We start from the raw sequence: 144,179 nt of genomic DNA, 5'->3' as shown, positions 1-144,179 counted from the left end.
CTTGGCTTGTCAGGTAGTAGTTTGAGAACAATAATACGAAAAGAACTTCAACTGAATCCATCTATCATCATTCTATCATGCAGGAGGAGCCACATGTCTATGGTGCATCCAACAAAATAAGCAGACTCTTGGATGTCACTACTGCCCGGCTCCGGCTGGGTTACAAGTATCTTTGGCAGGTTAAATCACCACCACCAGATGTAGACCAAACGAAATGTAAACTTTGCCAGATGGACTATTGTCACACCCTGCGTCATTATGTACCGGAGTGTGATAAAATTAATGAATTTAGAAACAACTCGCTCAGAAATGTTCAAGAAATGGCAAAGTACTTTATCCACAGTGGTATATTGCAGACCATTCTGGAGAAATACCCTGACTTTGCTAGCTGTAAATAAAGCATTACCACATGTGTGCATGTGTGTGTGTGTGTGTGTGTGTGTGTGTGTGTGTGTGTGTGTGTGTGTGTGTGTGTGTGTGTGTGTGTGTGTGTGTGTGTGTGTGTGTGTGTATGTGTGCACTCACCAGTTGAGATTGCAGGGGTCGATTCCAAGCTCCTGTGTGTGTGTGTGTGTGTGTGTGTGTGTGTGTGTGTGTGCGTGCGTGTGTGTGTGTTTGTGTGTGTGTTTGTGTGTGCGTGTGTATGTGTATGAGTGTATATGAGTGTGTGTGTGTGTGTGTGTGTGTGTGTGTGTGTGTGTGTGTGTGTGTGTGTGTGTGTGTGTGTGTGTATGAGTGTGTGTGCGTGTGTGTGTATGAGTTTGTGTATGTGTGTGTGTGTGTGTGTGTGTGTGTGTGTGTGTGTGTGTGTGTGTGTGTGTGTGTGTGTGTGTGTGTGTGTGTGTATGAATTTGTATATGTGTGTGTGTGTGTGTCTCAACAATCAATATTTGCACCAATAACTCACTACAGTTGTGACCGGGTGTGGAAGTGTGAATTGCTCATTACACTATAATTTGTTCATGATTGTAGCCATGTATAAACGTAAGTAACCATTCTTACAGGATTCAGTACCTTTGTAACTTGTGAGTTCATTACCTAGTTCAGCCATCACAACTTTGGGGCCCAGTCCCTGGACCCATTACGTACCTCTGTAATCTGTAAATACCTTTGTAACTTGTCATGATTGTGACTAGACCTACCTGGAGTTCATTACCTTTGTAAATTGTGAGTTCATTACCTTTGTAAATTGTGAATTCATTACCTCTGTAACTTGCTCAGCTATCAAAACTTTGGAGTCCAGTCCCTGGACCAATTATGTACCTCTGTAATCTTTTGACTACCGCCCACAGGATGGGTATGGGGTGCATAATAAGCATATTAAAGCCACTGGATGGCGAAATGTCTACAATAAAGATATCCAGATGTTGCACATGTGTCTTAACTTTCAACATATGGGAATGTTTAAAGAGGAAACGTTTCGCCACACAGTGACTTCATCAGTCCAATACAAAGCAGAAAGGTGTAAGGAGAGGAGCAGTTTGAGGTAATCAGTCCCTCAGCCTGGAGTCGATGTGTTCAGTCCGTCAATCTTGTAGAATATACAACATAGAACTGAACACATCGACTCCAGGCTGAGGGACTGATTACATCGACTCCAGGCTGAGGGACTGATTACATCGACTCCAGGATGAGGGACTGATTACATCGACTCCAGGCTGAGGGACTGATTACATCGACTCCAGGCTGAGGGACTGATTACATCGACTCCAGGCTGAGGGACTGATTACATCGACTCCAGGCTGAGGGACTGATTGCATCGACTCCAGGCTGAGGGACTGATTGCATCGACTCCAGGCTGAGGGACTGATTGCATCGACTCCAGGCTGAGGGACTGATTACATCGACTCCAGGCTGAGGGACTGATTACATCGACTCCAGGCTGAGGGACTGATTACATCGACTCCAGGCTGAGGGACTGATTACATCGACTCCAGGCTGAGGGACTGATTGCATCGACTCCAGGCTGAGGGACTGATTACATCGACTCCTGGCTGAGGGACTGATTACATCGACTCCAGGCTGAGGGACTGATTACCTCAATCTCCTCCTCTCCTTACACCTTTCTGCTTTGTACTGGGCTGATGAAGCCACTGTGTGGCGAAATGTTTCCTCATTAAACATTCCCATACGTTGCATAAGTGTCTCAATCTTCAACTTAAACCATTTATCACATAGATAATATTATTACTGGAGTCACTCCAGGATGCTGGTAATAGGTTCAACAACTTTACTCACTGGCCACCTACACCTGCCACTTGTCTTCAGGAAACTGGTCCTAGTGACCTTGTACAAGCGTTGACATTTTGAAGCCGATTGTATAAGGCGTTCTCGAGGTATGAGCAAAAAATATAACGAAAAGTTCAGGACGAAATGAAGGAAAAATATTTCAAAATCGAGCAACTTCTTAATAGTCCCCTTTTACGGGATACCTAAAAATGTTGTTATACCTTAAATTATGATATGCTGACAGCAATAAATTTTCACTCTCCTTTTTATAGTCTTAATGTTCATCTGTATGTTCCAAAGGCAACTTTCTTCATCTTGTGTTGGCTAGTTGTGGCAACATTCATCTTGTGTTGGCTAGCTGTGACAACATTCATCTTGTGTTGGCTAGCTGTGACAACATTCATCTTGTGTTGGCTAGCAGTGGCAACATTCATCTTGTGTTGGCTAGCTGTGACAACATTCATCTTGTATTGGCTAGCTGTGACAACATTCATCTTGTGTTGGCTAGTTGTGACAACATTCATCTTGTGTTGGTTAGCTGTGACAACATTCATCTTGTGTTGGCTAGCTGTGACAACATTCATCTTGTGTTGGCTAGCTGTGACAACATTCATCTTGTGTTGGTTAGCTGTGACAACATTCATCTTGTGTTGTCTAGCTGTGACAACATTCATCTTGTGTTGGCTAGTTGTGACAACATTCATCTTGTGTTGGCTAGTTGTGACAACATTCATCTTGTGTTGGCTAGTTGTGGCAACATTCATCTTGTGTTGGCTAGTTGTGACAACATTCATCTTGTGTTGGCTAGTTGTGACAACATTCATCTTGTGTTGACTAGCTGTGACAACATTCATCTTGTGTTGGCTAGTTGTGACAACATTCATCTTGTGTTGGCTAGTTGTGACAACATTCATCTTGTGTTGACTAGCTGTGACAACATTCATCTTGTGTTGGCTAGTTGTGACAACATTCATCTTGTGTTGGCTAGTTGTGGCAACATTCATCTTGTGTTGGCTAGTTGTGGCAACATTCATCTTGTGTTGGCTAGTTGTGACAACATTCATCTTGTGTTGGCTAGTTGTGACAACATTCATCTTGTGTTGGCTAGTTGTGACAACATTCATCTTGTGTTGACTAGCTGTGACAACATTCATCTTGTGTTGGCTAGTTGTGACAACATTCATCTTGTGTTGGCTAGTTGTGGCAACATTCATCTTGTGTTGGCTAGTTGTGGCAACATTCATCTTGTGTTGACTAGCTGTGACAACATTCATCTTGTGTTGGCTAGTTGTGACAACATTCATCTTGTGTTGACTAGCTGTGACAACATTCATCTTGTGTTGGCTAGTTGTGACAACATTCATCTTGTGTTGGCTAGTTGTGACAACATTCATCTTGTGTTGGCTAGTTGTGACAACATTCATCTTGTGTTGGCTAGTTGTGACAACATTCATCTTGTGTTGGCTAGTTGTGACAACATTCATCTTGTGTTGACTAGCTGTGACAACATTCATCTTGTGTTGGCTAGTTGTGACAACATTCATCTTGTGTTGGCTAGTTGTGGCAACATTCATCTTGTGTTGGCTAGTTGTGACAACATTCATCTTGTGTTGGCTAGTTGTGGCAACATTCATCTTGTGTTGGCTAGTTGTGACAACTTTCATTAATTAATAAGAACATAAGAATGGAGGAACACTGCAGAAGGCCTACTAGCCCATACAAGGCATGTCCTTATCAAAACCACCCCAACCCAAAGTTACCCAAGAATTTTCTCCCGTACCCACGACACCAAGCAGTGGCAACTTTCAATAGTATGGGCTATCCGTGGCAACTTTCTTTAGTGTTGACTAGCTGTGGCATCTTTCATTAGTGTAGGCTAGCCGTGACATCTTTCTTTAGTACTGGCTAAGTGTGGCAACTTACTGCAGCTAGGGTTGGCTAGCTGTGGCAACTTTCTCTAGGTTGGAACGTGGTGAATGGTCGCTATCCTGCCTCCACTCTCTCTACCTATCTGTCTCTCTTTCTCTCTTCATTTACACAGTTTTTACAGGGTTAGGTTAAGACTTTCTACTTTCAATTACAAGCCAAGATCTGTTACCCACCTTATCTCATTTGAAAGCATTTTTATCATTACAAAACCTACAAATAAGCAACAGGATGAAGTTGGAGCCATCTGTGGGCCAATGATTTCATTTCGACAACTGACTATTTCACTGATGTTGTAGAAACAATGTTCCAGACTCAAGTCATTCTTGGAACGAATGGTTTTGATGTTTTTGAAAAAGATATAGACAGAGTTTCATTGATGTTTATCGCCCGTCTTATGGTACAGAAGCGTCTTCTTGCTGGCCATTGACCAAGGGCTACCAGATTTTACAGCCCACTCTTCCGGATGTCAGTTTTCTTTAATGTCATCCGCCCATCTAGAAAGAGCCAAAATCTGAATTTCCTCCATTTACCGAGAGGCTTGCATGTTGGGATGCCTCTTGTACCTTTTTCAAGCCTTGTAGTATTTGGCAGCAGCGGCCTCTCAGTAACAGAAACCAAACCAAGGCTGATCTGAAGGCCTCGTTACATTCTGCTGGTGAGGGACGTACAAATATCTGTGTTGGAGATTAAGGATATGTTTAAAGGAGACATTCGCTCACTTTCAGCCAAAGTCAGTAAGCTCCGAGCAAAGGGACAGCCAGGTTCTGCGTGATGATTCGTTACTTTGTTCTGTTGGTATCTTCAATGTCATAAAGACATCTTTGTGACTAGCTGAGTCATTATAACCAAGAGGTTTGCAAGTGGCTGTGCCTTCAGATAGATCACTCACCACTGGATCAAGGAAGAAGCCAGAGATATAAGTACGGAAGTCAACAAAAGTTTATGTCAAACTTTGCAATAAGTTTATCAGGATACCTCTGCCTAAAATGTTTGTTGAGGTCAACGAATATATGTCGAATTTATGTTGAAGTAGAAAGGAGTCAATATATTTATCATCAGGAAGTTGATCAGACCTACTTGTTGCCATTGAGATCTGTACATTGCACATGCTAGTATGGAGGTACTAGGGTTTATGCATAGCTTGCAGAACATTTCCAAGTGATTACTTAGGAATGGCAACATAAATGAACTGGGCGTGTACATTATTAAAAAAGCACAAGGCAAAAACCTTATCCTTGACCTTGCCTGTCTTGTCGCATCTATAAGGTGCAGCCAGCAGTTATCGTAAAATTTTCTAGACTCTTGTCTTCCTGTTAGTCTCCCTCTCTCTCATTTTTTATTTACCCTAGGGTTTTTATAGGGTTAGGGTAAGAGTTCCTACTTTTATTTACAAGCTAAGAGCTGGTTTATCGTAGGTTCTCTACGCATATGCGCATATGTGATAATCTATGTAACTGTATTTACATATACCTGAATAAACTTACTTATATTTCCTGCCTCAGCTCATTTGACAGCCTTTTTATCGTTATGAAACATACTAATAGAGATTAGAATGAAGTTGGAGTCATCTGTAAGCCAACGATTTCATTTGGTCAACTGATTTTATTTAATCGATGTCGTTATGTTGTACGGATATGTTCCAGACTAGGAATGAATGATCTTATATGAAGTGATGTTCTTGAGAAGGGTACAGCCAGAGCGCAGTTGCTGTTTGCTGTCTATCTTGTTTTGCAGACGCTGTCTTCTCCCTGTCTGCAAAGTGGAGCCAAGTGTGATTGGTACCTTGACATTGGCCTTGTATTTCACAGTAAGACCACCCACATCTCTCCTGTGATAAAGGCAGATCTATCCAGGCAAGAGATGAGTTCTTTTGCGCTGTTCTCTATTCTGCCAAAATGTCATAGATGAGTCGGGGCAGGCAATCCAAGAAAGAGGAGCATACTCCAGGTGTGAGTGTCCTCACAGTCTTTCGGCCTCTACTATCGAAGGGGTATGAGATGTGCCTTAGTGCTGTTAGCTTTCTGGCCACTTTTCTTGCAAGATTTACTACGTGGTTCTTCATAGTCAGCTAGGAATCAGATTTCACCCCTAGGATATCCACCTCATCCACGGGTTTCAACAATCTTCCATTCATTCTCCAGCATTACCATCGTGGTCCGTAGAGGCCATCATCATTTGTGTTTTCTCAGAAGCAAATGTAACCTGCCATGCTGATGATTAATGTAACAGAGCAGGTGACATTTCCTCTCTTGGATAAGTAAATGTCAGAGGACAGTCATTTGTATAGGTATGGAATTCTGGGGCGAGTTGAAGGTCATTTAAGTAGACATTCCTTAACAATGTCCAGAACACACTTTCATGTGGAGCACTGGCACCGACTGAGTGTTTTGTTGGCTGTCACATTGAGAACTACGCTTAGAGATCTACCTTGAAGGCAATCACTGAGGAGGCATAGTACAGAGCTAGAGACTCCTAGTGCTTGCAGTTTTGTCAAGAGTCCCAGGTGCCATACCCGATCGAAAGCACTAGCAATATCCAGTGCTACTACACAGCGGGTCCAGAATTCATCCAGTCACTCGTGCCACATAATTGAGAGGTTTAACAGCAGATCAGCAGCAGAGTGACCTTTTCTGAAGTCATATTGACGGTCACAAAGGAGCATGTGTTAGTCGAAAAAAACGCTATTATTTGCCATGAGATTACTGTCTCAAGAATCATGCTAAAGATTGAGAGGAGTGACAGTGGTCTGTACTTGCTTATTTTCGCTCTGCTCTTCTTTTTAGTGAAAGGAGAATACGTTTGTTTCTTTCCACAGACTAGGCAATTTATATTGTACTAGGCAGTGTTGATAGATCCGAGTTAGAGGTGATGTTAGCTAGTTTCCACATCTGCCCAGCCATCTTGTACTCACCTTATCTGAGTCCACAACCTTTTCTTGGTTCACGAACTTAAAAGATGCACTTCATCTTGCCTTGTTATCATCTATCTCTCTCTCTCTCTCTCCCTGCCATTCCTTCGGTCTCTCTTGCACCCGTTGAAGAGTCCCGTTAGTGACTTTCTCTCTGTCGTTACAACGGAACTCAGCGACCGGAATGTTCAGCCACTCACACATTAACTCCTCCCTGGAGCCCATACTAACTCCTCCCAGGAGCCCATACTAACTCCTCTCAGGAGCCCATACTAACTCCTCCCTGGAGCCCACACTAACTCCTCCCAGGAGCCCATACTAACTCCTCCCAGGAGCCCATACTAACTCTTCCCTGGAGCCCATACTAACTCCTCCCTGGAGCCCAAACTAACTCCTCCCAGGAGCCCATGCTAACTCCTCCCTGGAGCCCATACTAACTTCTCCCTGGAGCCCATACTAACTCTTCCCAGGAGCCCATACTAACTCTTCCCAGGAGCCCATACTAACTCCTCCCGGGAGCCCATACTAACTCCTCCCTGGAGCCCATACTAACTCCTCTCAGGAGCACATACTAACTCCTCCCAGGAGCCCATACTAACTCCTCTCAGGAGCCCATACTAACTCCTCTCTGAAGCCCATACTAACTCCTCCCTGGAGCCCATACTAACTCCTCCCTGGAACCCATACTAACTCCTCCCTGGAGCCCATACTAACTCCTCCCTGGAGCCCATACTAACTCCTCCCTGGAGCCCATACTAACTTCTCCCTGGAGCCCATAATAACTCCTCCCTGGAGCCCATACTAACTCCTCCCTGGAGCCCATACTAACTCCTCCCTGGAGCCCATACTAACTCCTCCCTGGAGCCCATACTAACTTCTCCCTGGAGCCCATAATAACTCCTCCCTGGAGCCCATACTAACTCCTCCCTGGAGCCCATACTAACTCCTCCCTGGAGCCCATACTAACTCCACCCTGGAGCCCATACTAACTTCTCCCTGGAGCCCATAATAACTCCTCCCTGGAGCCCATACTAACTCCTCCCTGGAGCCCATACTAACTCCTCCCTGGAACCCATACTAACTCCTCCCTGGAGTCCATACTAACTCCTCCCTGGAGCCCATACTAACTCCTCCCTGGAGCCCATACTAACTCCTCCCTGGAGCCCATACTAACTCCTCCCTGGAGCCCATACTAACTCCTCCCTGGAGCCCATACTAACTCCTCCCAGGAGCCCATACTAACTCCTCCCTGGAGCCCATACTAACTCCTCCCTGGAGCCCATACCAACTCCTCCCTGGAGCCCAAACTCCTCCCAGGAGCCCATACTAGCTCCTCCCTGGAGCCCATACTAACTTCTCCCTGGAGCCCATACTAACTCTTCCCAGGAGCCCATACTAACTCTTCCCAGGAGCCCATACTAACTCCTCCCAGGAGCCCATACTAACTCCTCCCTGGAGCCCATACTAACTCCTCTCAGGAGCCCATACTAACTCCTCCCTGGAGCCCATACTAACTCCTCTCAGGAGCCCATACTAACTCCTCTCTGGAGCCCATACTAACTCCTCCCTGGAGCCCATACTAACTCCTCCCTCGAACACATGCTAACTCCTCCCTGGAGCCCATACTAACTCCTCCCTGGAGCCCATACTAACTCCTCCCTGGAGCCCATACTAACTTCTCCCTGGAGCCCATAATAACTCCTCCCTGGAGCCCATACTAACGTCTCCCTGGAGCCCATACTAACTCCTCCCTGCAGCCCATACTAACTCCTCCCTGGAGCCCATACTAATTCCTCCCTGGAGCCCATACTAACTCCTCCCAGGAGCCCATACTAACTCCCCCCAGAAGCCCATACTAACTCCTCCCAGGAGCCCATACTAACTCCTCCCTGGAGCCCATACTAACTCCTCTCAGGAGCCCATACTAACTCCTCCCTGGAGCCCATACTAACTCCTCTCAGGAGCCCATACTAACTCCTCCCTGGAACCCATGCTAACTCCTCCCTGGAGCCCATACTAACTCCTCCCTGGAGCCCATACTAACTCCTCCCTGGAGCCCATACTAACTCCTCCCTGGAGCCCATAATAACTCCTCCCGGGAGCCCATACTAACTCCTCCCTGGAGCCCATACTAACTCCTCCCTGGAACCCATGCTAACTCCTCCCTGGAGCCCATACTAACTCCTCCCTGGAGCCCATACTAACTCCTCCCTGGAGCCCATACTAACTTCTCCCTGGAGCCCATAATAACTCCTCCCTGGAGCCCATACTAACTCCTCCCTGGAGCCCATACTAACTCCTCCCTGGAGCCCATACTAACTCCTCCCTGGAGCCCATACTAACTCCTCCCTGGAGCTCATACTAACTCCTCCCTGGAACCCATACTAACTCCTCCCTGGAGCCCATACTAACTCCTCCCTGGAGCCCATACTAACTCCTCCCTGGAGCCCATACTAACTCCTCCCTGGAGCCCATACTAACTCCTCCTTGGAGCCCATACTAACTCTTCCCTGGAGCTCATACTAACGTCTCCCTGGAGCCCATACTAACTCCTCCCTGGAGCCCATACTAACTCCTCCCTGGAGCCCATACTAACTCCTCCCTGGAGCCCATACTAACTCCTCCCAGGAGCCCATACTAACTCCCCCCAGAAGCCCATACTAACTCCTCCCAGGAGCTCATACTAACTCCTCCCTGGAGCCCATACTAACTCCTCCCAGGAGCTTATACTATCTTCTCCCTGGAGCCCATACTAACTCCTCCCTGGAGCCCATACTAACTCCTCCCTGGAGCCCATACTAACTCCTCCCTGGAACCCATACTAACTCCTCCCTGGAGCCCATACTAACTCCTCCCTGGAGCCCATACTAACTCCTCCCTGGAGCCCATACTAACTTCTCCCTGGAGCCCATAATAACTCCTCCCTGGAGCCCATACTAACTCCTCCCTGGAGCCCATACTAACTCCTCCCTGGAGCCCATACTAACTCCTCCCTGGAGCCCATACTAACTTCTCCCTGGAGCCCATAATAACTCCTCCCTGGAGCCCATACTAACTCCTCCCTGGAGCCCATACTAACTCCTCCCTGGAGCCCATACTAACTCCACCCTGGAGCCCATACTAACTTCTCCCTGGAGCCCATAATAACTCCTCCCTGGAGCCCATACTAACTCCTCCCTGGAGCCCATACTAACTCCTCCCTGGAACCCATACTAACTCCTCCCTGGAGTCCATACTAACTCCTCCCTGGAGCCCATACTAACTCCTCCCTGGAGCCCATACTAACTCCTCCCTGGAGCCCATACTAACTCCTCCTTGGAGCCCATACTAACTCCTCCCTGGAGCCCATACTAACTCCTCCCAGGAGCCCATACTAACTCCTCCCTGGAGCCCATACTAACTCCTCCCTGGAGCCCATACTAACTCCTCCCTGGAGCCCAAACTAACTCCTCCCAGGAGCCCATACTAGCTCCTCCCTGGAGCCCATACTAACTTCTCCCTGGAGCCCATACTAACTCTTCCCAGGAGCCCATACTAACTCTTCCCAGGAGTCCATACTAACTCCTCCCAGGAGCCCATACTAACTCCTCCCTGGAGCCCATACTAACTCCTCTCAGGAGCCCATACTAACTCCTCCCTGGAGCCCATACTAACTCCTCTCAGGAGCCCATACTAACTCCTCTCTGGAGCCCATAATAACTCCTCCCTGGAGCCCATACTAACTCCTCCCTGGAACACATGCTAACTCCTCCCTGGAGCCCATACTAACTCCTCCCTGGAGCCCATACTAACTCCTCCCTGGAGCCCATACTAACTTCTCCCTGGAGCCCATAATAACTCCTCCCTGGAGCCCATACTAACGTCTCCCTGGAGCCCATACTAACTCCTCCCTGGAGCCCATACTAACTCCTCCCTGGAGCCCATACTAACTCCTCCCAGGAGCCCATACTAACTCCTCCCAGGAGCCCATACTAACTCCTCCCAGGAGCCCATACTAACTCCTCCCAGGAGCCCATACTAACTCCTCCCTGGAGCCCATACTAACTCCTCCCTGGAGCCCATACTAACTCCTCCCTGGAGCCCATACTAACTCCTCCCTGGAACCCATACTAACTCCTCCCTGGAGCCCATACTAACTCAGCCCATACTAACTCCTCCCTGGAGCCCATACTAACTCCTCCCTGGAGCCCATACTAACTCCTCCCTGGAGCCCATACTAACTCCTCCTTGGAACCCATGCTAACTCCTCCCTGGAGCCCATACTAACTCCTCCCTGGAGCTAAACTCTCCCTGGAGCCCATACTAACTCCTCCCTGGAGCCCATACTAACTCCTCCCTGGAGCCCATACTAACTCCTCCCTGGAGCCCATACTAACTCCTCCCTGGAGCCCATACTAAGTCCTCCCTGGAGCCCATACTAACTTCTCCCTGGAGCCCATAATAACTCCTCCCTGGAGCCCATACTAACTCCTCCCTGGAGCTCATACTAACTCCTCCCTGGAACCCATACTAACTCCTCCCTGGAGCCCATACTAACTCCTCCCTGGAGCCCATACTAACTCCTCCCTGGAGCCCATACTAACTCCTCCCTGGAGCCCATACTAACTCCTCCTTGGAGCCCATACTAACTCCTTCCTGGAGCTCATACTAACGTCTCCCTGGAGCCCATACTAACTCCTCCCTGGAGCCCATACTAACTCCTCCCTGGAGCCCATACTAACTCCTCCCAGGAGCCCATACTAACTCCCCCCAGAAGCCCATACTAACTCCTCCCAGGAACTCATACTAACTCCTCCCTGGAGCCCATACTACCTCCTCCCAGGAGCTTATACTATCTTCTCCCTGGAGCCCATACTAACTCCTCCCTGGAGCCCATACTAACTCCTCCCTGGAGCCCATACTAACTCCTCCCTGGAGCCCATACTAACTCCTCCCTGGAGCTCACACTAACTTCCCTGGAGCTCACCCTAACTCCTCCCTGAAGCTCAGCCTAACTCCTCCCTGGAGCTTACAGTAACTCCCCCCTGGAGCTCACCCTAACTCTTCCCTGGAGCTCACCCTAACTCCTCCCTGGAGCTCACACTAATTACTCCAAAGATCTCACCCTAACCCTTCCCCAGGGCTCACCCTACCTTCTCCCTGGAGCCCACCTAACTCCTTCCTGGGGCTCACCCTAACTCCTCCCTGGATCTCACCCTAACTCCTCCCTGAAGCTCACCCTAACTCCTCCTTGGAGCTCACCCTAACTTCTCCCTGGAGCACACCCTACCTCCTCCCTGGGGCTCACCCTAACTTCTCCGTGGAGTTCGCCCTAACTCTCCATGGAGCTCACCCTAACTCCTCCGTGGAGCTCACCCTAACTCCTCCCTGGAGCTCACTCTAACGCCTCCCTGGAGCTCACACTAATTACTCCAAGGATCTCACCCTAACCCTTCCCCGGGGCTCGCCCTAACTTCTCCCTGGAGCTCACCCTAACTCCTCCCTGGGGCTCACCTTAATTCCTCCCTGGGGCTCACCTTAACTCCTCCCTGGAGCTCAACCAACGCCTCCCTGGAACTCACACTGACTACTCCCTGGAACTCACACTGACTAATCCCTGGATCTCACACTGACTACTCCCTGGAACCCACACGAACTTCTCCCTGGACCCCACACTAACTCGTCCCTTGAGCCCACACTAACTCGTCCCTTGAGCCCACACTAACTCGTCCCTTGAGCCCACACTAACTCCTCCCTGGATCCCCACACTAACTACTTGGGATGTTCTTTACCTACACTCATGCACACGTACATGAGCACGCGTGTACCATAAAGCTCTTGGAGCAGGGAGAGTGAACCTATTAGCGCCCAACGAAGAGGCGGGGCCAGGAGCTATGACTTGACCCCAGTAAGCACAAATGAGCGAGTGAGTATATCCAGGGTAAATTTCTATCGACATGTACCTCTAACAGTTAGTAACTACTGCAACTCCTACTCTACACACAGGCAGCGTCCTGGTCCTGATGTTACGCTCCTCCTGTCTTAGTTTCATTACAGTCTCTTATTTTTTAATAACTATCATCATAGATGGGCCACTATACTTCAGTCTGGTCTGGCAGCTCATACTGTTAAGTACTCTCCACAGATCAAAATCATCTTGCTTTCACACTAGTTTTCGTCAAGCATCTGTGGAATGAGAAGGAATCAGAGTCGATCGAATGAGAGCACAGATCAAATTGGATCAAGAGCCTCTGAGCAGTATCAAAGCACCTCCCTTTAACGGAAAGATGCGGGAAAGCCGCGATTATAGTTATTATAAGTATGATTATTAATTATTATGAGTATGATAATTATTTTAGCGTGACGCCAGAGCTGGGTCGTGCACGCACTCACAGCTCCCTTGTCGGAGTTAAAAGGTCAGTACTTAAAGTGTTTCGCATATATTTTTAGGGAAACCGTGAGAATAATACATTTCTGATAATTTAATACACTAATATAGATGGAATAATCTCAAAAACATTAGAACTTAAGGATATTATAAATGAAAAGAAACTTGACATAGCTTATGTACCTGAAAAAGTGGAGTGGAAATGACAATAGATTTGTTCTCTCTCTAACAGAGTAACTGGCCAGGGAATGTATTAAAGGAGGAATTAGTAAGTACTGTAAGCACTGGAAATTTAAATTAAAATAAATAATGAACAGAGTATTGAAGACGAGACATCACGAGCATAACTCTGCTCCTGTACAAATAAGAACTTAAGAACGTTAGAAAGAAGGAATTCTGCACCAGGCCTACTGGCCCATGCGAGGCAGGGCCAAGTCACACACTAGAGGAGAGGAGGGATAGGGAGAACATGATAACGATGTATAAAATACTGAGAGAAACTGACAAGGTGGACTGGGCCAGGATGTTTCAGAGATGGAACACAGGAATAAGAGGACACAACTGGAAGTTAACAACTCACACGAGTTATAAGGATGTTAAGAAGTATTTCTTCAGCTTTAGAGATGTTAAAAAGAACAATCTGGAGAGTGAAGTAGAGGAGGCAGGATCCATATATAGCTCAAAGATGAGGTACAATAAAGCTCTTGGAGTAAGGAGTGTGTGTTCCTAGTAGCGACTAGCAAATAGGCGGGGCCAGGAGATATAAATCGACAGTTGCAACTACAAATACATACACAAACACATGCGCGCGCACACACACACACACACACACACACACACACACACACACACACACACACACACACACACACACACACACACACACACACACACACACACGAAGATCAGGCAGAACTACAAAGGGATCTGCACAGACTGCAGGCATGATCCAGAAACTGGCTCCTGGAGTTCAACCCCACCAAGTGCAAAGTCATGAAGATTGGGGAAGGGCAAAGAAGACCGCAGACGGAGTACAGTCTAGGGGGCCAGAGCCTACAAACCTCACTCAAGGAAAAGGATCTTGGTGTGAGTATAACACTGGGAACATCTCCTGAGGGGCATATCAACCAAATAACTGCTGCAGCATACGGGCGCCTGGCAAACCTAAGAACAGCATTCCGACATCTAAATAAGGAGTCATTCAGGACCCTGTACACTGTACGTTAGGCCCATATTGGAATATGCAGCGCCAGTTTGGAACCCTCACCTAGCCAAGCATGCAAAGAAACTAGAGAAAGTGCAAAGGTTTGCAACAAGACTGGTCCCGGAGCTAAGGGGTATGTTCTACGAGGAGAGGTTAAGGGAAATCGACCTGACGACACTGGAAGACAGGAGAGTTAGTGGGGATATGATAACGACATATAAAATACTGAGAGGTATAGACATGGTGGACAGAGACAGGATGTTCCAGAGATGGGACACAGCAACGAGGGGTCACAGGTGGAAGCTGAAGATGAATCACAGGGATGTTAGGAAGTATTTCTTCAGTCACAGACTTGTCAGGAAGTGGAATAGCCTGGTTAGTGATGTACTGGAGGCAGGATCCATACATAGCTTTAAGAGCGGGAAGAGTGACCAGGTAGAGGCCAGGTGAAGAGGCAGGGCCAAGAGCTGTGAATCGACCCCCGCAACCACAACTAGGCGAGTATACATACACACACATTCACGCACACCTATAAAAATTATGAAACAACTCTCAACCTTTCCACCACCAGACAAGAACACATTAATCCCTAAAGGTGGGACTAAAGTAAATTCTCAACATACATATGCTAAACAATACTGTGTCAACAGGTTTATTAACAGTATTAACAGGTTTAACAGTGCCAACAGGTTTACTAAAAATACCAACATGTTGAACTGCCAATATTTTAAGCGATGAGAAGACTTAAGGAACCAAGTTAGTTCAAGAAACTGACTGACCAGAGTAGATAATACATATGGCTCCTAAACCAACAGTTGTGACCACTTCTATCATAATGCCCAGATTAACCACCCATGACATAAAAAAATTCTAACCTACACAAACTGACGAATGTGAGTTCTTAATTAAATGAGATAGGAATACCTTAAACTTTAACTCATTATTAACAACTTTATTAAACTGTAACCCACCTGACAATATTGACAATATGTGACAAAAATCAATAGCATGTAAAGAGAAGCGTGTAGCAAGTAGAGGGAAGTTGATATCCTTGGGGTGAAATTTGACTTCAAACTGACCATGAAGAACCAAGTTGTAAATCTTGCAAACAAGGCAGCCAGGAAGCTTACAGCACTTCGAAGTATCTCGCATCTGCTTGACAGTAGGGGTTGCAAGATTCTGTATGAGGCACAAGTACGCTCACACCTTGAGTATGCTCCACTTTCTTGGTTTGCCTCCCTCCCTTCCTCCTCTGCGACTGCTTGACAGAGTAAAGAACAGAGCAAGACGTCTCATCTCTCGCCGGGACCCATCCTGGATAGACCTGTCATTTCAGCAGAGCCTTCAAAACAGGAGGGATGTGGGTGGCCTTACTGTTATGTACAAGGCCAACACTGTCAAAGTACCACACTTGGAGCCACTTCGAGGACAGCGTGAAGCAAGCTTCTATACCACAAGACTGGCAGAAAGCATCAACTTCACTCTGGCTGTACCCTTCTGCAGAACATCACTTCATCTGAGATCATATATATCCAGGATAACTCGAGTATGGAACACATTCCTGTTCCCTACCTGTATGTTTCATAACAATAAAAATACTTTCAAATAAGCTCATGTAGGTAACAGCTCTTAGTTTGTCAATAAAGCTAGGGATCCTTAACCTAACCTTGTAAAACCCTGTATAAAAAAAATGGTTCGGATTTTTAACCCGGAGGGTTAGTCACTCAGGATAACTCAAGAGAGTCAGTGCGTCACCGAGGACTGTCTGTCATTCCACTGGGGGTCCGTCAATCTTGTCTCCCCAGGATGCGACCCACACCAGTCAGTTAACACCCAGGTACCACTTACTTGCTAGGTGAACGGGGATAGGTGTAAGGAAACACGCCAAATGTTTCCACCTGGACGGGGACTGAACCACAAACACTCAGTGAGGTGAGAGCGCTGCCTACCAGGTCACGGGCCGCCTTACACTAAGAAGTTGTCTTAGATCTGTTAAATCTCAGCTAATATGTTTCTGACATAGACGATCTTTCTGTCTTTATTTTTGATCCACTGTAACACAGCTTCATTATCAGACAATATTGCAGCCTTAACTATATTTAAATGAATTCAAGTATTGCGGATGTAAGCCGCTAATTATACCCCACAAATATAGCAATCGGCTATAGTTGAGGTAATGTCCTGTTTTCCCGGAGTCACTTTGGCTTTGGAGGTTAAAATATTAATTTGTTGATTATTGTTTAAATGGGTAGCTGCCCATAACTCCTTTTAGGCCCTAATTAAATCCTCCTCAGACTGAGTTACGCATAAACAATTATCAACATGAAATTGTTCGAAAATATCCTGTCTTTTGCTGACGATACCAAAATTTGCAAAACTGTGTTATCCACTGAGGACACTGTTGGTCTCTAAGCGAACATTAACCAAGACTTCCAACGAGCCTCAGAAAGCAAAATGAAGTTCAATGAGCACAAATTTTAATTATTCCGCTATGGAAAACATGATGAAATGAAAACTCGATGGGAGTATAAAACAAATTCTAACCACACAATAAACCGAAAAACTAATGTGAAGGACTTGGGAATGATAATGTCAGAAAATCTACTAGGAAAATGGTAAAATGGATAATGCGAGCCTCTGTAAATCCCTTGTTCTCTCTAGGCTGGAATATTGCTGTACATTAAAGGCCCCGTTCAAACCAGGCGAAATTGTAGACCTGGAGAATATACAGAGAACTTTCACTGCATATATAAGTACAATAAAGAACTTCAATTACTGGGAACGTTTGATATTCCTTGACCTGTGATCCTTGGAACGCAAGTGAAAAAGATGTATCATAATCTACACCTGAAAAATCCTAGAGAGACTAGTACCCAGTCTGCACACGAGAGACTAGTACCCAGTCTCCACACGAGAGACTAGTACCCAGTCTGCACACGAGAGACTAGTACCCAGTCTGCACACGAGAGACTAGTACCCAGTCTGCACACGAGAGACTAGTACCCAGTCTGCACACGAGAGACTAGCACCCAGTCTGCACACGAGAGACTAGTACCCAGTCTGCACACGAGAGACTAGTACCCAGTCTGCACACGAGAGACTAGTACCCAGTCTGCACACGAGAGACTAGTACCCAGTCTGCACACGAGAGACTAGTACCCAGTCTGCACACGAGAGACTAGTACCCAGTCTGCACACGAGAGACTAGTACCCAGTCTGCACACGAGAGACTAGTACCCAGTCTGCACACGAGAGACTAGTACCCAGTCTGCACACGAGAGACTAGTACCCAGTCTGCACACGAGAGACTAGTACCCAGTCTGCACACGAGAGACTAGTACCCAGTCTGCACACGAGAGACTAGTACCCAGTCTGCACACGAGAGACTAGTACCCAGTCTGCACACGAGAGACTAGTACCCAGTCTGCACACGAGAGACTAGCACCCAGTCTGCACACGAGAGACTAGTACCCAGTCTGCACACGAGAGACTAGTACCCAGTCTGCACACGAGAGACTAGTACCCAGTCTGCACACGAGAGACTAGTACCCAGTCTGCACACGAGAGACTAGTACCCAGTCTGCACACGAGAGACTAGTACCCAGTCTGCACACGGAAATCACTTCCTCCGAAAGCAAAAGACTCAGCAGACGGTGCAACATCCCCCAGTGCAAATTATTATTATAATCAAAACCCCCCAGTGCAAAGGAGGGGTGTCAAGAATACACTGAAAGATAACACAATAGGTGCCTGGGGCCCAAGACTGCTCAGCTACCTCCCAGCATGCATAAGGGGGATTACCAACAGACCTCCCAGCTGTCTTCAATAGGGAGCTGGACAGATACCTGAAGTCAGTACTTGACCAGCCGGGCTGTGGCTCGTACAATGAACTGCGTACTCCCGGCAGCAACAGTCTGATTGATCAGGCCTTGAACAACCGCGAGGCCTGGTCATGAACCGGGTCTCGGGGTGTTGACACCCTGAACGCCCTTCGGGTATACGCGGACCGTTAAAATTTTGAAGATGTGATTCTCTTGTTGCTGGAAGTAAGGATGGACAACAAGTGCCTCCAAATAACACACTTTTGAATCTAAACACTTCAATGGGACTATCAGGATCACGAGAGTCGTCTGGTCACAAAAAACTTGGTAAATCCCTATTAATTTCTTAAAATCAAACCCATAACAATGCTTCGTTGATATCAACTGTCTTCCATTTAACATATTTCCCCAATTCTAGCACTTTTGAAAGATAGTTGGGAAGGGTTTATGTTAAATGGAAGACGGAAAAAATAAAGGGGATGTAAATATTTAAAAAATTTCTACCCTAAAAGGGACTCCAATTTTTAAAGTTAAAATAGTTTCGGAAATATGGGAAAGTACTGGTTTGGTAATGAGCTGTGGATGAGGGAACAAACCCCCAAACCCGTTATAGAGGCCAGAACTTTGGGGGCTTTAAAATGGGTTGGAAAATCTGAGGGGATGTGGGTGGGGGGAGTTGACCATGCTTGTACCGGTGGTTCCCGTGTTCCTCCGTAAAGTGACCCCCCACTGGGTTTGGGGTGCATTGGCCCGGGAGGGGACTTGACCTGCTCGCATGGGCCGTAGGCCTCTGCAGTGTTTCCCTTTGCTTTTGTTCTTATGTTTTTTGAAAAAAGGGGGATGGCCACTAGGGGAAAGAACTTTAGATTTAAAAGGACCCTATAACTGTTGCATATGTGTCTTACCTAACAAATATTTGTTAGTGGGATGAATTGAAAAGGACCTGCCTAGTATGGGCCAACAGGCCTGCTGCAGTGTTCCTCCTTTCTTATGTTCTTATTACGATACACATCCAATACTTCAAGGGGTTTATTTAATTCGTGAAGTTGCACTTTCATTTGACCATAGGTCATACAGTAGTTGGCAGGTAGGTCAGGCTTGTTCATCTTCCACGAGTCTTGCCCAATACTGTTCCTGCTCATATTTCAAATCCCTGAGATATTACTCACGGAGCAACTCTTATTAAGGTTGATACCGATAGTGTCAAGCTCCAATAATTTATGGACTGGTTCTTGATTATCATCAGCGAGGGACGCTTTATATTGGGGACTCTTTCTGTAGTAACCATTACTACTAGTCTTGAATTATATTGTTCTATTTCATTAGGCTGGGAAATGGTACCATGTATTATGTACTCTCCCAAAGACTTAGTAATGCGATTCTATTTACTTTGAGCATACTACGCACAAAGGAAGAATAATAATCAATCACTGCCTATTAACAGACCAGTTGGTCCGTCAGCGTCTTATTCAATCTTGCCTTAACTATCTGGTGGCCTCACTAATACATTACCTGGAATATATCTGGAGGATGTTCCGGGGGTTAATGCCCCCGCGCGCTGGTCCATGACCATGCCTCGCGGTGGATCAGGACCTGATTAATCAGGTGGTTACTGCCGACCGCACGCAAACCGACGTATGAACTACAGCCTGGCTGGTCAGGTACTGACTTTAGGCGCCTGTCCAGCTTCCTCTTCAAGAAAGCTAGGGGTCTATTGGAAATCCCCCTTATATATGCTGGGAGGCGGTTGAACAGCTTTGTACCCCTGACACTTATTGTGCTTCTTTTAGGGTACTCGTGACACCCCTGCTTTTCATTGGGAAGATGTTGCACCGCCTGCCGAGTCTTTCCGTTTGAGATTTGGGACTAGTCCCTGTAGGATTTTCCAAGTTTACATTATCGCCTGCGTTCCAAGCAGTACAGCTCAAGGGACTTTACAGTTCACAGTAAGATTAGATTTTGCCACCGACGTGGCTAGTTTATTGTGCACCCGATATCCATCCTGTGGAAGGTAGTGCAAGAACGTATGGATATACAAAAGGCCTAGGAACTAGGCCCCTAAAGGGTTAACAGGTGTACATTTGGATTTACATCTACAGTTCACTTATCCGTTACAAGCAAATTTAGGAAATTTGCTTAATATGTCTGGTAACTTATTTTCATTAATAAGATATCTTGACATATCACATAGGTTATTATACTATCTCTGTATTCCTCAGTAAGTTGACAATTAAGCACATAGTGTTCAAGACAGTGACCATATGACTGATCACATAATTTGCATTTAGTTTGATCATCATCTGTGTGTTTCCCAAACTGCCAGAAGTACTTGTAACTAAGCCTAAGTCTGGCCACTACAACATCAGTCAGTCTGTTCACATTGCAAGTTGCTCCATAAACATACTTATCTACGTTCATGTTATCATAGTGGGTTATAGATCTACCCAGACTTCCAACTGGATTCCCATAACAATCATTTTCATTATTCTCTAATATTATTCCTAATACTAGACACAGTTATACCAAAGTTATATTCTACATTCTCCTGGGTACTCTTCTTGGCTAACATATCAACTTCATCATGAAGGAGTAACCGTTCACAGTAAATAAGGTGCTTTATCGCACTTAATACGTACAGTGAAAATTCTTTGTATATTCTCCAGGTCTGCAATTTCACCTACCTTGAAAGGGGCCGTTAGTGTATTGCCGTACTTCAGCCTAGAGAGAACAAATGATTAAAAAAATATCATCACTGGCTTGGCATTTCTAGTTTTGAAGGTTCTCATTATCCTTCCTATCATTTTCCTAGCAGATTTTCTGAAATTTTCATTCCCAAGGCCTTCACACTAGTTTTCCGCCCTACTGTGTGTGGTTGGAATTTATTTTATACTCCGCTCCAGCTTTTATTTCTTCGAGTTTTTCATAAAGTAGTAACTGAAATTTGTCTTTACTGAACTTCATAGTGTTTTCTGCGGCCCATTTCAAGACTTGGTTAACATCCACTTGGAAGTTTGCCATGTCATCTATGGATGACTCATGCAAAGTCTTGTATCGTCAGCAAAGGACACGGTGCTGTGGCTTACATGTGTGTGTCAATAAATAACAAAAAAAAAAAAAAGGCACAATACCGTTACTGGAGCGATACATAAATGACCCGCACATAGAAGAGAGGAGCTTAGTGTGACTTTTATAAATGGTCCAAGTCGGACCGAAACGTCGCCGTAAGCTCCTCTCTATGTGCGGGTTATTTGTGTATTGTTCCAGTCACGGTATTGTGCCTTTTTGTTATTTAAAGTCCTTCGTATTTTGATGGAGTGCGCAGGTTCGAATCCTTCTGTGGACTGAGTAATAATATTCGTAAGTAATTTCGCCCGTTAGCGAATTGTTAGGTATATAGTATGCAATGGCTACCCATTTCTTTAAGTTTACCAAAATAAACCTACAAAGAAAACGAGTTTGATCTATGTTTATAGAAAACTCTCCAGGAACAGACTAACTAAATAATTTGAGGACGATTCCAGGGAGCAGCAATCCCCGCGGTCGGGTTCTATTTATTTATTTATTTATTTATTAATTTGAACATGATACAGTGAAGTACAAAGGAATACAGTTATTACAGTGCAACATGCCAAAGCCCCTTGTATGCAGAGCATTATGGGCAGGCTTAAAATTAACTTAAGATTAACTAAGCAATGATATATTCAGTGGTAAAAACATTATTGTAAACAGATAACAATTTAGCACAAATGAGTATTACAAAGACAGGTCATATGGTCATTTACTGTGTTGCTGTGCATTCAGTAGAATGGAGTATTTTGTTAGGTAATGTAATTAAAAAATAGCAAAGTTTGATTGGGTCACATTTATGAGATACAATAATGAGAAACATTTATGAGATATAATTTATGAGTTACAATTATTCAGTATTTATTTAGTTGTAGGTGAGTAAGTGATTTTTGAGAAGAGACTTGAATTTATAGACAGACTGTTTCTTTTATATTCACAGGTAATGAGTTCCAGATTTTAGGGCCTTTTATGTGCATTGAGTTTTTGCATAGCGTGAGATGGACTCGAGGAACATCAAAGAGTGATTTGTGCCTTGTGTTATGGTCATGTGTTCTGTTGAGGTTGGTAAGGAGACGTTTGAGGGGAGGACTTATATCAGAGTTAAGTGTTCTATGAATGTAGTAGATGCAGTAATAAGTATGGATGTTTTGTATGGTGAGTAGGTTTAGAGTTTTGAATATTGGTGGAGTGTGCTGCCTGTAGTGGGAATTTATCATCATTCTGACTGCAGCCTTTTGTTGGGTAATTAATGGTCTGAGATGATTTATTGTTGTTGAGCCCCATGCACAAATTCCATAGGTGAGATAGAGGTAAATAAGTGAGTGATATAGGGCCAGGAGGGCTGACTGTGGAACATAGTACCGTATCTTCGATAGTATGCCTACGGTCTTGGAATTTTTTTTGGAAATTTGTTGTATATGTGTTTGAAATTTGAGCCTATTATCAAGGTGGATTCCTAAGAATTTTCCCTCTGAGAGTTTTGTGATAGGTGATCCGTTTATCATTATGTTAAGAGGGACGTCTGTAGCTCTGTTACCAAACTGAATGAAGTAGGTTTTGTCAATGTTTAGAGTAAGTTTGTTAGTACTCATCCAGGTAGATATTTTCTGTAATTCGGTATTTACAGTATTGGCTAGCGTGACTGGGCTCGGGGTAGAGAAGACGTATGCAGTGTCATCTGCAAATAGTGTGGGTTTGAGTAGTTGCGATGCATTTGGTAGGTCATTTATGTATATGAGAAAGAGAAGAGGGCCTAGGACACTTCCCTGTGGGACTGTAATTGGCTATGCGGAAGAGTTTGCCCCGTTTGTGTACACATATTGGCTTCTGTTGCTGAGGTAAGACTTAGGTAGTTGAGGGAGTGCCCTCTTATACCATAGCGCGACAATTTTATATGGAGCAAGTCATGGTCAACTGTATCAAAAGCTTTACGTAAGTCAATGAAGATCCCCAGTGGGACTTCTTTTTTCTCTATTGCAGTGTATATGTGTTCTAGCATGTGTATAATAGCATCATTAGTATTTTTTATTAGGCCTGAGCCCAAATTGACAGGGGTTGAGTATGTTGTGGGAAAAATAAATAAATTAATCCATGTTAAGCGCTAAACCCAAGTGAGTCATTCAGCGCAAGACGTGTTGGAGGCTCGATCCTCCGTCTGGTGAGCGCCAGACAGACGCGCTTCCTATTTGTACTCACCTAGATGTTCGTATGTTGTGGGAGATGAGGTAGGAATAGATTCGCTTATGAATTAATTTTTCGAAGATTTTAGAGAGAGGGTGGAAAGAGGGTAGAAAGGGCTGATTTTTTGTATATAAAGGGTGGTAAGGTATTTAAATCTGTCTTGTTTTTTCGTGTGTTGATAATAAGGGAGACTTCAGTAGGGTTAGTCGGAGCTAGGAACAGTGTGTTCGGGTAGTTGCCAGTGAGGTAGTCATTGGGTGGGGTATCGGAGCTTGGGATTTTATTGGCAAGGTTTTTCCTATAGTGGAGAAGAAATTATTGAGTCTGTTTGCTGTTTCAGTTTGTGGGAGTTGGGGTTCATCTGGTTTTGCTAATTCAATTTCGCTATTTCGTGATATCTTTTTTGATCCTAGAATTTCTGATGGGATTTTCCAGGTCTTTTTTATATCACCTCGTAAGTTGGATAATCTGTTCTCATAATACAGTTTTTTAGCCCTTATCAGGCTGGTTAGGACTGACGAGTAACGTTTTGTTTGGTCTCTAGTTATGTGACCCATTCTGTACTGTTTTTCGTATAGGTGCTTTGTATTTATGGATTTGAGGATGCTGGGTGTTAGCCAGGGACTGTTCAGTCTCTTAGCTGTCATCTGTCTAGTTTTTTGGGGCAGTGCTTGTTATAGAGGTATTGGGTCTTTTTTAGAAAATTAATACATTCGTCAATATCTGTACAGATTTCTAGCTCAGTGTGCCAGTCAATGTTTGTCACTGCTGCTGTGAAGTTATTAATGGCTGCCTCATTGTGAAGTCTGAAAGTGACTTTAGTAGTGTCTTGGGGTAATTTGCCAAGATTTGTGATGAGGAAGGTAGGGTAGTGATCTGTGGTATTATCTGTGATTATGCCTGATTTTAAAGGGGATATGGTGTTGGTCCAGATGTGGTCTAGTAGGGAAACACTAGTCTCTGTAACTCTTGTAGGTTTTGTTACTGTTGGTAGCAACATGCAGTTACTCATAGTGTTTGTGAATTCAGTAACGTGTGGGTCCTGGTCTTGCAGATTTATATTGAAGTCACCTGAGAGTAGTAAGTGATCTTTGTTCATGCGTGCATCAGTTATCATACTTCCTAGGTTGTCACTAAAACGGCTAATGTTTGGCTGTGGTACTCTGTAGATGTTTATCACTGTGAGAGGTTTTTGTAGGTATTTGGATTTGAATTTAGCTATTATATATTCCCCATGTTCATCCCTTGTGCAAGTATTAGTGATACATTTATAGTTGGTCTGAGTAGTATATAGCTGTGCCACCCCCTTGTTGATCTGGCCTACAGTTGTGTATGGCTGTGTAACCAGGAATGACATAGACACCTGTAGTATCAGGCTTTAGCCAGGTTTCGGTGAGAGAAATGATGGATATACTGGCATGCAGGGAATTTAGTAATGCTATGAGGTCATCGTAATGTTTACTTAAAGATCTGATATTGTAGTTAAAGACAGTTATGTTTTTGTTGGCTCTGAGGAGTGCCTTTGATTGTTCTGCTGTGTAGTAATTACAGTTACTGTTTGATTCATTTAAGTCATTCAATAAGAGGTTGGTATCAGGATCAATGCTTGTTATCATAAGATTTATAGTGAATCTATAGTTAGAATTAAGTATAAGACAAAGTAAATATTCTAAAGCTATAAAATAGCACCCGAGTTATTTTAACAAATGTAAAAATTTGAGCTAAGGTAGTTCTTTAAAGCTAAAATAAAGGAGACAATATAAAAGGGACTAAAAAAAATTGTGGTGAAGAAATAAAGTGGTAATCAAATAAATGAGCTAGGGAATATTATGACAAAATAATGAACTTGTTACACTTTAGCACCTGAGAATAGCACCTTGATTATTTTAACAATTGTGAATATATGAACTAAGGTTGTTATGTAAAGCTATAATTAAGCTAAAATAAAGGAGAAGTATAGGGACTAAATTAAATAATGGTAAACAAAGTTAAATTGGCAGGTAGTAACTAAGATATGATACTGATTTGGGAGTAAGATCTGATTTGTTATATATAATAACTTGAGCAATTTATTGTACTAAAAAAAGTAAAAAATAATATGAGGTAGTTGGTAGTAGCAGCAAAAGATAGTTTTGGGCCTTGAACAATAATGTAATTGAATATACACTAATTGCACACACAATATAGTCACTAAGATATGAAAATAATCTGAGAGTAGGAATTGCCTTATAGCATAAAGTTTGAGCAATTAATATCACTATAGGAATATTATTTGAGGTAGTTGATACTAGCTAGTGAGGGAAGGTTCAAGGTATTGCACAGTAGTGTAGTAGGAACATACACTAGTTTGTTATTTGTAGTTTGGGAGAAAAGGGAAAATTGGGTATGATTATAAGAGAATTTTAACAGTGCTTAAGTAGGAAAGAAAAAGGTAATACAGATATAATTGAAGAGTAAGTATCCTATTAACAAAAAGTAAATTGTGAATTGGGAATCTGGGAAGATAACACAAATTGGGTCACACAAAGAACTGTGTGGGACACCTGGGATAATGAGGTAGTAAATACTATCTAGGAGGGGATAGTAGAGGGATTAGTTCAATAATGACATAGTAACATACACTAACGTAGTATGGATTTGGTCACTACTATCAGTCAGACTCTGTAATGTTTGCATCATGAAGGAAGTTTGCTAGATCATTTTCATTTGTAATGTATTACACACGGCCTACATTTGTTTTTCTTACTAGAATTTGTCCATCACGTACAAAGCACTGGTGAATTTTATCATTATTCTCACGTTTTAGCTTTCTCACTCTGTACAGGAGGTTCTGTCGTTTTTTGTGAGACTCATTTATGTATCTTTTTTTGCTTTAATAGATGAAATTATTAGATCTTTTTTCCTGTCTTGTGTGTGAAATCTGAGCATAACACTTTTTCTACTTTGGTTCCCCATTAACATGTAGGTGGTCACGTATGATCTGGAGAGTTGTATCTTTGCAGTTTGAATGGTTTAATTCGCTGGGAAAGAGTGGAGTGTTAATTACTACTGCATCAGATAGCTTGTCTTGCTCTGCCTATCATCTTGGTTAGCAAAATAATTGTTCAATTGGGTATCCATGTTTGTTTTCCAGTCCTTGACGGCATTATCAATCTTCGTGTTTAGGGAAGTTATTTGGTCTGTGTGGCTGGCTATGACTGATTGGAGGGTCTTGCCAAAATCAGTCATGCCAGTTGATGTTTGCTGTTGTTCAAGGTTGTTGATCTTGTTCTCAAGGTGAAGTAACTTAGATTCATGGTTTGTTATTGTTGCACGGAGAGATATTTTCAGCACGAAGATTCAAGTTATCCGCCGTTAGGGTGGTGATGTAGTGCTTTACAGTGTCAGGATCATTAGTCATACCTGGGAGCATATCAGCTGGGTTAAATCCTATAAAGGTAGTAGAGGTAGAGAGGGAGTCAGTCACGGTTGGTGTCGTTGTCGAGTCGCCTGGGTTGGTGGGCGAGTCGGCCATGTTTGTTGTTGTTGATGCATCGCACAGGGTGGTGAGGGGGGTGGATAGAGCACCGGCGTCCTGCTGGATCGTCTTATGGAATAGTCGATTTCTAGGCGCTACCTTGCTGTTCTTAGTGCTGTTTCTTCTATTAGTTGGTCTCATGGTAGTACAGGAGTTGCTGTGGTTAGATGAAGAAACTAAGATAGTTAAGAGCTTGGAGTAGGTAGTCGTCTGGCAGCAGGGTTGTGCTTGGAGATAAAGCCTCCTGGTTGACGGCCTGATCAATCAGTTAGCAGTAAATAATTAGACAGTGATTGTGTGTGAATGATGGTGAAAGTGTTTCTCTTTTGGGTTACGCTGCCTCGGTGGAAGACGGCCGGCGTGTTGAAAAAAAAAAACTAAATTATCTTTATCATACAAACGAGGGTAGAAAAGAAGACTTTAGTACATTACACATATATCCTGTACATCGGAGACTGAAACTTATGACGATGTTTCGGTCTGACTCGGACCATTAAGTAGTCACAGTGACCGATACGTCGTCATAAGTTTGTTTCCTACGTGCAGGTTATTTGTGTATTGTGCCTTCTGACCGGCTTACTTCCACTGTTGCCCTGCAATCCTCTCCCCCAGGATGCGACTCGGGTCACACCACTCAGCCAACACCCACTGCTAGGTGAACAGTGGCACCAGGTGCAATGATATATGCTCAACGTTTTCACTCGTGCAAGATTCGAACCCAGCACCGTCAGTGTGTGAACTCAGGTCGCTACCAAATGAGCCAAGAGCACCTGTATTATCTTATCTTAGGCTTTATTACAATGTACTGATGACTTTTTAAAAGCTGTGTGTAAAGCGTGGTAAGCCAATAGATGTTTAACCAGAGAACTGGTCACTGTGTTATCTCGACCCAGCAGCATGATGTACTCTCGCTACTGTGCTCCGTAGCTCGATTGCTAGCTCATTCAACTCACGCACTGAGGTCCAGTGGTCGATCCCCGGTACGGGTGAAAATAGGATGTGTTTCCTTAAGGCACTTACTGTTCATGGTCATCTATCAGTAAAATAGGTACCTGGATGTTAGTCGACTTGTGTGAGTCGCATCCTGGGAACAAAATTTACCTAATTTGTCCGAAATGCTTTGCATAACAAGGGGCTTTCTATATAGTAGTATGTCACTGTTGTCAGCTAGGACTGTATACCTGGTACATGTACTTGTAAAAATAAATATTATAGTAAGTTTATTTAGGTACAGGTAAGCACAAGTACAGTTAAACAAATTTAGGTGACTACAATTATCATACAGAGTAACGTGTGTAAATTACATAGGATTAACCCCCTCCCCCCAAAAAACAGCAAAAAACAGACGAAGTGACTTATTTCCATCGGGGTCCTTGTAATATCTTATAACTGTAATATCTTATTATTATTTAGTACGTGTTAAGTTTGCACAAAGGGGAACCTTTATAGTAACTGTCACCAGCGTTTAAGACTTAAATATGTATGCAAGTAATTAAGTACGTTATATTAAATGATCATTATTAGATTTATATAGATTTAAACACTGATTTAATTGTGATCAAAACATTCTCCAGTTATTTCAAAGAAACCAATTTGATAAATAATACTGGTTTGGTAATAGAGTTGTGAATGAGTGGAACTCCCGAGTGCCCTCATAGAAGCTAAGACGTTGTGTAGTTTTATAAATAGGTTAGATAAATACACGAGTGGGTGTGGGTGATGTCAGCCACAGCACCGTGTCTTCCTTTGCAGATGACACCCGAATCTGCATGACAGTGTCTTCCATTGCAGACACTGCAAGGCTCCAGGCGGACATCAACCAAATCTTTCAATGGGCTGCAGAAAACAATATGAAGTTCAACGATGAGAAATTTCAATTACTCCGATATGGTAAACATAAGGAAATTAAAACTTCATCAGAGTACAAAACAATTCCTTCCACAAAATAGAGCGAAAAACCAACGTCAAAGACCTGGGAGTGATCATGTCGGAGGATCTCACCTTCAAGGACCATAACATTGTATCAATCGCATCTGCTAGAAAAATGACAGGATGGATAATGAGAACCTTCAAAACTAGGGATGCCAAGCCCATGATGACACTCTTCAGGTCGCTTGTTCTATCTAGGCTGGAATATTGCTGCACACTAACAGCACCTTTCAAGGCAGGTGAAATTGCTGACCTAGAAAATGTACAGAGAACCTTCACGGCGCGCATAACGGAGATAAAACACCTCAGTTACTGGGAGCGCTTGAAGTTCCTGAACCTGTACTCCCTGGAACGCAGGTGGGAGAGATACATGATTATACACACCTGGAAAATCCTAGAGGGACTAGTACCGAACTTGCACATGAAAATCACTCACAACGAAAGCAAAAGACTCGGCAGACGATGCAACATCCCCCCAATGAAAAGCAGGGGTGTCACTAGCACGTTAAGAGACAACACAATAAGTGTCAGGAGCCCGAGACTGTTCAACTGCCTCCCAGCATACATAAGGGGGATTACCAATAAACCCCTGGCAGTCTTCAAGCTGGCACTGGACAAGCACCTAAAGTCGGTACCTGACCAGCCGGGCTGTGGCTCGTGCGCTGGATTGCGTGCAGCCAGCAGCAACAGCCTGGTTGATCAGGCACTGATCCACCAGGAGGCCTGGTCACAGACCGGGCCGCGGGGGCGTTGACCCCCGGAACTTACTCCAGGTAAACTCCAGGTGAGTGTGAGTTGGACCTGACTAGCTTGTGCTACTAGGTCAGATGCCGTGCTCCTCCATTAAGTGACGTGTCTCACCTGACTAGGTCAAGGCATTGGCTTAAACCGGTGGGAGAATTGGACCTGCCTCACATAGGCCAGTAGGGCTGTTGTAGTGTTCCTTCTTATGTTCTTAACCTAAAATCAAGGCAAAGCTTCCTTTGAGAAAAACACATTAACATGAAAAGTTTAAAGCCGACCTGAAGAGATGTTCTATAGTTATTGGACACAATCCAGCAAAATGTGCGTCTACACAACCTACAACTAAGAAAGGTTTAATCTGTTTCACAATGTGAATTAGTAAGTAAAGTTTGATACTATTCACAGTTTTATGTTGTTGGGGAGGTGGGGGGAGGAAGCGCTAAACAAATAAGTCATGTAGCGCATGTGGAAATAAGAGGTATTCTGACTCGATCCAAGGAAGGTGAGGACAAATCCAGTTCCTTAGATCAAGAACCTCTCATAAGTTTCAAGGCTAAATGATTCACTAATATAAAAACATATCATTTCGAGATTAAAAGTGGCAAAATGGCACTAACTCCCTCCATTAAACAATACCATCTTTCTTCTAAATAGAATACACCACTGTTGAAAGTTTGAAGCCGATCAGAGGAGGTGTTCTGCAGTTATCAGAGGGAAACACTGACCAGTGTAACACTGTCCACAGGTCACTCAGGTAAGCAGTCCCATCAACACTGTCCTGGACACACTAAACTAAAACTGACAATGTAAAGCTGATCGAAAAAGATGTCCTCGAATTATAAATACAAATTTTGAATTATTATTATTATAATCAAGGGGGAAGCGCTAAACCCGGAGGATTATACAGCGCCTGGGAGGGGGGGATGTGGAAGGCATTCAGGCTTAATTCGGGGAACTGGAGCACAGATCCAATTCCCTAAATCAAGAGCCCCTCACCAACATCAAAGAACCTTCCTTGAGGGGTACAAATTTTGAAGAAAGAAAAAAAAAAATATTGAGAATGTCCATAAAATAGGAAACTCTATTCTCGGTTAGCTTAATAATGCAAACTTATTTTGTTTTCAGTTTCTTGTCATTATTTATATTATAATTAAATTTCTGTACAATCCTGTGAAAAAAATATGATTTTTCCTAAGAAATTCTAATTTGGTAAAATTAATTTTAACAAATTTGGCAACTTGGGTCTAACATGTCCTAAAATCAACAAAAAATATTTCAGATTAAGATACACAGCAATTTTTATGATTTAAAGTCAACTAGAAGAGTAATTCTCTAGTTATTACATGGTAAAATTTTACTTAATAATAATAAATTGAAATTGACAGTTTAAAGGGAATAGTAAGCCCATCTATGGTGAAAGTTTGAAGCCTATCAGAAAAGTAATTCTCCAGTAATTCAGCTGATTTTAACGATTCCAAATCTTCTAATAATTTCAGTAAAATTTCCGATTTGCAGCTACTCAGACTAAACTTAATCATAATCCTTCTTATAGATATCATCAGTTGTTAAATGTAAATGAATATCACTATTTAATATAATTGGCAAATTGAAATTTATAGGCAAACCTCGCGTTTAGAAAACAACAAGTGGTGAAAATTTGAAACCGACCAGATGAGTCATTCTTCAGTTATGATACGAGTTCAAATGATTCCAGTTTTTTTTATATAGTTATTTTACTATATAGACAAATATGGCGGGACACAAAGAAACATTAATGGCTGTAAAATGCATCACAGTTCAGAAGAGGTAAACTGAAATGAATTTAACGGGATTTAACGTCAACCAAAATCTAACACAATGTTGCACCTGAAATAGTCAAATTTGGACAATTAAATTTCACTCAGTACCATCGTCGACTTAAGAGGCAACACTGTGAACGACTGAAGCTGCTTCAATGAGTGTTTGAAGTTACCTGAGTCATTCCATCATGCTGGGGATGTGTACCACAACATTGTTCATAGGACACCTGCACATGCTATTTCAAGTAACTGGCTCTAGTTTCTGCACCACCATGATATTTATAATAAACTTGGAGTTGGTGATTTGACAGAAACTGTAACATTAGCAGAGATTCTCTCGATAGAGCCGTTGATTTTCACTTGCTGTGGGTATATTATCAAACAGTTTGGATTAATGTATCAATGCACCAAATAAACTAAGCCTTAAAAAATATGGAATAAAAGAGAAGTTAAGGAAGCTCAAAACCGATTCTGATATCATTGGATCCTTTCTCAGGAAGTTTCCTTTAATTAAATCATCTGTTGTTCTTCTCAAAAGCAGTGAAAAATTTAGCTTGTGTTCGATTATTCACGTTTATATTTCTCTCAGGATTTAATTATTCTTGACTGGGAGATGTATAAGTAAATTGCAGCCTAATGACCCTCGTACAACTGACAGACTTTACATGTAACAGTCTTACAAAAATACTTTATGCTACAGAGTTTGTAAAGCCATCGAGGTGATGCAAGTAACAGCAGTGATAACATACACCGATATCTATCCTGGAAGTTACCTGGAGGTTATTTCGGGGATCAACGCCCCCGCAGCCCGGTCCATGACCAGGCCTCCCGATGGATCAGGGCCTGATCAACTAGGCTGTTACTGCTGGCCGCACGCAGTCCAACGTACGAGCCGCAGACCGGCTGATCCGGCACTGACTTTAAGTATCTGTCCAGCTCTCTCTTGAAGGCAGCCAGGGGTTTATTGGCAATTCCCCTAATGCTTGATGGGAGGCTGTTGAACAGTCTTGGGCCCCGGACACTTACGGTGTTTTCCCTTAGTGTACCAATGGCGCCCCTACTTTTTATTGGGGGCATTTTGCATCGCCTGCCCAGTCTTTTACTTTCGTAGGGAGTGATTTCTGTGTGCAGATTTGGGACCATTCCTTCCAGGATTTTCCAAGTGTAGATTATGATATATCTCTCCCTCCTGCGTTCCAACGAGTACAAGTCAAGTGCTTCCAAGCGTTCCCAGTAGTTAAGGTGCTTGACAGAACTTATACGTGCAGTAAAGGATCTCTGTACACTCTCTAGATCTGCGATTTCACCTGCTTTGAATGGAGATGTTAATGTACAGCAGTATTCCAGCCTAGAGAGAACAAGTGATTTGAAAAGGATCATCATTGGCTTGGCATCTCTCGTTTTGAACGTTCTCATTATCCATCCTATCATTTTCTTTGCACTTGCGATCGTGGCACTGTTGTGATCCTTGAAAGTGAGATCCTCAGACATTACTACTCCCAGGTCCCTTACATTATTTTTCCACTCTATTGTATGGCCAGAGTCTGTAGTATACTCTGTTCTAGTTATTATCTCCTCCAGTTTTCCATAACGGAGTAGTTGGAATTTGTCCTCATTGAACATCATATTGTTTACCGTTGCCCACTGGAAAACTTTGTTTATATCTTCTTGGAGGTTAACCGCGTCCTCAGCAGATGACAGCCTCATGCAGATCCTAGTATCATCCGCAAAGGATGATACGGTGCTGTGATGTATATCTCTGTCTATGTCTGATATGAGGATGAGGAATAAGATGGGGGCGAGTACTGTGCCTTGTGGAACAGAGCTCTTCACTATGGCAGCCTCCGATTTAACTCTGTTGACCACTACTCTTTGTGTTCGATTTGTTAGGAAGTTGAAGATCCATCTCCCCACTTTCCCAGTTATTCCTTTAGCACGTATTTTATGGGCTATTACACCATGATCGCATTTGTCAAATGCTTTTGCAAAGTCTGTGTATATTACATCTGCATTCTGATTTTCTTCCAGTGCATCCAAGGCCATATCATAGTGATCCAGTAGTTGTGAGAGGCAGGAGCGACCTGCCCTGAACCCATGTTGCCCTGGATTGTGCAGATTTTGGGAATCCAGGTGATTTGCAATCCTGCTTCTTAGCACTCTTTCAAAGATTTTTATGATGTGGGACGTCAGAGCTATTGGTCTATAGTTCTTAGCTAATGCTTTGCTGCCACCTTTATGGAGTGGGGCTATATCCGTTGTTTTAAGTGACTGTGGAATTTCACCCATGTCCAAGCTCCTCCTCCATAGTGTACTTAGGGCACGCGAGAGGGGTTTCTTGCAGTTCTTAATGAAAACAGAGTTCCACGAGTCTGGGCCCGGGGCTGAGTGCATGGGCATGTTGTCAATGGCTTTTTCGAAATCTATCGGAGTTAGGGTAATGTCGGAAATCTGGCATACATTTATGGAGTTTTGAGGCTCATTCATGAAGAAATCATTTGGGTCGTCGATCCTCAGACTGATTAGTGGTTCACTAAACACAGAGTCATACTGGGATTTCAATATTTCACTCATTTCCTTGTTGTCATCTGTGTAAGTCCCATCCTGTCTGAGTAAGGGCCCGATACTAGATGTGGTATTTGCCTTGTTTTTGGCATATGAAAAGAAATATTTTGAATTTCTTTCAATTTCACTAATAGCTTTAAGCTCCTCCTGTCTCTCCTGGTTCCTGTAAGAGTCATTTAACTTAAGTTCGATAGTTTCCACTTCCCTGGTCAGCGCCTCCTTTCGTGTATCAGATATTCTAGCACTCCTGAGGAGCTCAGTGACTCTTCGTCGTCTTCTGTAGAGGGAGCGTCTTTCTCTCTCCAGTTTACTCCTGCTCTTCTTCTTTCTTAGGGGAATATGCCTAGAACATGCTTCAGCTGCCAGGAAGTTGATCCTTTCAAGGCACTGGTTTGGATCCATGTCATTTAAGATATCTTCCCAACATGTTTCGTTTAGGACATGGTTTACCTGGTCCCAGTTGATGTTCTTGTTGTTGAAGTTGTATTTTGTGAAGACACCTTCACAGGTACATGCATTCTGCTGATCAGGACCCCTATGCATGTACGTCTGGACTTCGATTAGGTTGTGATCGGAATTAGTTGTTTTTGATATTCTTATGTCTCTTATCAGGTCCTCATTATTTGTGAAGATAAGGTCAAGTGTGTTTTCTAGTCTTGTTGGCTCCACTATCTGCTGGCTTAAGGTGTGTTTTTCGCAGAGACTTAGTAGCTCATGTGTGTGTGACCTTTCATCTGCGCTACCTCCGGGGATTGTTTCAGCTATAACATTATTTGCTACATTCTTCCATTTTGTATGCCTTAGGTTGAAATCACCAAGCAGTAAGATGTTTGGGGATGGAGCTGGAAGGTTTTCCAGACAGTAATCAATTTTCAGTAGCTGTTCCTTGAACTGTTGTGAGGTTGCATCTGGTGGCTTATATACAACCACAATGACTAGGTTTTGGTTCTCGATCTTTATTGATAGAACTCCAGCTACCTCATTTGTGGTGTTCAGCAACTCTGTGCAGATGAGGGACTCTTTGACATACAGGCTAACCCCCCACTTGTTGCCTGTTCCATCTGTCGCATCTAAAAAGGTTGTAACCACTTATCCATATTTCACTGTCAAAGTGATCTTTTGTGCGAGTCTCTGTGAAGGCTGCAAACATTGCATTAGACTCCTCTAGAAGTCCACTGATAAAAGGTATTTTGTTGTTGGTGGATGGCTTAAGGCCCTGTATATTAGCAAATATGAACGAGGTTGTATTCTGTGTTTGTTGGGGGGATTTTGTTATTGGCATCAGTAGTTGTAATTCTGGAGGGCCATGGGTGGCCACTGGCTGCACCTCCAGTCCAACAAGGCTCCAAGGTGGTGGACTATTTTTGTTATTTCCTTCCATTTTCTTTTTCCGTTTCCTGCCACTAAAAAATCACCTGGAGTTGGGTTGTCGTAGCTACTATTGTTTGTCTTGTGGGGTCTGTGCCTCCTGGTCCCTTTTAGATGGTATGCAGGGCAGTCGATGTTGTAACACTGCTTCTGGAGGACCGAGGAGTGACACATTTTTGGGTGAAAGAAAGTACAGGAAGAAGAACGACACACTCCTTTAGACAGGAGGTCGCTACATTTTTTGGGATGCTCAAAGTTGCATGTCCCATTTTTTTCCTGATATTCCATGCTTACAGATGCCCCAAGCATAATATTTGCACAAATTCACCTTTGGTTGAGAATTGTTGGGAGGTGTGTTGTCAATTTCTGCAGGTTCTGGGACTGCACTATAATCCTCAGTATCCAAGCCAGGGCCACCCCGTCCTGGATTCCATCTACTTTCCTCAGTAGAGGAAGGAGGAGGAGACTCCTCTCCAACATCTGTACTGTGGGCCACGGTCTTGTGCAATGATGGTTGTATATTTACGGTTTTAGTGGTGGTTGTGGTAGGGTCCCTAGTAGAGTCTGGGCTGGCAGTAAGGCTGGGGACTAGGTCTGAGTCAGCACTGGGGCTGGGGGCTGAGCCTGGGCCAGCACCAGCACTGTTGGTATTAGTGCTTTGACTGGGGGATGGGTCTGGTTTAGCACTATGTGGGTGACTAGATAGTTTCGAGTCATCTGTTGTGGTATGGGCATTCTGCATTTTTTGATACACTATCTCTTGCTCCCATGTTTTATATATTTTTGGTAGACTATCCAAGAGGTCATCTTTGTTTTCTTGATTATTTTTATCATTTATTACTCTCCTTAGTACCTTTCTGATACCTGCCCAAAGTTCTACATCTTTATTGCACAACCAGAAATACCTTGCTAGTTCGAGGTCATTTTTTGAGGCTGTATTTAGACTAGTACAAGAGATATGGTGTTTGGAAGAGCATAGATTGCATGTGATTCTGGATTTCCTTCCAAGGATCTTTTTATATCCCACAGATATGCTGTGCTGACATCCTGTCTGTATCCTACTACACTCTGTATGTCTTTCTCTTGCTGGTGCCAGTAATATGCAAGATGTATTTATACGAACCAAGTTTGCAGTATGTGGGTGGTGGTGTAGGGTGGGTGGTGAGTGTATAGTGGGTGTGAGCCGGGCAGGACTTACCCACACTGCCACACTTCACTATTATTTTTATTATTATTATTATTATTGTTTAAATTCCTTTTATATAGTGCTGTACACTGTTTATCTCAAGGATATACACTGTATTCTTTCAAAATACACTTTTCACTGCGCTATACTGGGATCATTGTTTTATTATTTACATAGCAGCTAGGCCTATGCTAACTTTCCCCTACACTTCTATGGAAAAGTTTATTTCCTGTTTAGTAGAGGTAACGGTTGTATGCTCAATTTATGTATGCTGTGATTCCCTGCACCTCAATGCTACCACCACTCATTTTATCTCTTGTGACTATAGTAATTACTCATCAGTTATTAACACTTCACTGGACCTCTGGCAATAGTTCGCTAGTGCCAGTCACTTGTAAGATATTCCCCTATCTACACTATATATTGTACACTATACTGGGGGATAATTAACATTACTCTTATCTACAATTTAGTTCATTATGTCACTGCACATATATATCCTTGTCACCCACTATATTACTTATAGATAGATCAATATTTGTTTATTTCCACTTGTGTCGACATCCCGCAATAATTCACTAGTGCTGGTCAGGTCTATTCCCCACAGTAAACGTTCCTCCACCGGCACTCTCCATGTGACACTATAATCCATATTTTCCTATTTAGTGTTCACTGATATTCCTTTTTTGTTTGTTCAAAGGAGTATATGCACTTTATGGTTGCACATGCTTATTTCCCGAATTCTGTTCCCTCTGCTACTATCAAGACACGCAGTTTTTGACGGAGCACAACCGCGCGCGACTGTCCCTGTCCCTGTCATCTGTTATAATATGTGAAAAGACAGAGCATCAGTATTTTTAAAGTAAATAATATAACATGGAAAATACACAAATAACCCGCACATAGGAGAGAGAAGCTTATAACGACGTTTCCGTCCGAATTGGACCATTTACAAAGTCATGCTGACACAAAAGAGTTCTTTGTAGATTCGCCGGTATAATCATCCGGCCCGGCCTTGGTTTCCTGTCGTGGGAGTGTCTCAGATCAGTGTCTGCCATGGGAGGAGGTACAAGTACCTTCTCATCTTCTCGGATCAGCTGTCCCCAGACGTAGCCCCATTCCCAGCCCCCATGGGGCTCGGAGGGAGAAGCTAGGCACTTTGGGTTGCCACAAACCCCGCCCACACTGGGGTCAAAGGGTGTGACCGCTGCACAGCAGCAGACACTGTCAGGTGGTGCAACGGCAGCAAGCACTACAGGATCCTTTTGGAGCCACATCCCAGCTTTGGGCATTAAGCCCGAACACTGGAAGCTCAAGAATGCCTCTTGCTGTGCTTGTTGCTGTTGCTACTACTTCACTTGTCTGTTGCACTCTGGCAAAAAGAGTGAGGGAGCTAGTATATATTGGCGAGGGAGACAGGGACGGGACCAAGAGAGGAATAAAAAAAAAGTAGGCTGGAAGTAGAAGTAATAGTGGTAGTAAAAAGTAGGGAGAGTAGTTTTAGTGGCACAAACGATAGAAAAGGAAGTGAAGGGTGAAGGGAGTTTACCTGGAAAGGGTTCCGGGGGTCAACGCCCCCTCGGCCCGGTCTGTGATCAGGCCTCCTAGTGGATCAGGGTCTGATCAATCAGGCTGTTACTGTTGACCGCACGCAAATTGTCGTACGAATCACAGCCTGGTTGGTCAGGTACTGACTTTAGGTTCCTGTCCGGTGCCTTCTTGACAGTCAGGGATCTATTGGTAATACCCCTTATGTATGCTAGGAGGAAGTTGAACGTCTTGGGCCCCTGACACTTACTGTGTTGTCTCTCAGTGTACTCGTGGCTCCTCTGCTTTTCATCGGGGGAATGTTGCATCTCCTGCCGAGTCTTTTGCTTTCATAGGGAGTGATTTTCATGTGCAAGTTTGGTACTAATCACTCCAGGACCTTCCAAGTGTATATTATCATGTATCTCTCTCGCCTGTGTTCCATGGAATACAGATCAAGGACCTTCAACCGTTCCCAGTAATACAGGTGGCTTATCGTACTTGTGTGTGCTGTAAAAGTTCTTTGTACGCTCTCCAGGTCTGCAATGTCGCCAGCCTTGAAGGAGGCTGTTAGTGTACAGCAGTAGTCCAACCTAGAGACAAGCGATTTGAAGAGTATCATCATGGCCTTGGCGTCCCTAACTTTGAAGGTTCTCATTATCCATCCTATCATTTTCCTAGCCGATGAGGTAGATACATTGTTGTGGTCTTCTGTGGGAGGCAATAGTAATGGTAATAGCAGGGAGAAATATTCCAGGAGTCACCTAAACATTTGTTCCTCCCCTGAGCCCCATATAAAGCACACCAAAGTTACGCGAATTTTTAGATGAAGTAAATTACGGTATTATACTTATTTTTTTTTTCAATATTAGTTTTGATGAAAAATTTAAAATTGGCATATTTAAAATATGTATAAATATAATTGTTTTCCATAGTGATATGAATCCAGATGATTGTTTTCATATATATATAACAGAGGTAAATATACCGAATTTATATATCTCAGGTATACGCACTTAGGTATGTATCTCTCAGTGAATATAAACTGAGTGCTTATTTTAATCTATCTATATATGTGCAACATACCCACAGGAGGGAGCTGAATGATAGCTTCAGGCCTTTTGTGTTGCCATCAACACAACTTCCGGAGCTCGCAATGTTACAGAAATGAGTAGGAAGTCCAAGCAGATGGGAACGTTCCAGCTCGAGTGAGGTTGGAGAAGCCTGACGAACCCGTTGCACCAGACATGCCAGTGTCAAATGCCAGAAAGATCAAGCACTACTAATGTAGTAATGACCTAGCATACATAGCATCAGTGACATAATTATAAAAAATTAGATCAGACTTTGATACGATATAAAAGACTTTAAATTCTAAATGCAGATATATATATGGTAATTGTCTTGGGAAAATTCCATAATATTAAGAAAACCGGTCTATGGCCGACTCACTTAAAACAAACGAGAGATATCTATAGTTTATGCAGAGAGAGACATCTAAAGCTTATCTACCCCCACCCAAATCTTTTGGTAGACGCTGGCCTAACACAAGACATTAGGAGAACGGGTCCTAATTCCTTGGTGTGGAACTACATACGATACTTAAAACAATCCAGAGCATTCGTATAGGAATCCAATTTCAAGTTATGCACAATAGCCTCAATTATAAATGAATCGATTTTGAATAATCTGAAACTATTATTACATAATTAACATTCATCATGTTATATAACTGCTGATTCCAAAATATTTCTTTCCAGCCATGAGGCACAATGATCTAGAACTCTGGCTTCCTACCAACTTGCGGGGCTGTTGCAAACTTGGGTGTGACTGAATGTCACATTCGATTCCTGAGCTCTATGTTTCAAATATTGGTGTTGTGTTAACATCTACAGGTTTGCCAGTCTGTCCCACATCAGATAAGTTTCAGGCACTACACCCAACTCTGTAAACACCACCAACACAGTGTTGAGGAGAATTCTTGATCAAAATACTTTTAACTGTCTGTGAATTCTTAAAAAAACCACTCGTATGCAAAATCTTTTTAGGACATTCGGCAGGACAGATAAATTCTCATTGTACGGAAGCACCAGCACATTCTTGATCTTAGGAGTTATTCTAGGTTAAGTCCTATGATACGTTTTCCTAGCTGCCAGCAAAGCCATTTCTACAAACTCCTTAGGATAACGGTTTCATAGCATTATTAAAGATTTTCTCAATATTCTCATCAAGAAACCCCGGGGTGCACACTTGGTAAGTTCTCAGAAACATAGTGAGATAGACACTTCTTTTTGGTTTCATGGTTATAGTACTGGATATATGAACAAACATTAGTGGCTTTCCTATATACTTAAACATTCTATCAACCCGGTGGATCAGAACATTTTAGAATTGAAGTTTAAAGTTCATTTCTTTCTCCAAGGAGAATTTAATAGATGGGACAAGATGTTAAGGCCTCACGAAATTCATGAAAATAAAAAATTCTATCATTGTTATTATTATAATAAAAAAGAAGCGCTAAGCCACAAGGGCTAAAAAAAATATATATATATGAAAAAGCGAGTTTCAATACTTCTCAATTTTGTTTTTGAGGTTTTATTTCACTTATAATTATTTTTCTAAAATTCTCTATGAAAAAAACATTCGATTCTGTGAGTTTTAAGAAAATCTAATATGAAAAATTTCTATAAAATTGGCACGAATATGACTCCCAATTTAAAAAATCCAATTACGATTAATTAAAACTTAGGCGTTTGAAGCCGATCAGAAAAGCCATTCTCTAGCAATTACATGAAAACAAATTTAATAAAATTGGCAATATAAAATTTACATAACTCAAAGTGACAACCAAATTTTACCTTAATAGAGGAAATTAATACTAAACATTCTAAGTCTATCAGAATAGACATTCTCCACCCATCGCTCTGAATCCAAAGACCAAATTTTTTTTATCAAATGCAATAGCATTTTAAATTTGCACCTAAGAAGTCTAAATATATCAGGTATCATTCTTGCTATGAGATGCATTAACGTTAATAGTTTAAGTGGATGTTACTAGACATTCTTTAGTTATTGAACAGAAATCTATTTCACTGTTTAATAAAACTGGCAAAGTGGGACTTATGGAGTCCAATAACAAGGCGAGGTTCGTTATCTCGAAAACACTTTTAGGTCTAAAATGTTGAAGCCGATCAGAAGAGGCATTCTCCAGTTAACGCACGGATTCCAACGATTCCAGGTTACATGAAATTTTTGTTTGGTGCACTGATAGTTTGCTCGCACACTAAATTTAACGGGTAATAACCTAGCTGTAAGATGCATCAGTCTTGTTATTGATGCCATTCAGAGAAGGTGGACTTAAACGTGATTGAACAGGAATACAAATTTTACACTATTCTACACAAAATCAACAGACGTGCGCCTATATACTTAAATCAACAGACGTGCACCTACATGAATTAACAGACATCGACATACTTCATAGAAAGTCCCTGGTTATGCACATCAGTTAGGTCAGCAACTTTGGTTACAAGGCACTTATGTATGCCCTAATTACTGTACGCCATTGTTGAAAATTTGAAGCCGATCAGATAAGACTTTCTCGAGTTTTGAACAAAATGAAAACGAAAAGATGGAAGAAAAAATAAAATGAAAATATTTTAGAAGAGCAAAATTATAGGTCCTCCCTCGTGGATACATAATAAAAGAATCTTTGGATTAGGATAAAAACATCTGAACTTAACTCAAAAAATAAGTTAATCACACGACTAGGTGCATGCTGGGTGGGGGTTGATAACAGCTCATGGCAATCTTATATAAATTCTTATCTTAATAATCATAGAAGCTATTTATCAAATGCTCTGATTCCTGTTTAGAGTATTCTACCAATATGACACTGTCAGGCTGTTTACATGTAGTCTCGCAAAAATTATATCTAATCTAAAACCTTTAGGTACACACTCTAATTATGACTATTAATGGGGGTTTCTGTAACTATTTCTACACACCTTGCCATAGCTCAGATAACATGACCACTAAGTGCCCTCAAAAAAAAAAAATGTATTAAGCTCCTTTAGATCAATGGCGACTATCACTCATATTAATTAATTAGACATATCTTGGTCACTGACGGTCTCACTCTGCTTCAGTGCAGACAACTGAATACTGGAGTCTAACATAAGTTTGTAAAATAGTAAAATATTAGCACTGAAGATTTGAAGCGAATGAGAAGAGGCATTTACAGGTCATTATATGGAATAAAGTTCTTATTTCAACAATAACTTACGTTAAGACAATGCTGTATCCTATGTAAACAAAAATGAATGGCTGAGAGCACTAGTAATACAAAGTTTAACCCCAATGAAAAATTAAAATGCCTGCAAGTCAACACCACAATACCATGAGAAGCTCTGAGAGTAAAGAATCGAAGCTTCATGTGGAAGGAATGAAGGTAGAGAAGAGAAATTAGCTGAAAAAGGCAGGAATTAAACTCGATACACTTAGGTCAGACTCACAGATGGCGGTGGTAGCTATAAAGTTTATAAATAAGATGAATTCGGCCGAACAGAAGTTTTTTCCTTGCAAAATCTCTCATTGTGACGTAAACCCGGGACTTAAAGCAATTATTTAAAGGGGAAAAACCACACACAGACACACACACACAAAAAAATTAATACCGAAAATTAGCACAATGGCTTAGCCAGTCAGATAAGTGGTTGCTTCCCCCGCTATTATCAACTATCTGAAAGTTAAAGGATTAACTTGCCAGGGCTCACAGTAATAACCAGGTGCAGTAAAGGAGTGTGATACGTCTCCTAAATAAAAAGTTTAGTATTCCCTGTTAAGGCTGTTGTTTAGGGTACAGGGCACATGAAATGTACGTGACACATGAAATGCTGTACATGTCACATGAGATGCATATGACACAAAATGACGTACATGAAATGTACACGACATAAAATGACGTACATGACACATGAAATGACTTATCAAAGTACCGGAGAGGAACAGCACCTCCTCCTATGTTAGAAGCATCTGTTCGTAAACAGAAAATCTTATTAATCTCGAGGATTTTCAGAGCAGAGAGGACTCATAAAGAATCTTTTGATGTTACAATGCAGCAGAGCTTCATCAGTGTGCTGCAGGCGTTCCTTAAACTTGACTCACGAAATCGTAATGACACGATTGCAAACAAACCATACCACGGGTGGGGTTTGAATTCATGGACACAGTGGTGCCTATGCTAACCTTCCTATGGTGTAGAAATATACCTAGTTGGACGAATTTTATTGGAGCTAGCTGGCCCGGTGGCTAACGCGACAGTCTGGAGTTTTGACACTCTCTGACCGCGGGTTCAAACCCCACCCGTGGTGTGGTTTACTTCCTTAAACTGTTAGTCAAATAGCCAGACAAAATGTTATTTAAATTTATAAAGCCTTTTAGACTTGGGAAATTACACGACTGTAAAGCATTAGTCTTAACAGGACAAGGACTTAAACTGTTAACAGAAATAACAGTGGCCAGATACTGTAAAATCCTGTTTAACATTTCTGAGATTTGACTGTCAGACCCCCGGGATCTTGATCTTTGTAAACATGACAGTGTCTTACAGTGTTCATGCCAAGTCTGAGTCATAATAACTATTGTCGCCGTAGGCGGACGTCATGAGTACCTGAAAAATGAACTCGGTTATTGAATATAGGTTGCACAAGCTGTGCCCAACCTAAATAACATCGTGGTATACGGCATTAATCCACGCTATAAATAACAAAAGGCACAATACCGTGACTGGAACAATACACAAATAACCCGCACGACGACGTTTCGGCCCGACTTGGACTCTGTAAATGGTCCAAGTCGGACCGAAACGTCGTCGTAAACTCCTCTCTTCTATAGTCAATAGTCAATTTTGTTTCTTTGCAGAGTACATTGAGATTATGTATTTGCAATAATGAGTTGCAGTGCAGAGAGCCACAATCATGCCTAGGCATTATGGGCAGACTTAATGTTATGGCTTACTGACTACTTAATACTAAAGAAACTTATCATAGTTTAAGTTGTACAATAGTTTCAATAGTAAATATTGAAATTATATTAAAGGAATATAACACTGTGATTTGCTGAAAGTAGTTTGCAGTATGAGAATGTTACAAATGAGTGTAGGGCAGTATTCTTTTGGGTAGGTATTTATATTATTATTTAGTATATGTAGTATGAACTTGGGCGTCTAATCTTGAAGTTTTAAGATTGAGTATTGATTATTTAGTGCGGGTTATGTATTAATTCACTCTGTGAAGGTAAAATCTTTTTAAGGTTTGGAATCAGAATTCAATTCATCGTGATGGTAAACTTGTGTGGTATCCAGTTCTGAAATATATTGCGAGTTATGAAACTTGAAGGGATTGTCTTTAATGACAGCCACTGGTTGGGTGTCCCATTTAGTGATAGTATTTATTATAAAAAAAGAAGCGCTAAACCTACAAGGGTCGATGATAGCATTATGATATCTGAAATGTTGTACAAATTTGTAAGAATTCTCCGACTTTTTGACCATAACAAGCATATTTTGAAAGGTTAGTAATTCCAAGACTAAATAGCTTATCGATCTCTTGTTCAAAGTCATCGCTGAGATGTACTGAGAATGGGTAAATTTTTTTTTTGACTGGCTTAGTGGTGGCTAATTCTGTCTTATGGAAGACAGTAGTTGTCAGTCCAAGATTTCATTGTACAATAGAAAACAAGGAAATGGAATGCTTGTCTTAGTCTTACTTTCAAATTATATTTAGTTAAAAAAAAATGAAATATTTCATGTTATAGAATATTTGTTTAAATAATGATGTAATTTCTTCTTAAATAAAGTGGACGTCGTGTGATGCTGGAAGGTGGCTAGGGATGCTGGCAGGCAGTGCTGGTGCTGGCTGCCCATGATGATCATAGAGGAATTGTAGTGGGCTCTTTCTGTTTGAATGTGGATGCTTTGTCCAGGAAGATAACACCGTCAGCTGGTACCGTCCTGCTATCCTGCCAACATCATGGACATCCTCAAGAAGTTCAAGAGAGGAAAGAAAAGCAATGAAGGTATATACATCATTATTATTATCATTGAGAGAGAGAGAGAACGATTGAAGATAAACAAGGAGGTTTTGGAAGGGTTTCCGATGTATAGACCAATTTTTTATATTGCAGCAAATAAATGAACAATACTTATAAATGGTAAGAAGCTTCTTGTTGCATTTTTGGATTTAAAAAATGCATATTATAGGATAGATAAAAGAGCAGTGTGGAAGATGTTGCAAATGTATGAAAGAAGTGGTGGCTTATTTAAAACAGTGAAGCTTTTATGTGGAAATCGTAGCTCAAGTCATGGTATGTAAGGGATATTATTTTCCAGTAAAAGGCCTTATAAGACAGGGATGTGTGATATCACTATGGTTATTTAATCTATTTTTTGAAGGGGTTCTTAAAAGAGTGAATGCTAGGGTGTCGGGGAGAAGGTGTGAGATTAAAAGATAATGAATCTGGTACAGAGTGGGAGTTGTTACAATTGCTTTTTGCCCATGACTCAGTGCATTTGGAATATTCGGAAGAGATGATGCAAAGAGAAGTAGACGAATTTGGGAGGGTATTTAAAAGAGGCAGAAGATCTGCAGCTCAACTTTAAGAGACCTAGGAACTACTACTTAACAGCCCCAAAAAGATCCAGGAGCTGGAGACTAGCAATAAATGGCCCAAGAGCTTTGGTTCAACACTTTGAAGAAGCCTAATAGCCCAAGACTGTTCAACTGCCTCCCAGCAGACATAAGGGGGGATTCCCAATAGACTCCTGGCTGTATTCAAGAAGGCGCAGGACAGGCACCTAACGTCGGTACCTGACAAGCTGGGCTATTGTCCGTATGTCGATCTGAGTGCGGCCAGCAGGAACAGCCTGGCTAATAAGACCCTGATCCACCAGGTGGCCTGGTCACAGACTGGGCCACGGGGGACTGATCTCCTAGACCCTCGCCAGGTATATTCCAGGTATGAAATCGTAGCTCATGTCTGAGTTAACCAGGACACTAAATAGCACAGTCTTCAATTAAAAAAAAAAAGCAGAGTGAAAAGCAGCGTTGATGTTGATGTCATGAATCAGTGATGCAGAACGACGATCAAGGGACGCAACACGAGTTATCCTTTTTTTTTCTCTGAGGAAAATCTATGGTGGGTTCCACTTAATTTGGTGTCTTTAATTTGGTGTCTTAAATTTGGTGAAGATTACAGTACATAGGGACAATATCCAAGACATCAAAGACACTTCGGAAATGTAATGCTGCATAGGATGTTCTTGAAGTGATCTCTCTCCGTTTGGTTTTGAGGTATTATTATAATTAAAGAAAAGAGCTAAACTTAGAAGGGTCATACAGCGCAGCAGGGCAGGGAAGGATGCAGGGGTATTGGGTAGTAAGAGGGGCAGGGATTATTATTAGGTAATGGAGTGCAACAGGGCAGTGGATAGTGCAGGGGTAGAGGGTAGCAAGAGACTGAAGTAGAAAGGCTGTGAGGAGTGCTAGAGGCATCATCATCAGTCTGTGTAGTAAATCACTTGCTGTCAAAAAGTCAATGAAAGAGTCTGGGTTAAAGGAGGATCCATCAGCAAGAAGGGAAGGTAAAGTAAGGGCAGTAGAACAATGACGACGTTGGTGGTAATTTCTGCGTGGTCGCTGATAGTGGGCAATCCAACAGAATGTGGCTAACAGAAACTGGAACCTGACAATTCTCATAGGGTGGAACAGGGCGCCTCTCCAAGAGATATCCATGAATAAGACGAGTGTGGCCGATGTGAAGACGAGAGAGTGTAGTCTCCCAACCTCGACACTGATGACAAGACAGCTAGAAACCTATACTTGGTTTAATAGAATGTAATTTATTATGTAGCAGATCAAACTAATGTTGTTGCCAACGGATGCGAAGGTGGGTAGCAATTACATTAAAATAATCTTTGAATGGAACACCTCTATATGAAACTGGGAGGTCATATACTGCTGATCGCACAGCAGTGTTTGCCTGTTTATTGCCCTGTACATCAACATGGCCAGGGACCCAACATTAAACAATATCTTTGTGCTTGCTAAAGATACAGCATAACTAAGGTTGGATACGAAGAACCAGGGGATGAGGTGTATCAAATTTTCTTATAGCCTGTAAAGCACTAAGGGAGTCTGAAACTACCACAAGTGTTGACACATGCAATACGGATAAGTGCTACGAGAATGGCATATAATTCAGCCATAAAAATGCTACCCGGGAATAATAAATGCCCTCGCACGTCTGGAAACACTGCTGGAACCATTGGTATACACTGCGATGGCATGAGAATGAGATCAAAAGCCACCGTAGGCAGTTTGGCTTTTGTGCATGGCAGTGGGAAAGAACAGACATGAATCGTCAGAACTTCCCAAGGGGGGGTAGGGAAAATTGAGATGCTACATGAACATAGAAAGGTGGTAACTGAAGACAAGAGCGAATGTAGGCGAAGAGAAGAGGTATAGAGTAAACAGGGGCGACCAACAAATGAAGAACGTCTGCTAACATCAGTGACTATCCTGTATATAGAAGGATTGTGGAAGTCATGAGAGCGAACATAATAGCAAAGGTAGTGAGCATCACGGTGATCGGTCAAGGATGGAATATTCGCTTTTGCATAGAGGCTCTCAACTGGCGAAGAGCGAAAAGCACCGAGGCATAAACGTAATCCCTGGTGATGGATGGGATGAAGGCTAAAGAGAGTTGCACGAGAAGCCGCTGAATATATCTGGTCGCCATAATCGAGTTTCGGTAAAATTAGGGTTGAATGTAGTCGAAGGAGAGTTCTACGATCAGCCTCCCAAGAAAGATGAGCGAGGGTTTTAAGGAGGTTCAGCCGGCTATGACAAGTTGCCTTCAGAGAGGTAATGTGAGGTTTCCAGGATAACCTACAGTCAAACAGAAGGCCGAGAAACCTGACCGTATCACGTTCTGGGATACGCGAGCCATATAGGTACAATGGATGATCAGAGTTGACAGAACATCTAGTGAAAGTAATTTGGTGAGCTATAGTGCTAGAAAATTTAAACCCATGAGTGGTAGCCCAGTTGGAAACATGGTTGACTGCATGCTGGAGAGAAACTGCAGTGAGGTGACAGTCAGTGCCTGCACAAACTATAGCGAAGTCATCAATATAGTGATGACCAAATATTAGATGGATGAACAGATGCCAGATTTTTTATATCAAGGGAAAAAAAGTGTTGTGGTCAGAATACACCCTGGGGAACACCTTCAGCTTGGACAAAGTCCGGGGAAAACATATTATTAACCCGAACACGGAAATGTCTTTCGTTTAAGAAGTTCTTAAGGAAAAATGGTAGATTGCCCAGGAGGCCTAAGGAGTGGGTCTGGGCCAAAATATTATACCTCCAAGTTGTGTCATATGCCTTCTCAAGGTCAAAAAAGATGGCGATAACTGAGTGGTTATTGGCAAAGGCATTACAAACATACGTATTTAAATGTAGTACGAGGTCAATGGTAGAACGGCCCTGTTGAGTGTCTCTAAATAACACATCAAATGTCTATTTACCAGGTGGAAAAAAATGGTATAAAATACCGACACAATGGAAATATAAACACATATGCAGTATAATGTGATCCTTTATTGACAACGTTTCGCCCACACAGTGGGCTTTCCCAAGTCATAAACAGATCTACCTGGGGTGTTCTTGGTGTTGTAGGTTTGCCGGTACTTCCGGCCCGGGTCTTCTCCAGAAGGCTACCCGGCGGTGGCCTCCCGGGTGGGGGGTGTCGTTCATCATCTTCTTTCTTCTGTATTCTTTCTTGGGGCCCTCCGGTTGGACGGTGACTTCTTCTTCTGTCTTACGGTGACTCCCCAAGTGGGAAGTGTCTTCTCGTTTAGCATCTTCAGCAGCATAGGGGGGCGGAGGCAGCAATTACAGGGTTCGTTTTGGAGCCACACCCCAGCTTTAACAGGCAGCAAAGTGCTGGGGAAACTTGTCTTCACGGTGATTGATCATTGACAGTCCTGCTAGGCGAGGGTACCGTCTTCGGCAGCCCCATTCTGGAGAGTCCTGAATTTCTTCCTTGTGTAGTCGAGTGCCACAAAGCAGTGACCTTTTGAGAGTAGGTTGATCAGGGATTCAGTGGTGAATGATCGAGTTGAGTCGCAGGTGAACTTGACTGTCCCGTTGTGGAGGCGTTTAACAATTTCTAGAGTGTACATTGCGTTCTCATTCTGGTTGGTTGTGTAGAAGTATACACCAGGCAAGATCTGGACTTCTTGTGAAGGAGTGGCCGTAGTACGTAGGGATGCATCCCAAGGCTCTTGCCACCTTCTTGGCTGGTGGCTGAGACGATTGAGGTGAGGCGTCTGATTGGTCCGTTGTGACGGAGGTGGAAGCAGGTGCTGGTGGACTCTCATTGGTGGAATCGGTCAGCGTCTCAGTGGTCTCTGATTGGTCCATCTCTGTGTCGGGAGGAAGGTGTGGTAGCAGTGTGGTAGCGGCGACATTTGCAGTGGATTTTATGATCTCTGTGGAAGGAGCTTGAAGAGTTCGTTGATGGTGGTGTTGAAGGAACCAGGTTCAGCTACATTCTGCACATGAGCATACATGATGCAGTAAAGAATCTTGGTGGAGTCGCCAGCAAGAGCTGGCGAAGAAGTGGTAGATGCAGCTTGCGTTTCTTGAAGAATCTTGGTAGTATCTGCTTGAAGCTTGGTAATAGCATATGTAGTCGCTTGTGCAGTTTTTTTTTGTTGTTGGAGTTGTTTCTTAAGTATATCTCGTCTGGTTGGGCACTTGGCAGCAAGAGTATGGTGATCATTCTTGCAGATCAAGCATTTAGGTGGAGAGGCAGTAGTGCGCGTCTTGAAGTCATGACCTTCTTGGCCACAGGTGGAGCAGAACTTCTTATTCTTGGCAGGGCAGTCATTGGCGGTATGTAGGTATGAGTAACAGTTGGAACACTGGAATTTGATGGAATTTTTCTGCTTCGATGACGGCTGGATTGATCATGAAGTAGTGAATAGCCAGTCCCTCAGCGAGAGCTCTGGCTGCCATGTTGACGTCACTGAAGGTGACCTTCAGCATGGAGGAGGCATTGAGTATTTTGATAATGAATTCCACCTTGGCCCAAGGGTTCTGTGCTTCAATGGACGACTTGATTTTTTCGGTAGGCTGGGCAGTGATGAGCCTGTCGAGTATCTTGAGGAACACAGTTCTCCTGGCCCTCAGAGCTGGGGAAGTCAAGACAATAAATCCCTGATCTCGTAGAGTGGTTGTAGCAGTGGTGGTAATAAGTTTTTCAGCCTCGGTTTCGTCTGCCACTGACGACAGCTGCAAGTGCTACCTTAGACGAGTCATTGACTGTCCCACTCTCTGGTTTGATCTTTACCCTGTTCGAGAAGTGCATCGTGAAGTGTGGTCTACGTCTGCTTTGAAGCAATGCGTACCTGACTATAAATACTCTCGAGTATTTATAGTCAGGTTCAGAATGCTGAGGTCAGGTGGAGAATGCTGCATCTGATGATCTACCGAGTGGGGTTATAGAGTCTAAAATCTTGAGTAGTTTGGAAGGGAGATTGGATAAGTTTGTGAGCAGACCTTCTGCAGTGTTCCTATTCCATCACCTTGCAAACTGCACTGGTAAGAGCAATGGGATGATAGTGGGAGGAATAATGTCCCGTAGTACCCGGTTTGTGGAAAGGGAGAACAACGGCAGATTTCCACAGCTGGGTGAAGAACTCCTTGTGATCAAATAAGATTAAAAAGTCGTAAGAGGCCTGCAAGGGATGACTGATGTAAATGCTGTAGCATACGAATGTGAATTCCGTCAGTCCCAGCTGGCGATGATTCGCAAGCTGAAAGTGTTGCCTCCAGTTCCAGAGGTGTGAAAGGCACATTATAAGATTCTTCTCTGATTGAAGAAAAGTTTAAGGGGTCTAACTCTCTGACAGACTTTGAGGAACGAAACGAGGGGCATAGATGATTACCAGTTTCGGTGACAACGTCAAGAGGGTTTGCTATATCAACACCGGCAATCCGAAGAACAGGAACCGGGTCGGGAGAGTATTTACCACTCAGTTTCTGTACTTTTTTCCAGACTGCACTCATAGAGGAAGCAGAAGTGATGGTAGGAACATAATCCCGCCAGCAAGTGCGTTTAGCATCACGGATGACACGGTGAGTGACCGCTTTCTTCTACTTTAAATCAAGGAGTCTCTCTGGTTCTTTTGTACTGGTACCTGCCCCACGCAGTGCATTTCAAAAGTACTGCCCAAGCACAAGCAGAAGACCACCAAGGCACGCACTTCTGAGAATGCCTGCCCAATGTTTGGGGTACAGCATGTGAAGCTGCAGTTAAAACTGAGGTTGAGAAGAGATGTAAAAGCTCATCAATGGAGGACGAAGACGGAGCCTCACTAAAAGCTAAAAGCAGTTAAACGAATAAAGGTCCCAATTTGCTCGGTCAAATTGCCAGTGTGGGCTACGAGGAGGTGGTGAATACGAAGTAAGGATGATTGGAAAATGATCACTGTCATGTAAGTCAGGGAAGACAGACGAGGTGAAGTCTAGTACCATTAAGGAGGAATGAGTACGGGGATCAAAATGGGTGGGAGTATCTGTATTTAAAACATGGAGGGGGAGTGAAGCGAGAAAAGCCTCCAACTGAATGCCATGGGAGTCACAGTGAGACAATCCCCAGAGAAAATGGTGGGCATTAAAATCGCCAAGTAACAGAAGTGGTGGCGATAAGGAAGAAACCAGAAATGCAACATCTGGGATAGATAATGCCTGAGAAGGAGAGAAATACAAAGAACAAATTGTATACCACTTATTCAAGTGCATGCGGACTACAGTGTGATGCAGCGAAGAATGAACAATGAGCTGATGGTATGGAGTACTGGTGCATATAAGTGCACTTTCATTAGGGGTTCCATCAGGAAAAGGATCCGATGAATATAATAAATCATAGACAGGGATCATGACAGAAATGTTAAAAGCAGGGGGGGATATAGAGTTGGAGTGGTTGGTACTTTTGTTTAATAAATGTATGAAAGAGGGGAAGGTACCTAGGGATTGGCGGAGAGCATGTATAGTCCCTTTATATAAAGGGAAAGGGGACAAAAGAGATTGTAAAAATTATAGAGGAATAAGTTTACTGAGTATACCAAGAAAAGTATACGGTAGGGTTATAATTGAAAGAATTAGAGGTAAGACAGAATGTAGGATTGTGGATGAGCAGGGAGGCTTCAGAGTGGGTAGGGGATGTGTAGATCAAGTGTTTACATTGAAGCATATATGTGAACAGTATTTAGATAAAGGTAGGGAAGTTTTTATTGCATTTATGGATTTAGAAAAGGCATATGATAGAGTGGATAGAGGAGCAATGTGGCAGATGTTGCAAGTATATGGAATAGGTGGTAAGTTACTAAATGCTGTAAAGAGCTTTTATGAGGATAGTGAGGCTCAGGTTAGGGTGTGTAGAAGAGAGGGAGAATACTTCGCGGTAAAAGTAGGTCTTAGACAGGGATGTGTAATGTCACCATGGTTGTTTAATATATTTATAGATGGGGTTGTAAAAGAAGTAAATGCTAGGGTGTTTGGGAGAGGGGTGGGATTAAATTATGGGGAATCAAATTCAAAATGGGAATTGACACAGTTACTTTTTGCTGATGATACTGTGCTTATGGGAGATTCTAAAGAAAAATTGCAAAGGTTAGTGGATGAGTTTGAGAATGTGTGTAAAGGTAGAAAGTTGAAAGTGAACATAGAAAAGAGTAAGGTGATGAGGGTATCAAATGATTTAGATAAAGAAAAAATTGGATATCAAATTGGGGAGGAGGAGTATGGAAGAAGTGAATGTTTTCAGATACTTGGGAGTTGACGTGTCGGCGGATGGATTTATGAAGGATGAGGTTAATCATAGAATTGATGAGGGAAAAAAGGTGAGTGGTGCGTTGAGGTATATGTGGAGTCAAAAAACGTTATCTATGGAGGCAAAGAAGGGAATGTATGAAAGTATAGTAGTACCAACACTCTTATATGGGTGTGAAGCTTGGGTGGTAAATGCAGCAGCGAGGAGACGGTTGGAGGCAGTGGAGATGTCCTGTCTAAGGGCAATGTGTGGTGTAAATATTATGCAGAAAATTCGGAGTGTGGAAATTAGGAGAAGGTGTGGAGTTAATAAAAGCATTAGTCAGAGAGCAGAAGAGGGGTTGTTGAGGTGGTTTGGTCATTTAGAGAGAATGGATCAAAGTAGAATGACATGGAAAGCATATAAATCTATAGGGGAAGGAAGGAGGGGTAGGGGTCGTCCTCGAAAGGGTTGGAAAGAGGGGGTAAAGGAGGTTTTGTGGGCTAGGGGCTTGGATTTCCAGCAAGCGTGCATGAGCGTGTTAGATAGGAGTGAATGGAGGCGAATGATACTTGGGACCTGACGATCTGTTGGAGTGTGAGCAGGGTAATATTTAGTGAAGGGATTCAGGGAAACCGGTTATTTTCATATAGTCGGACTTGAGTCCTGAAAATGAGAAGTACAATGCCTGCACTTTAAAGGAGGGGTTTGGGATATTGGCAGTTTGGAGGGATATGTTGTGTATCTTTATACGTTGATGGTTCTCTGAACCATTCATCTACAAATCTTTATACGTATATGCTTCTAAGCTGTTGTATTCTGAGCACCTCTGCAAAAGCAGTGATGATGTGTGAGTGTGGTGAAAGTGTTGAATGATGATGAAAGTATTTTCTTTTTGGGGATTTTCTTTCTTTTTTGGGTCACCCTGCCTCGGTGGGAGACGGCCGACTTGTTGAAAAAAAAAAAAATGGACCGAGATGAGATGGATAACAGCAGAGCATAATTTGGGTTCTTGTCAACAAACACAAACAGGGGAAAGCTAGGAGAGCAACACCTGAAGCTCACCCTGGTTACCTCTGAGGCCACAGGTATTATTCTGTAAATAAGCCATAATTTGCGAAGAGAAAGATACAAGAAATTTGAAGGTAGAGGTATCTGTGGGCTAGAAGGGTTAGAAAAGTCGACATGTGGAGGCAGTAAAAAATTTTTAAGCAGTGATGGATTGGGACGCTGCAAAGAAAGGAGTTGTGCAAATGGAGAAGAGTGAAGAGGAGGAACAGGAGGTGGATCGGTGTCCATCAATCGTCGAATCTCCTCAATAAATATATTCTGAGATAGCTTTAATTGTTTCAGAGAACAAGGACGTTGTATGTGGTACAGTATTGGAGATGGAAGGAGGAGAGTGAGTAAAGTTAGGGGTGACGATGGATTGTACCAAAGTAGGGGGATGAAAGGGTAGAGGGAACTGGAGAAGAAGCTTGGGAGGGACAGGAGTGGAAGCGACCTGGGAGGGGGCAGAAGAGGAAGAAACAGGGGAGGGGATAATGGGGATCTTTTGAACTTCGGAGATGGAGAGGGGTGATGGGAAGGAGGTGTTGTACGAGGTCTTGTAGATACAGAAACTTGTAAGTGAGAAGAGGAAGAGGTGAGAACAAAATGAGGCATTGAGGTAGGGACCTCTGAGTCCAGAACAGCAGAAGAAAAGAATTAAAGACAGGGGTGACTGCAGAAGGGTGACCACAGAGGAGGCTGCTGAAGTTGGGACCCCAGAGGTGGAGGGACGTTTAGTTACTCGTGAATAAGAAATACAGGGAAGTCTTCCTTGGAGGCATACATGAGAGACTGCCATAGCATATGGGAAGCCTTTTGCCTCTTTGAGACAATGGATTTCTCTCTCATTTAAGTAAACTTGGGAACGTCGAGAGTAAGATGAGTGAGCTTCATGACAATTAAGGCAAGAGGGAGGTAGACAACAATATGTATTGGTGTGGTCGTCAGCACCACAGACTGGGCATTCGGCCATGGACCTGCAATATTTTGTTGGATGACCAAAACGCCAGCAATTTCTACACTGTTGCGATCTAGGGATCACCTTTTGAACTTGTCAACAGTGTCCTGCAATATATACAGAGGACCGAAGCTCACGGCAGTCAAAAGTTAAGCAAGCTACATTCCAAGGGTATCGTCTCCGCCTGTGGGCAGGGAGGACATAAGTGTCTACTTTGAGGATTGGGAGGTCTTGGAGCTCAAGCTGTTCCAGAATGTCATCACCACATGTCTGGAAATTCTGTTGGACAATGGTATGGGGTAGAATGACAGTACCACTACAAGAATTGAGGAAATGATGTTTTTCAATAGTTACAGGAATAGCATCGATGGTTGTAAGGAGAAAGATTGAGAGCTTGGCTAGCATTCTGCGTGTACTGCTCTTGAGAGCATGAAAGGATATATCTCTACCAACATGGCGTAGGAGCGCCTTGTTAATACTATAGTTGGAAAGATAGGCAGTAGAGGAAGTCAGAGTAAAAAAAAAGACTTAGTCCATTGTGTATTTTGAAACAGCACATAAGGGAAGTGCACGACGTGCCGGTCTTTTCTGAGTAGAATGAGAAGGAAGTGAAGAAGTATCATCAGGTAATGGTCTTAGGCGTTTAGGTGTCAGACCGGAGTTAGTCCTACGTGAGACAGACAGGCAATCCGAAAATTGCCACACCATAGAGGGAGAAGCCAGAAGCATGGTCAAAGAAATGCGGAGGTCAGACGTATCGAAGAAGTCAGTTGGAACCTGGTATATGGAGTTGGTGATGGAACGGCACCAGTAAGAGGTACAGGGGCATTAGAAATGTCCAAAGAGTGGTCAAATAATGAGGCAAGGTCGGAACAGAGTGTTGTATCAGGAAGGGGCCGCTGGGGAACAGGTTCATGGATTTAGGACTCCATGGTTATGTCACTTCTTTATTTAAAAAAAAAAAAAGAAAAAAAGAAAAAATGGGGGAACATGGAGGAATTGCTCCTAGGAGGAAAGGGCTGTAAATCCCCCTCCATGCCCAAGAGGACCCCAGCACTGGAAGTAGTGCAGATGCAGCATGGAACCTGTGTCATACCCTATCCTTCGTGCCAGTGAACCAGCAATCAGGGATAACAACCTCACATCCGACGAGCCACCTCGGTGGACAAAAGAGAGGGTGGCCGGACACCCACCACATAGCATACCTCCTTCGGCTACCACCCCCTGAAATCTGTCAGGCAGCCTCCAGAGATACACCCGTCACCCAAAAGACACCCAAAGCCATGCCCTGGGAGACCAGAGAGGAATCAGGACATCTCCAGGTGATCAAGATTACATGACAAACTACACCACCACCAAGGACCTCAACGGAATGGGGTTGTCCACGGTATCCTTCCCCCTACCTAGGAACTAGAGTGCTTGTGGGAAGAATCCCAAAGGCTGAAAATAGGAAGGGGATAGGGGAGGGATGGGGAGGAGGAAAGGGAAAAAGGAGGATGGGGAGGATGGAATAGGGAAGGGGGGATTGGGGGATAATTAGGTTCGGTCTGAGGAAGGAGATCAAAAGGTCTCATTCCTCAGACCAAGAGCCTCTTCACCGCGCCAGGAAGCCCCCATTGAAGAGGGGGGTTTGAGGTAGACGTTGTCGAAGACGGCACTGAGGTGTGACATCATCAGTATATCATATTTCTGCCTGTAAAAGTTATCACCGAAGGAAAAGAGGATGAACTTAACTTGATGAGATCCATGAAGTCTTGTTTAGGAAGAGGAAGAGGTAGGTAATGGAGTTATGGAGAAAGTGAATAACCTTGTCAATGGGAACTCAAAGAGGGCGGTGACGTCAAGACTGGAGAGTATTATTTTATGAAACTGAATAGCATTGTTTCACTATTTTTCCCACGATGACCCCGAGATTAAACATCGAGTCATCATAGTTTTTCTTTCCTTTATTCCCTCAGGATTTGTAATGAAGAAAATGTTGAGAAGGAACAAATGTACATCAAGGACGCTTTCACTGCTCTTAGGTTCCGACTACACTTCATCCACTCCTGCACAAGAATGAAAATGCTCATCCATACCACTCTCAGGAAAACAGCTAACACGGATCGCCGTCCTGTCCTTCCCAAAGGACAAGTTACCTCCAATTTCACTCCATTTCTTCCGTAAAGCCAACGAGAACATTGCTGCAATAACCAGCACAACAAAGATATCACCAAACCCAACAAACAGGAAAGCACTACTGCAGCTGGGGTTACTAGTGACCTGTAGACTCGCCTGCAGGAACACAAATATGCTTGGTTTATGGAGCAGCACAACAATTCTACAGGGAGAAAGGTCAAACCAGATGCAGGATTTTGGAATCATCGTCCTTACATTTATCTGACGCTATTGGGCAAAATAAAGAAATATCAACACTGGGAGGTGCTACTGCGCATATTATACAAGGTTTATATTTTCTAGTGACTTGCCCCCACGCATCCAGTCCACCACTGAACATTGGGTTTTAAACTATGCATTTTGCTCGAGTTATCTGTCTCGCTCGTTTCCTCTTGAGACTTCTTCTAAGCGCAACCTCAAGGTGCTCGTTAGTCTTTTATGGCCAGACATCTGTGTTCTTTGTATGCTTAATAAAGTCCAGTCATGAACGAATCGTTGCAATAAAGCTTTCACTGTAAAGAGAGTATTTTCCTCACTGTACAGTGCTAGTCACGGCATTATGCCGGGTGAGCGCCCCGGCGTAATGCCGTGACGAAAATCAAAGGCCTACCATACAGGGGGGTCTTTTCGTCAGTGCATTATGCCGGGGAGCAGCCGTTAGCATGACGTTACGGCCTGCCACCACACTCGACAGTGACTCCTCAGTGCTCACGTGGCTTCCGTAATGAGAGAGAGTGTTGTACTTTTGTCTCTCATCCGCCCCCACTTTTGTCTGGTGTTGCCTTTGGTTTTGGGTCTATACATGTTTGATTATGGGTAAATGGAAGTCTTTAACACCTGAAACTATTGCTCAAGTTATAGGGCTTCACAAAGCTGGGCACCAGACGAAAGAAATAGTGGAGAATGTTAGTGTGTGTGAACATTCAGTGAGGAACTGGGTGCAGCATTTCAAGGCTGGGGACGTTGTCGAGTTACTGTCTGCCAAACCTCGGCCTGGCACCTCGAAGAAGACATCTGTTTGTACCTTAACTGTGTTAAAGAAGCAGTTAGTACACCTAAGATAACTGCTAGAAAATTGAAAGAGAAGAACCCACATCTTCTCTCAGAGGTGTCTGTAAGAACTGTTAACAGACGTGTATCAGAACTGGGCTACAGTAGTCACCTCCAGGTTAATAAACAATCCTCTCCAGGCCACAGAAAAAACGTAGGATGGATTATGAAAATAAATAATATCTTCACTGGAATCCTTAACAGTGGTCTGAAGTACTTTGGAATGATAAAGCAACCTTCACCATCACCTGTAACCATGGGGGACGTGTACCGGCTCAGAGGTATTGACCCACTAGACCCACGTTACACCTGTGGAACTACCAAACACCCAGACTCACTCATGGTTTGGGGGTGTTTCAGTGCTTCGAGTGTTGGTGATCTCATTGTGCTTCCCAAAAACCAGTATATGAACCAGTATAATTACCTGGAGTTATTGTGTGACAATTTACCTGAGGCGTTAGATAAGTGTGGGACTACGGTTTTTATGCAGGATGGTGCACCATGTCATACCGCTAAATCTGTAGTTCAGTGGCGTAAGGACTGTAAACTGAGGTTCTTTAATGACTGGTCAGGCAATTCCCCAGACCCAAATCCTATTGAGAACCTCTGGTCAGTAGTGAAACGAAGTTTACTGGGCAAGGATATCAGTTCCATCCCAGGGCTGGAGGCTGCTCTACATGAGGCATGGAATAATATACCTCCCCAGACCCTCAAGAATTTGTGCGAGAGTCTTACTACATGAGTAAGGGACGTGATTAAGTGTAAAAGATGCAGCACCAAGTATTAAAACCTCAGTAAGTGTGCATATATATATATATATATATATATATATATATATATATATATATATATATATATATATATATATGCAAAACAACCACTCTGAAAGAATAGAGAAATTCCAAGCGCTTTCGTGACATCTTATTGCATATATATATATATATATATATATATATATATATATATATATATATATATATATACATATACATATATATATATATATATATATATATATATATATATATATATATATATAATTATATATATTACAATATTTCGTGGTATGTGTTTGTGTTTTGGTACGTGTGTGGGGGATGGGTGGCATAATGCCGTGACTAGCCCTGTAGGTTCAAGACTTAACACAAGAATTTTCTGCAGATCGTCCCTCACTTTCGCTGTCATTGTCCTCACCACAGGTACGGAGACATACCAGGCTCTCTACATGTACAAGGCAACAAGAGCGGGCGACCTCTCCTTCGACGAGGGTGACCAACTGGAGATCTTGACGGAGGAGACAGACGGCTGGTGGATGGCCTCAAACCCTCGTACGGGTACCAGAGGATACGTGCCTTCCAACTTCATCAGAAAATTGTATGTTGGAAAGGGAAAAGGCATAAGAACAGGGGAAAATTAAGTGTAGCAGCTGCTAGGTCAGAGGTAGTGCCTTCAGTTTTGGGCCTCATCCTAGAAGTGTGTTGGTATATCTTAGTCAGGGTGAGGTTTTGAAATGAGTTGATGTAGGATAGCAGATTTCATTATGTAAATTCGACGACGTCAAAAAAAAAAAAGTAGGATTATGGAGGAGGGAAGTGCGAGAATACATATATGAGTGGTGAGAGCGAAGTTTGGTGTGAATATGGGCAATGTATAATTTTTTAGGGATCTACAAATAATTTAAAATGGTACATTAATATAAAATTTAGTTTTTAAATTTACTTTTTTAAATTTTTAAGTTTAAGATTTAGTTTTTATATTTTGTTCATTAAAAGTAGCGCATTTTCCCCTAGGGATAACTGGCATTATTATGTGATTTGTGAGCATGATCGTATATTCTCTGTATTTCTTAAACTTATCTTGCTACTTTACTAAGAACCTCCTAGCCAAGCAAGCTCAAGGATCTCTCTCTCTGTGTGAACACTTCGTCTCGAGAACACAGGTATATACATGTACAAACATATACACATGCATATTTGCAAAACAAGCCACGGCGAGTGGAAAATTTTAGCTCAGTGTGTCATCAAGAGCAATACAATGTTGCAAGGCAACAACTAAAGGACTGAGGAGAAGTTTTTTTTTTTTGTCAGAGTAGCATGAGCTTAGTTGAGCATCACCAATACATCATGAAACCATCTCTTTACATATTCCTAAAATATTGTCTACCAGTCTTCTCAGTATCGATTAATATGCCTTATTTGAGTTTACCTGGAGTTTACCTGGAGAGAGTTTCGGGGGTCAACGCCCCCGCGGCCCGGTCTGTGATCAGGCCTCCTGGTGGATCAGCGCCTGATCAACCAGGCTGTTGCTGCTGGCTGCACGCAAACCAACGTACGAGCCACAGCCCGGCTGATCAGGAACTGACTTTAGGTGCTTGTCCAGTGCCAGCTTGAAGACTGCCAGGGGTCTGTTGGTAATCCCCCTTATGTGTGCTGGGAGGCAGTTGAACAGTCTCGGGCCCCTGACACTTATTGTATGGTCTCTTAACGTGCTAGTGACACCCCTGCTTTTCATTGGGGGGATGGTGCATCGTCTGCCAAGTCTTTTGCTTTCGTAGCGAGTGATTTTCGTGTGCAAGTTCGGTACTAGTCCCTCTAGGATTTTCCAGGTGTATATAATCATGTATCTCTCCCTCCTACGTTCCAGGGAATACAGGTTTAGAAACCTCAAGCGCTCCCAGTAATTGAGGTGTTTTATCTCCGTTATGCGCGCTGTGAAAGTTCTCTGTACATTTTCTAGGTCGGCAATTTCACCTGCCTTGAAAGGTGCTGTTAGAGTGCAGCAATATTCCAGCCTAGATAGAACAAGTGACCTGAAGAGTGTCATCATGGGCTTGGCCTCCCTAGTTTTGAAGGTTCTCATTATCCATCCTGTCATTTTTCTAGCAGATGCGATTGATACAATGTTATGGTCCTTGAAGTTGAGATCCTCCGACATAATCACTCCCAGGTCTTTGACGTTGGTGTTTCGCTCTATTTTGTGGCCAGAATTTGTTTTGTACTCTGATGAAGATTTAATTTCCTCATGTTTACCATATCTGAGTAATTGAAATTTCTCATCGTTGAACTTCATATTGTTTTCTGCAGCCCACTGAAAGATTTGGTTGATGTCCGCCTGGAGCCTTGCAGTGTCTGCAATGGAAGACACTGTCATGCAGATTCGGGTGTCATCTGCAAAGGAAGACACGGTGCTGTGGCTGACATCCTTGTCTATGTCGGATATGAGGATGAGGAACAAGATGGGAGCTAGTACTGTGCCTTGTGGAACAGAGCTTTTCACCGTAGCTGCCTCGGACTTTACTCTGTTGACGACTACTCTCTGTGTTCTGTTAGTGAGGAAATTATAGATCCATCGACCGACTTTTCCTGTTATTCCTTTAGCACGCATTTTGTGCGCTATTACGCCATGGTCACACTTGTCGAAGGCTTTTGCAAAGTCGGTATATATTACATCTGCATTCTTTTTGTCTTCTAGTGCATTTAGGACCTTGTCGTAGTGATCCAATAGTTGAGACAGACAGGAGCGACCTGTTCTAAACCCATGTTGCCCTGGGTTGTGTAACTGATGGGTTTCTAGATGGGTGGTGATCTTGCTTCTTAGGACCCTTTCAAAGATTTTTATGATATGGGATGTTAGTGCCATTGGTCTGTAGTTCTTTGCTGTTGCTGTTGCCTTTCTGATAATATTTCTATGATCCAGTTTTTTTTCATCGGATATCCTTCAGCCTCACTATCTATGTTATTACCTAATCTTGCGTACCTGTCCACTTATGGTACAGTATCAGTTAAACATGTTATGTTGCATGCTACCATTTCCGACATACGTAGCACGAGTTTGGTGTGAAGACACTGGTCGAGTGCCACCAATCTATCATGAAACCAACTGGCATAATGAGCAATCCTGTGATTTTGTGTAGCACTGTTGTTTAAGATTGTATACAACAGACTCTGCTAAATAGCTATTGAGCTCGTTTAACCCATAATTTGAGTTACATGTGGTGTTCTTGCCGTGTTTCAAGAAGGAAGATTCAATTATGTTTCTTTCTATGACTGAAGTGTTAGGTACAATAATTTGGGCATCAGCCCACCTCAGTGGGTGATTACAGGAACTGACATGGTTGAAGATAGCGTTCGACTCCTGCCCTGTCCTGAATGAGTATTTATGTTGGGTTATTCTGGTTTCCAGAGGTTTGCCTGTTTGACCAATATATGAAAGGGGACGCTTGGTGCATGGAACCTTGTCAACCCCACCAATTTTGTTAGAGGGTGTGTTGTTAATCAACCTCTGTTTCACTATCCCAGTGTTTTTGAAAGCGAGGTTTATATTGATCTTTTTTAATGCCTCACATAGGCAGACCAAGTTCTTATTATATGGTAAAAATAATACATTTTTCCCGGCAATCACTTCCTGAGGTTCAGTCCTGTAGAAAGTCTTCCTTGCTGACATTAGTGCCTTCTCGACAAAATCCCTATGGCATCTCAGTTTTGTGGCTATGCTGAATATCTTGCTGATTTCGTCCTCTAAATACTCTTTGACTGCAGATGTGCAAGGCTCTCATGAACAGTGTGAGGAACACTCTCCTTTTTATCCTAGATTTATGACTGGAATAGTAATGAATGTATGACGACACATTGGTGGACTTCCTGTAGACTGTAAATTTAAAATTTGTCAACACCATGGATTAAAGTATCTAGGAATGCAAAGTGTTGCTTATTTCATGTTGTGAACTTAATGGAAGGTACTAGACCAATGAATCTGGGTAGGAACTAATCAATGTTATGATCCCTAGGCCATTTATGTATCTGAACCACCTCCATCATCTTAGCCCTCCATGTTTCTGGGCCCCCATGTGGCTCTAGGTTCTCTCAGTCAATTTCTTTGTGATTGGAGTCACCCACAATCAGCACCTTTGCCCTGCTTGCACGAGCCCTTCTGGCCACTTCAGCCAGTGTGTCAACTATCGCTCCATTACTCTCATCATACTCTTGCCTTGGCCTCCTCCTGTTCTGTGGTCGGTTATACATTACTGCAATTACCACCTTGGGACCTCCTGACTGAAGTGTTCCTATTATGTAATCTCTCGCTTCTCGGTTTCCTCTCTCCAGCTCATCAGCTCTCATCCAGCTTCCACCAGCAAAACCTGGTGGAAGCACTGATGTCCATACAGGGGTAAAAGATATTGAGGAAACAGGAAAAATAAATGCACCAGCAGTGAAAGCAGCTACAATAAATCCTAGCAAACAGAAGTACAATCATGTAAATACTATGCCTTGGGTATCTGCAGGCACGGTATATCTGGTAAAACAGGTGGGACATGCACCTTTGACCATCCCAAAAAATGCCGCACCCACATGACAACAGGAGAGTGCAACTTCTCTTCTTGCAACTTTTTTTACCCAGAAATGTGTCACTCATCAATCCATGAAAGAAAATCCTACAATGCATGCTGCCAGGCATGTCATCTAAAGGGGACTAGAAGACACAGAGCAGCCAAACTATGGGAAACAAAAGAGAGGAGCCACAACATCTCCAGGGACAGAGGTTTTTTGGGGCCAGAAGGGAAAAAAGACTGGCAAGAAATGACAATACTCCTACACCACCTGAAAACACTTCTGGAGCAGAGGCACGGTCATTGGCCTTTACCCCAGAACAACAGATATTAGAGTCAGCGAATAAACCCCCCTAAATTCCACCAATACATTTGTCTTTGCAAACATACAGGGTCTAAAGCCGTCAAAAAACAACAAAATTCCTTACATCAAGGGACTGCTCACGGAGTCAAATGCAATGTTTGCAGCATTCACAGAGACCCACATAAAGGATCATTATAACAACGAAATATGGATCCCAGGTTATAACCTATTCCGATGCGACAGACTAAACAGGCAACAAGGCGGGGTTGGCCTGTATGTCACAGAGTCGCTTATTTGCACAGAACTACTAAACACCTCAAATGATGTAGTTGAAGTTTTGGCAGTAAAGATCGAAAACCAAAACCTCGTCATTGTGGTAGTATACAAACCTCCAGATGCAACTTCCCATCAATTCCAGGAGCAGCTTGAGAAAATTGACCACTGTCTGGAAAATCTCCCAACTCCTGCCCCAAACATCTTACTACTGGGAGATTTCAACGTGAGACACCTAAAATGGAGAAGTATAGCAAACAATGTTTTAGCAGAGATCACCCCGGGAGGCAGCTCAGATGAAAATTCACACACACGAACTATTAAATCTCTGCACCAAATTCACCTTTAACCAGCAAATAGTAGAGCCTACAGGACTAGAAAATACGCTGGACCTCATCTTCACTAACAATGGTGATCTGATACGTAGTATAACTGTATCAAAGACAATTCACTCAGATCAACATAATAGAAGTACAGACATGTATGCACAGGGCTCCAGACCAGCAAAATGTGAGCAGTCATGAAGGTCTCTTCACGAAATTCAATTTCAATAACAAAAACATACAATGGGATCAAGTAAACCATGTATGAAACAAGCTGGGAAGATATCCTAAACAACACGGATCCGAACATTTGCCTTGAAAAAATGAATTCGGTGGTTCTTGAGATCTGCTCGAGATACATTCCATTAAGAAAAAGAAAGAGAAGATGTAAACTAGAAAGAGAGATGTTCCCCATACAGAAGAAGGTGAAGAGTCACAGAGTTGCTGAGTAGGGTCAGTATATCTGAAATATGAAGGGAGGCACTGGTCAATGAAATTGCAAATATCAAACTTAAGTTGAAGGAATCTTATAGGAGACAAGAATCACAGGCAGAACTAAAAGCCATAAAGGAAACTGAAAAAAAAATAAAAATGATTCTTCTCTTATGCCAAATCTAAGGGAAAAACAACATCCAGTATTGGGCCCTTGCTTAGGCGGGATGGGACATACACAGATGATAGCCAAGAAATCAGTGAGATACTAAGGTCCCAATATGACTCCGTGTTCAGCAGTTCACTGCCCACTCTAAGGGTCGACATTCCAAATGAATTCTTTGTGAACGAAACCCAAAATTTGGTCATCCCAAAACTCTTGGATATTATTCTAACTCCACAAGATTTTGAAGAGGCAATTAATGACATGCCCATGCACTCTGCCCCAGGCCCAGACTCGTGGAACTCCGTGTTCATCAAGAATTGCAAGAAGCCCCTATCGCGTGCCTTCAGCATTTTATGGAGAGGGAGCATGGACACAGGGGTCATCCCACACACACTAAAAACAACAGACATAGCCCCACTCCACAAAGGTGGCAGTAAAGCAATTGCAAAGAACTACAGACCGATAGCACTAACATCCCATATCATAAAAATCTTTGAGAGGGTTCTAAGAAGCAAGATAGCCAACCACCTAGATACCCATCAGTTACACAACCCAGGGCAACACGGGTTTAGAGCAGGTCGCTCCTGCCTGTCCCAGCTACTGGACCACTATGACAAGGTCCTGGATGCTGTAGAGGATAAACAAAATACAGATGTAGTATACACAGACTTTGCAAAAGCTTTCGACAAGTGTGACCATGGTGTAATAGCACACAAAATGCGGGATAAAGGAATAACGGGAAAAGTTGGTAGATGGATCTACAACTTCCTGACAAATAGAACACAAAGAGTAATAGTAAACAGAGTAAAGTCCCAGGCAGCCATGGTAAAAAGCTCTGTTCCACAAGGCACAGTACTCGCTCCCATTCTATTCCTCATCCTCATTTCTGACATAGAGATGTAAGCCATAGCTCCATGTCTTCCTTTGCGGATGACACCCGGATCACCATGGCAGTGACCTCCATCGAAGACACCGCGAGACTCCAAGCGGACATCAACCAAATCTTCGAATGGGCCACTCAAAACAATATGAAGTTCAACGAGGAGAAATTTCAACTACTCAGATATGGAAAACTTGAAGAAATTAAAAATGTGTCAGGGTATACCACAAATTCTAACCATACAATAGAGCGGAAAAGTAATGTGAAGGACCTGGGAGTGATAATGTCAGAGGATCTCGCCTTCAAAGACCACAACAATGTATCTACCTCATCCGCTAGGAAAATGATAGGATGGATAATGAGAACCTTCAAAACTAGGGACGCCAAGCCCATGATGATTCTCTTCAAATCGCTTGTGCTCTCTAGGCTGGAATACTGCTGTACACTAACGGCCCCCTTCAAGGCTGGCGACATTGCAGACCTGGAGAGTGTACAAAGAACTTTCACGGCACACATAAGTGCGATAAGGCACCTAAACTACTGGGAACGGTTGAAGGTCCTTGATCTGTATTCCCTCGAACGCAGGCGAGAGAGATACATGATAATATACACTTGGAAGGTCCTGGAGGGATTGGTACCAAACCTGCACACGAAAATCACTCCATATGAAAGCAAAAGACTCGGCAGGAGATGCAACATTCCCCCGATGAAAAGCAGGGGCGCCACGAGTACACTGAGAGACAACACAATAAGTGTCCGGGGCCCAAGACTGTTCAATTGCCTCCCAGCATACATAAGGGGGATTACCAATAGACCCCTGGCTGTCTTCAAGAAGGCACTGGACAGGCACCTAAAGTCAGTACCTGACCAACCGGGCTGTGGTTCGTACGTCAGCTTGCGTGCGGCCAGCAGTAACAGCCTGGTTGATCAGACCCTGATCCACCATGAGGCCTGGTCTCAGACCGGGCCGCGGGGGCGTTGACCCCCGAAACCCTCTCCAGGAAAACTCCAGTTCCCTCTGAGCACCCATTAATTTTTTGTGTGTGTTCACTTAATTGCTCACCTTATGGTTGTGGCAGTCGAGTCACAGCTCCTGGCCCTGCCTCCTCACTGGTCATTACTAGGTCCACCTTCTCTCTGCTCCATGAGTCTTATCATACCTCTTCTTAAAGCTATGTATGGTTCCTGCCTCCACTACATCACTTTCCAGACTGTTCCACTTCCTGACAGCTCTATGACTGAAGAAATACTTCCTAACATCCCTGTGACTCATCTGAATCTTCAACTTCCAATTGTGACCCCTCGTTGCTGTGTCCCATGTCTGGAACATCCTGTCTCTGTCCACCCTGTCAATTCTTCTCAGAATTTTATATGTCATTATCATATCCCTCCTATCTCCTGTCCTCCAGTGTCGTCAGGTCGATTTCCCTAACCTCTCCTCGTAGGACATGCCCCTTAGCTCTGGGACTAGTCTCACTGCAAATCTTTGCTCTTTCTCTAATATGCTGACGTACTTGACCAGGTGTGGGTTCTAAACTGGTGCTGCATACTCCAGTATGGGCCTCACGTACACCGCATACAGTCTTGAACGATTCCTTACTGAGGTGTCGGAATGCTATTCTTAGGTTTGCCAGTCGCCCATATGCTGCAGCAGTTATTTGGTTGATGTGTGCCTCAGATGTCCTCGGTACTCAACCCAAAATCATTTTCCTTGAGTGAGGTTTGCAGTCTTTCCCCCGAAGACTGTACTCTGTCTGCAGTCTTCTTTGCCCTCTCCCGATCTACATGACTTTGCTCTTCGTAGGGTTAAACACCAGGAGCCAGTTACTTGACTAAGCTTATAGTCTGTCCAGATCCCTTTGTATTCCTGCTTAATTCTCATCTGATTGAATTCTCCTCATTAGCTTCACATCATCTGCAAACAAGGACACTTCTGAGTCTATCCTTTACATCATGTCATTGACATATACCAGAAACCTCACCGGTCCTAGGGCTGACCCCTGTGGAATCCCACTCGTCACAGATGCCCACTCTGACACCTTATCACGTACCCATGACTCGTTGTTGCCTTCCTGTCAGGTATTCTCTGATCCACTGCAGTGCCTTCCCTGTTATAACTGCCTTATCCTCCAGTTTTTGTACTAATCTCTTGTGTGGAACTGTGTCAAAAGCCTTCTTACTGTCCATGAAAATGCAATCTACCCACCTCTCTCGCTTATCTTACTGGCATCACCTTGTTGTAAAACTCTAGTAGGTTTGTGACACAGGATTTCCCCTACCCTAAAATCGTGCTGGTTATTGTGAATAAACTCATTCATTTCTAGGTGCTGAACCACTCTTCTGATAATCTTCTCGTTGAATTTGCGTACAAGTCAATGAGACTGGTATGTAGTTTAATGCTGCGTGTCTGTCTCCATTTTTAAAAACTGGGACTACATTTTCTGTCTTCACTCCCCTCAAGTAGTTGCAATGTTTCGATAGAATTGTTGAAAATTGTTGTTAGTGGCACACAGAATGCCTCTGCTCCCTCCCTCAGGAACCCCGGAGAGATGTACTGCTCCAACGCCTTTGAGGTATCTAGTTCGCTTAGCAGCCTCTTCACCTCCTCCTCAGTTGTATGTATTGTGTCCAGCATTTGATGGCGTAACCCACCACTCCAGTTTTCTCGACTCTTTTCTGTCACCACTCTAAATACTTCTTTAAATCTCATATTGAGGTCTTCACATACTTTTCGGTCGTTTCTTGTGATCTCCCTTACTTCCTTCCTTAGCCTGATTACCTGGTCCTTGACTGTTGTTTTTCTCATGAGGTGGCTGTACAACAGCTTCGAGTCAGACTTGGCTTTCACTGCTATGTCATTTTCATATTGCTCCTGGGCTTCCCTCCTTATCTGTGCATATTCATTTCTGGCTTTTCGACTAATCTCCTTATTTTCCTGAGACCTTTGTCTTCTATACATCTGTACTTCTATACTACACTTAGTTTTGGCCTCTCTACATCTTTGGGTGAACTAAGGCCTCGTCTTAGCCTTTATATTATTTATGTTGCCTTTGGGTTCGAACTCCTCCTCCGCTTCCTTGAAATTTGTTGTCACATATTCCATCATTTCATTTACTGATTTTCTTGCCAATTCTTTTTCCTACTGATCATTGTGCAGGAAATTCCTCATGCCTGTGTAGTCCTCAGTCCACTGTTTTGTAGTTTGGCCTCATTCGTTCTGCCCTTCCTGCTTCCCTCTCCAGTTATAACTCTACTATGTATTCGAAGCTCAGGACCACGTGATCACTAACTCTGAGGGGCCTTTCAAAGGTGATGTCCTCAATGTTTGAACTACTCAAGGTGAATACTAGGTTCAGACTTGCTGGTTAGTCCTCTCCCCTCTCTCTGATAGTGTCCTTACCATGTTGAGGCATGAGGTTTTCCAGTACCAACTTCATCATCTTAGCCCTCCATGTTTTTGGGTCCCATGTGGCTCCAGTTTTTCCTAGTAAATTTCCTTGTGATTGAAGTCACCCATTACCAGTAGTTTTGCCCTGCCTTCCGGCCATTTCGGCCAGTGTGAACAATTGCTCTGTTACTCTATTTTAGTCTTGGCCTCGTGCTATTCTGTAGTGGGTTATACATCATTATAATTACCACCGTGGGACCTCCAGCTCGAAGTATTTCTATTATGGAATCCCTTTCTTTTCCTGTCTCCTCTTTCCAGCTCCTCAAAATTCCACTGGTTTCTCATGAGCAGTGCAACTCCTCCACCATTTCTATTCCCTCTGCCTTTCCTCAGGATCTGATATCCAGTCTGTTCTTCTTGTGAGCTTGATTTCCATGTGAGCTATATCTGGTGATGCCTCTGTGATTCTTTCGTTCCACTCCTCCCACCTGTTCGTTATTCCATCAGTGTTGGTGTACTATACCTTCAGTTTCCTCTCCAACAGTGTGTTCTAGTGGGAGTTGTGGGGGCTGGGGTAAAGGCAGGGTGCTATGGGAATCTACTATATAGGGTGGGGCGGTGGCTGTGAGTGTGGGGTGTGGCTTATTTTGGGATAATATGTTTGATTTTGATGGTTCTGTGGGAGTTTGTACATGCTGCTCCACTCGACTCTGGTTGTCCCCTACTGAGTCTAGCTTTGTCTTTCCTTCTTGCCCCTTTCATCTTTGTGTCCTATCTCTCCGCTTCTGTCATTCTGTTCTCGTTCTGTCGCAATCTAGGTACACCATCTGATATGTTGCTGATTACTTTAGCTGTGGTTTCTGCTGCAGGATCCTGTTCTGCACTATTTCTGTCTTCAAAATCAATTTGAATGGCTGATTTCTTTCCTTCACGTGTGTGTGTGTGTGTGTGTGTGTGTGTGTGTGTGTGTGTGTGTGTGTGTGTGTGTGTGTGTGTGTGTGTGTGTGTGTGCTCACCTATTTGTGATTGCAGGGGTCGATTCATAGCTCCTGCTCCCGCCTCTACTAATCACTACTAGGTTCTCTCTCTCCCTGCTCCATGAGCTTTATCAAACCTCGTGTTGAAACTGTGTGTGGTTCCTGCCTCCACTACATCACTTTTTAGGCTATTCCATTTCCTGACAACTGTGAAGAAATACTTCCTAATATCCCTTTGACTCATCAGAGTCTTCAATATCTAATTGTGACCCCTTGTTTCTGTGTCCCATCTCTGGAACATCCTGTCTTCGTACACAGTATTTTATATGTCGTTATCATGTCTTCCCTAACCCTCCTGTCCTCCAGTGTTGTCAGGTCGATTTCCCTTAACCTTTCTTCGTAGGGTAATGCCCTTAGCTCTGGGACTAGTCTTGATGCAAACCTTTGCACTTTCTCTTTCTTGATGTGCTTGTCCAGGTGTGGATTCCAAACTTGTCCTGCATACTCCAATATGGGCCTGACGTACATGGTGTACAGAGTCTTGAACGATTCCTTATTGAGCTATCGGAATGCTATTCTTAGGTCTGCCAGGTGCCCATATGCTGCAGTAGTTATCTGGTTGATGTGCTCCTCAGGAGATGTGCCCGGTATTATACTCTGCCCAAGAACTTTTTCCTTGAGTGAGGTTTGCAGTCTTTGGCCACCTAGACTATACTCTGTCTGCGGTCTTCTTTGCCCTTCCCCAATCTTCATGACTTTGCATTTGGCAGGCTTGCAATCTGTCGAGGTCTCTTTGTAGTCCTGCCTGATCCTCTTCCGATTTAATTCTCCTCATTAGCTTCATATCATCTGCAAACAGGGACTCTCCTGAGTCTATCCCTTCCGTCATGTCATTAACATATACCAAAAACAGCACAAGTCGTTCATAGGATTGACCCCTGTAGAACCTCTCTCGTCACAGGCACCCACTCTGACACCTTGTCACCTACCATGACTCGTTGTTGACTACCTGTCAGATATTCTGACCCACTGCAGTGCCTTTCCTGTTATGTGTGCCTGGTCCTCCAGCTTTTGTACTAATCTCATGTGAGGAACTGTGTTGAAGGCCTTCTTGCAGTTCAAGAAAATGCAATCTACCTACCACTCTCTTGTGTCTTACTTTCGTTACCTTGTCATTAAACTCCAGTAGATTTGTGACAGGACTTTCCTTCTCTGAATCCGTGCTGGTTGCCGTTTATAAGCTTGCTCCATTCTTGGTGCTCCACCACTCTCCTGATAATCTTCTCTATGACTTTGCATACAAGTTAGTGACACTGGTCTGTAGTTTAGGGCCTCGTTTCTATCTCCTCTCTTAAAACTGGGGACTACATTTGCCGTCTTTCATACACTCAGGTAGTTGCCACTTCCTCTCTAAGGACCCACGGAGGTGTCCGGTTCCACTGCCTTTGAGGTATCAAGTTCATTTAGCAGCTTCTTCACCTCCTCCTCGGTTATGTGTATTTCATCCAGCACTTGTTGGTATATTCCTTGCTGGTGTACCCCCCTTCCCCCCTATTCTAGCTTCCCGGAGTTATCTTTCTGCCTCCACTGTAAATACCTCCTTAAATCTCACATACTTCTTGGTCGTTTCTTGTGAGTTTCCAACCTTCCTTCCTCAGCCTGATTACCTGGTCCTTGACTATTGTCTTCCTCCTGATGTGGCTATACAGCAGCTTCGTGCATACTCGTTTCTGGCTCTTCTACTAATCTCTGTTTCCCTGGGTCTTTTGTCTTTTGTATTTTTTCATTCTCTAGCGCATTTGTTTGCCTCCCTTCACCTTTAAGTAAAGCAAGGGCTCCTTCTAGTCTTCCCATTATTTCTGTTGCTCTTGGGAATAAACCTCTCCTCTGCCTTCTCGTATTTTGTCACATAATTCATCATTTCGTTTACTGATTTTCCTACTAATTCTCTTTCCCAGTGAACCTCTTTCAGAAAGCTCCTCATACCTGCATAGTCCTCCCTTTTGTAGTTTGGCTTTTCCCATCCTACTTCTGTTACCCTTTCCACTTGTAACTATGTATTCAAACCTCAGAACCACATGTTCGCTATGTGTGTACTCTCCTAGTTGTGGTTGCAGGGGTCGAGTCACAGCTCCTGGTCCTGCCTCTTCGCTGGTTGCTACTAGGTCACTCATCCTGATCCATGAGCTTTATCATACCTCTTCTTAAAGCTATGTATGGATCCTACCTCAGCTACATCACTTTCCAGACTATTCCACTTCCTGACAACTCTGTAACTGAATGCTTCCTAACATCCCTGTGACTCATCTGAGTCTTCACCTTCCAATCGTGACCCCTTGTTGCTGTGTCCCATCTCTGGAACTTCCTGTCTCTGTCCACCTTTTCGATTCCCCTCAGTATTTTATATATCGTTATCACAACCCCCTATGTCCTCCAGAGTCGTCAGGTCGATTTCCCTTAACTCCTGGTAGGACATGCCCCTTAGCTCTGGGACTAGCCTCGTTGCAAACCTTTGCACTTTCTCTAATTTGTTTATGTGCTTGGCTAGGTGTGGGTTTCAAACTGGTGCTGCATACTCCAATATAGACCTAACGTATATGGTGTACAGGGTCCCGAACGATTCCTTATTGATGTGTCGGAATGTTATTCTTAGGTTTGCTAGGCGCCCGTATGCTGCAGCAGTTGTTTGATTGATATGCGCCTCAGAAGATGTGCCCGGTGTTATATTTATCCCAAGTTCGTTTTTCTTCAGTGAGGTTTGTAGTCTCTGGCCCCCTAGACTGTACTCTGTCTGCAGTCTTCTTTGCCCTTTTCCAATCTTCATTAGTTTGCACTTGGTGGGGTTGAACTCCAGGAGCCAGCTAACAAACCAGGCCTGCAGCATGTTCAGATCCCTTTGTAGTTTTTCTTGGTCCTCGTCCGACTGAATTCTAAACAGGGACACTTCTTAGTCTATTCCTTCCGTCAAGTCGTTCACATACATCAGAAACAGCACCGGTCCTACGACTGACCCCTGTGGAACCCCGCTCGTCACAGGCGCCCACTCTGACACCTCATCACATACCATGACTAGCTGTTGCCTTCCCGATAGGTATTCCCTGAGCCATATCAGTGCCTTCCCTGATATCCCTGCCGGGTCCTCCAGCTTTTGCACTAACCTCTTGTTTAGAATTGTGTGAAATGTCCTCATACACTCCAGGAAAACGCAGTCTACCCACCTCTCTCTCTCTCTCTTGTCTTACTGCTGTCACCCTGTCATAGAACTCTAGTAGGTTTGTGACACAGGATTTCCCTTCCCTGAAACCGTGCTGGTTGTCATTGATAAGCCCATTCCTTTCTAGGTGCTCCACCATTCTTCTCCATGACTTTGCACATTATACATGATAGTGACACTGGTCTGTAGTTTAGTGCTTCGTGTCTATCTCCTTTTTAAAGTTGGGACTACATTTGCTATTTTTCATATCTCAGGTAGTTGCCCTGTTTCTATAGATATGTTGAAAATTATTGTTAGTGGCACACATAGCATCTCTGCTCTCTCTCAGGACCCATCGAGAGATGTTATCCAACCCCATCGCCTTTGAGGTATCTAGCTCGTTTAGCAGCTTCTCCACTTCTTCCTTGGTTGTATGTATTGTGTTCAACACTTGATGGTGTACCCCACCTCTCCGTTCGTCCAGAGTTCCTTCTGTTTCCTATGTGAACACTTCTTTCAATCTTTTGTTGAGCTCCTCACATCGCGGTTGTTTATCTTCCCTCCTTCCTTCTTCAGCCTGATTACCTGGTCCTTGACTGTTGTTTTCCTCCTGATGTGGCTGTACAACAGCTTCGGGTCAGAGTTGGCTTTCGTTGCTATGTCATTTTCGTATTGTCGTTGGGCCTCCCTTCTTACCTTTGCATATTCACTTCTGGTTCTACGACTGTTCTCCTTATTCTCCTGGGTCATTTGCCTTCTATATTTCTTCCATTTTCTAGCACACTTGGTTTTGACCTCTCTACACCTTTGAGTGAACCAAGGGCTCATCCTGGCCTTCTCGTTATTTCTGTTACCCTTGGGTACAAACCTCTCCTCAGCTTCCTTGCATATTGTTGTTACATATTCCATCTCATTTACTGGCTTTCCTGCCAGTGCTCTATCCCACTGAACCTCATGCAGGAAATTCTTCATGCCTGTGTAGTCCCCTCTCTTGTAGTCTGGCTTCGTTCGTCCTGCCCTTCCTGCTTCCCTCTCCACTTGTAACTCTATGTATTCGAAGCTCAGAACCAAATGGTCACTGGCCCCGAGGGGCCTTTCATATGTGGCCTCAATTTCTGCACTATCCAAGGTGAATAGTAGGTTCAGTCTCGCTGGTTCATCCTCTCCTCTCTCTGGTAGTGTCCCTTACGTGTTGGTACATGAGGTTTTCCAGTACCATCTCCATCCTCTTAGCCCTCCACGTTTCTGGGTCCCATGTGGTTCCAGGCTCTCCAAATTTCTTTGTGTATGTGTGTGTGTATGTGTGTGTGTGTATGTGTGTGTGTATGTGTGTATGTGTGTGTATGTGTGTGTGTGTGTGTATGTGTATGTGTGTGTGTATGTGTATGTGTGTATGTGTGTGCGTGCGTGTGTATGTGTGTGCGCGTGTGTGTGTGTTTGTGTGTCTGTGTATGTGTGTGTTTGTGTGTGTGTCGTCAGAAACTGTTGTTTGATCTCATCCGTTCACGTGTCTGGAAACATCGTTCATGTCCTTGGCCAGCATCGTTCACGTCCCTGGCCAGCAACGTTCACGTCTCTGGTCAGCATCGTTCACGTCCCTGGCCAGCATCATTCACGTCCCTCGTCAGCATCGTTCACGTCCCTGGTCAGCATCGTTCACGTCCCTGGTCAGGATCGTTCATGTCCCTGGCCAGCAACGTTCACCTCTCTGGTCTTCATCGTTCACGTCCCTGGCCATCGATCATCGTTCACGTCCCTGGTCAGGATCGTTCATGTCCCTGGCCAGCAACGTTCACCTCTCTGGTCAGCATCGTTCACGTCCCTGGTCATCATCGTTCACGTCCCTGGCCATCATCGTTCACGTCCCTGGTCATCATCGTTCACGTCCCTGGTCATCATCGTTCACGTCCCTGGCCATCGATCATCGTTCACGTCTCTGGCCATCATCGTTCACGTCCCTGGTCAACATCGTTCACGTCCCTGGCCATCGATCATCGTTCACGTCTCTGGCCATCATCGTTCACGTCCCTGGTCAGCATCGTTCACGTCCCTGGCCATCGATCATCGTTCACGTCGCTGGCCATCATCGTTCACGTCCCTGGCCATCGATCATCGTTCACGTCCCTGGTCATCATCGTTCACGTCCCTGGCCATCGATCATCGTTCACGTCCCTGGTCATCATCGTTCACGTCCCTGGCCATCGATCATCGTTCACGTCCCTGGCCATCATCGTTCACGTCCCTGGTCATCATCGTTCACGTCCCTGGCCATCATCGTTCACGTCCCTGGCCATCATCGTTCACGTCCCTGGCCATCATCGTTCACGTCCCTGGTCATCATCGTTCACGTCCCTGGCCATCGATCATCGTTCACGTCCTTGGCCATCATCGTTCACGTCCCTGGTCATCATCGTTCACGTCCCTGGTCATCATCGTTCACGTCCCTGGCCATCGAGCATCGTTCACGTCCCTGGTCATCATCGTTCACGTCCCTGGCCATCGATCATCGTTCACGTCCTTGGCCATCATCGTTCACGTCCCTGGTCATCATCGTTCACGTCCCTGGTCATCATCGTTCACGTCCCTGGCCATCATCGTTCACGTCCCTGGCCATCATCGTTCACGTCCCTGGCCATCATCGTTCACGTCCCTGGTCATCATCGTTCACGTCCCTGGCCATCATCGTTCACGTCCCTGGCCATCATCGTTCACGTCCCTGGTCATCATCGTTCACGTCCCTGGCCATCATCGTTCACGTCCCTGGTCATCATCGTTCACGTCCCTGGCCATCATCGTTCACGTCCCTGGCCATCGAGCATCGTTCACGTCCCTGGTCATCATCGTTCACGTCCCTGGCCATCATCGTTCACGTCCCTGGCCATCATCGTTCACGTCCCTGGCCATCATCGTTCACGTCCCTGGCCATCATCGTTCACGTCCCTGGTCATCATCGTTCACGTCCCTGGTCATCATCGTTCACGTCCCTGGCCATCATCGTTCACGTCCCTGGTCATCATCGTTCACGTCCCTGGTCATCATCGTTCACGTCCCTGGCCATCATCGTTCACGTCCCTGGCCATCATCGTTCACGTCCCTGGTCATCATCGTTCACGTCCCTGGCCATCATCGTTCACGTCCCTGGCCATCATCGTTCACGTCCCTGGCCATCATCGTTCACGTCCCTGGTCATCATCGTTCACGTCCCTGGCCATCATCGTTCACGTCCCTGGCCATCATCGTTCACGTCCCTGGCCATCATCGTTCACGTCCCTGGCCATCATCGTTCACGTCCCTGGTCATCATCGTTCACGTCCCTGGCCATCATCGTCGAGTCCCTGGTCATCACGTCCCTGGTCATCATCGACGTCCCTGGTCATCATCGTTCACGTCCCTGGTCATCATCGTTCACGTCCCTGGTCATCATCGTTCACGTCCCTGGCCATCATCGTTCACGTCCCTGGTCATCATCGTTCACGTCCCTGGTCATCATCGTTCACGTCCCTGGTCATCATCGTTCACGTCCCTGGTCATCATCGTTCACGTCCCTGGCCATCATCGTTCACGTCCCTGGCCATCATCGTTCACGTCCCTGGTCATCATCGTTCACGTCCCTGGTCATCATCGTTCACGTCCCTGGCCATCATCGTTCACGTCCCTGGTCATCATCGTTCACGTCCCTGGTCATCATCGTTCACGTCCCTGGTCATCATCGTTCACGTCCCTGGCCATCATCGTTCACGTCCCTGGTCATCATCGTTCACGTCCCTGGTCATCATCGTTCACGTCCCTGGTCATCATCGTTCACGTCCCTGGTCATCATCGTTCACGTCCCTGGCCATCATCGTTCACGTCCCTGGTCATCATCGTTCACGTCCCTGGTCATCATCGTTCACGTCCCTGGTCATCATCGTTCACGTCCCTGGTCATCATCGTTCACGTCCCTGGCCATCATCGTTCACGTCCCTGGTCATCATCGTTCACGTCCCTGGTCATCATCGTTCACGTCCCTGGTCATCATCGTTCACGTCCCTGGTCATCATCGTTCACGTCCCTGGTCATCATCGTTCACCCCTGGTCATCATCGTTCACGTCCCTGGTCAGCATCGTTCACGTCCCTGGTCATCATCGTTCACGTCCCTGGTCATCATCGTTCACGTCCCTGGTCATCATCGTTCACGTCCCTGGTCATCATCGTTCACGTCCCTGGTCATCATCGTTCACGTCCCTGGTCATCATCGTTCACGTCCCTGGTCATCATCGTTCACGTCCCTGGTCATCATCGTTCACGTCCCTGGTCATCATCGTTCACGTCCCTGGTCATCATCGTTCACGTCCCTGGTCATCATCGTTCACGTCCCTGGTCATCATCGTTCACGTCCCTGGTCATCATCGTTCACGTCCCTGGTCATCATCGTTCACGTCCCTGGTCATCATCGTTCACGTCCCTGGTCATCATCGTTCACGTCCCTGGTCATCATCGTTCACGTCCCTGGTCATCATCGTTCACGTCCCTGGTCATCATCGTTCACGTCCCTGGTCATCATCGTTCACGTCCCTGGTCATCATCGTTCACGTCCCTGGTCATCATCGTTCACGTCCCTGGTCATCATCGTTCACGTCCCTGGTCATCATCGTTCACGTCCCTGGTCATCATCGTTCACGTCCCTGGTCATCATCGTTCACGTCCCTGGTCATCATCGTTCACGTCCCTGGTCATCATCGTTCACGTCCCTGGCCATCATCGTTCACGTCCCTGGTCATCATCGTTCACGTCCCTGGTCATCATCGTTCACGTCCCTGGCCATCATCGTTCACGTCCCTGGTCATCATCGTTCACGTCCCTGGTCATCATCGTTCACGTCCCTGGTCATCATCGTTCACGTCCCTGGTCATCATCGTTCACGTCCCTGGTCATCGTTCACGTCCCTGGCCATCATCGTTCACGTCCCTGGCCATCATCGTTCACGTCCCTGGTCATCATCGTTCACGTCCCTGGCCATCATCGTTCACGTCCCTGGTCATCATCGTTCACGTCCCTGGTCATCATCGTTCACGTCCCTGGCCATCATCGTTCACGTCCCTGGCCATCATCGTTCACGTCCCTGGTCATCATCGTTCACGTCCCTGGTCATCATCGTTCACGTCCCTGGCCATCATCGTTCACGTCCCTGGTCATCATCGTTCACGTCCCTGGTCATCATCGTTCACGTCCCTGGTCATCATCGTTCACGTCCCTGGTCATCATCGTTCACGTCCCTGGCCATCATCGTTCACGTCCCTGGTCATCATCGTTCACGTCCCTGCTCATCATCGTTCACGTCCCTGGCATCATCGTTCACGTCCCTGGTCATCATCGTTCACGTCCCTGGCCATCATCGTTCACGTCCCTGGTCATCATCGTTCACGTCCCTGGTCATCATCGTTCACGTCCCTGGTCATCATCGTTCACGTCCCTGGTCATCATCGTTCACGTCCCTGGTCATCATCGTTCACGTCCCTGGCCATCATCGTTCACGTCCCTGGTCATCATCGTTCACGTCCCTGGTCATCATCGTTCACGTCCCTGGTCATCATCGTTCACGTCCCTGGCCATCATCGTTCACGTCCCTCGTCATCATCGTTCACGTCCCTGGTCATCATCGTTCACGTCCCTGGTCATCATCGTTCACGTCCCTGGTCATCATCGTTCACGTCCCTGGTCATCATCGTTCACGTCCCTGGTCATCATCGTTCACGTCCCTGGTCATCATCGTTCACGTCCCTGGTCATCATCGTTCACGTCCCTGGTCATCATCGTTCACGTCCCTGGTCATCATCGTTCACGTCCCTGGCCATCATCGTTCACGTCCCTGGTCATCATCGTTCACGTCCCTGGTCATCATCGTTCACGTCCCTGGCCATCATCGTTCACTGTGTCTAGCACATAATGACGAATTTCCGTCATCTGCACTAAGTAGATATGTGTTGACTTTGCTTATGGTAAGTATTCTGCGACATGCGGTCAGGAATGTGACATACCCAAGTACAAATCTCATTAGAAATACTTGCTCATAATGCTGAAGCCAAAAATAAGGGAGATCTATGGGGATTTTTTTAAGAATTCCTATAGAGGGAAATGGAGTGGAAAAGCTTGAACCACTTCACTAGAATAACATATGTGGAGTTTAACACATTTTAAACAATAAAAACGGTGCACACAACATATGTTAGATCAGTCCTGATAAACACAACACCAGGTGGAGCTCGGTGCCTCAGAAACCTAACTCATAAACTCACAAAGGTAATGACGAGGTTAACACGAAGAATAAAAAATTAAAGAATTTGACTTCACGATGGTGTAAAAATGGAGAGATGGAGAGATGGAGAGAGAGAGAGAGAGAGAGAGAGAGAGAGAGAGAGAGAGAGAGAGAGGACACATGGGCACAAAATAGAAAATATTCCGAGGAATATACAGGATAGACCAGATAGACTTATAACACCAGTCATTAAGACTTATAACACCAGTCTACTTTTTTTTCCAGTGTAGATTAAGTAAGAAAGTGAAAGATATTTCACCACCTATTATAATGATAGACCTCACTCATACACTTACACACTTACTCACACACTTACGTACACACTTATTAACTTACAAACTTACACTCACACAATTACACACTTATACACTTATACACTTACACACTCACACACGTACTTGCACATTTATTCACTTACACACTTAGTCACTTACAAACTTACACACTCACACAGTTACACACTTACACTCTTACACATTTACACAGTTACACACACTCTTATTTACACATTTACACAGTTACACACTTACACTCTTACTTACACATTTACACAGTTACACACTTACACTCTTATTTACACAGTTACACACTTACACTCTTACTTACACATTTACACAGTTACACACACTCTTATTTACACAGTTACACACTTACACTCTTACTTACACATTTACACAGTTACACACTTACACTCTTACTTACACAGTTACACACTTACACTCTTACTTACACATTTACACAGTTACACACTTACACTCTTACTTACACATTTACACAGTTACACACTTACACTCTTACTTACACATTTACACAGTTACACACTTACACTCTTACTTACACATTTACACAGTTACACACTTACACTCTTACTTACACATTTACACAGTTACACACTTACACTCTTACTTACACATTTACACAGTTACACACTTACAGTCTTACTTACACATTTACACATGAACATTTAACATTAAATATCTGAAAAATAACATTAAGCTAATACTAATAACTGATAATTAATTTTAACTATAATTTCCAAGTAATTAATAATAAATGTTCTTTTTTCAGATCATCTGTCATGAATAATAGTAAGTATACTTTACTGTGTAAGTTCCAGATACACACACATGTGCACATGTGTGTGTGTGTGTGTGTGTGTGTGTGTGTGTGTGTATGTGTGTGTGTGTGTGTATGTGTGTGTGTGTGTGTATGTGTGTGTTTGTGTGTGTGTGTGTATGTGTGTGTATGTGTGTGTGTGTATGTGTGTATGTGTATGTGTGTGTGTGTATGTGTGTGTGTGTGTATGTGTGTGTGTGTGTATGTACTCACCTATTTGTACTCACCTATTTGTGGTTGCAGGGGTCGAGTCTTAGCTCCTGGCCCCGCCTCTTCACCGGTTGCTACTGGGCCCTCTCTCTCCCCGCTCCATGAGCTTTATCAAACCTCGTCTTAAAACTGTGTATGGTTCCTGCCTCCACTACGTCATTTTCTAGGCTATTCCACTGCCTTACAACTCTATGACTGAAGAAATACTTCCTAATATCTCTCTGACTCATTTGTGTCTTCAACTTCCAATTGTGGCCTCTTGTTTCTGTGTCCCCTCCCTGGAACATCCTGTCTTTGTCCACCTTGTCTATTCCACGCAGTATTTTATATGTCGTTATCATGTCTCCCCTGACCCTCCTGTCCTCCAGTGTCGTCAGGCCGATTTCCCTTAATCTTTCTTCATAGGACATTCCCCTTATGTGTGTGTATGTGTGTGTATATGTGTGTGTGTGTGTGTGTGTGTGTGTGTGTGTGTGTGTGTGTGTGTGTGTGTGTGTGTGTGTGTAGAGGGAGGTACCACTTCTAGAACTGGCTGGGGACACACTGCCTCAGGGAAGAGACTAAACGTACTTCAGGGAAAGCTCAGGTTTCTACCTTGAGCTGCTTCAATATTTACTTCCACCGTCTTCTATATGCTATGTTTGTGAACTTTATTCGATAACAAAATACACACACACGCAAAAAAAAGGAGATACAATAGGAATGAGAACAACATGCATGACCTCTCGGAGGCTACATCCAGCTTCCTGGTGGTGGGTTGTCTCTGAGACAGATGTAAAACACAGCTGCAAGGTGACTTAACTCATAAATCACAGCTGCAAGGTGACTTAACTCATAAATCACAGCTGCAAGGTGACTTAACTCATAAATCACAGCTGCAACGCGACATAACTTATAAATCACAGCTGCAACGCGACATAACTTATAAATCACAGCTGCAACGCGACATAATTTAACAATCATAGCTGCAACGCGACATAACTTATAAATCACAGCTGCAAGGTAACATAGCTTACAAAACACAGCTGCAAGGTGACATAACTCATAAATCACAGCTGCATGGCTATTTAAGTTCGTTTATGAGTTATATCCTGGTTTTTGTGCCCTTCTGGTTGCCGGAAAGTTACCCTAAAGATGCTGAGAAATATCGTGGGAATCCGCTTGGTAAACAGTGATGAGAAAGGCACATGTGTTCAACTTATATGACATTTTATTGTGGCAACTTAACACTCTCCAGAGGTTTGTCAAGCTGTTACAAACAATACTGGGACACACATATATACAGGTAACTATACATGGAGGTAAAGCATCAGCACTGCAGTAGGCTAACTGGCCCATGATAAGGCAGTAGTAGTAGTATTAGCAGTAACAGTAGTAGTAGTAGTATTAGCAGTAACAGTAGTAGTAGTAGTATTAGCAGTAACAGTAGTAGTAGTATTAGCAGTAACAGTAGTAGTACTACTATTACTAGTAGTAGTAGCTGTAGTAGTATAAGTATTAGTTGAAGTAGTAGTACTACTACTATAAGTAATAGTAGTACAATTAATAGCAATAGAAGTAGTAATAGCAGTAGTAGTATCAGTATTAATAGTAGTAGCAATAGTACAAGTAGTAGTGGATGTAACTTGTTGTGTAGCATAACTATCATTAACACAGAAGAGAAGACAAAACTGACTTTATTTTGTTTAATAGTGTTTGGAATGGTGATTCAAGATATGTTTTATCGCCTCACCTTGTTACCTATATATATATATATATATATATATATATATATATATATATATATATATATATATATATATATATATATATATATATGTCGTGCCGAATATGTACAATTGATCATTTAGAAAGACCTCATTTGAAATTATGTCCTTTCTAAAATTTTCTCTTATACGTTTAAAGATATATTTTTTTCATTAATGCTGATGTAAAAAATTTAAATTTTGCACCAAAAGGAACTTGGAAAACTTACCTAACCTTATTATAACAAGCGCAATTTATTTTAGCCTAACACATCTAAATATATTTTAGATTTGTTTACAATAATTTAATACTAAACAAACACAGTGAAATATATTTTTTTCGTTAGGTTCAGAATGATTTTGGCGAAATTATTGCATACACAAATTTTCACTTGTCCTATATAGCAAGATGAGCGTTGCTATTTAAGCCAAGATCGCAAGTTCTGCCTATTCGGTACGACATTATATATATATACATATATATATATATATATATATATATTATATATATATATATATATATATATATATATATATATATATATATATATATATATATATATATATATATATATATATGTCGTGCCGAATATGTAAAACTGGTCAATTAGCAAGAACTCATTTAAAATTAAGTCCTTTCTAAAATTTTCTCTTATAAGTTTAAAGATATATTTTTTTCATTAATGTTAATGTAAAGATTTTTAATTTTGCACCAAAAGAATCTTAGAAAACTTACCTAACCTTATTATAACAAGAACAATTTATTTTAGCCTAACCCAACTATATATATTTTAGATTTATTTACAATAATTTAATACTAAACAAACACATTGAAATATATTTTTTTCGTTAGGTTCAAAATGATTTTGGCGAAATTATTGCATACACAAATTTTCGCTTGTCCTATATGGCAAGATGAGCGTTGCTATTTAAGCCAAGATCGCAAGTTCTGCCTATTCGGCACGACATTATATATATATATATATATATATATATATATATATATATATATATATATATATATACACACACACATACATCTAGGTTTTTCTCCTTTTTCTAAAAAGCTCTTGTTCTTCTTTATTTCTTCTATTGTCCATGGGGAAGTGGAAAAGAATCTTTCCTCCGTAAGCCATGCGTGTCGTATGAGGCGACTAAAATGCCGGGAGCGATGGGCTAGTAACCCCTTCTCCTGTAGACATTTACTAAAAAAGAGAAGAAGAAAAACTTTATAAAACTGGGATGCTTGAATGTGCGTGGATGTAGTGCAGATGACAAGAAACAGATGATTGCTGATGTTATGAATGAAAAGAGTTTGATGTCCTGGCCCTAAGCGAAACAAAGCTGAAGGGGGTAGGGGAGTTTCGGTGGGGGGAAATAAATGGGATTAAATCTGGAGTATCTGAGAGAGTTAGAGCAAAGGAAGGGGTAGCAGTAATGTTGAATGATCAGTTATGGAAGGAGAAAAGAGAATATGAATGTGTAAATTCAAGAATTATGTGGATTAAAGTAAAGGTTGGATGCGAGAAGTGGGTCATAATAAGCGTGTATGCATCTGGAGAAGAGAGGAATGCAGAGGAGAGAGAGATTTTGGGAGATGTTAAGTGAATGTATAGGAGCCTTTGAACCAAGTGAGAGAGTAATTGTGGTAGGGAACCTGAATGTTAAAGTAGGAGAAACTTTTAGAGAGGGTGTGGTAGTTAAGTTTGGGGTGCCAGGTGTAAATGATAATGGGAGCCCTTTGATTGAACTTTGTATAGAAAGGGGTTTAGTTATAGGTAATACATATTTTAAGAAAAAGAGGATAAATAAGTATACAAGATATGATGTAGGGCGAAATGACAGTAGTTTGTTGGATTATGTATTGGTAGATAGGAGACTGTTGAATAGACTTCAGGATGTACATATTTATAGAGGGGCCACAGATATATCAGATCACTTTCTAGTTGTAGCTACACTGAGAGTAAAAGGTAGATGGGATACAAGGAGAATAGAAGCATCAGGGAAGAGAGAGGTGAAGGTTTATAAACTAAAAGAGGAGGCAGTTAGGGTAAGATATAAACAGCTATTGGAGGATAGATGGGCTAATGAGAGCATAGGCAATGGGGTCGAAGAGGTATGGGGTAGGTTTAAAAAGGTAGTGTTAGAGTGTTCAGCAGAAGTTTGTGGTTACAGGAAAGTGGGTGTGGGAGGGAAGAGGAGCGATTGGTGGAATGATGTAAAGAGAGTAGTAAGGGAGGAAAAGTTAGCATATGAGAAGTTTTTACAAAGTAGAAGTGATGCAAGGAGGGAAGAGTATATGGAGAAAAAGAGAGAGGTTAAGAGAGTGGTGAAGCAATGTAAAAAGAGAGCAAATGAGAGAGTGGGTGAGATGTTATCAACAAATTTTGTTGAAAATAAGAAAAAGTTTTGGAGTGAGATTAACAAGTTAAGAAAGCCTAGAGAACAAATGGATTTGTCAGTTAAAAATAGGAGAGGAGAGTTATTAAATGGAGAGTTAGAGGTATTGGGAAGATGGAGGGAATATTTTGAGGAATTGTTAAATGTTGATGAAGATAGGGAAGCTGTGATTTCGTGTATAGGGCAAGGAGGAATAACATCTTGTAGGAGTGAGGAAGAGCCAGTTGTGAGTGTGGGGGAAGTTCGTGAGGCAGTAGGTAAAATGAAAGGGGGTAAGGCAGCTGGGATTGATGGGATAAAGATAGAAATGTTAAAAGCAGGTGGGGATATAGTTTTGGAGTGGTTGGTGCAATTATTTAATAAATGTATGGAAGAGGGTAAGGTACCTAGGGATTGGCAGAGAACATGCATAGTTCCTTTGTATAAAGGCAAGGGGGATAAAAGAGAGTGCAAAAATTATAGGGGGATAAGTCTGTTGAGTATACCTGGTAAAGTGTATGGTAGAATTATTATTGAAAGAATTAAGAGTAAGACGGAGAATAGGATATCAGATGAACAAGGAGGCTTTAGGAAAGGTAGGGGGTGTGTGGACCAGGTGTTTACAGTGAAACATATAAGTGAACAGTATTTAGATAAGGTTAAAGAGGTCTTTGTGGCATTTATGGATTTGGAAAAGGCGTATGACAGGGTGGATAGGGGGGCAATGTGGCAGAGGTTGCAGGTGTATGGTGTAGGAGGTAGGTTACTGAAAGCAGTGAAGAGTTTTTACGAGGATAGTGAGGCTCAAGTTAGAGTATGTAGGAAAGAGGGAAATTATTTCCCAGTAAAAGTAGGCCTTAGACAAGGATGTGTGATGTAACCGTGGTTGTTTAATATATTTATAGATGGGGTTGTAAGAGAAGTAAATGCGAGGGTCTTGGCAAGAGGCGTGGAGTTAAAGATAAAGAATCACACAAAGTGGGCGTTGTCACAGTTGCTCTTTGCTGATGACACTGTGCTCTCGGGAGATTCTGAAGAGAAGTTGCAGAGATTGGTGGATGAATTTGGTAGGGTGTGCAAAAGAAGAAAATTGAAAGTGAATACAGGAAAGAGTAAGGTTATGAGGATAACAAAAAGATTAGGTGATGAAAGATTGGATATCAGATTGGAGGGAGAGAGTATGGAGGAGGTGAATGTATTCAGATATTTGGGAGTGGACGTGTCAGCGGATGGGTCTATGAAAGATGAGGTGAATCATAGAATTGATGAAGGGAAAAGGGTGAGTGGTGCACTTAGGAGTCTGTGGAGACAAAGAACTTTGTCCTTGGAGGCAAAGAGGGGAATGTATGAGAATATAGTTTTACCAACGCTCTTATATGGGTGTGAAGCATGGGTGATGAACGTTGCAGCGAGGAGAAGGCTGGAGGCAGTGGAGATGTCATGTCTGAGGGCAATGTGTGGTGTGAATATAATGCAGAGAATTCGTAGTTTGGAAGTTAGGAGGAGGTGCGGGATTACCAAAACTGTTGTCCAGAGGGCTGAGGAAGGGTTGTTGAGGTGGTTCGAACATGTAGAGAGAATGGAGCGAAACAGAATGACTTCAAGAGTGTATCAGTCTGTAGTGGAAGGAAGGCGGGGTAGGGGTCGGCCTAGGAAAGGTTGGAGGGAGGGGGTAAAGGAGGTTTTGTGTGCGAGGGGCTTGGACTTCCAGCAGGCATGCGTGAGCGTGTTTGATAGGAGTGAATGGAGACAAATGGTTTTTAATACTTGACGTGCTGTTGGAGTGTGAGCAAAGTAACATTTATGAAGGGGTTCAGGGAAACCGGCAGGCCGGACTTGAGTCCTGGAGATGGGAAGTACAGTGCCTGCAATCTGAAGGAGGGGTGTTAATGTTGCAGTTTAAAAACTGTAGTGTAAATCACCCTTCTGGCAAGACAGTGATGGAGTGAATGATGGTGAAAGTTTTTCTTTTTCGGGCCACCCTGCCTTGGTGGGAATCGGCCAGTGTGATAAAAAAATAAAAAAAAATATATATATATATATATATATATATATATATATATATATATATATAATATATTAGTATGCAAATATCGCAAACCAAGCGATGCAGGATGCAAAACAACCACGGGGGAGTAGAATGCTAGCTCTAGGCCTTTCGTGTTGCAATCGACACACCAGGAGCTTGCAGTGTTGCAGTAAAGAGGATATCCAAGAAAATACGATCCCAAAGGACGTCTTCACTGGACGTCTTCACTCCAGTGAAGACGTCCAGTGTATTTGCTTGGATATCTTCTCTTTTCTGTAACTTTGCAAGCTCCTGATGTGTTAACTGCAACCCGAAAGGCCTAGAGCTAGCATTCTACTCCCCCCTTGGTTGTTTTGCATCCTGTATCGCTTGGTTCACGATATTTTCATTTTATATATATATATATATATATATATATATATATATATATATATATATATATATATATATATATATATATATATACACATTATAGGTAGTAGGATGGTAGACAGCAACCACCCAGGGAGGTACTACCGTCCTGCCAAGTGAGTGTAAAACGGAAGCCTGTAATTGTTTTACATGATGGTAGGATTGCAAGGAATTCGCGAGAGCAGGCGAAATATACACAAACACTGATCTCTGGCTGAAGGAGACTCGAACCTACGAACCTTGGAACAAGGTACGCAGTGCTATACCAAACTCACCACATTGGACCAATACCTTGGAGTCCAGCTTGAGCTAGACTTTGATCCAAGGCAGCCAGCTTTCAGGGAGAAGGCTTACAGCTTTTTATCTCATCCCCTGCATGTATCAGCCTTACTAGAGATTTTAACAATGCAAGGAATTCGCGAGAGCATGCGAGTTGGTGGAGCTGGACGAGTGATATGTAGGCAGTTTTGATTGATAAGGTCGTGAGCATCCAAAAGTGCGTGTTAGACTTGAGTTAGCGGGGACAAGTGGATTCAGGATTTGGTCTGATTTCTGGGGTTGGAAGTACAAATGAGATATGTTGCAGTTTGAATTAATGGTGAAGTAGATGCTGTCATTTTTCTTTCAATTCTTCCTCGATAACTCGAGAAACTCTTTGTATGGTTTTGAGAATTTTGAATGTTCATTGTGTGAAAATTTTCTAGATGATAAACATAAAAAATCTACTGTATTTTTGAAGATAGTTGTAAAAGTTAAAGCCTATCAACATTCTTAATGGTGATATGAGAAAAACGGATAGTTATTAATATAAATCAAACAGCAAACACAGTGAAGGTAACATTTTGTTTTCTAAGATACATGACTCAGTGATTCTAAGACATGACTGCCGCAGCTACTAACACTCATTCCCACAAACATTCATCACTACTACAACCACACAAACACACTCTTATTAATATTCACCACAGTTTGTCGCATATCACTTATTCATACTAGTATGTCTAATACAATCTTTCTCACTTCAGATTCTCCAGCTTCCAAATTTTATACCACCGCTACCACCATCACCACCAACACCACCGCTACCACCATCACCACTGCTGCCACCATCACCACCGCTACCACCATTACCACCAACACCACCCCTACCACCATCACCACCCCTACCACTATCACCAGCCCAACCATCAAAGCTGATAAGTACATCGCTCTCTACGACTACGTGGCTGTAGACAGCGAGAGCATCTCCCTTAAGAAGGGCGAGGTGATGGAAGTGGTGTTCCAGCCTGACCATCACTGGTCATATGTCAAGGTGTTGCGGGGAAGCAGCGTCGTCAACGAAGGCTACATCCCAACATCTTACATAACCAAACTCGGGGAAAACGTCAATCAGCCGTGAGTATAAATCGTACTTTTTGTTTTACATAGTTTAGCTATGTAAGCAGAATCATTTCTAAGAATTATCCATCGATAATCTAGGAAGATCTTTATTTAATGTCTTGCACAGATTTTTCTGTATTTCTAGAACTGTATAACTTCTAGATATAACTCATCGTGGGGCTTTAGGAAAGTCTACACGCGATACATAATATGCTCGTAAAAAAAGAGAGTTTGTCAATTACTATTTGACAGTCCTATGGGTATACAGATATTACAATCAGTGCAAGCCAGTTTCTCGAAGTGTGACACCTTCGGGTAGTTGCAGTTGCAAGGGTCGAGTCTCAGCTCCTAACTCCTCCTCTTAACTATATTAAACCAGTTCCACCTAACGAGTTCCTACCTTATGCTTCCCCTGTAATATCTAACCTTAAAAATATGTACATTGTTCATTCACGATATATCTTCCTCTAAATCTTTCCACCTCCCGAGGCTAAATAAATATTTCCTGAAACAACCTTGAGACTCACTTGCGAGTTTAGCTTCTAGTTGTATCTCCTTGTTCTCGACTCCTGTCATTTTAGCTACTGTCCCTGTTTGCCTTGCCAAGACCTCTAAATATATTGTACATAATTTTCGTGGTTTTCCTGGTCCTACTTTTCTTTTAAGTCGTCAAGGTCATTTTCTTTAGCCTCTTCTCATAACTCAGCTCTCTGAATTTTCTTTAGTTTCTTCACATGCTTGGTCAAGTGTGGGCTCCGGGCAGGCGCTGCATAATCTGTGAGAGGTCTGTCATTCATTATATACAGCCTCTATCTGCAGCCTCTATCTTACTCTTGATCTCTTTGAGTCTTCCTTGGCAAACTTAATTGAGTATAAACAGCCATTGTCTCAACACCTGACAAGCAGGGTATCTGGTGGAATGATAATTACTCTCTACCATTCCTCTTCCCTATTTTCAGAACTTAACACTTGATGAAGACGAATTAACGTATTCTTTAACTTGACCTTCTCTATATTTTTTTTTCCAAGACGTTAAATGATCTTTCCAAGTTTTTCAGAGTTTTTGTTACCCGCATTAATTTTAAATCTTTTGCGAAAATCGAAGTACAAAAGGACATTATCTATTCGTCCAAGTAGTTTAGGCATATTAACAAAACTAACCCCTGTGGATGTCTGGGAATAAGAGAGTATCATCCCAGTTAAGTTCATAATTCCACTCTTAACATTAAGGATAAAACTAAACTTAACGTATTTCTCGTCAGGTTTCCAGTCTCTGTAACGTGATGTTCCATAGTATCGTGTCAGGTTTCCAGTCTCTGTAACGTGATGTTCCATAGTATCGTGTCAGGTTTCCAGTCTCTAACGTGATGTTCCATAGTATCGTGTCAGGTTTCCAGTCTCTGTAACGTGATGTTCCATAGTATCGTGTCAGGTTTCCAGTCTCTGTAAAGTGATGTTCCATAGTATCGTGTCAGGTTTCCAGTCTCTGTAACGTGATGTTCCATAGTATCGTGTCAGGTTTCCAGTCTCTGTAAAGTGATGTTCCATAGTATCGTGTCAGGTTTCCAGTCTCTGTAAAGTGATGTTCCATAGTATCGTGTCAGGTTTCCAGTCTCTGTAAAGTGATGTTCCATAGTATCGTGTGTCCTTGAAGTCAGTCTGAAATGATGAGAGCTGCGCAAGACTGTTTTTTAATCTTGTCTAACTGATCAAAGACTGAAAAAATACATGTGATTTGTTAAGAATACTCGTATCAGCCTAGCTTCCTTCCTTCTTTAACAACAGCTCAAGTAAAGAAAAAAAGGGGATTAAGAGATGCATGAAAAAAAGAAGAGGGAAGAAAGAAAGGGAAGAGAGCAGAGGATAAGATATGGGGACTAAGTAAGAGGGAAAGGATTAAGTGAAATAACTGAAGTAGTGTATGATTATTGTATTTACTTACGAACCGTTTCTTCACTTCTAATACACATTAGGCAGGACAAGTGGTATATATACGTGGTACAGAAGGTCGGGGAAACGTAGTTACAAGTTCTCGGTTTCACCATACTAGATCCATCCCAGCTGGCCCATATATACTTGTTCCTTCTCTCCTTCCTGTTAGTGTAACTTTGCAAATGGTCCGAGTCAGACCGAAACGTCGTTTAAGCCTCTCTCTTCTATGTGGGGGTTGTGTTTAGATTCATTCTCTTCAGTTTTGTTCTATGTAACATGTGTTACAAGACCATCTCGATGTGTAAAGCATCTGTGTTTGTGTATGCGTGCGTGCGTGCGCAGTAGCTGCGTCGTACAATCTGACTACCGAGGTGCAACATGCTACCAGCGTCCAAACCTTCATACCCAGAAGCGCAGATTTAGGCTGAGATTTTTTCTGTGAAACATTTTGACCATGTTTTCTTTTTAATGTTTTTTTATAAGAGCGGCTGAGTAATTCGGTTTGTTCGTCTGTCTGTCCAACCAATGTTCCTGAGATCTGGCTACGTTAAAACACTGCATAGAGCTGTAAGAATGACTGGTAAATTACTTACGAGTTTATTTTTACTGTTAAACTCTCGTACTTCTTCGGGATTGCTTCCTTGAAGAAAATCTGATATTCTCTTCACAGATCAATGCTGTGTCTATCGAATTTTCAGAAATCATTATCGACTCCAATTTGAATAAAATTTCTTCATCGATTTTTTCTTGTATGCTGTAAATATTATATAGCAAACTAAATACTGACTCAAGCTTGGTCATCCAAGTGATTAACAGCATCAAAGACTGATAAATAGAGAGTTCCTTTAAACCTTTGTTTTGAGTTGTTAATCAGCGTGTCTCGTCCCTTAAACCAAGGCTTCTCTTTCTTTTGCTGAATGTGAACTGGCCAGGGTTCAAATTCCGCCGGGAAGTTTAATTTCCTCATTAACCTCGAGAGAATCTACCAGTTTTCTTCCTAACTCATCACTTCCGAATTCCTCAAGATTCTTTTCCTTTACCTTACCGAAGTTTTTGAATAATAGAATATTTATCGAGGTTCTTTTCGTGAAGGATCTTACTAGTGAGACATATCTCCAAAACGAATAAAGTCACAAATTTGTATTTATAAAGGCGACAATGAAGTCTCAGCATCTGGACGTACCCTGATGCCGGATGACCCAGCATGAGCGGTATTATCAGTAATTTCAATAAGGATTTTATGTTTCCAGGGTCATACCAAGAGGTTGTGAGGAATTACTTCAACGTTTCCATGTTGCCTGATTAACTGGTTATCCAGCCAGAGAATTTGCAAGGCGAGTCAAAGTTTCCCGAAGGTTATGTTAAACACGAAAAAAAAAACGAGCAGAAACACGTTTTAGCAGACCTAAGAAACAGCATCAATAACAACAACAATGACAGTCAACATCAATGACAACCAAACTCAAAAAATGCGCATTGCAAGGACCAAAAAAAAAGTCATCAGACTTATTTCTATTATTTTCTTCTCCACACCATTATCTTTACCTTTCATGTTACCCCAGTTATCATCTCCTTGTTCACATATTTTTTTCAAAATAATGACAGTGCTTCAAGCTCTTGTAGAATGTTGCAGTCATAAATGTTGCAGTCATAAATGTTGCAGTCATAAATGTTCCAGTCATAAATGTTCCAGTCATAAATGTTCCAGTCATAAATGTTCCAGTCATAAATGTTCCAGTCATAAATGTTCCAGTCATAAATGCTCCAGTCATAAATGTTCCAGTCATAAATGTTCCAGTCATAAATGTTCCAGTCATAAATGTTCCAGTCATAAATGTTCCAGTCATAAATGTTCCAGTCATAAATGTTCCAGTCATAAATGTTCCAGTCATAAATGTTGCAGTCATAAATGTTGCAGTCATAAATGTTCCAGTCATAAATGTTCCAGTCATAAATGTTCCAGTCATAAATGTTCCAGTCATAAATGTTCCAGTCATAAATGTTGCAGTCATAAATGTTCCAGTCATAAATGCTCCAGTCATAAATGTTGCAGTCATAAATGTTGCAATCATAAATGTTGCAGTCATAAATGCTCCAGTCATAAATGTTGCAGTCATAAATGTTGCAGTCATAAATGTTGCAGTCATAAATGTTGCAGTCATAAATGTTGCAGTCATAAATGTTGCAGTCATAAATGTTGCAGTCATAAATGTTGCAGTCATAAATGCTCCAGTCATAAATGTTCCAGTCATAAATGTTGCAGTCATAAATGTTGCAGTCATAAATGTTGCAGTCATAAATGTTGCAGTCAAAAATGCTCCAGTCATAAATGTTCCAGTCATAAATGTTGCAGTCATAAATGTTGCAGTCATAAATGTTGCAGTCATAAATGCTCCAGTCATAAATGTTCCAGTCATAAATGCTCCAGTCATAAATGCTCCAGTCATAAATGTTGCAGTCATAAATGTTGCAGTCATAAATGTTGCAGTCATAAATGTTGCAGTCATAAATGTTGCAGTCATAAATGTTGCAGTCATAAATGTTGCAGTCATAAATGTTGCAGTCATAAATGTTGCAGTCATAAATGCTCCAGTCATAAATGTTGCAGTCATAAATGCTCCAGTCATAAATGTTGCAGTCATAAATGTTCCAGTCATAAATGTTCCAGTCATAAATGTTGCAGTCATAAATGTTGCAGTCATAAATGTTCCAGTCATAAATGTTGCAGTCATAAATGTTCCAGTCATAAATGTTGCAGTCATAAATGTTCGTCATAAATGCTCCAGTCATAAATGTTGCAGTCATAAATGCTCCAGTCATAAATGTTGCAGTCATAAATGTTGCAGTCATAAATGTTGCAGTCATAAATGTTCCAGTCATAAATGTTCCAGTCATAAATGTTCCAGTCATAAATGTTGCAGTCATAAATGCTCCAGTCATAAATGTTGCAGTCATAAATGTTCCAGTCATAAATGTTGCAGTCATAAATGTTCCAGTCATAAATGTTGCAGTCATAAATGTTGCAGTCATAAATGTTGCAGTCATAAATGTTGCAGTCATAAATGTTGCAGTCATAAATGTTGCAGTCATAAATGTTCCAGTCATAAATGTTCCAGTCATAAATGTTCCAGTCATAAATGTTGCAGTCATAAATGCTCCAGTCATAAATGTTGCAGTCATAAATGTTGCAGTCATAAATGTTGCAGTCATAAATGCTCCAGTCATAAATGTTCCAGTCATAAATGTTCCAGTCATAAATGTTGCAGTCATAAATGTTCCAGTCATAAATGTTGCAGTCATAAATGTTGCAGTCATAAATGTTGCAGTCATAAATGTTGCAGTCATAAATGTTGCAGTCATAAATGTTCCAGTCATAAATGTTCCAGTCATAAATGTTGCAGTCATAAATGTTGCAGTCATAAATGTTGCAGTCATAAATGTTCCAGTCATAAATGTTGCAGTCATAAATGTTCCAGTCATAAATGTTGCAGTCATAAATGTTCCAGTTATAAATGTTGTAGTCATAAATGTTCGTCATAAATGTTGTAGTCATAAATGTTCCAGTCATAAATGTTCCAGTCATAAATGTTCCGGTCATAAATGTTCTAGTCATAAATGTTCCAGTCATAAATGTTCCAGTCATAAATGCTCCAGTAAAAATGTTCCAGTCATAAATGTTCCAGTCATAAATGTTCCAGTAAAAAATGTTCCAGTCATAAATGTTCCAGTCATAAATGCTCCAGTCATAAATGCTCCAGTCACAAATGCTTCGGTCATAAATGTTCGTCATAAATGCTCCAGTCATAAATGCTCCAGTCATAAATGCTCCAGTCACAAATGCTCCAGTCATAAATGTTCCAGTCATAAATGCTCCAGTCATAAATGCTCCAGTCATAAATGCTCCAGTCATAAATGTTCCAGTCATAAATGTTCCAGTCATAAATGCTCCAGTCATAAACGCTCCAGTCATAAACGCTCCAGTCATAAATGTTCGTCAAAAATGCTGTAATAAATGTTCCAGTCTAAAATGTTACAGCCAGGCGAGAGATGAGACGTCATGCTCGGTTCCTACTCTGTCAAGCAGTCGCAGATGAGAGGGGGGGGGGCAGACAAACCAAGAAAGTGGAGCATACTCAAGGTGTGAGCATACTTGTACCTCATACAGAATCTTGCAACCCCTGCTGTCAAGTAGATGCGAGCTACGTCGAAGTGCTGTAAGCTTCCTGGCTGCCTTATTAGCAAGATTTACATCGTGGTTCTTCATGGTCAGTCTGGAGTCAAATTTCACCCCAAGGATATCAACTTCTTCCCCCAGGTACTAACACCTTCCCATTCATACTACTGCACCGGCATTACCATCATGGTGCCTAGAGACAATCATCATTTGTGTTTTCTCAGGTGCAAATGCTACTTGCCATCAGTTCCCCAAGCTGATATAGCTCTTAGCTGGTGATTGATGTAGCTTAGAGCAGCTGGCATTTCTTCTCTTGGATAAGTGAATGTCAGTGTACAGTTGTCTGCATATGCATGGGATTCTGGGATGAGATGAAGGTCATTGAAGTAGACATTCCATAATAATGGTCCCAGCACGCTTACTCTGGGACACTTGCCCCAATAGGATGTCTTGCTGATTCTGTTCCATTAAGAACTACCCTTACAGATCTACTATGTAGGTAATCACTGAGGAGACATAGCATAGAGCCTGTAATTCCAAATGCTTGGAGTTTTGCCAAGAGGCCCTGGTGCCATATCCGGTCGAAAGCACCAGCAATGCCCAGTACTACCACACAGCTGGCTTTGGATTCATCCAGTGACTGGTACCATTTAGTGGAGAGGTTTAACAACAGATCAGCAGCAGAGTAACCTTTCCTGAAGCCATATTGACGGTCACAAAGTAGTGAGTGGTAGTGGAAAAACTTTGTCATTTGTCTTGAGATTATTGTCTCAAGGAGCTTGCCAGTGATTGACAGGAGTGACACTGGTCTGTAGTTGCTGATTTCTGCTCTGCTCTTCTTTTTGTGAGCAAGGACTACATTTAACACTTTCCACAGAGAAGGCCATTTACACTGTACTAGGCAGTGCTGAAAGATGCGAGTTAGAAGTGCTGCTAGCTGGTCTGCACATCTTCTCACCAATCTTGGGCTCAAATTGTTTGGGCCCACAGCCTTTTCTTGGTCAAGCGATTTGAGAAGGAAATGCACCTCCTCCTGCCTAATTCTCACCACTGACAGTTTTGACACAGTTCTTGCAGCTAGCCAAGGAGAGTCTCTTGCAGGATCAGGAACTTGCATTTTGGTAGCAAAATGTTCGGCAAAAAGGTCCGCTTTCTCTTGACTACTAGCAGAGGTGGTCCCATTCTGTCGATTTAGAGGTGGAATGAGTTCATCAGGCAGATTACCTTGTCTGTCTCTGACCAGGGACCACCAGGTTTTGGAGCCTACTCTATCTGATGCTAGCTTTCTTTTTGTGTCCACCTCCCATTTAGCGATGGCCCACTTTTGAACTTCACCCATATGCCTACAGGCTTGCCTGTGCAATTTGCTGATATAGGTGGTAGGATGTTTCTTATACCTTCACCATGCCTTGTACTTAGCAGTAGCAGCCTCTCTACAACGAAAGCCAAACCAAGGTTGATCTGTAGGCTTCGTCACATATTGCCGGTGAGGGATGTGTTCTTGTTCATTCCAGTCGGTGGTGACGAGCTCAGAGCAAAGGGCTGGCCAATTACCTCTTTCCCATAGCCAGGTTGTGCGTGTGGACTCCTCGCCTCGTTCTGTTGGGATCTTAAGTGTCGTAAAAACAGCCTTGTGGTCAGACGATCCAATATAACCAATGGGTTGACAAGGGTGACAAGTGACTATACCTTCTGCCAGATCACTCACTACTGGGTCAAGGGAGGAGCCAGAGATGGGAGTAGGGAAATCAACAAACTTTCTCATGTCAAACACCACAAGAAAGTCATGAAAGACCCTCTGTATGAGGTGTTGGTTGAGATCACCAACAATTATAGTATGTTGACAGTTGTGTTGGAACAGAAAGGAGTCCACATTTTCCATTAGGAAGTTGATGGGCCTGCATGTTGCCACCGAGGTCTGTACATTGCACGAAGTAGTAGAGAGGTACTAGTGTTTATGCATAGCTTGAAGAACATCATATCAAGATGAGTAGGTGTGTAAGGCATTGAAGGTGCCTGCCCTTGAGAGAGGTAGGGCACCGAGGCAGCTGCTGGGATGTAGGTCTGTGGTCTTGTATAAGGCACAATACCACCTGCTGTGCTGAGATAGGAGTAGCTGAGCGGGTAACGTGTGTGTTCACCAATTCAGAGATCCTGCTGGTTTGTTCTGAGAACAGGTCTCGAAACAGGTGGTCCCGTCTGTCAAGTTCCTTTTTCTTCCGATACTGGTCCTCCTGATGTCTTTTCTTGTGACAGTAATTGCACTCGATATCTCGCAGGCGGTTGTTAGTGGTGTGCCCCCTCTGGTGACAGTGAGAGCACTGCCTAGGTGCCTGGGTGGAATCCTATCTGTTGTACCTCCTGTGTTTCGCAAATTTGTCCGCAGGTTCTGCCTTTGGGACTGTGTTGGTGGAAGGTGAGACGGCTGTTGACGTCTTCCTCCTTCACGTTCTCTTCCACGCCTCTGTACAGTTCTGACAGATGTGTCCCTGCTGTTCGTATTTTGGCACAGTAGGTGGTCAGGTGCAGTGATAGTCTCCTGATTATTTACTACACCAATCTCTGGTGGAGAAAATCCTGAATCAGTACTTGCTGATGAAGTACTGCTGCTATATGTTCGAGTAGTGTCAGTAGGTTGCTGACAGGTGTAGGATCAGAGATGGTATGTGCATTGTCTAGTGTACTGGCAGGTGCTGAAGCAGTGATGTCAGGTGTAGGAGAATTAACAGATCCAAGGCTTGCCTCGTTGCTGGGAAGAGGATCTGTTCCCTCTGTGGTGGTCAGAGGAATTGTGTTAGAATTCCCAAATGTAGTGTTTTGAGCTCTGTCTAACTGTGGAGCCTTAGCGATGACAGAATTCAACCAATTATTTACCTCTGAGTTGAACTCAGTGGGGGACTTCCAGTCTTTGTCAATAGTGTCACCATCAACTGAGCAGCTTGTGTCACTTGATGTAGGCTTGCACTGGCCTTCTACAATAGCTTGTAGGTTATCTAATGATTTGAGGAGCTCATGAAGTGCTTCCCTGTGATGGATTATCTTAGCTGCGACTTTACAACACAACACATGAGGGCAGTCTTGATCTTTGGAGACGAGTCCCTGAGGTACTTTTGAACCTTCCTCTTGTAGCTCCAGGCTTGTTTCCACATATACCACAGGATTATGGATATCCTTCAATTTTCTGAGATTTTCTATCTGGCTGCAACAAAATTCTTCTGGAATGCAATCTGAGTGGCAGTAGTTGGAACAAGTAGGCTCCTTACATTAATGAAGTATTTTGCCCCTTGTAGGATACTCACAAACACTGCAGTATCTACTGGGACAATAGCCAGATAGCGAAGATATTCTTGCTATTTTGCGATGTGAAGTCATCACAGATTAAGTGTTGTAAGTTTACAACGAAGTACAAGGGAGAGAGAGGGTGGTGGTATCGTAGGGGTGTTTACAATGGGATGGAAGGTGAGGATAGGCTGTGGGCTGGCAAGTTGCCTTCTCACTATCACTTAATAATCAACTGTTTATACTGTCCACGTTTTCACCACAGGAAGATGTTACACAAATCACTATGCTACATTGTACAAGTCACGTTGTTATAAAGCACCCAGATGCTAGTACATATCACCAAAGAGATATAATATTAGATGCTCACTGTGAAGGCAGTGTGACGTCACTCCTAGGCCCCCTGCTGTCCCCTCAGTCTCACCACATTGTTCACCAAAACACTCTTAAATATCACTGATTTTGCTTCTCTTTCTCCCCTCTCTCTCCTCTTTTCTCTCTCTCTTCCTCTCTCTCTCCCTCTTCCTCCATCTCTCTCTCCCTACCTCTCTCCCAAACATACACACATACGGACAGGCTGCAGGCCTGGTCCGGAAACTGGCGTCTGGGGAAGGGCAAAGAAGACCGTAAACAGAATACAGTCTAGGGGGCCAGAGACTACAAACCTCACTAAAGGAAAAGGATTTTGGGGTGAGTATAACACCGAGCATATCTCCTAAGGTGCACATCAATCAAATAACTGCTACAGCATATGGGTGCCTTACAAACCTAAGAATAGCATTCCAACATCTCAATAAGGAATCGTTCAGGACCCTGTACACCGTGTATGTCGGGCCTATATTGGAGTATGCAGCAACAGTTCGGAACCCACACCTATCCAGGCATGTAAGGAAATTAAAGTGCAAAGATTTGCAACAAGACTAGTCCCAGAGCTAGAGGGCATGTTCTATGAGGAGAGGTTAAAGGAAATCGACCTAATGACATTGAAGGATATGAGAGATAGGGGGGATATGATAACATATAAAATACTAAAAGGAACTGACAAGATGGACAGAGACAGGATATTCCAGAGATGGGACACAGCAACAAGGGGTAACAATTGGAAGTTAAAGACTCAAATGAATCACAGGGATGTTAGGAAGTATTTCTTTAGTCACAGAGTTGTCAGGAAGTGGAATAATCTGGGAAGCGATGTAGTGGAGGCAGGACTCATACATAGCTTTAAGAAGAAGTATGATAAAGTTCATTGAGCAAGAAGAGTGACCTAGCAGTGACCAGTGAAGAGGACGGCCAGGAGCTGTGACTCGACCCCTACAACCACAACTAGGTGAGTACACATACAACACACACATGCAACATACAAAACACATACACACAACATAAAAAAAACACACACACTCTGCACACAGCACTCACTGCACACACACTCTACACCCACACAGCATACACCCACACAGCATACACACACACACTATAAAACCTAACCCATCAAAAATATAAAATAATGGGGGGGGGCCCAGAGGGGTAGTCGAAGACTCAGAGGATCAGAGGAAGATGGGCCTGGAAAAGAAGAATGGATGGAAGAGCAATGTAAAAGAATGGAACAAGAGTGGAAAAGCAAACTAGATGAGTTTTCTGTGAAAATGGAGATGATGGAGGCAGAGAAGAGGAAATGGGAGTCACGAACCCTAGAGGATGAGGTAAATATGCTGAGGCGAGTTACAGTGCCAGTACCCAGAGGAGACGTGGCGATTGAAGTAGATACACCCTTATTATAGAAGCTACCCAGTATAGAGGAAGGAGACAAGACTTATGCTAAGGCCCTATCAGTCCTCCAAACAAGGTTGAGGAGTGAAGGGGGAGAGCTGTTGGGAGCAGTGATAACAGTGAGGGGGGGTTGCAGATAGAGAAGATGACAGGTCCCATGCAGAGGCACGACCAAGCCACCGAGAGTTACAAGGAAAAAAATAAAGGGGACAATTGGCTACATACAAATGGGACCCAGAGACACAGAGAGAGAAAATGGGAGGGGAAGGAAAGGTTAGTCTTTATTCATGGGCTTCAGGGGAACGAAGGGAGGAGACACAATGAAAGACAGTAGAAAGAAAAACAAGAGATTGAAAACATCACCACACTCATAGTCCCTGCCATAGTAGAATCCCACAGCACCCTGCCAGGTCCCCCATTCCCCAACTCCCACAAACCCCCCAGAACACAGTGTTGGAGAGGAAACTGAAGGTATGGTAAACTTAACTGGTGACACCCACAGATGGTTTAACTGTAGCTGGTGACATCCACAGGTGGTTTAACTGTAGCTGGTGACATCCACAGGAGGTTTAACTGTAGCTGGTAACATTCACAGGTGGTACTTTGGTAACATGACGAGGCAGGAGGCACATGCATATCTGATGAACACTTTCAACTCTAACGGAAGTTTCCTGGTACGCAACTCTGAGTCCACAACTGGATACTCCCTCTCAGGTGAGTGTTATCCCTCTCAGGTGAGTGTTATCCCTCTCAGGTGAGTGTTATCCCTCTCAGGTGAGTGTTATCCCTCGCGGGTGAGTGTCATCCCTCGCGGGTGAGTGCCATCCCTCGCGGGTGAGCCTTATCACTCTTGGGTGAATGTCGTCACACTCGGGTGAGTGTCGTCACACTCGGGTGAGTCGTCACACTCGGGTGAGTCTCGTCACACTCGGGTGAGTCTCGTCACACTCGGGTGAGTCTCGTCACACTCGGGTGAGTCTCGTCACACTCGGGCGAGTCTCGTCACACTCGGGTGAATGCCATCACTCTCGGGTGAGTGCCATCACTCTCGGGTGAGTGTCACCACTCTCGGGTGAGTGTCACCACTCTCGGGTGAGTGTCACCACTCTCGGGTGAGTGTCACCACTCTCGGGTGAGTGTCATCACTCTCGGGTGAGTGTCATCACTCTCGGGTGAGTGTCATCACTCTCAGGCGAGTGTCATCACTCTCAGGCGAGTGTCATCACTCTCAGGTGAGTGTCACCACTCTCAGGCGAGTGTCACCACTCTCAGGCGAGTGTCATCACTCTCGGGCGAGTGTCACCACTATCAGGAATGGACTCTCTTATACTGGAGTCAGGTGGGCGGGACCCACCATTGGGAGTATGTCATGTCCAAGAGTTGGGCCAGATGTTAGGAGGTAGGGTGAAGAAATACTCTGTATCTAGATTCCATGGTGTTGCTGTTATTACTATAATTTAATCCAGTATTGACATGATGAGGAATCTGATATATGTGCAGCCACTGGTCTCTTTATTTGAAGACTTTTCGCCAACCAGTGGCTTTATCAGTTTAGTACAGAGATGATATTCATCTACTGAGAGATTATAGAGGTATGGGTGTTTGTGGGAAACAATCAGGCTGCAGCATTAGGGATAAAAACAGCAGTTATTACAGAGATACCTCAGGGATATGTTTAAAAGACAATATTCAAAATAAAGTTGCTAGTAATGGCAAATCAATTGATCAACAAACAAAGAGAGATAGTAGAGGGCAACGAGTGACTAGCTCCCTTAAGGTTTACTATACAAATAGTAGGAGTCTAAGAAATAAGATAGATGAGCTAAAATTACTTGCAAGTGTAGGTAATATAGATATTATTGGTATAACAGAGACCTGGTTCAACCTGAAAGATAGAGAAATGCCTTCTGAATGCAACATACAGGGTTATAAACCATTCCACACTGATAGGATCAACAGGAAGGGTGGTGGTGTGGCGATGTATGTCAGAGAAAATTTAAATTGTTGTCTTAGACATGATATAAGATTAGAAACATCGAACACTGAATCTATTTGGCTACAGTTTCTCGAGGGACGTGACAAATTAATTTTGGGTGTGATTTATAGGCCCTCAAACCTTGATAGGGAGTGCAGTAAGCTGTTATGGGACGAAATTCATAACGCATCTAGATATGAAAATGTTGTGATAATGGGAGAATTTAACTTTAGACAAATTGATTGGAACAATATGACAGGAAATCTTGAGTCTAGTGACTTTCTTGATACGGTTCAGGATTGCTTTTTAAAACAGTTCGTGACAGAACCAACTAGAGGAAACAATCTGCTTGACTTGGTTCTTGCCAACAAAGATTCACTAATTAATAATCTTGAGGTTAATGATGAGCTTGGGGAAAGTGATCACAAATCACTTAGTTTCAATATATCATGGAATTACCCAGATAACTGCAATCAAATTTGTCTTAGACTCAGGGATTGATTGCTTCGTTTTCTACTGTAGTCGAAAATCATCTCGGTATTGAGTTGTTAAAGAGAAACGTCTTCAAATAAAGACACCCAGATGTTGCATATACGAGTAATTCTTGGAGTGATGTCTACTTATTATTATTATAGGGAGGGCTAAACCGACAAGGTCATATGGCGCTGTGGGGCAGAAAATAGTGTCGGGTCTATGAACAGCTAAGTGGAGAGATCAGAGGTGAGGGGGAAAAAAGGCTGGAAGGAACACTAAGTGCTGTGTCAAAGTTCATACAGTAAAGCAGTTGCTGTCAAAAAGTGACTAAGTCAAAGGCAGGACCATCTGCAAGAAGGGAAGATAAGGTAAGAGTGGCAGGGCAGCAGCATCGTTGGAGGTAAATCCTGCGAGCTCGTTGGTAAACTGGACAATCCACAAGAAAGTGAAGAATCGAAATAGAGACCCGACAAGCCTCACAGAAAGGAATAGGATGTTCCATGAGATACCCGTGGGTAAGGCGAGTAATCCGGAGACGGGAGAGCACAGTCTCCTGAGTACGGCAACGGAGGTAAGAAGATAGCGACAAGCCTAAAAGCGGTTTAATAGAGTGCGATTTGTTATGGTGCATGTCCAGCCACCGTTGTTGCCAAGGGTCGCAAAGATGGGCAGAGATGACTGTAAAATAATCTCTGAAGGGAATACCTCAGCAGGAAACCGGAAGATCATGTACTGCTGACCGCGAAGTAGCATCCGCCTGTTCATTGCTCTGCACATCAACATGTCCAGGGACCCAACAGAAAACGACGTCTTTGTTTTTGCTAGCCACATGGCACAACGGTAGTTGAATTCGAAGGACTAATGGATAAGGGGCATCAAATTGCTTAATGGCTTGTGAAGCACTGAGGGAATACGAAATGATCACAAGCGTCGAAGGAGACATATGTGTAATACAGAGAAGCATTATGAGGATGGCATACAACTCGGCATTAAAGATACTAGCCAAGTCTAACAAATGACCTGGGGCAACATTGTCAGGGAACACCGCCACGAACCCAACACCCTCAGAAGATTTAGAACCATCTGTATAAACAGCGACAGCATGAGCATGCGACCGGAAATTATCAAGCAAAAAAGAGGGAGAAGCAGTCGTAGGTAGGAGAGCTTTGGCACACGGCAGTAGGGAAGAACAGACAAACCATCGGAACCTACCAAGGAGGAAGGGACAAGGCTGACGCTAAATGAACATACAAGGGAGGCAACCGGAGAGAAGACCGGAGTGAAGATGAAGAGAAAGCAGAAGCGTTGAACAAATAATGGGCTTCTACTAACGTCTGAGACTTACCTTTATGTAGAAGGAACACGAAGGTCATGAGAGCAGACAAAGTAACGAAGGCAATTAGCATCATGACGATCAGCTAAGGAACTTTCGCCTCAGCATAGAGGCTTTCAACAGGGGATGAACGAAAGGTACCAAGGCATAAACGTAGACCCTATGATGAAAGGGATCTAACTTAGAAAGAGTTGTAAGAGAAGCTGCAGAATAGACTTTGCAGAATAGACTTGGTCGCCATAATTCAGGGTGGAATGCAAATAGAGGAGAGTCCGGCGATCTGCTCCGCATGAACGATGCGCAAGAATTTTAAGGAGATTCAGTCGACCATGGCAAGCTGCCCTTAAAGAGGAAACGTGAGGTTTTTATGTCAACCAGCGATCGACGAGAAGGCCAAGAAACTTGACCGTATCACATTCTGTAATATGTAAGCCGTGTAAATACAATGGAATATCTGGGACAAGAGGACGTCTGGTGAAGGTAATGAAATGGGTTTTCGCACTAGAGAATTTAAATCCATGAGAAGTGGCCCAATGGGAAACTCGATCAATTGCATCCTGATGGGAGGCCGCTACCAGGCGAGTCAGTGCCTGCCTAAGCTATAGCGAAGTCATCCTCATAAAGTGACAACCAAGTATGCGATGGAAGAACTGAAGGTAGGTCATTTATAGCCAAGAGAAAAAGGGTAGTGCTAAGGATACAATCTTGTGGGACTCCCTCGGCCTGAACAAAATCTAAGGAAACCGAGGCTCCAACACGGATACGAAAATTTTTGTTAGATAAGAAAGCAACAAGGAAAGTTGGTAGATTACCACGGAGGCCTGAGGAGTGGGCTTAGGCTAATTTGTTATACCTCCAAGTGGTGTCATATGCCTTCTCAAGATCAAAAAGACTGGAAATGAATGGTATAAAATACCGACACAATGTGATCCTTTATTGACAAAGTTTCGGCCATGCAGTGGGCTTTATCAAGTCACAAACAGATACTGCTTAAGTGTTTATATTTCCATCAAAAAAGACTGCTAGGACGGAGAGTTTGTTAGCAAAGGCATTTCACACATACGTATCTAAGTGGAGCAAGGGGTCCAAAGCAGAGCAGCCCTTGCAAAAGCCATATTGGAGAATAGAAAGACTTGTGCGTCTCCAAATACCATATCAGAAGTCTATTCACCAATCGTTCCGTCACCTTACAGACTACACTGGTCAGAGCAATGAGGCGATAGTGAGAGGTATCAAGCCCCAAGGTGCCTGCTTTACAAAACGGTAGTACAATGGCAGATTTCTATTGTTGAGGGAGAACCCCTCTGATATGAATATACTGATATGAATATTATCAGGGCCAGCTCCCGATGACTGGCAAGCAGAAAGAATGGACTCTAGTTCTAGGAGAGTGAAAGGTACGTTTTACAGCTCCATTCCATTAGAAAAGAAATCCAAGGGCAATTGCTCCTTGGTAGACTTAGACGTGAGAAATGAGGGACAGAGGTGAAAACCTTGGGAGACACGGACAAGATGGTACCCGATTTTTGTGGCAACTTCAAGAGGTTCTGCAACACTAACACCAGCAACCCACAAAATGGGAGCTGGGTCAGGAGCATACTTGCCACACAACTTCAGTACCTTCTTCCAAACCGCACATATAGGGAAAGTCGAGGTAATGGTAGACACAGTCTTGACAACAAGTGCGTTTAGCGTCGCGTATGATGCGATGAGCGACTGCCCTTCCCCGTTTAAAATCCAAAAGAGGATCTGAATAGAATGTGATGCTACAATCAAACCTAAGGTCGAAAACTGGTGCACCAGCTCATCAATAGAGGACGAAGAAGGGTCCTACAAAAAGTGGTAAGATGAGAGTATAAGTCCCAAATTGCCCGTCCAGATTGCCAACGGGGGCTATGAAACGGGTGGGAATATGTAGTAGAAGTATAAAGAATAGGAAAGTGATTACTGTCGTGCAAATCCGTGAGAACAAACCAAGCATAAGCAAGTGCGATGGACGAGGAGCAGATAGAAAGATCAAATAAAAAAAGAGAGACTGAGTGCAAGAGTCAAAATGGGTGGGAGCACCTGTATTTAAAACATGAAGTGGACGAGAAGTGAGAAGAGTCTAACTGATCACCATGAGAGTCACAGTGGGACTCTCCCCAAAGATGATAGCGAGTGTAAAAGTCACCTAACAACAAGACGGGCAGCGGCAGAGAAGAATGCATGGGAAGGGGAGAGAGATAGAGAGCAAACTGTATACCATCTGTGCAAATAAATGCGGGCTGCAGTATAATGCAGCAGAGAACGAACAAATACCCGTTGATACGGCATACCAACGCACATAAGAAGAGCGCTCTCATTAAATGATCCATCAGGAAAGGGATCAGAAGAATGCAACAGCACATAGCCCGAAATGGGACGAATAACAGCTGAATGAATTTTGGGCTCTTGTAACCCAACATATACTGGTGAAAACTGAGAGAGCAACATCTGGAGCTCTCTCCAATTACCTCTGAGGCCACGAATATTCTATTGTAAGTAAGTCATTATTCACAAAGACTGGTATGCCAACAATAAGAAGCGATAAAATCTATGGGCTGTAAGGGTCAATGAAGTCAATGTGTGGAGGCAACGGAAAGCGTGTAAACAAGGAGGAATCAGAATGCTGTGAAGGAAAAGATTGCTGCAAGGGTCGTGAAAAATAAGAAGGGGTAGAAGGATGTACACTGATGTCCATCAAAGGTTTCGTTTCCGCAATATAGTCGGAGATAGCATCGAGTGTCTCAGCAGATAAGGAAGATGTGGATACCATGATTTCAGAGACAGGTGAGGTAGAGCAAATAGAGATCGGGGAGACTATGGAGGGAACAAAAGAAGTCTGAGAGGGAAGGGGAGTATGAACCTGGAGAGATGCGCAGGTAGGGACAGAAGAGTCCTGTGGTGGAACAGGAGAGGAAGGAGGCTGGAAGGTAATTGGGGGAGAAGTCTGGGGGGAAACAGGAGAAAAGGGAACTACATAAGGGGGGGGGTGAACCTCCACCTTCATGTGAGAGTTAGAAATGGGGTGAGAACTAGGCACCGAGGAAGAGAAGGAAAACTGTTGGGGAATTTTAAGCACCATAGGAATGCGAACAGACATGAGCTTATGAGACAGGTTCAACTTCACAGGTGACAGGTGCGAAGAAGATGCAGGTGTGCAAGGCCTTGCAGACTGAGAAACTAGCAGGCAAGAAGAAGAGGTAGGAATAGGTAAGGAGGTGAGAATTTCAGAGGGTAAAACTGCAAAAGAATTAGAGACGGGGGTGACCCCAGAAGACAAGACATTGGGTGAGCTGGTAGGTGGGGGGGACTGCCAATGTTAGAGGTCTCCTAGCTACTCGAGAATAAGGGAAACGAGGAAGATTTCCCTGAAGGCGGAGCCGAGAGACAGTCATAGCATAAGGCCTTCACTCTCCTTAAGACAACAGATTTCTTGTTCATTAAGACAGACCTGACATCGGCGGGAAAAAGAAGGATGAGGTTCATTGCAATTGAGACAAGTGGGGGGAAGACTGCAAGATGTATCGGCATGATCCATGGCACCACAGACCGGGCACTCTGTGCAAATCTGCAGTATTTAGCAGAGTGTCTGAAGCGCCAGCAATTCGACACTGTTGGGAAGTAGGGACCACTTTACAGGCCTCTAGGCGATGGCTCGTGATGTAAATGGAGGACGGGAGTTCACGGCAGTCAAAGGTTAAGTGGGCGATGTTGCTAGGAAAGTTCCTCCACCCGTGAGCAGGCAGGACATGTGTATCCACTTTGAGAATTGGAAGGTCCTGAAGGGCTAATTGCTCCAAAATATCATCACAAGATAGAAAATCACTTTGTACAATGGTAATCGGTAAAACAACTGTACCACTGCAAAAACAGAGTAGCATGCTTGTGAACTGTGATTGGAATGTTATCAATGGAAGTAAGTTGGGAAAGATGAGCTTGTTCTTCATTCTGAACTGGAACAATGCACACACCACTTCGAAGAGCATGAAAGAATATGGTTTGGCCAATGTATAGTAAAAGAGATTTACCAATACTATGGTCAGAAAGATAATCAGTTGGAGATGTCGAGTCTAGAGAAAAGAATTTAGTCCACTGTGTACTTGTAAACATGGTGCATAAAGGAAGTGGGTGTCGCACAGGTCGTTTTTGGGTGGAATGAGCAGACATCGAAGAACCATCGTCAGCAAATGGCCTGGAATGTTTAGGTGTAGCACCACGGGCGGCCCGACCTGAGGTAGGTGGGTGATCCAAAAACCATCGTACTGTATTCGAGAAGCCAGATACATAGTTAAAGGCATGCAAGAGGCAGGGGCACTAGAAATGTGCAAAGCCTCAGCACCTGGAGCAGGTGACGAAGCATCACCAGCAGAAGGTACAGGGGTATGGGAAAAGTCTTGAAAATGGTTCAGTAATGAAGCCGGGTCAGAACAGGATGCGGTAACAGAAAGGGGCCTGGGAGGAGGAGGAGGGTTATTACAGAACAAAGACTCCATGATAGTGGTACTTCTTTTTTATTATTTTAAAGAATAAAATAAGAAGGAAAGAAAAAAAAGAGGGACAGTGGAGGGACAGTCACTAGAAGGCATGAACATAAGAACATAAGAAAGAAGGAACACTGCAACAGGCTTACTGGCCTATGTGAGGCAGGTTCAATTCTCCCACTGGCTTAAGCCAATGCCTTGATCTAGTCAGGTGAGACACGTCACTTAAGGGAGGAGCACGGCATCCGACCTAGTAGCACAAGCTAGTCAGGTCCAACTCACACTCACCCATGTAATTATCCAACCTATTTTAAAAACTACACGTCTTAGCTTCTATGATGGGCCGTAAGTTCCCCCTCTCATCTGAGAGGGCCTTGAGACTGCAAGCAGTACAGGGGCAGCATAGAACCTGTGCTAGATCCTACCCTTCATGCCAGTAAAGCAGCGTTCTGGGATAGCAACCTCACATTTACCAAGCCATCTCTGTGGACGAAAGAGAGGGCGGTTGGAAACCCGCCACAAAGCATACCTCCTTCGGCTGCCACCTCCCAGAACCAACAGGCAACCTCTGGAGATACACCCGTCACCTGCAGGACACCCCACCCGCTTCTTGGAAATCCAGGAAGGGAGCAGGGTTCCTCCAGATAATCCAGATTCCATGGCAAACTACACCACACCCAAGGAACCTCATGGAGCGGGATGAACCCTGGCACACTTTCCCTCAGCTCGAAACCATAATGCCAGAGGGGAGGACCCCAGAGGCTACAAATGGGATGGGGAAATGGAGGGTTGGGAGGGGGGAGAAAAGGAAGGATGGGATAAGGAAGGGAGGATTGGGGGGTAATTAGGTTCGGTCTGAGGAAGAAGACCAAAGTGTCTAATTCCTTAGACCAAGAGCTTCAGCCACAACAAGAAGACCCCTTGAAAAGGTAGGGTTTATAAAATACCTGTGGTTGGGGGAGGGGAATGGAAGGCATTCAGGCTCAACTAAGAGAACTGAAGCAAAGATCCAATCCCGTTGATCAAAAGCCCCTCACCAGCATCAAGGAACCCCCCTCCGAGGGATTTCTTACTTATTTAGGAACCAGACATGTGCTAACGAAAATAATACGTAAAATAATGGCAGCAACATCAACTCTGAGATATTAGCACAGTTGCTCTAAAACCTGTAACGTCCACTCAAATAATATTCACTGGCAGAATTTTAGTTAAAAAATTTAATATTTTAAATATTATTTGAAATTATAATTCTTACGATTATCATATACTTTCCTAAACATTATTTTCAGTGTTATTTTGCGGTACTGTGAAGCATTACAAAGTGAATCAAGATACTCACTGTGCCAACGAGATCTGTTTTATATCAAGTGATATCTGCTTCAGTTCCCTCAAGTCCCTGGTGGAACACTATCAACACAATGACGGCCTCTGCACCCGACTCTCTCAATCAGGGAAGGTGGGGAGACTGTCCTGCTTACCTGCCTCTCCTGACCATCTCTGTAACACATTTCCTGTACGTAATGTATTGTAGGAATGCATGTACTCACTGATTTTGCGTCAGCGTTGTTAAAGTCTTGGCTCCTGGAGCCACTTTCTAATATCGTTTTACAAGCATAAGAAACTTTTAACATCCTTAGTCTATTATAGTACATATTCCACTTATAACCCTATGCATATGCATATAGTATATATATATATATATATATATATATATATATATATATATATATATATATATATATATATGGAGAAGTGGATAAAAAGGCTTCAAGGTAGAATATTTGGATTTCTTCCTGAAGCCATTTGAATATTCCACTTCCCCTACCACCCCATCTTTTAAACTATTTTTTTTACCAATAGGAATATTTTATTACATAATATGGCACAGAAGATTTAAGAGATACATTGTTGATATAAAGGTGGCATATATATATATATATATATATATATATATATATATATATATATATATATATACATGTTGTTACGTGTGTATCACCGATTATAAGGCGAAAATCTCATCCAGCTCCTCAGAGCTGGGGCGTGTGCCCAAAATGCAGCATGCATTACCCCTTTGAACAGCCGCGCTGAGCCGCTGGAACAGAAAACTAGCTGCCCTGGGATCCCTAGTTACCCTGATTAGTCTTTTTCCCAGCTCCTTAAGGAAATTAGATGCACTCTTTCCCCATGAGCCAAGGGTCTCTGAGCCTATGGGAACAAACATATAATGATGGGCAAGTTCTCCATATTTTCTAGACTTTTGGGACTCCCTAAAGCTTCTTGATTTCAAACAGGTATAACATGTAACTTTATTGTAATAATCTTTCACAGTTAGTAGCTTCAGATGCAGGATTTCATTCAGTTTCATGTGGTATAGTGTAGCATTAAAGGCATCAATGTGCGCTCCTCTGGTTGCTCGGCAAACATCGATGTGATAGTCCAGTTCGGTCCTGATGCTCTGCAGCATATCTGGTGTTATCATGCAAACTGCTTCAGTGATCGAAATTTTCAGCTCCTCCAGGGTTACAGGTAGAGGGGGTACGTAAACTGTGTTCTTCACGTACCCCCAAAGAAAGAAATCACAGTTAGGTCCGATGACCTCGCAGGCCACTTGCAGAGGTTACTGGACCTATCTGTTTGTAACTTCTTTCTTTCGATTTCCACAATGGTGGAAATATTGGGAGTGTTTGCTTACACCGGTTGTCTATGTTCACCCGTCAGTATAAAATTGATACATGGGTGTTAGTTGACTGGTGTGGGTCGCATCCTGGGACAAAACTGACCTAATTTGCCCTAAATGCTCTGCATAACAAGCGGCTTTCTATATAGTAATGTCACTGGTGTCAGCTAGGACTGTATACCTTGTACACGTACTTGTAGAAATAAAGATATTATATTATAAAGAGCTAAGCTATATGCAGAGGCCCTAACAGACCACAGCAGTGCCCAGGAAAAGCTGAGAGGGAAAAATGAGACCACTGAGCACAGGGACATCAGATAGAGAAGAGATTGAAGGAAGGAATGCTGCAATGGTGGCAACTAAATCGACTCAGGGGATGCATAGGGAAATGCAGTGGGGGGATGAAAAGGAGAGGTCAGCTTTTATTTATGGGCTCCAGGAAGCTGAAGGGGAAACCTATGAAGCAAGAAGACAGGGGGAGAAAAAAGTGATTGAAAGTATCATGAAAGCAATAGGAGTGGATGGCATGACCCAGTTGACAAATTATCTGATAATAGGGGGGTTTGCAAGAGAAAAAAGCCGGCCAAAGTGATTTTCAAGGCAGAATCAGCTCGAAACAGGATCCTGCAGGAGAAAGCACAATAAGGGACATACCGATGTGCCGGAGGGTGTACCTCAACTGTGACAGAACACAAGAAAAAAGACACAAGCAGAGAGGGTACAAAGATGAAAGGAGGAGAGAGAGGCAAAGGCAGAGATGAGCAGAAGAACCCAGACTCAGGAAGAAGCACAAATACAACCTCCCTCAGAACCACCTATAGAAGAACGTCAGCCATGACACCCCCAGTGCAACCAAACAATCTAACCCAAAGCCCCACACACAGTACCCACTGCCCCCAACCCCCTCATCACAAACTCCACCCCACATCTGGAGGAAGACAACAGTCAAGGATCAAGTAATCAGGCTGAACAAAGAAGGTGGGGAGCTCACAAGAAATGACCAAGAGTTATGTGAGGAGCTCAACATGAGATTCAAGGAAGTATTTATAGTGGAAACAGAAAGGACTCCGGGAAGTCAGAATAGGGAAGGGGGGTACACCAACAAGGGATATACCATCAAGTTCCGCATGACATGCACACAAACCGAGGAGGAGGTGAAGAAGTTGCTACATGAACTTGATACCTCAAAGGAGGTGGGACCGCACATCTTTCCCTGGGGCCTTAAAGAGGGAGCAGAGATGCTGAGTGTGCCACTAACAACAATTTTCAACACATCCACTGAAACTGGGCAACTACCTAAGGTATGGAAGACGGTAAAGGTAGTCCCCATTTTTAAGTGAGGTGACAGAAACGAGGCACTAGAGTACAGACCAGTGTCACTGACATGTATAGTATGCAAAGTCATGGAGAAGATTATCAGGAGGAGAGTGGTGGAGCGCCTAGAACAGAACTTAAAACGACAACCAGCACCGATTCAGGGAAGGAAAATCCTGTCACAAACCTACTGGAGTTTTTTGACAAGGTAACGGAAGTAAGACACGAGATAGAAGGGTGGGAAGATTGCATTTTCTTGGACTGCAAGAAGACCTTTGACACAGTTCCTCACAAGAGATTAGTGCAAAAGGAATACCTGACAGGCAGGCAACAACGAGTCATGGTACGTGACAAGGTGTCAGAGTGGGCGCCTGTGACGAGCGGGGTTCCACGGGGGCCGGTTCTAGGACCAGTGCTGTTTTTGGTACATGTGAATGACATGACAAAAGGGATAGACTCAGAAGTGTCCCTGTTTGCAAATGATGTGAAATTAATGAAGAGAATTAAATCGGATGAGGATCAGGCAGGACTACAAAGAGATCTGGACAGGCTCCAAGCCTGGTGCAACAGCTGGATCCTTGAATTTAACCCCACCAAATGCAAAGTCATGAAGATCGGGGAAGGGCAAAGAAGATCGCAGAGTATAGGCTAGGTGACCAAAGACTGCAAACCTCACTGAAGGAAAAGGATCTTGGGGTGAGTGTAATACCGAACTCATCTCCTGAGGCGCACATCAACCAGATAACTGCTGCAGCATATGGGCGCCTGGCAAACCTGAGAATAGCGTTCCGATGCCTCAGTAAGGAATCGCTGAAGACCCTGCACACCGTGTACGTCAGGCCCATACTGGAGTAATCACAAAACTAGGGTAAAAAAGGAGTGCGTTCCTCACAATGTTCTGAGAGCCTTGCACATCTGCAGTCCAGAGTACTTAGAGGACGAAATCAGCAAAATATTCAACATGGCCACAAAACTGACATACCCTGGGGATTTTGTCGAGAAGGCACTAACGTCAGGAAGAAAGACTTTCTACAGGACTGAACCTAAGGAAGCAATTGCCAGGAAAAATGACTAGTTTTACCATATATTGAGAACCTAGTTTTCCTGTGTGAGGCATTAAAACAGATCAATATAAACCTTGATTTAAAAAAACACGGGGACTGTGAAACAAAGGCTGATTTAAAACACCTTCCAACAAAGTTGGTGGGGTTTACAAGGTACCATGTACTCAATGTCCTCTCTCATATATTGGTCAAACAGGTAAACTTCTGGAAACCAGAATAGCCCAAAACAAATACTCAGGACAGGGCAGGACTCGAAAGCTATCTTTAACCACGTTAGTTCCTATAATCACCCATCGGGGTGGGCTGCTGCCCAAATTATTGTACCAAACAGTTCTGTCATAAAAAGAAACATAATTGAATCTTCTCTCTTGAAACACGACAGGAATACCATATATAACTCAAATTATTGGTTATACAAGCTCGAAAGCTATTTAGTAGAGAATATTGTACACAACCTTAAACAACACTGCTATACAAAATCACAGGATTGCTCATTATGCCAGGTAGGTTTCATGAAGGATTAGTGATGCTCAGCCAATGTCTACACACCAAAACTTCAAGCTATGTTAGTTGTGGATAGTTTGATAACACGTTTAGCTGTTATTGTACCATGCATACAAGATTACATGATAACAGGTATACAAGATTACATGATAACATAGGTAGTGGGGTTAAAGAATATTAGAAGTAGAAATTTGGATCATAGAAATATTATCGGAATGGTACAGAAGACTCCCAAGGCATATTAATCGATACTGAGAAGAATGGTAGAAAACAATATTTAGGAAAATATAAAGAGATACTTCTGAGTACCCCTGGGAACACTCGAGTACCCCAGAAAAGGTCATTTAAATGGAAAAAAGAACACATTCATTTCCTTTTATTATTTAAAAAGTTTACACAGAATAATAGCTATCCATATACATAGTATCCACTGAGAAACGCATTTTCTCAAGTTCTAAGTGGCTAGAAAAAGCTTGGGGCTGGCTATTTATTTCATAATACTTGACATCTCAAAACCTTCGTACCCCCATATCGGCAGGAGGGAAATGGTGGTGGTGCGGGGTCTGGCACCAACCATTGGCCCACATTCTGAGAATGACTGTGGAAGGTGTCAGACCTGCACTGCGCTACTCTGAGAAAACTTCCCCTCACCCCTTCTGTTGCTGCCTTGCAACATTGCATAGCTCCTGATGACGCACTGAGAAGTGTGAAAGTACTTGAACTAAAGATTTTCACCCCCCGCGGCTTGTATGGCAAAGTTAAATCGCCTGTCTGCAATTGCTTGCATATATAGGAGTAGATTGATGGCTCTAGGCTTTTCGTGTTGCAATCAACACATCATGAGCTTGCAAAATTGCAGAAAGAGGAGGGTTTCCACGCGAATACGTTCCCAGGGGACCACGTTGACTGGAGTGAGAGAGGGAGAGAGGAGAAAGAACCGGAAGTGCCCACAGGCACAGCAACCAGATGGATGATTATAGCATTAGAAAAATCCCACAAACACTGATATTGTAACCTAAACGAAATTAACGTAGCAATAATAAATTCAGTCATATTTCGTTTAGGTTACAATATCAATGCTTGTGGGATTTTTCTAATGCTATAATATTCATCTTTCTGGCTGTTGTGCCTGTGGGCACTTCCGGTACCTTCTCCTCTCTCACTCCAGTCAACGCGGTCCCCTGGGAACGTATTCGCAGGAAACCCTCCTCTTTTCTGCAATTTTGCAAGTTCCTGATGATGTGTTGATTGCAGCACGAAAGGCCTAGCGCTATCATTTTACTCTCCCCGTGGTTATTTTGCATCTTGTATCGCTTTCTTTGCGATATCTGATATATATATATATATATATATATATATATATATATATATATATATATATATATATATATATATATATATATATTTCTTCTACAGCAAAGTGGGGCAGAGGAGGCACCTCCCGAAGAAAGGACGACTAGGGAGGTAAGGGATGTAGGTACTAGCAACCCCTGGGAGATTCAACGTAACTCCATCCAGCTGGTGAAGAAGCTGGGCAGCGGGCAGTACGGTGACGTGTGTCAGGGACGCTGGAACAACCAGATGGATGTTGCTGTCAAGACAATGAAGCCAGGTGCAGAGAAACACACACACAACCAGTTAGATGGAATTCTGTATTGAATATTTTTCACAAACACTTTTAACTCTCACGTTAAAGATTTTTGTGTCTCTAACATCATGTTGGTACAGAGAGAGAGAGTGCATGATTTAATTCTACCGATTCTCTCTTTTCCTCTCCTTCACATGCATACATAAACACACACACACACACACACACACACGGAGCTAAGGGGCATGTCCTACGAGGAGGACAGGAGAGAGAGGGGAATATGATACCGGCATATTAAATACTGAGAGGAATTGACAGGGTGGACAGAGACAGGATGTTCCAGATATGGGACACATCAAGAATAATGGGAGGATTAACGGGAAAGGCACTGCAATGGATCAGAGAATACCTGATAGGAAGGAAATAACGAGTTATGATACGCGACGAGGTGTCAGAATGGAGACCTGTGCGAGCGGGGTTCCACATGGTCAGTCTTAGGGCCGGTACTATTTCGGGTATATGTGAATGACATGAAGGAAGGGATAGATTCAGAGGTGTCTCTGTTTGCAGACGATGTGAAGCTGCCTTGTATGGGCCAGTAGGCCTCCTGTAGTGTTCCTCCATTCTTATGTTATGTAATGCAATGAAATAAATCGGATGAGGTTCAGGTAGGACAACAAAGGGATCTGAACAGGCTACAAGCCGGGTCCAGCAGCTGGCTCCTGGAGTTTAACCCCACCAAGTGCAGTCACGAAGATTGGGGAAGGTCAAAGTAGTCCGCAGACAGAGTACAAGATAAAGGGCCAAAGACTGAAAACCTCACTCATGGAACAAGATCTTGGGGTGAGATAATACCGAGTTCGTCACCTGAGGCGCACATCAACCAAATAATTGCTGCAGCATATGGGCGCCTGGCAAATTTAAGAATAGCATTTCGACACCTTAGTAAGGAATTGTTCAAGACTCTGTACACCGTGTACGTCAGGTGTACATAGAGGGGACATGATAAAAACGACATATAAAATACTTAGAGGAATTGAGAAGGTGGATAGAGACAGGATGTTTCAGAGATAGACACAGCAACAATGGGTCACAATTGGAAGCTGAAGACTCAGATGAATCACAGGGATGTTAGGAAGTATTTCTTCAGTTATAGAGTTGTCAGGAAGTGTAACAATCTTTAGAGTGATGTAGTGGAGGCAGGATCCATACATAGCTTGAAGAGATGCGATAAATCTCATAGAGCAGGGAGAGAGTGGATCTAGTAGCGACAAGCGAAGAGGCGGGGCCAGCTGTGACTCAACTCCTGCAACCACAAATAGGTGATTACACACACACACACTAGATATACTCTTTCTCACACAGAGTGCATGGAGCTAGAGGAGTTCATGCGTGAGGCAGAAGTAATGCAGAAGCTGCGTCATCCCCGCCTGGTGAAGCTGTATGGCTTGTGTACCACACCCAGGGACCGGCCCATCCTTATTGTGGTGGAACTAGTCAAGAATGGTGCGCTTCTCCAACACCTTAGGAAGAGGAAATGTAAGTCTTACAGTAAATTAGAGTAGGCTTCATAACATTATAAGTATAACCCAATGACTATAAACCCAGAAATACTAATCTTAATCTTAAAATAATAAATCCTAACTAGTCATAAGTTTGCCTATGATACTCCAATACAGACACCTTGTATTGTGCCAAAACAAAAGTATTCACATTGCTAAACTCACAAATTATGTAGTCACTTAGCCTTAATACTATAATCTGTAAGGATTTAATGTTAAGAATTAATTTAAGTCTGCTGGAAATGCCTAGCCATGCTAGGTGTCCTAGTGGCCCCCTCTGTAATTATTATTTTATAACATGTAAACTACAAAATACTCAAAACCTGTAAACCCCACATTGTAACCATTATAGAGAATAAACTTGAATATATGAAGCCGGAGCTCTATTCAACTCTCAAAGGTGCCAACTAAACTGTAACTTTCAACTTTCAAGATTCTTGAAATTGAGCGTGTTTTGAGAGCCATGTGTCGTAATGGCATCTGAGCATCAGATCCACTCTTTCATGAGGTCCGCTGGCTCTCTAATATAATAAGAGAGAAGCGTTAAACCCGTAGGGAATATACAGCACCTGGGTAACTTGAGGTAATCAGGTTTAATCCTAGGTACCTCCATTGAGGGAACTCTCTCGAGGAATGATCCATGCAAAAGTTTTAGGACTGAAATCTGAAACTGAAATTTTTCTCCATAAAATGAAGCATGGCAGGCGAGTATACTGGTTGTTAACCAATGGCTTTTTTTTTTTTGTAAATAAAAAAATCGTTCTTAAAGAAAAATACTTAGTTTATGGAGCAAAAAAAAAAATGAAGAGGAAGACTTAACACCTTGCTAGAAGATTCCTAAAATATTCCTGACTGATTTTGTTGTCCTGACAATTCACTTGACCCATGGCCTTGCAGAACCGATGGATGCGTGGTAATAATGATAGATTTATTCAGTGATAACGACATATAAACCAGTCACAGCCAGACTTCAATGAAAGGACCAAACAGTTATTCTTAAGAAGTCCGAACTTGGTACAAAAAACTTTGTTACGTTGTCCCTAATGTACCAAGACCAGCAGGTATGTATGATATATCTTAAAAAATACGATGAGAACCTACTGTAAGTATAAGACCCCTCAGCACTTAGACTGAAAGCGCCCTGCACAGAATAGAAGATAAACTCGCTTAATATATCAAACCTACTTGGCAATATATGTTCTACCCATTTTCACCACGCAGAAGATGTCAGTGTTCTGAGAAACGTCAAGAAATTATAATGTTACCTCTCTCTTTACAAACCAGACGATTTCATTACTCCTCGAGAAATTCATGCATCATATAGAACTGCCACATCCCTGCCAAAACGTTGTTGACTAGCCTCAACTTAGCACAAAATTTAATTAATTTTTCAATAATGCATTCTATAGGCATAAATTCGTGCAGACTATGGGTACTGCCTACAAGCGAGGCCACTGTCCAACTTATACATGGAACCTCTGGGAGGTGAACGTTTCTCAAGCATCGTTCATTCTACCATTAACTGGCTATGTAATGTGGACTGTATCCTAGTGATAACACCTAGTTTAAACTTGGTAGAAATTTCTATACAGTTCTGCCTTCGGGGAGAAAGTTAGTCAGACCAGAACACCAACTTAAATATACAGTTTATCGGAAACCCATTAATAAGGATGACTCGATACACACTCCGAGACATGTACGTGTTGGTTCTTTAAAAGATGACTGAATAAGCAACTTTGAGTTTCTCTAAGTGGAGTATTCTATCCTCATCGAGTGTTTCTGTACACTAAAATTTCCTTATTATTTCATAAAGGATTTCAGACGACAGGTTCAGCATCAACTTGAAAAACCAAGGATGAAAACAGCAAATGATAAGCATGGACTGTAGTCCAACAAGGTCGGCCAACATTATCATGGAATCACTTAAAGTTGATACAAATGTAGCCGTCTTGATATCCAGATTTATTCATAACTTTACTAGACTAGTTAATGTTCCAAGTCGGACCGAAACGTCGTCATAAGTTTCTCTTATATGCGAGTTATTTGTGTATTTACTAGACCGGTCATTTCTAACTACTCTGACATCAAGGCTGGAGTCTACACAATTCTTTGTGCAGGACGTGATAAGTGTTACGTTGGTGAAATGGCACCAAATATCAATGCAATAATTTTGAACACAACTCTGCATAAAGACCTCGCAACACCGGCTACAGAAAAACATTAGCCATCATGAGAAACACGCATACCTCATAGTATGGCATTACATATATGAAAGGAAAGAGAATAAGGTACCTGGAAGAAAGTATTGAAATACTGAATCAAGGTATCTTCAGCTTTGTTAAAGTCATTGCACAACACAACATTTATGGACAGTCGCACGAGGTCTGATCTCCGGCTCTGATCCCCCGCACTTGACCACAGAACCTCATCTATCTGTAGGCTACCTGTAATTCACTTCGAGGTCACTGTCACAGCGGCCCGCTCCCAGACCAAGCCTCTTAGTTGTGGGCCTTATTGAGCAGTCTGTTGGTGCCCACTGCCCGCAGTATAACACAAGCATCACAACCTGGTTGGTCAGATACTGACCTGTGGTTATCAAGATCGCTTTTAATACAAATAGCAGACAACTAGGAGTTTCTTGATAATTACCTTTAAGCATGGTGTCGAAGAGTCTTAGTCTTTCTCTATTAATTCTTTCAGTGGAATCACGCACTCCTGCTTTTCATTGAAAGCATCTTGCACCGTCTGCTGTGCCTTTTGCTTTTGTAAGGAGTGATTTCGGTGTGCAGATCTGGGACGCAATCCCTTTCGAATCTTCAAGGTGGGGAACCTTTTTTCTGCCAAGGGCCATTTGGATATTTATATTTATAACATTCACAAGCCTTACAAACTTACAAATTAGTCTGTTATATTTGGTCAATCATTTAATTATCTCACGCCTTATGTGATGGCTGGAATTGCTTCTCTTTGGTGAGGCGTGTGATTTTAACTGGTACTGATAATGTTGCTACTCGCAACTGCTTTTCCAAGTTTGCGTCGGTCAGTCTGGAGCGCAGTCGACTCTTTGCGATGGTAAGCTAAAAGGTATCTTCATAATTCTACAGACTTATTGGGATTTTAGGTTTCGTATTTTTTTCAATATGCTGTGTAAATCGGTATGGGGAAGGGTTAATATAAATTTATGTTACTATGAAACAAAGATCCTAGATATATTGAATTTCGAGTCCCTCCTGCTGTTGCCTTGGGAGGCCCAGACCAAATGATTTCGCAGGCCTTATACGGCTCTCGGGCCTGACGTTCCCCACCCCTAATGTAGATTATGATGTAACTTTCTCTCCTGCGTTTTGAGGAGTACGGTTCAAGGGACTTAAAAACAGCAAGTAATTTAGTTGCTTGACTGAGGTTATAAGAGTTGTGAATGTTCTCTGTACATTCTATAGTTCCCTGAAGAACATAATTATCGGCTTGATATTTCTTTTTATTAAAGTCATATTTACCCAGCCTCTCACTTTGCACCCCCAGCATCTCAAGAGTGCACCTTACTGGCTGGATTGTACACGAAACTTAATTGTTCCTGCGTATAACATAAAAAGTGGTTGGCACAGCTCGAAACATTTCTTGTCATCTATTTCTGTTGTATAATTCATCTTTTACATATTACCTGGAGAGAGTTCCGGGGGTCAACGCCCCCGCGGCCCGGTCTGTGACCAGGCCTCCTCATTTCCATTATAATTCTCACATTTCCTGTTGTGCCATTTTCTTTATCTTTTTAAATTTTACCAGCTGGAAATGTTAATCTCGAGATGGGTTCTCTTAGGGAGTAAAAGTAATTTAGGTTTGATACAAGAAAGGATATCAAACCTGATTTCTGGTTGAAGAGCCTCTCACCGCGTCTTAATGGTACTCATTCTTGGATACAAATAAAACAGTCGTGACTTTATCCAAACACCTCACATTTTCCCCTGCTTAATTATTCTATTGTAAACTGTCGCACGATTTAACATACCCGCGTCTACCAAAAGCTCAAAAACACATAACTAAAGAGTCGCCCAAATGCATTGGCTTACGCGTTGGCCTGGAGTTTGACGACTCACCTGCCGCAAGTTCAATCCCTACCCGTACCGTGGTTTGTTTGCAATCGTGTCATTACGATTTCAAGTCATTTAATGAAGGAAACATTTAGCAATTAATGGCGAAACGTCTCCTTCAACAAATATCTCGATTGTACAGATGTGCCTTAGTTCCATAACCCAAGCGCTCACACATAATGTAAATAATCTTGACTGTTTTAGATGAGAAGCAGTTGCACCCTGTTGGCGACCTCGTTAAAATAGGGCTGCAGGTGGCCTCCGGCATGGCGTACTTAGAGGCCCAGAAGTTCATACACAGAGATCTGGCTGCACGCAATGTTCTCATCGGTGAGGGAATCAGCGTAAAGATCGCTGATTTTGGTCTGGCCAGGGTAATTAAGGTAAGTATATGGCGTATGAGAGAGAGAGAGAGAGAGAGAGAGAGAGAGAGAGAGAGAGAGAGAGAGAGAGAGAGAGAGAAAGCGAGAGAAAGCTTACAGCACTTCGCCGTATCTTGCATCTGCTTGACAGTAAGTAAGTTTATTCAGGTATACACAAATACAGTTACATAGAATTATCGTACATAGCAGCATATGTGTAGAGAACCTGGGATAACCCAAAAAAGTCAGACAGTGTGACTTATTTCCATTGGGTTTGCAAGATTCTGTACGAGGCACAAGTACGCTCACATCTTGAGTATGCTCCACTTTCTTGGTTTGCCTGCCCCCCCCTCTCATCTGTGACTGCTTGACAGAGTAGAGAACAGAGCAAGACGTCTCATCTCTCGCCTGGACCCATCCTGGATAGATCTGTCATTTCAGCAGAGCCTTCAACACAGGAGGGATGTGGGTGGCCTTACTGTTATGTACAAGGCCAATATTGTCAAAGTACCATACTTGGATCCACTGCGAGGACAGCGTGAAGCAAGCTTTTATGCCACAAGACGGGCAGAAAGCAGTAACTTCACTCTGGCTGTACCCTTCTCCAGAACATCACTCCATCTGAGATCATATATACTCAGGATGACTCGAGTATGGAACACATTCGTACAGCATTATGATGTCAACGAGATAAAGTCAGTTGATCAGATGAAAATGCTGACCCACAGATGGCTCCAACTTCATCCTGTTCCTTACTTGTATATTTCATAACAATAAAAATAGTTGTGGAAGGCGTAAGGAGAGGAGGAGAATGAGGTAATCAGTCCCTCAACCTGGAGTCGATGTGTTCAGTCCATCAATCTTGTAGAATGTACAGCATAGGGCCGTAGACGTGGCTTATATACTGTAGTGAGGTGACTTGAAGCAGATGGAGGCGGGGTCATAGTGGTACCATCCACTAGTCGAAGTAGGTCTCCGTCCAAAGGTTGAACAAGTGTTGAAGAATTCTTTGTAACAAGATCCCATGATGCTGCAGTGTCCGACAGTTGTGATGAATGGTTTGAAAAACCGACAAGTTGAAGATTGAGACACTTATGCAGCATATGGAAATCTTTATTCAGGAAACGTAGTTGTGCAAGAATGGTATATAATACCGACAAGATGATGAAATTAAGACACATGTGGAACATCTGGATATCTTGATTGTAGACGTTTCGCCATCCAGTGGCTTTATCAATACAAATTCTAGGACATAACTTGAAGACAGTAGGACTATATACAGAATTTGAAGTAATCAGTCCCTCAACCTTGGAGTAGGTGCGAAGAGCACCGTAGTCGTGGAGATTCTGAAGCAGAAGCAAGGAGCCTGGCGCTTATATAGTAACGACAACTACTACTACAACTAACCCATCTCTTTGGGTAGGACCTACTTCCACTGGGGAATCCCGCCTACCAGTGACTATGCCTTCGTCTGCTACACCTGACGTTATTATATAAGCGCCAGGCTCCTTGCTTCTGTTTCAGAATCTCCACGACTACGGTGCTCTTCGCACCTACTCCTAGGTTGAGGGACTGATTACCTCATCTTCTGTATATAGCCCTACTGTCTTCAAGTTGCTAAATTAGACACATGTGCAACTCTTGGGTATCTTTATTGAGGAAACGTTTCGCCACACAGTGGCTTCATCAGTCCATACATAGAAGAAACTTGAAGAACAGGAGGAGAATGAGGTAATCAGTCCCTCAACCTTGAGTCGATGTGGTCAGTCCATCATCAATCTTGAATAGAATACGGCATATGAGCGGAGAAGCAGCTTATAAACTGTATGGCAGGAGAGGTGCAGCAGTCGTAGGTGGTGTCACATATGTTCAATGTGGAAGTCGGTCGTGCCCAAGGGTTAGGCAAGTTATGTCCTAGAATTTGTATTGATAAAGCCACTGGATGGCGAAACGTCTACAATAAAGATATCCAGATGTTGCACATGTGTCTTAATTTCATCACAATAAAAATAATTGAATGTCTCATAACAATAAAAATGCTTTCAAATGAGCTGATGTAGGTAACAGCTCTTAGCTTGTCAATAAAGTTAGGAATCCTTAATTTGTAAACAGCTTTTCAATAAAGCTAGGGACCCTTAACCTTGTCAAACCCTGTGCAAGAGGGAGAGGGGGAGAGAGAGAGAGAGAGAGAGAGAGAGAGAGAGAGAGAGAGAGAGAGAGAGAGAGAGAGAGAGAGAGAGAGAGAGAGAAAGAGAGAGAGAAAGAGAGAGAGAGAAAGAGAGAGAGAAAGAGAGAGAGAGAGAGAGAGAGAGAGAGAGAGAGAGAGAGAGAGAGAGAGAGAGAGAGAGAGAGAGAGAGAGAGAGAGAGAGAGAGAGAGAGAGAGAGAGAGAGAGAGAGAGAGAGAGAGAGAGAGAGAGAGAGAGAGAGAGAGAGAATGGTTACAGGGGTCGAGTCTGTGTCTGACCACGCCTCTTCTCTAGCCGCTAATGGATTCACTCTCTCCTAACTTCGAGAGCCATATCGTATCTTTTCTTAAAGCCTTGCACAAATTCTGCCTATACTACTCTACTTTCTGACATCCCTGTGATTCATCTGTGTTTTCAACTTCCAGCTGTGCCCTTGTGTTCCTGTGACTTATTTCCATTGGGTTTGCAAGATTCTGTACGAGGCAAAAGTACGCTCACATCTTGAGTATGCTCCACTTTCTTGGTTTGCCTGCCCCCCCCCCCTCTCATCTGTGACTGCTTGACATTATTATTATTATTATAATCAAGGGGGAAGCGCTAAACCCAGAGGATTATACAGCGCCTGGGGGGGGGATGTGGAAGGCATTCAGGCTTAATTCGGGGAACTGGAGCACAAATCCAATTCCCTAAATCAAGAGCCCCTCACCAACATCAAGGAACCTTCCTTGAGGGGACTGCTTGACCGAGTAGAGAGCAGAGCAAGGCGTCTCATCTCTCGCCTGGACCCATCCTGGATAGATCTGTCATTTCAGCAGAGCCTTCAACATAGGAGGGATGTGGGTGGCCTTACTGTTATGTACAAGGCCAATATTGTCAAAGTACCACACTTGGATCCACTTCGAGGACAGCGTGAAGCAAGCTTTTATGCCCACCCTATCAATTTCTCTCGTTATGTACGTTATATCACCTCTAGTCCTTACATTTAATGTCATCAGGTTTAGCTCCTTTAACCATTCATCAAGGGACGTACGCCTTGGCTCTGGGGCTAGTCTCATTGCATATCACTTCAATTTCTTGACATGACTCAAGAAATCGTAATGACACGATTAAATAAATCAGATCGGAGCTGGTCCCGAACAGTAGTTCAAATTCAGCCCGTCGCGTTAGCTACTAGACCAGCTAGCTAGTGGCTAACGCGACGGGCTGGAGTTTTGAGACTCTATGACCGCGGGTTCAATCCCGGCCGGGGGTATGGTTAATTTCTTGACATGTTTGAGATGTAGTGGGCTCCTTACTGGTGACGAATGCTGTATAAAATGTCGCAAATGCCTTCTTGCTTACATTTTTGGAAATTTACCAGAAGCACATTTGCTGCGGTTTAAAAAGGTACTCGAGCAGACACTAGGACATAATTATTAAAAAACGTTTCGGTCCTGGGACCTTGATCACATTTTCTGCACCAGTCAATCGGCTGATGTGCGCCTCAGGTGATATGCTTGATTCAGTGCCCACCCTGAGGTCCTTCTGTCTAAGTGAGATTTGTAGCCTTTGTCTCCGAGCCTGTACTCTCAGTCGTCAATCGTCCCCATTCCGATACCTCTTCTAGGAGAATAACTCGTTATTTCCTTCCTGCTAATTATTCATTGATTCATCGTAGTACTTTCCCCTTGTTGTTCCTACTTGCTCCTCTAGCTCTTGTTCCTGTCTCATGTGGGGCACTGTGTTGAAAACTTTCATACAGTCCGAAAATATCTAATTTATCCAACCCTCTCTTGCTTGCCTCTTACCCTATCGTTAATATCTAGCAGGTTTTCGAGACAGAATTTACCATCTCGGAAGCCGTGCTGGTTGTCGTTAATGCACCCACTCTTTTCTAGGTGCTTCACTACTCTTCTCCTGATATTCTTCTCCATAACATAGCATAATATTTATATCAGTAACACCGGCCTGTAGGTTAATGCTACTTGTCTATCCCCCTCTTTCTTAAATATAGGTGCTGCCTCAGTAGTCTTCCACACTTCTGGCAGTTGCCCTGTGTCAATTGTCTTGTTGAAGATAGTTGTTAGTGGCTAACCCAGTGCTTCTGTTCCCACTCTCAGGATCCACGGAGAGATATTATCTGGTACCACCGCCTTCGGGGCATCTAGCTCACTCAGTATTTTCCTCACCTCTTCTCTTGTGGCATGTACTATCCAGCACTCACTGGTGAATTCTACCACTTTGGATCTCTGGTAACCTTTGCATTTCCTCTGAGAATACCTCATTTTTTTTCTGAGCTTCTCATAGACTTCCTGGTCATTCATTGTGAACTTTCCTCCTCCCTTCATCAGCCTGATTTCCTGATCCTTTACTGTTGTCTTCCTCCTGATGTGGCTATATAAAAACTTTAGGTCGGATTTGGCTTTCGACGTTTCTGGTTCTAATCATTTCCTTATTCTCCTACATTCTTTGCCTCTATTTTTTTTATGCTCTACACATTTAGCTTTAGCCTCTCTACACCTCTGAGTGAACTATGAGCTCACTTTGTTCTTCTGTCTTTTTCCCACTTCTGCTTACTAATTTTCCCTCTGCCTCTCAGCAGAGTTCCCTTAGCCACTATTTCTCATTCAGGAATTACATCATGCTCTTCTGATGTTTGGCTTCTCTCATATATCGTGTCCTGCCTCTCTAGGTTTACTTCCACAAGGTATTCAAAATGAAGGACCATGTGGCCACTAGAACCGAAGGGTCTTTCATATTCAATTTGTGGGCATAGATGGTGGCAGATGGGGAAGTAGGGATGTAGAGGGAAGAAGGGGGTTGGAGTGAGGGGCTGTTGCTAGAAAGATTCTTACTCTGGGAGGGGTAAGGGATGTGAGTGTAGGCAAGGGGAGAAAAGTATGGCATGTTTTGTGTTATTGTGTTTGAGTATTAAAAGTGGGCTAGCTAGGACGTGAGTGTTAGGAGAGGGCTAACTAGGATTTGAGTGTGTGGGCGTGTCTGGCGTTCTTCCAGAGGTTGATCTTTCACTCTTGTCATTTGTAGTCTCTTATTTGTTCCCGCTTCTTTAATGCTATCCTGGTCGAGATACAATCAGCAATTGTTTTCCGACTGCTGCTTTTTTTTTTACACAGGGTTTGACAAGGTTAGGTTAAGGATCCCTAACTTTGGAAACATAAACACACATGCAGTTTAATGTGATCCTTTACTGACAACGTTTCGCCCACACAGTAATAGACAGGACAAGCTTCCATCCTCTGCAGGGGTATACATAATCCCTTGTTTGTAGATGAATGGTTCAGAGAACCGACATGTTGATAAATTAGACACATGTGCAACTCTTGGGTATCTTTATTGAAGCGTTTGCCACAGTAGCTTATCAGTCCATACATAGGAGAAACTTGAAGAACAGGAGGAATGAGGTAATCAGTCCCTCAACCTTGAGTCGATGTGTTCAGTCCATCAAGATTGATGGACTGAACACATCGACTCAAGGTTGAGGGACTGATTACCTCATTCTCCTCCTGTTCTTCAAGTTTCTCCTATGTATGGACTGATGAAGCCACTGTGTGGCGAAACGTTTCCTCAATAAAGATACCCAAGAGTTGCACATGTGTCTAATTTATCACCATAATCCCTTGTAATGAATGCAGCAAATTATACGTGGGAGAAGCATCAAGGGACCTCCAAGCACGTATTTCAGAACACCAATAAGCAAGCAGGACTGACGATACAAGGAATGCCTGTGTACAACACCGCAATTCACACAACCATTTAATTAACTACAGAAACTCAAGACTTATCGCCACAGAAGACAACACTTAATACAGAAGAATCCTGGAATCATCGCTTATCTCTATAACCAACAATTTCAATCAGGACAATGGCTTCTATAACATAGCTGCACCACTCGCCAAGAAACTTCTTCATCGCTATCCCACATAAGAACATAGAACACCGTAGAAGGTCTGCTCACAACTTATCAAATCCCCCTTTTCCAAGCTACCCAAGATTTTAGACTCTATAACCCCGCTCGGTACATCAGATGCAGCATTCTCCACCTGACCAACATTCTGAACCTGACTATAAATACTCACGTACCTTCCACACCAGGTAGATCTGTTTGCGACTTGAAAAAGCCCACTGTGTGGACGAAACGTTGTCAATAAAGGATCACATTAAACTGCATATGTGTTTATGCTTCCAGTGTGTCGGTATTTTATACCATTTATTTCCGATCCCTAGCTTTATTGGCAAGCTATTTACAGGTTAAGGATTCCTAACTTTACTGACAAGCTAAGAATTGTTCTTAACAGTAGTTTCCATTTAACGATCCTGTCTCGTGTAATTTCTCTTGTGAGAGTTACATCAACTGAGTTTTTCTCCTTGATCACTTTCCAAGTCCGATAATTTGCCATCATCTTCGTTTCGGCTCCTCCATCTGTAACTTTAATGATAATTTGAGCCTCCTCTTCCTTCCCCATTCATATTTCATCATGAATCTTCCCTTCAGCTTCCTGAAGCCCTTTCTTTTCCTACCATTTTCTTTCCCTCCAGATATACGTGTCATTTTGAGGATTCCCTTTGTTGTTTCGTTCTATCATCTACATGTCCCGGTTGCCTGAGAGTACATCCGAAAAGGTCTCCTTTGCTCCCTCTTCTCCTCCTCCTGTCCCCTCACCTATCACTATTCGTGGCTTCATCTCGTTCCTCCTTCCTTTTATCGTTTCACATTACTCCAATGTGTGTGTGTGTGTGTGTGTGTGTGTGTGTGTGTGTGTGTGTGTGTGTATGTATGAGAGAGAGAGAGAGAGAGAGAGAGAAGTGGCAAGTGGTTCACATTACAGGAAGAAGGATGATATGGAAGGATAATAGAGAAGATGTGAAGGTAGGAAATAGATTCTCTGTTCTCCAGGATGAGTGTACTTCATTGGTTAGTGAGATTAAAGGTACCTCTCACTTCCCTGCTTATCAAGGTAAGAATATTCTGATTGTGAAAGATTCTCAGGTAAGATATATGGACTGAACTTTTTGTAGCAGAAATAGAAAGGTCAGACAGAGGGTGTGTCTCCCAGGAGCTGGTGTTGGTGACATAGTCAGCAGGTTGGATAATATTGTGTCAGGCAATGGAACAAGCCCATTATCTGTCTTAGTGCAGTTGGAAATGACATCGGGAATGGCAGGAGACAGGAGCTGCTGGATAAGTATAGACCAGCCATATATGTAGCCAGGTCTAAGGGAGGGATCCCAGTCGTATGTAGCAACTTGCCTAGAAAGGAGTGGGCAATGAATGGATGTCGAGGGCATCTGGTATAAATTGCTGGCTAGACAGGTACTGCAAGGAACTTGCAATCCCATTCATTGATAACTGGGACACTCTATGGCAAGCATGATATGTATGGAAGGGATGGGGTTCATCTCTCTGGGGATGGAGTGGTTGCATTAGCCAATTCGATTGAGAGGGTAATTGATGACTTGTTTAGGACTTTAAACTGATAGATTATAGAGGTATGGGTGTTTGTGGGAAACAATCAGGCTGCAGCATTACGGTTGAAAACAGCAGATATAACCCGGATACCTCAGGGATATGTTTAAAAGACAATGTTCAAAATAAAGTTGCTAGTAAAGGCAAATCAATTGATCAACAATCACATAAGAGGTTGTAGAGGGCAACGAGTGACTAGCTCCCTTAAGATATAATATAGAAATAGTAGGAGTCTAAGAAATAAGATAGATGAGCTAAGATTACTTGCAAGTGCAGGTAATATAAATATTATTGCTATAACAGAGACCTGGTTCAACTTGAAAGATAGACAAATGCCCTCTGAATGCAACATACTGGAATATAAACTATTCCATACTGATAGGGTCAACAGGAAGGGTGGTGGAGTAGCGATGTATGTCAGAGATAATTTAAATTGTTGTGTAAGACAAGATATAAGATTAGAAATATCGGACACAGAATCTGTTAGGCTACAGTTTCTCGAGGGTTATGAAAAGTTAATTTTGGGTGTAATTTATAGGCCCCCAAACCTTGATAGAGAGTGCAGTCAGCTGTTATGGGACGAAATTCATAAAGCATCTAGATATGAAAATGTTTTGATAATGGGAGATTTTAACTTTAGACAAAATGATTGGAACAATATGACAGGAAATCTTGAGTCTAGTGACTTTCTTGACACGTTTCAGAAGTGCTTTTTAAAACAGTTTGTGACAGAACCAACTAGAGGAAACAATTTACTTGACTTGGTTCATGACAACAAAGAATCACTTGTTAATAATATTGAGGTTAATGATGAGCTTGGGACAAGTAATCACAAATCACTTAGTTTCAATATATCATGGAGTTACCCAGATAACTGCAATCAAATTTCTGTCCCAGACTTTTGCTGGGCCGACTTCATGGGACTGAAAAATTACCTGAGTGGGCTAAATTGAGATGTCCTGACTATGGGTCAGGTAGGTGATCTTGGTTGCCAATATGACATTTCAAAGAGTACAGTTCGTGCTGCCCAGACAACGATTGTTCCGAGTAGGGAAATTAGATCTAACAAAAATGATCCCAAATGGAAAAACATCTCATTGGTCAAAAGAGAGGCATATATAGGCGTATCAAAATAGGGAAGGGGCAGCTAAGAAATCAATATATTCAATTAAAGAGAGAAGTGCAAAAAGGAATAAGAAAAGCAAAAAGGGATTATGAGGCTAAGGTCGCAAGGGATTCGATGACTAACCCAAGAGGATTCTTTCAGGAATACAGAAGTAAGATTAGGGACAAGATTGGCCCACTTAAGAGTAGCTCAGGTTAGATCACTGACAGTTATAAGGATATGTGTGAAATTTTCAATGCTTACTTCCTCTCAGTTTTTACTCAGGAAAATACTAGCGAAATTCCAGAAATAATAGATTATGTAGAACAGGACGATAATAAACTATGCACGATTGCGGTAACTAGTGACATGGTCCTCAGAAAAATAGAGAAATTAAAAGCTAACAAATCCCCAGGCCCTGATGAACTGTTTGTAAAGAGGAACTTAGCATACCTTTGGCTAATCTTTTCAACATATCGCTAAAAACTGACATAGTGCCTGACAGGTGGAAAATGGCATATGTAATACCTATTTACACGGCAAGTGACAGGTCCTTAGCTTCGAACTATAGACCAATAAGCCTTACCTCCATAGTGAGAAGATTTATGGAATCAATAATTGCCGATGCAATTCGTAGCCATCTCGAAAGGCATAAATTGGTTAATGAATCTCAGCATGGTTTTACAAAGGGGCGTTCCTGTCTTACGAATTTACTAATTTTCTTCACTAAGGTGTTTGAGGAAGTAGATCATGGTACTGAATATGATATTGTGTATATGGACTTCAGTAAGGATATCGATAGAGTTCCACATCAAAGGCTATTGAGGAAATTTAAGGCACACGGAATAGGAGGAGAAATTTTTTCCTGGGTTGAGGCAGGATTGATGAATAGGCAGAAGAGAGTTTGCATAAATGGGGAGTAATCAGAATGGGGGCACGTCACAAGCGGTATTCCACAGGGGTCAGTGTTGGGCCCGTTGTTGTTCACAATCACATAAACAACATAGATAAAAGAATAAATAGCTACATCAGCAAATTTGCTGATGACACCAAAAATGTTGTCCATTTCATTCTAATGAGGACATTGGAATGAACTGGACGGCCTATTTTGGATGATTTGAATAGACTGAGGCAGTGGCCAGAGAAGTGGCAGATGCAGCTTAATATAGACAAATGCAAAGTTCTAAATGTTGAACAGAAAAATAACCATGTGACATATAAACTAAATAATGTAGATCTTAATATTACGGATTGCGAAAAGTATTTAGGAGTTCTGGTTAGTAGTAATCTAAAATCAAGACAACAGTGCCTTAGTGCTCGCAATAAAGCTAACAGAATCCTTGGCTTCATAGCAATAAGTATAAATAATAGAAGTCCTCAGGTTGTTCTTCAACTCTGTAAATCTTTGGTTCTGCCTCATTTAAATTATGCTGCAGTTCTGGTCACCGTATTACAGAATGGATATAAGTGCACTTGAAAACGTAGAAAGGAGGATGACAAAGTTGATCCCATGTATCAGAAATTTTCCCTATGTGGATAGATTGAGGGCCCTGAATCTGCACTCTCTAAAAAGGCGTAGAATTAGGGAGGATGTGATTGAGGTGTATAAATGGAAAATAGGAATTAATAAAGGGGATGTAAATAGCATGCTAAAAATATCTAACATAGACAGGACTCGCAGCAATGGCTTTAAATTAGAAAAGTTCAGATTCAGGAAGGATATAGGAAAGCACTGGTTTGGTAATAGAGTTGTGGATGAGTGGAACAAACTCCCGAGTACTGTCATAGAAGCTAAGACGTTGTGTAGTTTTAAAAATAGGTTGGATAAATACATGAGTGGGTGTGGGTGGGTGTGAGTTGGACCTGACTAGCTTGTGCTACTAGGTCGGATGCACTGCTCCTCCCTTAAGTGACGTGTCTGACCTCACTTAGATCAAAGGATTGGCTTAAGCCGGTGGGAGAATTGGAGCTGCCTCGCATAGGCCAGTAGGCCTGTTGCAGTATTTCTTCTTTCCTATGTTCTTATGAAAACTTATCAACCACAAACACTACCGCCTCTCACACCACCACCAACAACGAACCACTGACACCCTCCTTGTGTAACCTTCCTCTGCTAATCCCTCACAGGAATGGATAACCAGACAGCGGTGAAGAAAATACAACAAAGTTACCGACTACCGCAGCCAGCCTCCTGCCCCTGGGAGCTGTACAACATCATGTTCAGATGTTGGATGGAGAATCCAGAAGCTCGTCCCAGGTTCGTCGACTTAAAGGAAGAAATGAGCCGACTCACCACCATATTCTAACCTCATTTTCTTGTGAAATTAGCCGATGATTCTTTTCTTAAATGTATTAGAGGATATTAATTTTATGTATTAATTGTGATCTCCTGGTGTGGACATGTAAATAACGGAGCATCAGTTAAAATTCACTCTCTGATGTCCTTTTCGGCAGCTTTAGTGCCCTTTTAGTTAATGTAATTGTACTGTTCTTTTCTGTAAACCAAAAACAGTAAACTTTTAAATTATCTTTTCCGGTGAACAACCTAAACATAAACATCCCCCATTATTTTTATGAACGACATGGTCAGTGTTATCACGATATTTCATAGTTCAGTTGACTAAAATAAAAAACGACCGGCTGGCAAGAGGCTAAATAATTTCGGAGGTCAGAAAAATCTGCCGTCATGTACTACCGCCATTGGTCATCTAACTAGAGGTACCTGAGGAGAGACGATTAAAATGTAATCGTGCCGGGCTAAAATGTGAACAGGAACTTTTAATAGGAAAGGTGGAAGTAATAATACTGACTGCTGTAAGTAACACTACTATTACCACTACTACTCAGACCAATACTGTGCTCTGGATAATCAGTTGTCAGTCATCTTGGAGTATTTCCTGGATTAATGTTAACTTCACTCTGTACATTTAGCTATTGAATTGTATTTGGTTGACTCTCATTACTGATGATTGGTTGTCCAACTAGCTACTGAATAAATGAATTGCTTTGGCGCTTACACCTTCCTACCAATCATACCCTTCCTTCCAGTCATACCCTCCAGATGCCAATATGGCAGCTGGAGGGTATGACTGGAATTTCGCTTTTTCTTATAATCGGGGACGAAAAACCTTAATTTCGCTACGTAGGGAAGACTCGTGATATTAAATAAAATTACTGAAATAAGTTTTGCTAATTTCTCCTTCCTGAAGAGATTTGACTACATTTTCAAACAAGTGAGAGTTTCTCGCAATTCCAATTTCATGGTCAATATTTATCCTATCTTTATCAGTTTCATGGTAAATGTCCTAAATTTATTAGTGACATCAGTCAACGTTGTGAATCATGGCCAGAGATTTTTTTTGTAGACAATCTGATAGTGTTTCTTGTCACCTCAAGAATAGAAATTGGCCATCTATTCCCTCAGACATTCAACTCTAGCAACTACATTCCTTCTTGAGTGCCACCGCGCTTCAATGTGGAAAAGCAGTACCTCATATTCAGCATATAATTCCTGGCACAATAGACAAAAGAGCCAGCTACTGACAGGGTAAGATATGTTATGAAATACCAGTGACTTCTTCAGTCCTGAGGATGACGTTTGTGATGCAACGTATCTGCTCTGGCGTTTGTCATTTTGACAAACGCCAGTGCAGCTAAACTCCTGTGGATAACATGGAATACCGATGAATCATACAGTGTATGCTTGTTACATTAGGGTTCGTCTCTTTCACTGGGCTAGTAAATCCTTGGAAAATTCTGAGCATATGTGGCGAGCCATCAACCTTTTATGATGCCGTACATTCTTCCATAACAATCCCTCATCTGGATGTAGAGAACTCTTCGAAAATATCTTCTCTTGTTGAGGCCTCGAACGAGTAACAGGAATTCTTGAGGTCTCAAACATTGGTATATCTTGTGAACACAAGAAAACGAGCACAGTTACCAATGTCTGTTGCTTCGTTGAGCTGTGTTGGGGATTTGCTCGTATTTGCTTCCACAATTTCATCAACAACTTGTTGTGTATCATCTGCCATCTCAGAAATTTTCCTCGGAAAATTGTTCCTGTTTGGTAGAGGTACAAATCAATCCATTTTATTTGTAGCACTAAATCCAATCATGCAATAATAATCTTTGCAGCAGGGAAAAAATAAGGGTTTCAAGAACTGTGTGTGGTTTCTTTTTCTTTATAATCTTCAGTGCTATCCCGTATGAGGTGAGAAACCCTACACGAGACTCCTGATGGTACTGACCAGATTACCAAGACAAGCTCACTTCACTCCAGCTTCCACACCTTGGAAGACATCAACATTATTTTAATTGAATACAGGGTTAAACAACCACTGTGTAGTAATATACTGCAAGGTTGTGCCCGAGGGTTCTTTGAAGCCAAATTTCCTCAGTGATCGAGATCGTTTTGTATTCCGTTTCATTATTTATTTCCTCCATTCTTTCACAGCAGAGCAGTTGAAAAATATCCTCACTGAATATTATACTGTTGCCTGAGGCCCACTGGAAGAATTTTTTATTCTTTCTTGAAGATTCGCTATACCTTCGACGGACACCATTTTTATTGAGATTCTGGTATTATCAGGTAAGGATGGTATAGCGTTATGAATTATGTCCTTATATATATATATATATATATATATATATATATATATATATATATATATATATATATATATTTCTTGTGATGAATGGTTTGGTACATTCTACAAGATTGATGGACTGAACACATCGACTCCAGGCTGAGGGACTGATTACCTCACACTCCTCCTCTCCTTACGCCTTCCTCTTTGTATTGGACTGATGAAGCCACAGTGTGGCGAAACGTTTAATGAATAAAGATTCCCATATGCTGCATAAGTGTCTCAATCTTCATATATTTCTTGGCACAATGGACAAAAGAGCCAGTTACTGACAGGGTCAGATACGTTACGAAATTTGAAATTTACAGGTATTTCATAAGAATGAGAAACAGAAAAGAGACAAATACTGTGCCTTGAGGAACAGATCTTCTCACTATGGTAGCCTCTGATTTCACTCTCTCTTTACTACTACACTGTGGGTTCTATTTGTTAAAAAAGTTAAATATCCATGTGCCCCCTTTACCATTATTCTTTTAGCGACACACTTGTCGAAGGTTTTAGTGAAATCAATGTACATGACATCAGCATATAACTTGTCTTCTAGTACAACCAAGAAAATGTCATAATGGTCTAGCAGTCGTAAATGGTAGGGAAGAATTGCTCTAACCTCGTGCTGCCCTGGATTGTGCAATTGTTGTATTTCCATGTGATTGGCATCTTGTTTCTTAGGACCCATTCAAAGATTTTGATGTGTGAAGTTACCGTTCACGGTCTATAGTTTTTCGCAATTGCTTACTGCCACCTTTATGAAGTGAGGCAATATTAGTGTTTTCTTAATGTTTGTGGGATGACACCAGTGTCCAGGTTGAACATTATAATGGTACAAAATACCGACAGGTTGTTAGGTAAGACACATATGCAACAGTTAGGTATCTTTATTTCGAAACGTTTCGCCTACACAGTAGGCTTCTTCAGTCGAGTACAGAAAAGTTGATAGAAGCAGAAGAGACTTTAAGGGTGATGGACTGATTACATCGTCTTCAACTTTTCTGTACTCGACTGAAGAAGCCTACTGTGTAGGCGAAACGTTTCGAAATAAAGATACCTAACTGTTGCATATGTGTCTTACCTAACAACAGTGTCCAGGTTACTCCTCCATAGAATGCTAAAGACCCAAGTGGTGAAAATTTTAAACAGATCACAAGAGTGATGGACTGAACACATCGATTCCAGGTTGAGGGACTGATTACCTCAAACTTCTACTCTCCTTACCCACTTCTACTTTGTATTGGACTGATGAAGCCACTGTGTGGCGAAACGTTTCTTCAATAAAGATTCCCATGTGTTGCATAAGTGTCTCAATTCTTCATCTTGTCGGTTTTCAAAACCATTCATCACATCTACAACTCTGTTAGAAATCCAGTACTTACCTATGTCCTTTTTAAATCTAAATTTATCCAACTTAACTTCTCTAGCTTTTGTTCTCTAAACCTGGAAAAAGCCTTTCGGGTTAGGCTTTGAATCATTAGCTACTTTTACCCTTAAACTGTCCAAACAAATTTACATTCACATGCTTAGTGCTCCAAAAGTAGATGTACGTTTTTTCACATTTTCAAATATAACAAAAAAAAAAAACCCGTAGATCAAAGATTTTTTTACACGTTTTCAAATGTAAAAAAAAAAAAGGATCTACATTTTTTTATATACTTTCAAATGTTGAAAAAACGTAAATCTACGTTTGGACAGTTTAAGAGTTAATTTTGATAGTCCCGTTTAGCTTTCATCCCCCCTCCCTTTTCTTAGCTCGCTCTTAATGTATGTATATTGATCTACGAGATGATCCTCACTTCTTTCGATACACCTTATGAATTTATCCATTTCGGATCATTTATATTGGATCACATTTCTTTAAACGGAATAAATGTTCTCTGGGCAGCGTGTATAGTGTTTAGAAAACTGCCATGTTGATATTTCTCTTCGATTCCCCAGTCCACAGATGATAGGTGTTCTCTATGCGAAAATCCGGGACGGTTACTGAATTATCCCTGCTATCATACTTCCAATCGATACTGAAGGTAACTGATTTATGGTCCCTGGTGCCAAGTTCATCTGTAATCTGTAGATAAGAGTATCCTTGTTAGCCAGAATAAAATCAAACAGTTTATTTCCCTTCGTTGGTTCTGTCACAAACTGCTCCAAAAAACAGTCTTGAACTACCTCCAGAAAGTCGTTTGACTCAAAATTCTCAGTCAATGAATTCCAATCAATTTGACTGTTAAAATCTCTTATAATTACTACGTTATCGTGCCTTGTCGCCTTAATTTCTTTCCAAAGTGATCACTCTTGATCCCTGTCCAAGTTTAGGTGACGGTAAATCACGCCTAAAATTAATTTTTCATGCCCTTCCGAAAACTCTACCCAGACAGTGTTCTTTCAGTCTTAATACCTACTTTTATACAGAAATATAAATGTTCTTTAACATATAGTGCCACCCCCGCCTCCCCGTTACTTCTGTCATCGTGGAATAACTTAAAACCCTGGATATGATATTCAGAAGGTATGTCCCGATTCTTGACATGAAACCACGTCTCAGTTACAGCAAATATGCCAGTGTTACCAACACCTGCGACTAGTCTCAGCTCATCAACATATGTTTCTAGCGCTGTTCATATCTGCTCCTCCACTGTAATAATAATAATAATAATAATAATAATAATAATAATAATAAATTTATTTCTACAAGTACAAGGTATACAGGTCTAGCTAACATCAGTGACGTACTACTGCATAGAAAGCCGCTTGTTATGCCGAGTATTTCGGGCATAATTAGGTCAGTTTTTTCCCGGGATGCGACCCACACCAGTCGACTAACACCCAGGTACCCATTTTTTTCTGATGGGTGAACATGAACAACCGGTGTAAGGAAACGCCCAATATTTCTTCCCTAGCCGGAAATCGAACCAGAACCCTCAGCGTGTGAAGCGAGTGCTTTTGCCACCAGGCCACGGGGCATGTTATTACTGTTCTTATCACCTAGTGCCACTTGTTTATCAATATTCGCCAATAACTACCTTATTCTGCCTATAGCCGGTTTCCCTAAAACTCACATTTGTCTAACCTATTTTTAAAACTACATAATGCTTTAACTTCAATGACGTTACTCGGGAGTGTTCCACTCATTATTCCAAACCAGTGCTTTCCTATATCCGTTCTATATCTAAATTTTTCCAATTTGAACCCATTACTGCGAGTTCTGTCTTGGATGGATATTTTTAGCATGTTATTTACACTCCCTTTATTTCTGTTTTCCATTTATACACCTCAATCATATACCCCCCTAAGAAAGATTTCAGATACATGGGATCAACTTTGACATCCTCCTTTGTACGTTTTTCAGCGATTTTATATCCATTGTCATACAGTGACCATGTGAAGGCTTACTCAGCCCTGTAACAACTTCAGACAGTATTACCAAGGCTGGCTCCTCCTCAGGAAAATTAATGAATAGAAAAAGAAATAATAATTCACAAAGATAAACACTTTATTATATAGAAAATATGAAACACTTAAATATGAAATATTAATCCTACATTAAAGAAAATGAAAAATGAAAAATATAAATGATAACTGAATTCAACGCTAATATAAAACTTGGGTGTCTGGTGTTGGTGACACTGTTGTTGAAATCGTAGCCGTTGCCGATGATGTGGGAGGTGGGGGAGGTCGCAGGTGTTGGTTATGACCCACTGGCTAGTTCTTCACAGTATAGCCGTGAGTATTATATCCCGATGATAGGAAAGCAGGTTCTTTACCGCTGCAATGATGTGGGGTTATGTCCTGCAATTTCATACAGGTGCACAGGTAATTAAATCCAAAAAGGGAAGTCTCAGGACGTTAGTCCATCTCCATCAATTCTACTCGTTGATTGACAGGTGACCCTCTCTGTCATCCAAGCTGGAAAGATAGACAGGTTACCCACTGCTTAAGAAATCACTCTCCATGATAAGTACAATACCTAAAAGATGTGGTGATTATTACAACAGTCAACTTTGAGCAAGACTGAAAGGACTAAGTTTATTATTGGTCAAAAGTGAAGCTTTCAACCAATAAATCCTCTAGAATACAAGGCAGCCATGTACTTACAGTAGTGCTGGGAGCTGTGAGTCTAGTGATTACTGTTTGGACTGGAGCCCCACATGTCACCTTTCGGGGGGGGAGGGGAGGGGGGAAGGAGGAGGGGAAGGGATAGCTGGAGCTAGACTGACCTTACCTTAACAAGCAGCCGGCAGTCAAACTATCACTTTCGGGGTGGGGGAAAAAAGGCGGGAATAGCGGGAGCTAGACTTGCCTTACCTTAACAAGTAGCCAGCAATGAAACTATTGTTACTATATACACCCTCGCTACTCCTATCTATTGAACTTTTCCCTCACAGACCAGAACTGTACAGCATAATCTAAATGAGGCCTAACCAAGGATATATAGACCATACCCCGGCCGGGATTGAACCCGCGGTCAGAGAGTCTCAAAACTCCAGCCCATCGCGTTAGCCACAGACCGCGACGGGCTGGAGTTTTGAGACTCTCTGACCGCGGGTTCAATCCCGGCCGGGGTATGGTTTGTTTGCAATCGTGTCATTACGATTTCGTGAGTCAAGGATATATAGAGTTGAAGAATAACCTGAAGACTCCTGTTGTTTATACTTCTTGATATAAAACCAATAATTATATTCGCTTTGCTGAGAACACTTACGTACTGTTGTTTTGGTTTTAGATTTCTGCTAAATCTTTTTAGTAATCAGTGATATTACGATTTACTTTATTTGGTTTATAAGTGTCATGGTTGTTTTCCTTTCCAATGCTTAGAACTTTGCATTTGTCTACATTAAACTGCATCTCCTGCTACTCCCATTACTGCATCAACATGTTGTACAGGAATGGTATACAATACCGACAAGATGAAATTGAGACACATGTGCAACATCTGGGTATCTTTATTGTAGACGTTTCGCCATCCAGTGGCTTTTTCAATACAAATTCCAGGACATAACTTGAAGACAGGAGAACTATGTACAGAAGATGATGTAATCAGTCCCTCAACCTAGCAGTAGGTGCGAAGAACACCATAGTCGTGGAGATTCTGAAGCAGAAGCAAGGCGCCTGACGCTTATATAGTAACGTCAGGTGGAAATGGGACGGGTAGCAGACGAGGGCATAGTCACTGGTAGGCGGGATTTCCCAGTGGAAGTAGGTCCTACCCAAAGAGATGGGTTAGTTGTAGTAGTAGTTGTCGTAGTCGTGAAGATTATGTGCATGTCCTCAGAATCAAGATTCCAAGATGTTGCAGTGTCTGACAGGTTGTACAAGAATGGTATACAATACTGACAAGATGAAATTGAGACACACGTGCAACATCTGGGTATCTTTATTGTAGACGTTTCGCCATCCAGTGGCTTTTTCAATACAAATTCCAGGACATAGCTCTCCTGTCTTCAAGTTATGTCCCGGAACGTGCGGCTAGCAGTAACAGCCTAACTGATCAAGCCCTGATCCACCGGGAGGCCTGGTCATGGACAGGGCTGCGGGGGCGTTGATCCCTGTGTTACGTCAGGGGCCATGTCTATAGGCCTGTTTTGGCCCTTTTCTGTAACAAGATGTCGAATCAAGTTCTGGTCTTGTCCTTGGACAGAGATGCCTATTTAATTTGGGAATTATAATTAGGAGACGGATCCGACTAAATAAAATTTATGATCTTTAATACAAAAGAATTCATATAAAAACTTACTGTATGATACAAAGTTCTCTCTTGCAGTGTAACACAAAGATACACTTTATACGGAAGACAGTCGACATACGACTTACTTTTAAATGTTTCTTTACAATGTTTATACTCAATGACACGAGTCTTATACAATAATATATTTACATGAAAGTTCCGAAATGTATCAAGTGAAACTATCGTCTCAAAAACAGATTCGTATTAGATACCAGTTGAGACTATATATAACTTAAAACACAATAATCCTTGAAGCCAGAATTCTATGTTAAAGTATAGACATACTGAAATCTCAGCTAATAACAAGCTATCACTGAGCCAGAGACTAGTAGACGACGTTGCCGACCATACCAGGGACCATTAACAGATCCTCTATATGGGTAGAAGAACTTCCCTAAAGCATAAACAGAGTCCAGCTTAATACGATTACTGATTACAGCGGTGTCTAGGTACTGCACCGCAATAGGATCCAAACTTTGTCTGAGACTTGGAGCTAACTAGTGTCAAAGACACGCAACCTCTTTCAAAAATCTCTAAGCATAAGAATAACCATTCTCAGCGGAAGTGCACCAACCAAACCAGTGTTAGATATGAACACAATATGAGAGAGGTATGTTCCCTTGGCTTTATCCAGGCCAAGACTGAGTTTGGATCCCATTGCGGTGTAGTACCTAGACACCTGCTGGACGTTTGTACCTTTAAAACCTTTATTCCAGGCGATGAAGGAAGTTCTAAGCGAGATACTCAGAAGAAAAGATACAGCAGCACTAGACATTGCGGCGAGAAAACCGTCGTGTTCAAGGCATGTCTTGAGGTTCAGACGAGCCACAACACAAGTTGCTGGAGCAACGACACAGTAACAGAGAGAGAGAGAGAGAGAGAGAGAGAGAGACAGAGAGAGAGAGAGAGAGAGAGAGAGAGAGAGAGAGAGAGAGAGAGAGAATTCCTGGCTCACACATGAGGAAAACAATACGAGAAATCACATGTTGCTTGCCATGAGTGCCACTGACAAGTCCGACTCAGACAGTGAATCCCCCGGTGTGACATCCTGTCAAGAGCACTGTTAATGTCTCTTGAAGTGACAGTAGTTTGACCACTCCTTTACTACTCCCTTTGGCAAATTCCTCTGAAGGATTCTCTGTGGTGTCACCCGTGACTGTAACGTCACCCGTGACTGTAACGTCACCCGTGACTGTAACGTCACCCGTGACTGTAACGTCACCCGTGACTGTAACGTCACCCGTGACTGTAACGTCACCCGTGACTGTAACGTCACCCGTGACTGTAGCGTCACCCGTGACTGTAGCGTCACCCGTGACTGTAGCGTCACCCGTGACTGTAGCGTCACCCGTGACCGTAGCGTCACCCGTGACCGTAGCGTCACCCGTGACTGTAGCGTCACCCGTGACTGTAGCGTCACCCGTGACTGTAGCGTCACCCGTGACTAGCGTCACCCGTGACTGTAGCGTCACCCATGACCGTAGCGTCACCCATGACCGTAGCGTCACCCGTGACTTCTCTCCAAGAGTAGCCCTTAGGATAAAATTAACATTTTTGCGGTAATATACGGCATCGACGTGATATGTGGTGGTTAAGGCTGGCCACGAGCTCAGTGAGATGGCCTTAGAGAGTTGAAATATTTCACTCTAGCCATAATGTTCCCAATTTTTGAACCAGTATCACATAGGCATGGGTAATGCCAGCTCTAACTTCACGTGACACCAATTGATCACTTCACCGGTTCCTTTCAGAAAAATGTTTCCCCTGTTTGGTGGTCTACGAGACTCATTTCTCCGCCCCACCAGCTGAGCTACCAACTATTCCTGACATCCTTTGACGTCAGACTTGTTTGCAGATTCAAGAACTTTGTCCAAGAACCAAAGCCAATCCAATATGAAAATTGACTTCTTTACAAGTGACATTTGGTGGAGAGCCTCCTCACTGAGGGTCAGGCTATGACTCAGCACCTTAATAGTAGTTCATCACTTTCTTGCAACATTAAATATTAGTATTATTATTATTATTATTATCAAAAAGAAGCGCTAAGCCACAAGGGCTATACAGTGCTGCAGGGTAGGGAAGGAAGCGAGGGTACTGGGCGGCAGAAGGGGGGAGGGATGATCAGTAGGTTACAGAAAACAGTGGGGCAGGGGATAGTGCGGGGGTAGAGGGTAGCAAGAGATTGAGGTAGATAGGGCTGAAGGTATCAGAGTTAGTGAAGTGAGTCAGTTGTTGTCAAAAAGTCAATGAGAGAGTCCGGATGAAAGGTGGGTCCATCAGCGAGAAGGGAAGGTAAAGAGAGAGCAGCGGAGCGAATACGACGACGGAGGTAAATTCTGCATGCTCGATGATAAAGTGGGCAGTCTGACTGATAATGGAACCTGGCAATTCTCACAGAGAGGAGCAGGGCGCCTCTCCATGAGATATCCATGAGTAAGACGAGTATGGCCAATGCGAAGACAGGAGAGAGTAGTCTCCCAACCTCGACACTGGTGACAAGAAGACGGCCAGTAACCTATACTCGGTTTAATAGATTGAAGTTTGTTACCGAGCATAGTAGACCAACGTTGTTGCCAACGGGTGTGAAGGTGGATAGCTATTGCAGCAAAATAGTCCATAAATGGAATACCTCTATATGAAACTGGTAGGTCATGTACTGCTGACCGCATAGCAGTGTCTGCCTGTTCATTGCCCTGTACGTCAACATGACCAGGGACCCAACAAAAAACAAGATCTTTATGCTTGGTAAAGATGCAGCGTAGCCAAAGTTGGATACGGAGGACTAAGGGGTGAGGTGTATCAAATTTCTGTATAGCCTGTAAAGCACTAAGGGAGTCTGAGACAACCACAAATGATGACACAGGCATAGATGGTAGAACGTCCCTTACGAAAGCCATATTGATGAGTGGAGAGACTGTTGTGTGTCTCTAAATACCACACTAAACGTCTATTTACCAGGCGTTCCATCACTTTGCAAACTGCACTAGTAAGAGCAATGGGACGATAGTGGGAGGCTTCATGTCCCATAGTACCCGGTTTGCGGAAAGGGAGAACAATGGCAGATTTCCACTGCTGTGGAAGAACTCCTTGTGACCAAATAAGATTGAAAAGGCGTAATAGGACTGTAAGGGCTGACTGATGTAAATGTTGTAGCATACGAATATGAATGTCGTCGGGCCCAGCTGCCGATGATCGGCAAG

At 42.9% G+C, this 144,179-nt stretch overlaps 1 protein-coding gene across 4 annotated transcripts; it reads left to right on the top strand.

Annotated features, from left to right (window-relative positions):
- Positions 1 to 45,160: 45,160 nt before the first annotated feature.
- On the top strand, positions 45,161 to 132,904 carry LOC128692565 (tyrosine-protein kinase Src42A). 4 transcript variants are annotated; one of them, XM_070090084.1, is made up of 11 exons: positions 45,162 to 45,414; positions 51,463 to 51,542; positions 59,632 to 59,806; positions 81,059 to 81,078; positions 88,906 to 89,275; positions 101,008 to 101,126; positions 109,989 to 110,212; positions 115,678 to 115,873; positions 117,215 to 117,388; positions 121,704 to 121,882; positions 132,745 to 132,904. In XM_070090084.1, the coding sequence occupies exons 3-11, from the start codon at positions 59,658 to 59,660 to the stop codon at positions 132,766 to 132,768; spliced, it is 1,455 nt and encodes a 484-aa protein (XP_069946185.1). In that variant the 5' UTR covers positions 45,162 to 45,414; positions 51,463 to 51,542; positions 59,632 to 59,657; the 3' UTR covers positions 132,769 to 132,904. The 4 variants fall into 4 exon arrangements, with proteins under 4 accessions (XP_069946187.1, XP_069946185.1, XP_069946184.1 ...); XM_070090083.1 differs by lacking the exon at positions 51,463 to 51,542; XM_070090085.1 differs by lacking the exons at positions 51,463 to 51,542; positions 59,632 to 59,806.
- Positions 132,905 to 144,179: the final 11,275 nt, after the last annotated feature.

The sequence above is a fragment of the Cherax quadricarinatus genome, chromosome 30, assembly GCF_038502225.1.
Source record: "Cherax quadricarinatus isolate ZL_2023a chromosome 30, ASM3850222v1, whole genome shotgun sequence".
In the NCBI taxonomy this organism is placed as follows: Eukaryota; Metazoa; Arthropoda; class Malacostraca; order Decapoda; family Parastacidae; genus Cherax; species Cherax quadricarinatus.
The sequence above is the reverse complement of the archived record's forward strand: the minus strand, read 5'-3'. Positions and strand labels throughout refer to the sequence as shown.

What these genes read in the sequence shown, in the direction of transcription:
- LOC128692565 (XM_070090083.1), top strand. Translation starts at nt 45,369, where the DNA reads ATGGACATCCTCAAGAAGTTCAAGAGAGGAAAGAAAAGCAATGAAG. An exon ending in AGGAAAGAAAAGCAATGAAG is followed by an intron (nt 45,415 to 59,631) that starts GTATATACATCA and finishes TCCTCACCACAG; the next exon opens with GTACGGAGACATACCAGGCT. An exon ending in TCCAACTTCATCAGAAAATT is followed by an intron (nt 59,807 to 81,058) that starts GTATGTTGGAAA and finishes TTCTTTTTTCAG; the next exon opens with ATCATCTGTCATGAATAATA.